The 121,896-nt window shown below is 41.7% G+C and overlaps 2 protein-coding genes across 6 annotated transcripts in view; one reads left to right on the top strand and one right to left on the bottom strand.

Annotated features, from left to right (window-relative positions):
- The window catches only part of LOC142651470 (kinesin-like protein KIF20A), a 75,378-nt gene extending 71,167 nt beyond the window's left edge, over window positions 1–4,211 (top strand). For 2 of the 3 annotated variants that reach the window (XM_075826226.1, XM_075826225.1), the window contains exon 19: window positions 3,896–4,211. In XM_075826226.1, coding sequence (XP_075682341.1) covers window positions 3,896–4,153 — 258 coding nt within the window. In that variant the 3' untranslated portion in view covers window positions 4,154–4,211. The remainder of the gene's footprint in view (window positions 1–3,895) is intronic. The other variant, XM_075826227.1, reaches the window with a different exon arrangement.
- Window positions 4,212–23,385: 19,174 nt separating this feature from the next.
- LYN (LYN proto-oncogene, Src family tyrosine kinase) lies at window positions 23,386–121,381 on the bottom strand. 3 transcript variants are annotated; one of them, XM_075826229.1, is made up of 13 exons: window positions 121,134–121,381; window positions 58,471–58,607; window positions 47,316–47,364; window positions 47,120–47,225; window positions 46,157–46,255; window positions 45,976–46,079; window positions 44,195–44,344; window positions 43,510–43,662; window positions 38,208–38,390; window positions 37,925–38,001; window positions 25,955–26,108; window positions 24,252–24,383; window positions 23,386–23,687 (listed from the first exon to the last, which is right to left on the bottom strand). In XM_075826229.1, exons 2-13 carry the CDS (start codon window positions 58,600–58,602, stop codon window positions 23,485–23,487), a joined length of 1,542 nt encoding a protein of 513 aa, XP_075682344.1. In that variant the 5' UTR covers window positions 58,603–58,607; window positions 121,134–121,381; the 3' UTR covers window positions 23,386–23,484. The 3 variants fall into 3 exon arrangements, with proteins under 3 accessions (XP_075682344.1, XP_075682346.1, XP_075682345.1); XM_075826231.1 differs by having other exon boundaries at window positions 58,534–58,607; window positions 121,134–121,380; XM_075826230.1 differs by lacking the exon at window positions 121,134–121,381 and adding an exon at window positions 63,096–63,173.
- Between the last annotated feature and the right edge of the window lie 515 nt (window positions 121,382–121,896).

Raw genomic sequence — 121,896 nt, forward strand, 5'->3', positions numbered from 1 at the left:
ATATGGCAAATGATTTCTATAATCCAAGGAGATGAAGACCTTTTTTTTTTTTTTTTTTTTTTTTTAAGGCTACTAAATAGTTTGTCATCGTTCCTCTAGAAATTTGTCACTACTCCCACTGTTCCATCTATAGGTCTTTCTTGCTGAAGAGGTAAGTTCAGTCCCCCCTGCAAAAAGCTGATATCCTCTTTGTTCTAGATAATCTAAAAGAAAGGGGCTTCTATTCTCTCCTATTTCTAATTCCAAAGCCCAGTGGGAGATTGAGTTCTAATAATAAATCTAAAACGTCCAAATAGATAAAACATTCTGTAAATGATATATCCTTCCTCAATGATAAATCTGCTGAAAGCCAATTGCTACATGGCATCGCTAGATCTCCAAGACACATACTTGCACTTGCCAATACCTGAGGATTTGCAAAAAATGTCACGTTTGAAGGGAATACAAAATTTCCAATTCCAGGCACTTCTGTTTGGTATCTCTGCTCCCGAGATATTTTTCACCTTCACCTGCAAGATATTCAAATTATTCCATATCTGGATGACACTTATTGCAGTGGAGGCAAAGCAAAAGCCAAGTCTACTCATCTGGACTTTACCTAGCATCTCTGGACCGGATGATAAATCTAAAAAAATTAGGATCTTACAGGGCAAATCAAGATCGTCCTGGGTATCCCTCTGAACTCGAGACTAGTCATCTATTTTTCCATACCAGAAAAGAGTGCTTGATTCAAACAGTGTCTGTCTTCTCCTCTCAACGATCTTTTTCAATAAGAGATCGTGATCTTGGGTCTTATACTGTCATGTATTACGGAAGTCAGCTAGGCGCAAGTTCTCTCCAAACCCCTGCATTCCGATCATGCTGGGGCAAAAGGAATTCCTGAACTCAAACGATAATTCCTCTGAAAGTAAAAAAAATTTGTTACTTGGTGGTTAAGAGGAGAATCTTTTAAAGGAACTATGATGGTCTCTACCCAGCGACCGTATCAACCGATGCAAATCAATTAGGGTCTGGAGTCCGTTCCGATCAAAGTATCATTCAGGGCTCCTGGTCTCACTGAATCGGGCCGTTTCAAACCTGAAAGTGTTTTAATAGGGGATTTTGGAATCTCTTATAACCTTGGAGTCAGTAGAGCGGAACAATGGTACAACTGTAGCACACCTAAACAAACAGGGTGGTGCCCAAAGCAAACCTCTTTCCAATTTTACAGCTTAGATCTTCAGTTGGGCAGAACAGGAGTTCATCCCTTGACCGCAATCCACCTCAAGGGAACAATGTATCATGTAGCAGATTAACTGACATAGACGCCAGTCTATATAGTAAGGAAAAGTTGGAGAAGACTGCGACCCATTTATTAAGAAAGCCTCTTGATAAATGTTGCATTTTCCTCTGGACCATGCGCTATCTATTTCCCTTAATATCTTCGGGCGGGGACGGACTCACCTTAGCGCTCCCTCCTCACTCCAGCACCATTCATACACTGTCCTGAAACCGAGCAGCACTTTAACGTAGTCAGTGCTGCGTTGCATACAACGTCCTGATGCTGCCAGGCGTCAGCATGTTGTATGAGGCACACTGGAGTGATAAGGGGGAGAAGTGAGGGGAGTTTAAAAAAAATATTTAAACTGTTCAAGGAAAGGGGGGGTTTAGTCTGATCACTTGGCCCCTACCTTTCTGCGCCCCATAACGAAATCTGCGCAAGCTAGCTTTCAGCTGGCATAGTTTTCCATGATTTACGCCAGATTTCTGGTGCAAATTTATAATTGGAAAAGGGGGCCCCAACAAAAGACTCCAATTCCACGAAAGTGGCGATTGTGTCAAAAGGCCAAAAGTTGCAATTTACACTCAAATTGCAACTTCTGGGCCCTTTTGCACATTTTTTCTATGGCAGAAAACTGGCGTAGAAAGGTTGAAAAATGTGCTTGCTTTTTTTTCCCCCTCTAATGGGAAAGTGTAATCTCCGGAAACACTTGATGTTTTAAGGCATTAAACTGATGAGGTTGGCCAGTAATGTACCTGTTTGCCACAAGAAAAAACCCGGAAAGTGGAAAAATTCTTAGCCACTTCTCACAGAGAATGAACAATAGCAGTCTATTCACTAGCCCATCCATGGTGAAGTGTTCTTATATATGATTCACCATTTCCTCTGTCTCGAGTACTGAAATAGGTGCAAATAGAGGGAGTAAAATAATCCTCCGCTCCTCACTGGCCAAAGAGGTCCTGGTTCCCTTTACTACTCCAGATGACCCAGGAAACATCCCTGGCTTCTACCACAGAAAGAAAGATCTGTTTTCAGGGGCCAGTTCTACGTCCAGAAGTAAACCAACTTCATCTATTAGCCTTGATATTGAACAGAACATTTTCAAAGACACAGGCCTTTCAGACAGTCACCGATGCCAATTTAAAAAGTTGGAAGAGTCTTCAAGCATACTTTTTTTTTTTATTTTTTTAAAGTGTTGAGAACTTTTCTAACTTCCCTAAATCAAAAGCCTACTTCCTCAGGTTCCAAGGCGCAGCATAACATCCCGATTTTCAAGTTTTTGCAGTCCGTGCTAGATCTTGGATTAAAAACGAGTACCCTAAAAGTCCACGTGGCTGCACTCTGCCAATCTTTAATGCAGAAATACACAGATTACCCATGGGGAAGGTTTTTCAGGACAACATCTTGTATGGCGGCTCAAATTCTCAAGAGTCCCTCCTTGGGACCTGAATGACGTTCCTGAGCCTAAGGCATCATGCACACGACCATATCGTATTGTGGACTGCAGAACACAGACAGGTATTTTTTTTTTTTTTGTTTTTTTTTTATTATAACCTTTCCGGACCGATACACTAGAATGAGTGTGACAGATCGCAAACAGACTACAATAGGACATGTTCTCTTGGGATTCAGGCCTTCTCGTCCTTTTATCCTTGGAAGACCGAATCCTCTTGAAACCTCCGCCTTAAGATTCTTCCTAAAGTGGTGTCAAGATTTCATTGCCAACAAGAAGACTCTTCCATCTTTTGTGAACCTCTAAATGTCAAGGCGTGCCGATCGAGACAGCTCGTTGATTGGCGCTTATTTGCTCCTGTCACAAGGGAGATGTGCTGCTGACAACCATAATATTTAACTTTTTTAAAAAGATACGAAGCGCAGATGAACGAGTGTTTACACAGGGCAATTATTGGCCACGAGTGTCCTATGAACGCTTGTCTGCCCGATTTAATTGCCCAGTGTAAAAGGGCCTTAAATAAGGATAAATTATTTTCTTTAGTGGTCAGAAGATGTGTCATCGCTTACCTGCATAAGACAAGACTTCAGAAGTCCAGATCACCACCTAATCTCGTTTCGAGCAAAGAACAGAGATCGTGCTGCAAGCTAGATCAATCTCTAGATAGAAAAGCCCCTCTCCACTGATCCTGAAAGTTAACTCCGCCCAGGAGGTAGCTCTTGAGAGCGCTTCTACCGCCAAACAGCAGATCTGAAAAGCTGCAACAAGGCCAGGTCCAAACAAGTCATGGTTGGACATTATAACCGAAGTCTTGGCCATAAGGTACCTCCAGGCAGTTGTCCCATCCTGAGAAAAATATCTGTTAATCCTTGTAGAGGTGTGGGGAAAAAATTTATTGCTGTCGAGGAGGTTACCGAAAAAGCTAATTACAGGTAAAGGGGGTTTATCCCTCCCTTTTCCATTGTATGATACCTATATAGTTTTAAAAAATAAATAAAAATAATTCTTTTTTTTTTTTTACCTGCATATAACGATCTTATTGTATTAACTGGGAAAGGCAAGAAGTAGGAGGGGGTATTTTAAACTGCTTCCTCATTGTTAGAGAGCATAACACGTGATAGAGATATATAACAATCATGATATCCTTTATGAATTTTTATGTATATTCTTGCTCTTCACAGGAACAGGAAATCCGAGTTCTCCAGAAAGTAGCGGAGAGAGCTAGTCAGCTGGAGGCCTCCGTAACAGAACTTCAGGGACAGCTTGATGAAAGCAGAAAGGTTATATCTGCTGTAGAAGTTTGTGAACCAAAACCCAAAAAAGGCTTGTTCTCTAGTATTAAAAATACAATGAGTGGTACTCCAAAGAAGTCTAAAAGTGTGGAGAAAACTGAGGAAACACATGGCTCGGCTAGAAAAAAACCTTTTGCTCGTAAATGAGGAACCAAAAATGTAAAACTATTTGTATGTATAAATTGCCTATTTTATTTAACTTAAATAAAACACTTCAACTTTTAAAAATGTTACATTTCTTTAACCCGACTGCCGACAATTCACGGTGGGTGTTAAATGCGCAATCGGGTGTCTCAGAGTAGCACAGACACCCGGATTGTGCTGTTAACCCCTGCCTCTGGTCCCGGATCATGTGATCGCAGGGAAAGTTTGTTGCTACAAAAAACTTTCCTGGGGACCAATTACGGGTACTGTCGTCTGTTGTCATGGTCCCCCTAGGCTTCCTGTCAGCGTGGCTCTCAGCGTCACACTGATGGTTTATAATACATTACACTACCTAGGTAGTGTAATGTATTATAGCAGCTATCAGTGCTGCAGGTCTTAAAGTAAAAAAAAAAAGGCAATAATGTTTTATAAAAGTGTAAAAATAAGTTAGGCAAAAAAGCATTTTTTGTTTTTGTAACTATTTATTATAGGAAAAAAATAACCGTTAAAGTACACATTTGGTATCAATGTTCGTAACGAACCAAACTATAAAAATATAAAATTATTTTTCCTGCACAGAACACCGCAAAAAAAATTATTACAAAAAAATGGCAGAATCACTTTTTTTTTTTTTTTCGGTAACCACCACCATTCCCAAAATATAGAATAAATAGTGATCAAAAAGTCACATGTACCCCAAAATAGTACCAATAAAAACTACAACCCGTTCCGCAAAAAACAAAGCCCTTACAAAGCTTCTTTGACTGAAAAATAAAGTTCTGGCGCTCAGAATATAGCGACGAATTGTGCAGAGTGTTCCAAAAGCGGACAAGATTGGGCACCATTTATCAGTGCGACACTGGCCACATATCTATGAATTATTATTGATTTACCGCATTTATACCCTCTTATTATGCCCTGATGTACCCCGCACAGAGTACATATGCCCCCACATTATAAACTGAAATACCAGAAAAACACCAAACAGAACTGCCAAGCAAAAACTTGCGCTCCAAAAGCCAAAGGGTGCTCCCTTGCTTCTGAGCCCTACAGAGTGCCCAAATACCAGTTTACGTCCACAGATGACATTTTATACCCGGGAGAACCCGCTCAACATTGTATGAGGTATTTGTCTTCAGCGGCACAAACTGGGCACAACATATTGTGCATTAAAATGGCACATGTGGAAAATTTTCACTCTGCGCATTAACCCTTTCCACTACTTAATAGCATGTTGTTGTGCGGGGGGGTTATATATGGAGCGGGCTAATGTGCTGAGCCCACGCCATAGCTGTAATACACAGCTGACACCTGCAGATGACACCCGGGACTAACAAGGAACAGCGATTTGCTGGTACAATACACTGCAATACTAATGTATTACAGGAGCCTGTAAAATGACATACTGCAATACTAATGTATTACAGGAGCCTGTAAAATGACATACTGCAACAGCGCAATCTGATTGCTGGTTCAAGTCCCCTAGTTGGACTCGTTAAATATATTCTATATATTTTTTCACTAAGTTAATTTAAGTCCAGAAAAAAAACCCTTTCCCATTTTTCCTCTAAAATAATGTACATTTTTTAAAAAAAATACTCAATTGGTATCGCTGCATCTGTAAAAGTCTGAGTTATTACAATATACCATTATTTAACACGCACGGTAAACGCCGTAAAAAAAAAAAAAGAATTAAACTCAAATCGCTGTTTGGTCACCTTTTTAGCTTTAAAAAAAATAAATAATTTAAGTGATCAAAAAGTTGCATATACCAAAAAATGGTAGTAGACAACCCCTTTTTAAGTAAGGTACGGTTAAATTCCTGAGAGGGGGCATCCCCTTCTGGATGGGAAGTGGTGGCACGACTCTTGTCAATGTTTAGCAATTGCAATGAGACGGCTTACAAAATCTTGCCCCTAGTCTGGATTTGATTTGGCAATCCATAATTGCCAAAAAAGCTTCTTTCTCCCACAGGATTTTAACACTGCCCTCCCTGTTTTTTTTTTGTGTGATATACCTAGGCATAGCGAGTGTAGTGGTCAGTCATAATTAACACATTTCCCACCCCCAGCTATCCTATCAATGCACAAAAAGTCCATGTACATGAAGTGCATCGGACCAGAACTTTTTAAATGCCCCATAGGCTTAGCTCTGATTTTCAATCACAGACCTCACACGTTTCCTGCAATGATCAGCAACAGTGTCTCATTTGTGGCCAAAAGAATCTGTCTTGGAACATTTGGACTAATACATTAACTTCTAAATGCCCATCATGGAGACTTCTTAAAATAGTTCTCCCCAAAGCCTACAGACAAACGAACTGTCATCCCCCAGGATGACAGTGGAACAACTAAATTCAGTAAATCAAGCCCTTTAATTTAATTTTAACTTTTCTCTAAAGTAACACATATATATATATATATATATATATATATATATATAGTAATTTATTGCTACAGCTGACACTATCACATGTTGGATTACAAGATCCTTCTTTTGCAAACCAATCCTGTCCCCCTGTTAGTAATTCAATATGTTAAGAACTTCCTAAAACGGCGGGCAGCAGGGATGCTATCTGGTCTTGCTCCTGAACGGTAAACCGCTCACAATTCAGAAAGTTTTTCATGCAACTTGGCTGTACTGCAGTAAGCTGCCACAGCAGGCACTGGGAGTTCCTCCCACTTGCAATCATCTAAAGATGAGGGCAACCCTCAACATCTGGAAAGAGCATCAGCTCCAATATTTTTAGGTCCTGGTTTGTATTTCAAGGTAAATTGGTAAGTGGACTAGGAAGTTAACCACCTATGACCAGTGGCATCTAGTTTTGCAGTAGTCAGAATATAGTCAAGTGAATTATTGTTGGTCCTTATCGCAAACTATGCACATATAAATACTCCTGCAACTTATCCACAATAGCCCACTTTAGAGCTAAAAATTCTAATTTGGGTATTGGATTAAAAAAAAATTCAGCTGGACTAAGGCCCCATGCACACGACCATAAAAACTGCCGTAATTACGGGCCCATAGACTTCTATTGGCCACGGGTACCTCCCCGTATGCTTACGGGAAGGTGCCCGTGTCGTTGAAAAAGATAGAACATGTCCTATTTCAGGCCGTAATTACAGCACGGGCAGCCCGTGGTCTATGGGGCTCCCGTAATTACGGGTGACTACGTGTGTGCACCCATAATTACGGGAGCATTCCTAGGCGACGTCAGTAAATAGTCAGTCCAGGGTGCTGAAAGAGTTAACCCCTTAATGAACGGGGCTGAAAAGACCTTAATGACCAGCTCAATTTTTCTGTTTTTGCCTCTGCGTTTCAGCAGCCATAACTTTTTTATTTTTTCACTGACGTGGCTGTATGAGGCCTTTTTTTATGCGAGAGAAACAGGATTTTTTTTCCCCACAGTTTGGGGGTAAAAAAAAAATTTTACGCCGTGAATATAGGAAAAGGCGATTCTCGGAATCTTTTTTTTTTTTTTTTTTTTTTATCCCGTTCACGTTTCACGCTAAATAACCCATTAGATTAATTCTTCAGGTTATTACGGTCGTGTAGATACATAATATGTGTAGGTTTTTTGTTTTTATTTAGTGTAGGGGCAATAAAATGTATTCAATGCAAAATAAAGACTCTTTTTGGGACTTTTTTTTAAAATTTATTTATTTGTTTTGTTACTTTTTTTTTTTTTTTTAATCCCATCAAGGGATAACTTTATTTGTAACTTTATTTTTTCTTGCAATTTATTAGCATACTTCTGTACGCTAATGCATTACACGGTGTCACTATGACACAGGCTGCTGATCGGGCAGCACATAGTGTGCCCGAACAGCAGGCACACGGAACAGACAGCCCTGGGGTCCTTGGTAGGTCCCCAGGGCTGACTGCAGAGGGATTCCCCAGTGTTTGATCGCATCACTGGAATCCCGGTGATGTGATCAGAGGGGAATTCCCTTTGATCATGCCGCGGTCACGGACCGCGGTAATCAAAGGGTTAAACAGCTGGGGTCCGAATGTTTGCCAACCCCAGCTGTGTTCAGGAGGCTGCTCTAAGATCAGGAGCTGTTAGTAAGAGCTCCTGCTTAGAGGATGAGCGTTCACACGAGCGCTCATCAGCCTAATCTACAGCGACGCCAAAAGAGGTCTCTGTAGACTAAGCACCCGCACCGCCTGACGTCAAAAGACAGTGGGCGGTTTGGAAGGTGTTAAACGATCGGCAGTAACTTTTTCAGCACCCTGGACAGTGACTACCGATCACAATATAGATAAAGCTGTAAAAAAAAACTTTCATACTTACCCAGAACTCCCTGCTTCTTCCTCCAGTCCGGCCTCCTGGGATAACGTTACAGCCCATGTGACCGCTGCAGCGGTCACATGGACTGCCGCATCATCGAGGGAGGTCGGGCTGGATGTTGAGAGGGACGGGTCACCAAGACAACGGCCGGGTAAGTATGAATTTCTTTAACTTTTATTACGGAGAGGGCTGTCCCTTCTCTCTATCCTGCACTGATAGAGAGAAGGGCTCAAACAGAAAAAATGGGACATAAAGATCATCAAAACCACAAAAAAGGCCATACTCACTAGGTAGGTGGGTGGGTGAAAACCCGTTCCCATCAGGACGCAGACGGGTCAAAGAATGCTGCAGAAGGAGTGTGCATTAAATAGTGATAGCCCCTCCCACTAGTCTTGAGGGGAGTGGCGGACTAAGTGCTCAAAGGTGTGCGATAAATGAGTGTCAGTGTAGTGCTAGGGTGTGAATGGATGGTAAAAAATAAATATGTATGTATGAAAGTGTCAGAACTGTGTAATAATGTAATAAAAATAAATAAATAAATAAATGTGATGAATAGGGGTCAGTGCTGTGAATAGTACATGGGGTGTCAGTACTATGTGTAATACGTGGAGGGATAATGTGCTGGTCGTCAGGCATGGCGTATCTTGCCGAATAACAGCCTATTTGTAACGCCGCTAGTGTTAGCTAAAGCGGGCTGCTCTGCATTCCAAACCAAACGCCAGCACATCATGCCCTCCCAGCATATAAGACCCGGCTGCATCCTGAAAAAAAGTGTAGTATACGTAGTAAGAAATATCCATGAAACATGGGGTATCCCTCCACGTATTACACATAGTACTGACACCCCATGTACTATTCACAGCACTGACCCCTATTCATCACATTTATTTATTTATTTATTTTTATTACATTATTACACAGTTCTGACACTTTCATACATACATATTTATTTTTTACCATCCATTCACACCCTAGCACTACACTGACACTCATTTATCGCACACCTTTGAGCACTTAGTCCGCCACTCCCCTCAAGACTAGTGGGAGGGGCTATCACTATTTAATGCACACTCCTTCTGCAGCATTCTTTGACCCGTCTGCGTCCTGATGGGAACGGGTTTTCACCCACCCACCTACCTAGTGAGTATGGCCTTTTTTGTGGTTTAGAGAGAAGGGCTGCCGATTAGTGCAGTGTAATTTTGCAGCCAAAAACGCACCCGTAAATACGGGTGACACCGGACCCATATTTACGGGCACTGGTCCGTAAATACTGGTGCAATACGGGTTGAATACGTGTGACCAAGGACCCGTATTTACGGGTGGGCAAAAATACGGTCGTGTGCATGAGGCCTTAGACTAATATAAGCTACAGGCTGAAGTCCTTTTGGGATTTCCTTATGGAAAACTTGTCCTAGCCCATCATAACTGGCGTCCACATGTAGAATGTATGGCTAGTGTGGATTTGACCTTTCTTGAACTGTAGAAAATCATCCTCAAATGTGTAAATCTAATGTTTTAATACAAGGAGTCTCTGTGTTGGTAGCGGTAGCAAGGGTCCCACAAAATTTACAGTTGAAGGTGCAAACTTACATTTGAGAAAAAGCTTGAATCATTCCCTTGACAAACGATCAAGTACTTTGAGAAGTCTCCAATCATGCTAGAATGGAGCTAAAAGCAATGTCACCAAAGTAGACAATGCATTCTTTAACCCCTTAAGGACGCAGCCTAGTTTGGGCCTTAAGGCTCAGAGCTCATTTTTCAAATCTGACATATTTCACTTTATTTATAAACATATGTCTCAACAGGAAAATGGTTATGAGGGCTAGGTCACCAGCATGTGCGGATTTAAACCTCCCTTTGTCAGAATAGAAACTCCAAAATAATTATGAAAAACACTAGAAACAGAAGGAGTCATGCACTATTGTAATACAATTTGCCAATGGCATAGAAAAATAATTTTTATTGGACAATACAAAATACATAGAGTTAAAAAAGACTACAAATCTGAAGACTGTACACCTCCCAAGTGGTGAGGATGAACCTAAAGGAACCACTCCTTATATTGGCAGTTGCAGGAGGAAAGAGCTTAACTGACAGATAGCAAATACTAATTAGGACTAAGGCAGAAAATACAATAAAGTAGTACTAAGCATAGAAGTCAGGGTATGTAAATATAAGTAAGTACCAACATACATACAGCCAGAGTCACAAAGTTGACGAAGGTAAATATTGTGAATGGATTCCAAACTGAGCAAAAAAATGCTCGCAAAGAATCCACACAAAATAGACAAAGTCTTCCCAAAATATTATCGCCACAAAAAAGGAGCAAGTAAGTATGTAAAGCACAGCATAGAGTGTAACTAACCCATATGGTTCCTGCAGTTCAGTATCTTCCCGAGTACAGAGAGACCCCGACGCGCGTTTCGCGTGGATGGCTTTTTCAAAAGGGGTATAAAAAATTATTTTTCTATGCCATTGGCAAATTGTATTACAATAGTGCATGACTCCTTCTGTTTCTAGTGTTTTTCATATTTCACTTTATGTGGTAATAACGTCGGAATGCTTAAACCTATCCAAGTGATTCTGAGATTTTTTTCTCGTGACACATTGGGCTTCATGTTAGTGGTAAAATTTGGTCGACATATTCAGTGTTTATTTGTGAAAAATTGCAAAATTTAGAGAAAATTTTGAAAAAATAGAATTTTTCGGAATTTAAATGCATCTGCTTGTAAAACAGATGGTTATACCACCAAAAATAGTTACTAGTTCACATTTCCCATATGTGTACTTTAGATTGGCATCATTTTTTGAACATTCTTTTATTTTTCTTGGACGTTACAAGGCTTAGAACATAAACAGCAATTTCTCATATTTTTAAGAAAATTTCAAAAGCCTTTTTTTTAAGGTACCTGTTCAGTTCTGAAATGGCCTTTAGGGGCCTACATATTAGAAACCCCCATAAAACACCCCATTTTAGAAACTAGACCCCTTAAAGTATTCAAAACAGCATTTAGAAGTTTTTTTTAACCCTTTATGCATTTCACAGGAATTAAATCAAAGTGGATGTGAAATTTGCAAATTTCATTTTTCTTGCTGAATTTCAATTTTATTCCATTTTTTTCTGTAACACAAAAGGTTTTACCAGAGAAATACTACTAAATATGTGTTGCCCAGATTCTGCAGTTTTTAGAAATGTCCCACATGTGGCTCCTAGTGTTCACCTGGACTAAAACACAAGCCCCAGAAGCAAAGAAGCACCTAGTGCATTTTGCGGCCTCTTTTTTTTATTAGAATATATTTTAGGCAGCATGCCAGGTTTGAAGAGGTGTTGAGGTGCCAAAACAGTGGGAATCCCCCAAAAGTGATCCCATTTTGGAAACCACCCCTCAAGGCATTCATTTATGGTTGTTGTTACCATTTTGAACCTACGGTTTTTACTCAGCACGTATTTGAATTGGGCTGTGAAATTAAAAAAAATGAATTTTTTCCAATAAAATGTAATTTTTCATCAACAGTTCTTATTTTCACAGGGAACAAAATACCTCATTTTGTTGCCCAATTTGTCCTGAGTGCAGCAATACCCCATTTGTGGCGATAAACTGCCGTTTGGGCCAATGGGAGGGCTCAGAAGGGAAGGAGCGCTGTGTGTTCTTTGGAGTGCAGATTTTGCTGGATTGGTTTTCGGTGCCATGTCGCATTTGCAAAACCCCAGAGGTATCAAAGCAATGGAAACCCACCAGAAGTGACCCCATTTTGGAAACTACACTTCAAGAAATTCATTTATGAGTGTTGTGACCATTTAGACCCCATAGTTGTTTCACAGAATTTATTTGAAATGGGCTGTGAATTGACAAAAATGTAATTTTTTCCAATGAGATGTCGTTTTGGCTAAAAATTTCTTCTTTTCACAAGCAATAAAATACCCCATTTTGTTGCCCAATTTGTCCTGAGTGCGGCAATACCCCAGTTGTGGTGATAAACTGCTGTTTGGGCCCATGGGGGGGGGGGGGGGTTAAAGGAAAGGACCACCATTTTAACTACTGGGGATTTCATGGTGCGAAGTCATGTATGCAGAAGCCCCTGAGGTACTAGTACAGTTGAAACCCCCAAGAAGTGACCCCATTTTAAAAGCTACACCCTTGAGGCATTCATCTAGAGGTGTAGTGAACATTTTGACCGGAGACATACACCCCATAAACTGTAATGTGGGTTCTCCCGGGTACGGCAACACCTTCAATGTGGCTGTTATCAGCTGCCTGGGCACACGGCAGGGCTCAGAAGGGAAAGATGAGGGGGATAAGATGTGCGGAGGGCATCAGGGTAAGTAAAACTGGGGTAGATTAAAAATAAAGGGATGTATGATACATTTTAAAACACTCTTTCATACAGAGCCTTAGTTTTTCGGGACACGTGTCACATTGATATATTGTGTCCTTCCTTATCCCCCTCCTATAGAAGACTTTGCACCTCTGACTTTTTCCCTTCTTGCCAGTTTGGGGAACTTTTCGGTATGATGTGCACGACCAGCTTCTTATACCACACCGCATGGCGCTGTAGGGCTTCAGGACTTGATCTGACAAGTCCACCCCTCCCATGTACCTATTGTAGTCCGGGATGCAGTCTGGTTTGGGGGTCTCTGTACTGGTACCTCGTACTGTCCTTGTACTTGACACACAATATGTTGCTGCTAGATTGTGCCCTGGTCTCACCCCTTCTGAGTGTTTGCCCTGCAGAGTCTTAGGGAGGCCTCTCAGATTTCTTCTAGCCGTGCCGCATGCCGCAGGACTTCTGGAAGCGAGGCAGTTGAAGAGCGGGACGCTGATATAAAAATTATCCAGGTAGAGGTGGTGCTAGGGGCTGAATACTGCTGTCCTTCCCTTCATATATCCTAAATTTGTAGGTATACCCTGATGCACTCTCGCACAGCTTATACATCTTCACGCCATACCTTGCCGTCTTACTCTGCAGGTACTGGCGGAATTGAAGCCTCCGTTTAAAATGTACCAAGGACTCATCAATAGAAATACACGTCTCGGTGGTGTATGCTTGGGAAAACCGGGCACTGAAACGGTCTAATAGGGGTCTCAGTTTATACAAACTGTTAAAACTGGGGTCATCTCGGGGTGGGCACGGCTCATTATCAGTATAATGTAAGAAATTAAGTATTGCCTAATTTATTTACTTTTTTAGGTTCCAGTTCAGTTCTGAAGTTGCTTTGAGGGGCCCACATATTAGAAACCCCTATCAAACACCCCATTTTAGAAACTAGACCCCTCAAAGTATTCACAACAGCATTTAGAAAGTTTATGAGCCCTTTAGGTGTTTCACAGAAATTTAGAGCAAAGTAGAGGTGAAATTTAAATTTATTTTTTTTGTCAGAAAATCCTCTTTATAGCATTTTTTTTTATAACACAAAAGGTTTTACCAGAGAAACCCAACTTAATACGTATTGCCCAGATTCTGCAGTTTTGAGAAATATCCCACATGTGGCCCTCGTGTGATAATGGACTGAAGCACCGGCCTCCGAAGCAAAGGAGCATCTAGTGGATTTTGAGGCCTCCTTTTTATTAGGCACCATGTCCGGTTTGAAGAGGTCTTGTGGTGCCAAAACAGTGGAAACCCCCCAAAAGTGACCCTAATTTGGAAACTAGACCGATTGAGGAATCCATTGTAGTTTTCTTGGGGTGCATGCGGCTTTTTGATCAGTTTTTATTCTATTTTTAGGTGGCGTGGTGACTAAAAAACAGCAATTCTACTATTGTTTTTTTTGTTCTATTTTTTTTACAGCGTTCACCGTGCGCTATAAATGGCATATTCTCTTTATTCTGCGGGGCAATATGATTATGGCGATACCATATGGTTATCGTTTTTTTATGTCTTATGGCGTTTGCACAATAAAATACTTTTTGTAATAAATCATTTACTTTTTGTGTTACCTTATTCTAAGAGCCATAACGTTTTTATTTTTCCTTCAAGAAAGCCGTGCAAGGACTTATTTTTTGCGTAACGAACTGTAGTTTCGATCAGTACCATTTTTAGGTACATGCGACTTTTTGAACTCTTTTTATTCCATTTTTTAGGCGGTGAAGTGACCAAAAAAGCGATTCTGGTACGGTTTATTATTAATTTTTTTTACGGCGTTCACCGCGCGGGATAAATAACGAAATAATTTTGTAGTTCAGGCCGTTACGGACGCGGCGATACCAATTATAGTTTATTTATTTTAATAATAAAGGACTGATAAGGGAAAAGGGGTGATTTTTACTTTTAAAACTTTTATTTTCTTATTTTTACACAACTTTTTTTAACTTTTTTTTACTTTGTCCCACTAGGGGACTTGAGGGGAGGAGGCTCTGATCGCTATTCTAATACACTGCACTACATGCATAGTGCAGTGTATTAGAACTGTCAGCTACTCACTGACAGCAAGCATAGTGGGTCCTGACTGTCAGGACCCACTAGGCTTCCGTCGATGGCATAGCCGGACGCCATAGTCACCATCGCCGGCCGTTATCGTGTAGCAGGCCGGCGATGGCGGATTAACCCCCAAGAAGCCACGATCGCTATTGAACGCGGCTTCTGAGGGGTTAATCTGCGGGGACCACCGCGATCAGTCCCTGCACATTGAGCTGTGATAGCTGCTGTCAGAAACAGCAGCTATCACCGCTCATGAACGCGCCCTGCGCGAACGGCGCCGTGTTTACTCCATGACATACTATTATGTCATGGAGCGCGAACGATGCACTTACCATGACATAATAGTATGTCCTGGAGCGTTAAGGGGTTAAAGCAAATTTCTCTAAAGGATTGTTGTGGTCTTTATTTTTACCAGCAGTCTCCTTTTCTCTTTCACGAGAAGGAAGAGCTTTAATTGCTTAGGGGACCCATGTAAACTTCAGTATCCCCTCTCTATTTCGTCACTTTACTTTCACAGAAATTTTAAGTGTAGTCTTTCTCTTAAAACGAGTGTTAGAAATGGAGACATAGGGTGGTGTGGCAGTAAGCCTCTTATAAGTTGGGCAGTCCTTAGTTCTTCAATATTTGCAGACGAAATTACCTTTTTCAGTAAACATTCTGGCTAAAGAAGCTTCTACCCTCTGCACAAACATAGATACATCCTTGGTGCTTTGTTTGTCTGAAATCAGCAACCATCTGATGAGGGTCACGGTGCAGTCCATATGCACTAGATAAAACCGCAATATAGTCTTGAGATGTAATATTCACAAGTGCCTTTGTAAACGCTAATGATAACTGAAGGTGTCGGGCATCAGAGCAGGACCACTCTTCCATCACCTAGAGTACATAGTCTTTTTGGGTTTAAATACTATCCTCACCAGCATGAACAGGTAGAATTACAGAAGAAGCATTAACCCTCCAATAAACATTCACATTTCGAGACATTACAGCTGTAAGCAGGGCCGGCTCCAGGTTTATGTGGGCCCTTGGGCGACACAGACTTACTGGGCCTCTGCGGGGAACGCATGGCGGCAGTAAAATGCCGAAAATTGTTACTTTGTGCCCCATATAGACGTTAGGTCCTGTTTATGCTCACATATAGAAGTTAGGCCCCCCCCAGTTTGTACCCCCCATAGTGCCACACAGCCCCCTCCACCCAGGTAGTGCCACACAGCCCCTGACATCACACTATATATATATATATATATATATATATATATAATGACAGGGTTGTTGGGGGCAACACCAGAGCCATAGTGCTGGGCAGAGCGCTACTAGCACGCTGCCTGGGAGTGGTGCAGCTAAAGGCTCAAGGGCCCTGGTGCAAGAATTCAGCTTGGGCTCCCCCAGACACCCTGTGCATGCCTATGCCCAACTGCCTTGCCAGCCAGACCCCATGAATGCGCCCACAGTATCATGCTCCCTATAGCTGCCCCCCACACAGTATCATGCTCCCTGTAGCTGCCCCCCACACAGTATCATGCTCCCTGTAGCTGCCCCCCCACACAGTATAATGCTCCCTGTAGCTGCCCCCTACCACAGTATAATGCTCCCTGTAGCTGCCCCCCACACAGTATCATGTTCCCTGTAGCTGCCCCCCACACAGTATAATGCTCCCTGTAGCTGCCCCCCCACACAGTATAATGTTCCCTGTAGCTGCCCCCCCACAGTATAATGCTCCCTGTAGCTGCCCCCCCCCCCCCCACACAGTATAATGTTCCCTGTAGCTGCCCCCCACACAGTATCATGCTCCCTGTAGCTGCCCCCCACAGTATAATGCTCCCTGTAGCTGCCCCCCCCCCCACACAGTATAATGTTCCCTGTAGCTGCCCCCCACACAGTATCATGCTCCCTGTAGCTGCCCCCCCCCCCACACAGTATAATGCTCCCTGTAGCTGCCCCCCACACAGTATAATGCCCCCTCAGAAGGTACCATATGAGACCCTCCCATGCCCAGTATAATGCTCCCATATGTACCTAATAAAAAAATAACAATTACTTACCTTTCCCCGTTCCCACGACGTGTGGAGGATCCTTCTCCTCTGCACTGTGCTGCGAGTGACTCGGTGCAGGCAGGCGCGATGACGTCATTACATCGCGCCTGCCTGCGCCAAGCCGCTCGCGGCAAAGTGAATGCTGGAGCAAGGCTCCAGCATTCAACCCAACCGAATCTGTGTCCTGCGGACACATGCTCAGTTGGAGCGGGACCAGCGTGGTCAGCGGTGTGGCAATGGGGGCACGGTTGCAGTTGTGACCCCTATAGCTATGCCAGGCTGGAACTGCTCTGTTCCTGACATCACTGTCCATATATGCACAGCGATGTCAGGGGCTTAGTCCCGGAGCAGAGCCGCTAGCGCTCTGCCTGGGTCTCATCTTCTTACAGCACTTTCCATATATGGACAGTGACGACGGCAGCATCCGCACGCTGCGGCCAATTGGCGCCCCTCCCCCAGGTGGAGTGGGCCCCTGCACTTGCCCGGGTTTGCCAGGTGCTGACACCGGCCCTGTCTGTAAGTTTCATCAACAGATACTCAATATTCACGTCCTGTTTATTAGCGAGGCTAGGTTGTGTAAAGGTCTCTGCTAATAAAACTCTGGGATTTTGTGCTTCACCCTTTATCGGCAGGGTTGGTAGCTTCTGCCTCACTTCGTTTGAAAGAAATAGGAAAATTATAGCACAGCCAAATCATTTGACATCTTTTAAATAAATCCTGTGAAAGGGCAATTCTGTATCTAAGTCAACTTCACTGACACACACATAGTGAGTAACTACAGAAATTCATAACCCTCATTTTCCTCTCTTTTATCCACAAGGGATGATTTTAGTAAAGTTTCAATTCCCTTTCGTTCCTCTTCTAAAGTCTGGGTGCATGCAAAAGTAAGAACAGACAATATTACAAATTTCCTTTTTAAAGGCAGTCCCTCATCCTCGGCCTACTGCCTCACGTTTTCTGTAGCAAATGACATAGTAATGTCCTACATAAAGGATCCCAGTGGTGTCTCCATTTAGCCCTTAGGCCTCATGCACACGACCGTGTTTTTGCGGCCGAAATTCCCCCGAAAATCCACGGGAGAATTGCGGCCCCATTCTTTTCTATGGGGCCGTGCACACGACCGTAGTTTTTGCTGGCCGTGCACGGCCCGGGAGCCCGGACCGCAGAAAGAACAGGCATGTTTTATTACGGCCCGGTTCTGCGGTCCGGGCTCATTGAAAACAATGGCCGCGGCCATGTGCATGTCCCACGATTTGCGGGCGGCCTGCGGCTGACAGTCCGCAGCCGGCCAACCCTAAAATCACGGCCGTGCACACGGCTACGGTCGTGTGCATGAGGCCTTATCCTGATGACTACCGGTGTAGAGTGGCAGCACCTGTGTGGTACAGCGATGTTGAGCCTCTGCTAGTATGGGAGAGGGGGGTTATTGTACTTAAATAGCACCGGAGTTTTCACTCAATCAACTGATCACATTAAGAAAGTCCACCACAGTCTTCTCTGTTAATATTTATATCGTCATAGATAAATCAAAACAGGTAATTTCAATGTGACAGAAAGATGAGCTGACTGAACACCGATTCATCCTCGCTGCTGTGTCCAAGTAACCATGGAGAACTTTCCTCCTCTAGGATGGGCTTCCCCTCTCCCATTCCCTCAACATCCTGTGCAGTCACAGTACAGTTGCCATATTGAAAGGTCAACACATTTAGTGTGCTTATAGGTCAGTAGATATTTATATTATATAAAAATCTACATATGTGATATCTATTCCATTACTACACACAGATCCCCTACTATCCTCTAATAGGCTGAGGTGTCCTGAGCCATTTGGGAGTCAGGAAATATATTCAAACAGAATCACAATTTTACAATAACTCCCCCCTGAAGAATACTAATAGGACACCAGTGATAATGGGGCTTTGATCATTATAAGACGTATAAATCCCTAATTTTTCTGGCAGTTAAAAACTATGCGTCATGGAGCCTGTATTACATTTTCCCAGCCTGGGAGGAGCTTTGTTGTGTACACCGGCCCACTAATATTTATGTAAGGAGAGGTAATGAACATGCAGCTGACGCAAATACTGGCCCTAAAAAAAGATTCATAGCGATCGCAGCCACTTGCCGCAATGTAGACAATATGGAACTACCGTAAATAACAGGAAGCACAAAGACTTTACAATGTAAAAGTAAGGGACGCATGAGCACCATGTTCTGGCTGATTTTTCAGCTTTGAACGGAGTGCTCCCTTAAATAGCAGCAGTTAAACTAAAGCCATATATATTGAAACCTCTGTGAGACAATCACCAAAAATTGCACATGTACAGTACATGAATAAACAAAAAATGACAAAAACCCAAAATCATGTCCTCAATGACCCAGTTTGCATATAGCGTTCAGTACTGCAATATGTAATTTTCTATTAATTTCCTGAACTTGGGAAGTATTGTATTGTCCTTCCCTGGACCTAGTCTTGTAACTTATGCATAACAAGTAAACTTAATATTCAGTCAATTTGCTACCATGATCTTCTACCTGTATCTTCCCAGTGTACCCCAACAGAGACTTGTAAAGCATGAGGAGAGTTTTCGTTTCAGAACAGCTGGAGAGCCACAGGTTGAAGAACACTGAGGATACTGTTACAGTACTATGCTGAACTGCAGTCTCCAGCATTGCTTTCCTCTCCTCAGAGCTCAGCAGGTCTCCATTCTCAGCATTGCTTCCCTATCCTTCCAAATCCCCAGCATGGCTCCATTCTCCTTCTCAATTGCCAGGGTAACCCCATTTTTCACATCCGTCTTTACTATGACACCATCATGGCTTCCCTAGCATAGCCTCTCCTCTCTATATTCCCTGCAGGTCGAACATGTTTTCCTCCAGACAATAACTCCTTCCTCAACAGGTCATTGCAGGCACCTTATTGTGCAAGTTAAACTGTGTTCATGGGCAGCATAAGATCAGCTGTACGCTAACCTTGACCACACTCTCCCCAGGCTCATTCCTGTGAGGCCCCATGCACACGACCCTTAAAAAAAAAAACAACTCTAATCGCAGACCTGCCCAGTTCTATTGACCGCGGACCTTTCCGTACCGCTACGAATAGGTGTCCGTGCCGGGAATTATGGAGCATGGTCTACTTTTCGATTTTTACGGGCCGTGCTCCCATACTTATTCAGTGCCTTGCCATACAAAAGAGGAAGTCATGGAAGAGATTAAAACCTTAGTAGCTCCCTCCAGCCCTCTGCTGGCCTTGCTGTCATACAATGTATTTAATTTTGTGGTATAGCAGGGGGCAAAGTGATACAGGTGGTCTTTACAAAAGGGGGTTACATCAAAAAATCTGTTCAAAAAGGGTGGTCACTGGTCAGATTGAGAGGTGGTCTTTTTAATGAGGGCCACTGTGAATAGACTAATATAAGTGCAAAGTGGTCACAGGAGAATGGGAGGAGGTCCAGGCAAAGAGGCGGAGGTTTTACTGTATTTTAATTTAAGTGCTACTATTTAAGTAGAGAAGGCGTCAATTGTGAATATATAAGAAAAAGGGAACATTTGGGTTGTTGTGAGAAGTGCTGGATCTGTACATGGGTCATTTGATTGATGAAAAGGTTTTTCAGATTCCGTTTAGGATATTTGTTCTGCAGATTTACCAGTTGTCTTTTGAACAGTAAAATTCCCATAGACTGTTTTTAATTGAGCAAGCCTTTTATACAGCATCATGTATACTATAATCAACATACAACAGAATTACTTCCATAACAAAGTTAATATTTAACAATAGTCAATGAAAAACTTTATATACACAGTAGTTCCATGAGAAGTCTAGAAAAGACACTGATTAATTGAAACAGCTCACAACCAAAAGCATAAGGGTATGTGCACACACACTAATTACGTCCGTAATTGACGGACGTATTTCGGCCGCAAGTACCGGACCGAACACAGTGCAGGGAGCCGGGCTCCTAGCATCATACTTATGTACGATGCTAGGAGTCCCTGCCTCGCTGCAGGACAACTGTCCAGTACTGTAATCATGTTTTCAGTACGGGACAGTAGTTCCACGGAGAAGCAGGGACTTCTAGCATCGTACATAAGTATGATGCTAGGAGCCCGGCTCCCTGCACTGTGTTCGGTCCACTACTTGCGGCCGAAATACGTCCGTCAATTACGGACGTAATTAGTGTGTGTGCACATACCCTAACGGTTTAGTATCTCACAATGATGGCCCTTGAGTAACAAAAACATCTGCTGCCACCACTGAAGCAATGCTTAGAATGACAAATCGTTGAATACTACTCATTCTAGTAGAGATGGGCAACTTTTGATGGCAGGCGTGATCTGCCAGTCTCTGCTACAGAACACCAAACTTTGTTAATTTGCGCAGGAGATGGTGTAGAGACCTAGAATAATGCAAACCTGAAGATGCACAAAATGTTCTAAAAAAAAAACAAAAAAACACCCATGATCCACGTAACATTTAAAGGAATCCATGATGGAATGTACAGCTGTTTGGATATAAATACCTGGCGACACATTTTTGGTGGATTGTACATACGGGGCATATTTCATTGTAATGCATACAAACATTTCTTTAGGACTAGGACAGAGACTATAAAGAAAACATGAAAACCACTCGGAAAAAAACCTATTAGTATTGTTACATAGTTGAAAATATAAAAAGTTAAATCAGATCTACAGCTTATTTATCCTTCACTCGTGAAGTCGTGTCGTGTGTGAACGGAGTTGAAAAAAAGATGTTCCTTACTACCTTTAATCTGCCTCAGTATATGTATGACAAGTACCCGATCTTACTTTTCTCACAGAGGGCCTAATATATAATTCTCTCCTTCCTGAAGTGGAAATCCTCTGATCAGCCGATAAGGGGGGGGGGGGGGGGGGTATTGTGTCTACATAGAAGTCAATTTGAACAACCAGAGCTGCAGTCTAAAACATGAGGGAAGGAGCCAAAACCTCTGATTGGACTAGAGATTATTTTGGACTCAAATTAGTCCATGCAGCTAAGCAGCAGTTTCCGATTATAATCCTTAATACACCAAAACTAAAGAGCAGCCAACAATATAATAAATAGCAGGAAAAATATACCCAATGGTAGTTCGTAACATTATTTTAAGCCCACATGTGAACATCCCCTTTAAATGCATCAGAAGTCGAGAAGGAACAGAGGGCAGCACAATTTCTGTCATCTCTGACCTGTCTGGGCATTCCATAGAAATTACTCCTCATGAAAGTCAGCAGTTTAAGTCTAAACTCTATATTATGAGCAGCCAGTGTCTCTATTTTACATGGGACTGTTCTCAAGATTACTGCACAATATTATTGCTGCATTTTCTAAGCAGTTACTTTACACAGCAAACTATCAGGATATTTCATACCAAACACGTAATACAGTGAGATGAGAAATACTCCACTCGTAATGGTGTGCGCTGTTCTTTATAGACACGTCTCTGTAATACAAGAGCCAGTCTACACACCAAATAGTGGTTTTAAGAGGAAAGAAAAATTGTGATAGGTGGCACCGTGCACAACGTGGTTTAAAAAATAATTTTAAAAAATCTGACCATTTATTTAATATAAAAAGGTTTGCAAACCGCATTAGGGTTTGTGACGTTTTTGGAGTTAGCGGCATTTTTTCAAAGGCAGCATGCTCTAGGTATGGCGTTTTTCTCCATAGGCTTCTCAATAGAACTTGAAAAATGCATGTACACAATTACACTAAAATAAAAGTAAGTAAAAATGGCGGCATTCGTTACATGTTTTTTAAACTGCTGAAAATAATGATTAAGAAAAGGATAAGAAATAAAAGCTATTACACAAGCTTGTCTCACTTATACCATTCATTTACGCTACATTTAGCTTTTAGAATATAACAACCAGTCACAGATATCAAATGTCATTTTGTTTCTATTACAGTCCCTGAGAATAAAACACGTAACTTACTAAAATTCATACCTTTAAATTGATTTGGAATTCGCCTTGATTTGGAATGTAAATGTAGAGATCATTTTGTTACAGTGACGTCCCAAAATGTAATCAATAGTTTTACGCAGGATTGCAAATAAACTTACTGTGTCTCAGAATGCACACGTGATATGCAGTCCTACAGGGTTAAATTACAAATTCAGCTCTGCTACTCGTGTGCGGTCATTGAACTTTGGTATTTTCTGATCACCGCACCTAATTTCCCCACATTTGAGGCAATCCCTTAACTTATCTGTTCACAGAAGCGGATCACATTACTGAAGAGTGAATGACACTACATTATCACGTACATTGCAATAACCCATAAAGGACTGCACAGGTTGTGAATAGGTGACGGGTGGAAATTTACAACTACAGCTCATTTAAACTTTTAAATATTCAGACAAAGAAGACAGATTAACTTAGTCCATTATATACACACACACACGTTGTAAGAATCTGATGCCGACAGCTGCGTGTAATGTACCCTTGTACTCTCTGAAGCTTCAGACAGCCATAGTAAAGTACACTATTGGATGTGGGTATTCAGCATGTGTGGATTCTCCAGCACGCCCAATCAGTATTTCTACACAGTAACTAGAGGACTTGTCCATGATCTACGGCTGCTGTTGATATTGCACTTCTGTGGCCGTGTAGAAGTCATCTAGGACGCTTTGCAAGTAATCGAATGTGGGTCTCTCTTCAGCTTTCTCCTTCCAGCATTGTTTCATGATATCATACAATTCTTCAGGGCAGCTCTCCATACGTGGCAAGCGATAACCGCGCTGGAGTGCGGACATCACATCTGCATTGCTCATTCCTAAAAACAAAACAAAAATAAAGTTGATTAGTTACATAGGTTTTCCTCTCCACATTCCTTTTAGTTTCTTGGCATGTAATATGTAGTCCTACTTGGCCAATTCATCCAGTTTGTTCTGATGACTAGGAGTGGGAGTGCCACAGTTGTTAGCCCAGGGATGAGCTGGTATCAACAGGGCAACCCAGCACTTCAGGGTCATTTCCTCAGTAGCGATACGCTATGCGTCATCCCTCTGAAATGAAAGGGCTGATAACTGAGTTCCATAGAGGTTACTAGATAGGGACAATTCTCAGTCTCTCCCCAGGCTAATAATGAGGAACATGGACAGTGGACCCCACTCTATTACCTCAAAATGCGATAAATAGGCCAAACCACACAACCCCTTTAAAAAGATCAGTGCTTGGGATTGGATAAATTTTTTATTTCTAGAAAAGAGCAGACTTGAAAGCAACAAAAAACACAAAACCCTTCCAAAAGAATGACTTGTTCGTGGCTGCTTTGAAATGTCAAAATATCCGTTGAAAATAGTGGCATCGTTTAATTATTTTAATACCAGCTGCTTACCTGGATATGGGATCTTTCCATATGTAATAATTTCATACAGGAGGATTCCAAATGACCACACGTCTGACTTTATGGTGAATGATCCAAAGTTGATTGCTTCTGGAGATGTCCACTTGATAGGGAATTTTGCACCTGAAACAGCAATATGCTTCAACATTAAAAACAGAAGAGAGCAGTGTCTATAGTAGAAAAGAGCGCTACAGTATTTCTTCTCCACTGGGAATCAAAGCACTGTACATAACATGGAACAAGTACAGATCACATTAGGAGCTGCCTTGTAACTATGATTCATATGGGCCTGCATATATCAGGTGCATTTCTTCTTCGGCATAGGGCAACGTGATCTCAAGTATTTTGATATATTCAAACTGATCCATGATCCCTTATATGCGATAAATAGGCCCAACACCCTGGTATGAGGAACATCCCCATATAATGATTTTTGCAGCACCATGCTTTACGGTCTTCAGTGTACAGTGGCTTGAATTCCGCACACGGGTTTAATCTGACATACGGTCTGCAGCCACTAGACCCAAGTCCACAAAATGTTGCACCATTTCTCTTTGGGCCAGTTGATGTGTTCCTTGGCATATTGTAACCTATTCAGGACGTGTCTTTTTTTCATCTATGTGACTTTGCGCGGAGTTCTTGCTGGTAACTTGGCTTCACTGAATCGTCTTCTGATTGTAGCAGTGCTCACTGGTAACTTCCCATCTTCTTTGATCTTTCTCAAGGTGATCATTGGCTGAGCCTTTGCCATTTTGGCTATTCTTCCATCCTTTCGAGCAGTAGTTCCCCCCGCTGCCTTCCGCGTCTTTCAGGTTTTGGTTGCCACTTCAAGGAATTTGAGATCATTTTAGCGGAGCGGCCTATAACTTGCTGCACTTCTCTATGCTTTTCTCACTCCAATCAATTTTTTTTAATCAGAACAAAGTCTGGAACGACCCATTTTCCACAGTATTTCTGAAGGAAATGCACTATAATCTACTACACTTACAAGTAAATTATTTGCTATGTAGAAATATCACTTCTACCAAAAACATTGATTTATCAGGTTAATGATGTTGGACTGCTATTTTTTAAACACCACATTGCAATAGCCTAGGAGGGAGGAAACAAATGTATGTTTACGTTTTCACAGATCTTCTCGGGGAAGAAGGTGCTTGGCTATTGCTATGTTTCTCAGGTGGAAGAATGAAGATTTGACAAACATAATTAATATGCTATGCATTCTAAGGGCCTGTCCACACGTTAAAGAATTGCTGCACAAAATTTCTGCAACAATTCCGCACAAATTAGTGGAAAACCGCACCATTTCCTGCAGAAAATTATGCTGATTATGCTGCGAGATGGTGACATCTCTTCTGAAAAATGCAATTCAGTCCACTTTCCGCAGCATGTTGCGGTACGAAAAATATGCACCGCAGGTGAATTTCTGCTCGGAAATTATATGCTGCGTGTGGATGAGATTTGTTAAATCTCACCCACTTTGCTGCTACTGTATTCTGCTGCGTATTTTCCGTCAGCAATTTCGGACAGAAAATACGCAGCAATTCCATTGTGTGTGGACAAGCCATAACAGGTCATGTAAAAATTAGGTTGTCTAACGAGGACGGCCTTTTTTAAGTTACAAAAGTAAATAAAACAATCAAATTGCACATTTCTGAATTGGTTTAATAACTATCAACAATTATTTGTCCTACCTTCTCTCGCTGTATATTCATTATCTTCAATAACTCGTGCAAGACCAAAGTCCGCTATCTTACATGTTAGAGAGTCAGAAACCAGCACATTTGCTGCCCTAAGATCACGGTGGATGTAATTCTTTCTTTCTATATAGGCCATACCTTCCGCAATCTGTAAGAGAGATTACGTAATTAAATATACATATTGTACTTTCAGATACTAAAAGCGTACATGAGGAATAACAGTATATCTGGCCATTAAATGACTTGTATCCTGCAGTTTTGTTTTTTAAAGCAATTTTCCCCTCAGTAATGAGCAGTGTAGCTGTAAACTCAGCACTGGGGTAATATATAACACTTACTAGTAAGCTGCTGCAGCATCTGTTTCTCTCTGCCTCTCTCACACTGCTGCTCCCTTCTTCCCCTTACCATAAACTACTATGGACAGCTGCAACCTTAACCCTCAAGAGGAGACGGAAAAAAGCAGTAAATTAAGAGTGAGTGAACAGTAAGGGGGGGGGGGGTGGAGCCTGATAAGTGGAGAGAGGCATTTTTCTCTAATAAGCTATATTACAATGTTTCTTATATTCGCTTGTGCTATTGATTTATTTATGTAAAGTTTATTCAAAGTACAGTGCCTTTTTAACGCCTTCCCGCTTCGGCCACTTTTAACCATCCTGACAGAGTCAAATTTTTCAAATCTGACATGTTTCACTTTATGTGGTAATAACTTCGGAATGCTTTTACCTATCCAAGCGATTCTGAGACTGTTTTCTCGTGACACATTGGACTTTGTTACTGGCAAAAGTTTCTTAACCCTTTAGACGTTTCACAGGAATTAAAGCAAAGTAGAGGTGAAATTTTTTTTGCAGAAATTCATTTTTAATCTTTTTTTGGTAACGCAGAAGGTTTTGAAATACAACTCAATATTTATTGCCCAGATTCCGCAGTTTTTAGAAATATCCCACATGTGGCCCTAATGGACTGAAGCACAGACCTCAGAAGCAAAAGGAGTACCTAGTGGATTTTTGGGCCTCCTTTTTATTAGAAAACATTATAGGCACCATGTCAGCTTTGAAGGGCTCTTGTGGTGCCAAAACAGTGTAAATCCCCCAAAAGTGACCCCATTTGGGAAACTAGACCCCTCAAGGAAATATAGGGGCATAGTGAGCATTTTGACCCCACAGGTTTATTGCAGAAATTATTGCAAGTAGGCCGTGAAAATTAAAATCTACGTTCTTTCAAAGAAAATGTAGGTTTAGCTAATTTTTTCTCATTTCCACAAGGATTAAAGGAGAAAAAGCACCACAACATTTGTAAAGCAATTTCTCCTGATTAAAACAATACCCCACATGTGGTCATAAACAGCTGTTTGGACATACGGCAGGGCTTAGAAGGAAAAGAGCGCCATTTGGCTTTTGGAGTTCAAATTTAGCAGGAATGGTTTGTGGAGGCCATGTCACATTTGGAAAGCCCCCCGAAGGGACAAAACAGTGGAAACCTCACACAAGTGACCCAATCTTGGAAACTACACCCCTTGAGGAATTCATCTAGGGGTGTAGTGAGCATTTTGACCCCACAGGGGTTTTATAGATCTTATTAGAATTGGGCAGTGAAAATAAAAACATAAATCCTTTTTCTTCCATAAGACACAGGTTTAGCTCAAAATATTTCATTTTCTAAACAAATAAAGGAAAAAATGTACCCCAACATTTGTAAAAACTTCTCTGGAGTACGGCAACACCCCATATGTGGTAAAAAAAACAAACTGCTGTTTGGGCACACGGCAAGGATCAGAAGAAAAGGAGCGCCATATGGTTTTTGGAGTACAGATTTTGCTGGATTGATTTCTTGGAACCATGACACTTTTGCAAAGCCCCTAAGGTACCAGTACAGTGGAAACTCCCCAAAGGTGACTCCATTAATGAAACTACACCCCTTGAAGAATTAATCTAGGGGTGTAGTGAACATTTTCAACCCACAGATGTTTCATAGATTTTATTAGGATTGGGCAGTGAAAATAAAAAAAATCCTTTTTCTTCAATAAGACTTCGCTTTAGCTCAAAATTTTCATTTTCTTAATAAAGGGAAAAAAGAAGCACAACGTTTGTAAACCAATTTCTCCAGAGTATGGCAATACCCCATATGTGATTGTAAACTGCTGTTTGGGCACATAGTAGGGCTCAGAAGGGAAGAAGCGTCATTTGGCTTTTGGAGTACAGATTTTGCTGGATTGGTTTTTGGTTGCTATGTTGCCCCTGTGGAACCAAAACAGTGGAAACCCCCCACAGGTGACCCGATTTTGGAAACTGCAGCCCTCAAGGTATGCACCTAGGGGTGTAGCGAGCACTTTAACCCGCAGGTGTTTTGCCAAAATTAATGTGCACTCGATGCTGCAGAGTGAAAATTTTATTTTTTCCACATATATGCCAATATGTGGTGCCCAGCTTGTGCCACCATAACAAGACAGCTCTCTAATTATTATGCTGTTTTTCCCAGTTTTAGAAACACCCTACATGTGGCCCTAATCTTTTGCATGGACTTTCGGAGTGAGCGAGTACCATGTGAAATTGAGGCCTAATTTAGCAACTTACACAGTATTGGTTCACACTTACAGGGGCTCTGATGTGAAATAATAAAAGAAACTGCTGAGAAGTGACCCCATTTTGAAAACTTCACCCCTCAAGGCATTTATTAAGGGGTGTAGTGAGCATTTTTATTCCACAGGCCTTTTCCATAAATGATTGTGCTGCAGATGGTGCAAAGTAAAAATGTAAATTTTTCCCTAGATGTGACATTTCAGTGGGAAATATGTAGTGCCCAGCTTATGCCACTGGAGACTGCACACTAGAATACGGGCGCCCTCGCTTCCAGCAGATATGTTTGGGCCCTCCCCTTCCTGGTTCCCTAATTTTAGGGTCTTGATAAATCGCCACTTGAAAAAGAAGAAATGTTCCTCTCGGACCTGCATAACTGCATATTTTTCTTTCCTGACCTATTGGAGCCTTAAAGAGGCTCTGTCAACAGATTATAAATGCCCTATCTCCTACATAATCTGATCAGTGCTATAATGTAGATAACAGTGGCTTTTATTTTGAAAAATGATAATTTTTGAGCAATTTTAGATTTATGCTAATTAGTTTCTTAATGCCCAACTGGGCTTTTAACTTTGGACCAAGTGGGCATTGTAAAGAAAAGTGTATGGACGCTGACCTATCAGCGTCATACACTTCTCTCCATTCATGTCCATTTGTACTCAGGACAGCGTGATCTCATGAGATCACGCTGTGCTGTCACATACACCCACATTAACTTCACTGAAGTGTCTTGAGAGTGAATAGACATCACCTCCAGCTAGGACGCGATGTCTATTCACACTCGCGACACTTCGGTAAAGTTTTTGTGGGACTTACTCATACAGCACAGCGTGATCTCACGATCTCACTCGGTCAAAAGTTAAAAAACGCCCAGTTGTCTATTAAGAAACTAATTAGAATAAATCTAAAATGGTTCATAACTTGCTCAAAATTATCGTTTTTCAAAATAAAAAACACTTATCTACATTACAGCGCCAATCACATTATGTAGGAGATGGCGCACTTATAATAGGGTGACAGAACCTCTAACTAATTTTATTTTTTCATAGATGTAGTGGTATGAGGGCTGTTTTTTTGCAGGACGAGCTGTAGTTATTATTGGTACCATTTTGGGGTACATGCGACTTTTTAATCACTTGTTATCCATTTTTTTTGGTAGGCAAGGTGATAAAAAAAAAACAGCAATTCTGGCATCGTTTTTTTCTATACAGCGTTCACCATGGGTCATAAATTACATGTTAACTTTCTTCTGCGGGTCAGTACGATTCCGGCAATACCAAATTTATAGAACTTATGTTTTACAACTTTTTGCACAATAAAATTACTTTTTTTTTTTTAAAAAGAATGTATTTTTTCTGTTGCCAAGTTGTAAGAGCCATAACTTTTTAATCGACGGAGCTGTATGAGGGCTTGTTTATTTCCGACACGAGCTATCTTTTTTACACGTACCATTTTTGGATACATGCGACTTTTTGATCACTTTTTATTTAAATTTTTGGAAGACAAAGTGACCAAAAAAACAGCAATTCTGGCTTTTTTTTTTTTTTTTACGGCGTTCACTGCGCGGGACAAATTATGTTTTTATAGTTCAGGTCGTTACGGACGCGGCGATACCAAATATGTATGATTTTAATGTTTTTTTTCAATAATAAATGACTTGATAAGAGAAAAAGGGCGATAGTGTTTTATTTTATTACTTGAAACTTATTTTATTTTTTACAACTTTTATTTTTACACTTTTCTTTAGTCCCACTAGGGGACTTGAAGGTCCAACTGTTTGATTGCTGTTCTAATACATTGCACTACCTATGTAGTGGAATGTATGAGAACTGTCAGTTGTTCACTGACAGCAAGTCGATCAGGCTCGGGCGTAATCGGCTTCCATAATGGCAGACAGGAGGCCATTGCTAGGCCTCCTGTTGCCATAGTAGCAGTTGGCAGCCCTGCCAGGCAGGCTGCCGATTTGCTACAAAGCACTAAGATGCAGCGATCGCTTTGAATCGATGTATCTAAGGAGTTAATGGCAGGAATCGGAGCTAACTCCGGTTCCTGCCATTTCAGCGGGGTGTCCGCTGTAACATACAGCGGACACCCACTACTGATGACGCAGTCTTCGATTCTGAGCCGTAAGCTGAGACGGCGCCATCTTACCAATGGTAACGGTAGCCTTTTAGGCCCCGCCGGCGAGCGGGGCATAGGAGGTTTTCGTTGCTGGCCGACCGGGAGGCCAGTATTAGGCCTCAGGTTGCCATTGCATCCACCGGCAACCCAGCGATCACGTTGCTGGGGTGCCGGCAGCTAAAAACTCCTCACATGCTGCGATCTCTATTGAACACAGGGGTTAATAGGCCGGATTGGATGCTAGCTCCAGTCCTCGCCGTTACATCAGGGTGCCAACTGTAACATACAGCTGGCACCTGGCGGTGATGGTGCGGGCTCAGCTCCTGAGCTCACACTATCACCGTGACGTAATGGTGCTGCGCTTTGCGAGAAGCCCTGCCGGACAGCGCCGTATATATACAGCGGATGTCGGGTAGGAGTTAAAGGTTGTCTACTGGTACATGATACATTTCCTGTGACCGGATCTCTAGAGTCTAGATTCTTCTGGTGCATCGTTAATGTGACAAATTAGTATATGGATGACTTCTGTCTTTTTTTATTGTTGTTGTTTTTTTATTCACTCAATGGTGTTATTCCCCTGGCAGAATGCAAATCTACTGAAACCTGATCCACAGGTAACTTCATATTTCTGCACTGGGTGATCTGGTCACACACGTTTCTGGTAACAAAGAGTCCAGGAACCTGCAATGTAATTTGCACGACAATGTGGTTTAGACCTAAAACTTTCTAAATGTAAAGACAATATATACAAGAAGTATGACAAAGTAACCAAGCACTATAAGGGCCCATACATAACTACAGGTATTATGGCTAAAGCAGACCATCTGATAGCTATCCTAGGTGCATGGCCGGCTTTAGTTCCATTAATAGAAGAATTTTAAAGTCTCACATATATAAAAGCACACAGCAATTAGACTCCAGCTTTTATTCTTTCTTCTGCAGGCTAAATAATAAAACCTTGAATCAGAAGAGTTTGCTACGGGTAACAGTTTAAATTTTTGTCTGCACTGCTTTTTATACATACAATCCTATGCTGTAGTTGTAGGCACATTAGGGCGTCACACAGTAGATCCTCTCAATCACATCACAACACAGCATCCGGAGAGCAGGAAATCTATTTTATACATACACTATATGGACAAAAGTATTGGGACACACCACTTAATCATTGAATTCAGGTGTTTCATTCAGTCCCATTGCCACAGGTGTATAAAATCCAGCACTAGCCATGCAGTCTGCTCCCTGACTTTAATAGAGCGCTCACCAAATATACCTTAACAAACACTTATGAAAGAATGGGTCGTTCTAGCATGTACTGTAATATGATTCCACAGTTGCAGAAAGTTAAATTTGTGTAATTTTTTCCCTCCTAGATATTCCACGATCAACTGTGAGTGGTATTACAAAGTGGAAGCACACGGGAACTACAGCAACTCAGCCACAAAGTGGCTGACCAAGTAAAGTTACAGAGCGGGTTCGTGAGAGCTGCAGCGCATAGTGCAGAAAAGTCGCCAACGCTCTGCTGACAACTGCAGTCACAAACCTCCTCTGGCAATAATATACGAACAAAAACTTTGCGCTGGGAGCTTTATGGCATGGGTTTTCACGGTTGAGCAGCAGAATGCAAGCCGTACATCACCAAGCACAATACCAAGAGTCAGATGGAGTGGTGTAAAGCATGTCGCCATTGGGATCTGGGGCAGTGGAAACGTGTTCTGTGGAGTGACTAAATATGCTTCTCTACCTGGCAGTCTGATGGTCGTTACCTGCCTGACTTCATTGTCACAACTGTAAAGTTTTGGGGTTGTTTTTCAAGGGTTGGCCTAGGCCCCTTCGTTCCAGTAAAGGGTATTCTTAATGCTTCAGCATACCAAGACATTTTGGACAATTTTTTGCTTTCCAACTTTGTTTGGGGAAGGCCCTCTTCTGTTCCAGCATGACTGTACCCCAGTGCACAAAGCAAGGTCCATACATGCATTGTTGGGGGAGTTTTGGTGTGAAAGAGCTTGACTGGCCCGCCCAGAGCCCTGACCTCAACCCTATCAAACACATTTGGGGTGAATTAAAATGCAGATTACAAGCCAGGCCTTCTCATCCAACATCAGTGTCTGAACTCACCAATGCTCATCTGGATGAATGGGCAAATATTCCCACAGACACTCCAAAATCTACTAGAGAGCCTTCCCAGAAGAGTGGAAGCTGTTTAAGCGGCAAAGGGGGGGGGGGGGGACCAACTCCTTATTAATGCCTATGGTTTTAGGATTGGAGGTCATAAAAAGCTCCTGTAGGTGTTGTGTGTACGTGTTCCAATACTTTTGTTCATATAGTGTATTCACAGCTATACACACATTCAGTTATCGCAGTTTTGCCTCTTGCGCCTCTTAGTTCCCCTTCCTGTGCTGTATTGTAATTGGTTTTTCACATGCTGACCATGACGATTCTCAGTTCCTCTTTCTCTCTGCTGTTTTTGCAGTAACAAAACTGTTAATATCAATCTAACACAGTAAAAAGAGGACATGCTGCTAAAATGTAAATGTATTACTTTCTTTATATTATAAAATGCCATCACCTCCAAGAATCTCGATCAGGGATCTCTCAACACTACTACCTATTACTCAGCTTAAAGGTAATGTGTCGCTAGAAAAACATTTTTTTTTTTTTTTTTAGTTAAACAGTTAGTGTATAGGTGATTAAACATTGTTCTAATTTTTTTCACGAGTCAGGAAATATTATAAATTAGATTCTAATTTATAATATTTCCCAGTGCTGGTCACTAGATGGAGCAATTCCCAAAATTGCAGCATTGCATGTGGTAAAGCAACCACATTGCTTTATGCTGCAAAATTTGAGAAAACTCACTCGCTCTAGTGAGCTCTCAGAATCCCCCCTCCTTTATCCTGGCTAGTGCCGGGAGAAACGAGGGGATTGAACGGTCAAACCTCCTACACTGTGTGTCACGATTTTTTGAGCTAACACACAGTGTAGTAGGTTTACATACACTAGTAAACACACAGTAAAACACGTACATACACAGACCTAACTTACCTGCTCCTGCCGCCACCGCTCCCTCCGGTCCGTCTGCTGCCGCTGCTACAAGTGCACAAGTCCGGAAGCCGCGACCGGAAGTAGTAATCTTACTGTCCGGCCGCGACTTCCGGTCCACAAGAAAATGGCGCCGGACGTCGCACAGTTCTCTTTGGACTGTGTGGGAGCGGCGCATTCGCCGTTCCCACACAGACGGCGTACAGCATAGTGGATGGAACGGTCCCCGTTCGCATTCACTATGGGACTGTATGTGCCGTATTCCATGTCTGTATGTGTCGTTAATCGACACATACAGAGATGGAAAAAAAAAATGGCAGCACCCATGGACAAGAAAAAGTGAAAAAATAAAAGAAAGTAAAACACAAACACACAAATAAATAAAAAAATGTTTAATAAAACACTAAAAGCAAATTGGTCTAAAAATTATTTTTTTCGTGAAACTGGTCCTTTAAGGGGATTCTCCCATAATCATTGTTTATCACCTATGAATAGAATAGGTGATGAATATATGATCGGTAGGGGTCCAACCACTGGGACCCCCACCAATTACAAGAACGGGCTTACCTTGCTCTTCCTGGGAGCCCCATAGGAATGGAGCGGTAGTGCACATGATCGATCACCACTCTATTCATTTCTATGGGGCCGCCACTACACTATCTTTGGCAGCCCCACTCTACTCACTGGACACCAAACACTGGTCACTGAATATAGCCAAACTCCCTACCTACTTGATATTCGAGAATATAATCTGCCAGAAATTGCAGGAGCCAATTTGACTCTTACAGTACATAGAATTTCTAAACACATCATCTACCTGGACCCAAAGATTTGTCCTACCCTGTAACAAACCCCTGTTTTCCCAACTGGTCCACCAATTAATACAAGGTTCCAGCAATAGCTCAGATTGTTGATGCGGTCTTAGGGTACGAAGATCGGCCACTGAATTTCTTGGGGCAACAGAACACTACAAATTATTTGATCACAAATATCGCAATAAAATATAAGGATTTAAAAAAAAATAATAATGTATAATAATACTTTAAATGTAAACCATATAGAGCCATCAATGCTTCACCACTATGTTTGCAGGGATTTTCAGCTTCAAGCTGTACCTCTGGTTTACAACAATAACAAAGCATATGCAGATATAAAGACTGATTGGTTTGTACTGGGTATATGTAGTGTTCTTTCCAATAGCACATGAAATAAACTAAAAGTGAAGAATGGAAAAGGTGTGCGGAGGTGGAAGAGACATCAGTTGGACAATCTCTTTACAGTTGTGCAATGAATATTTGGCTTGAATCAATACCAGACAATTATTATCCTAGAATAACACTCATAAATAGAGGGCAGGGACTTCAATCCTTTCCACTTCAGTTATTGCAGATAATACAATCTTTCCCCATGTTTTATAAAACCTCTACATTTTTGTAGGTCATTACACATATAATTTGCATGTCTATCTTTACTTCCCAGTTTAGAAGATATAACTTTACAGCGAGCCCTTTGTCGGAGTATCTGTGTGTGCTCCTTTACATATAAACAGACAAACTCTTCATGAGGGCATAACACAGGACAGTCCACAGCCCACACATCCCACAATGACCCATTGAATGCGAAGACAAGTAGAGCATACTAGGTTTATATACAATTGTGGCTGGAAGCCAAAAACGGACACTCACATTTGCATCCTCTGAGAAAAGAATAGACTACGGCGCCTCTCCAATAGGTATATAGGTTATTTTTACTGTAAACAGTTTCCTGTACTGTAAACAATGGGTACAGAATCTGGCAGTCAAATAAATCCATTTTCTACTACCCATGAATGCCACAAAAATATTATTAACAGAACAGCTCCACCTGCCAGGAGAGGTCAATATAACAGAGAATTGCCAGCCTTAAAGGGGTTGTCCAGTTTTGTTTTTTTCTTATTTATAGAATAGGAGATCATACAGTTTTCTAATATACATGTATTAGAAATTCTGCTCACATACATTCCTTATGTCAGTATATGAGGCCCCTGTCACAGTAGAATGAGATAGCCCACAGATTAGTCCTGTGTAATGCTACCACAGGCTAAAGCCCCATGCACACCACCTTAAAAACTCTTCATAATTGCAGACCATAATACGGTCCGCAATTACGGACCCATTAAGTTCTATGGATGGGTGTCCGTGCCGTTGAAATGTTCAGAAAATTATGGGACATGTCCGTTCTTTTGAATTTTACAGACCACGCTTCCATACTTTGTATGGGAGCACAGCCCGAAAATGCAGGCAGAGCCTGTAATCGCGGGCCGTGGCCACGGGCCTGGCCGTGTGCATGGGGCCTTAGTGAGTATGGCTAAACATGGCGTCAGTCATGGGACCCCACCCACCTACAAAAACAGACACGCCCAATATGTTGGGGCAGCATGGGCTATGTAAATAGGACGAATGGTGGAATAATGATCAATAATTTATTCACTTTAAATGATTTATAAAAGAACGGCCTGTCTCTAGGGGTTGTTGTCATGTTGTTAATAAAGTTACATTAAAAAACACACCCAGACAGGGAGAAGAATGTAAGAGCCTCCCCTCACAGACATGATGAGATGTTGCTGGAGGTAGAAATACTTTATAAAACTTCTGCTCCTCAATAATTGACCTGTTATATACCTGGACAGTGTTACCTGAAAGCCAGGGGTCACATGATGTGGGTGACCAGTCAGTTATCCTATGGGTGCTTTTTATGAACAATTCTGTGGGCTACACCTTTTTTTGTTTTAGACAGAGAACTGCACTTATATAAGAAAGGTATGTGAGCAGAATTTTAAATACATGTATATTATAAATCTGTATGACTTCCTATTCTATAAATAATTGAATATTAAAAAAAAAAATGGACAACCCCTTTAACATTCTTAAGTAGATAAATCATGCAAATATACATCATTGTCTAGCTTCATTAAATTGTGCCTCATAAAAACAATCCTTGTCCATGTGCCCTTTCGTCATATAGAGGGGGTCTCTTGATTTGGACCCCCTTTACGCGCCAGAGCCGGAAGCCGCTAAGAAAAGGCTGGATTCACACAGGACAGAAACGTTGAATTTTTTTCACAGTATGCGGAGCATTTCCGCAGCGATTCATCAACAAATTCTGCACCTGTTATGTGCACATTTTGCTGTGGATTTTACCCCTGCTACTATGAAAAGGGTGAAATACAGTGAGCAACCTGAACAGAATGAGCATGGCGCAGATTTGAAAATCTGCAGCATGTGTAATGGATCTGCCAGACACAGCTTCTATGTCGACGCCCGTGATTAATCAGTCTGCACCTGCTCCTAAGTCTGATAGAGTGACTCGATCTGCTACCACTCAGGCTGGGAGGCTGAGGAGTGGGAGAGCCTATCACAGCCTGGCCAGACGGAGCTGGCTCCCACCCTCTGTTTATTTATACCTTCATTTCCGTCTCCTCCTTTGCCTGTGATTCTGCCTGTTTCCTGGCTCTGCTGCTGCTGCTTGTACTATTGTCCTCTGCTTCATATTGACCCTGGCTTTGACTACTCTCCTGCTCTGCGTTTGGTACCTCGTACACTCCTGGTTTGACTCGGCTTGTTCACTACTCTTGTTGCTCACAGTGTTGCCGTGGGCAACTGCCCCATTTCCCTTAGCTTCTGTGTACCCTTGTCTGTTTGTCTGTCGTGCACATATTGAGCGTAGGGACCGTCGCCCAGTTGTACATCGTCGCCTAGGACGGGCCGTGCAAGTAGGCAGGGACTGAGTGGCGGGTAGATTAGGGCTCACCTGTCTGTCTCCCTACCCCGTCATTATAGCATGCTCTGGTTTCCGTCCTGAAAACATTTGCCAGCATGTGGATACGATTTGTTCAATCTCTTCCACATGATTGGGAATGCGATTTGCTGTGGATACGGTCCTGGATCCAATTTTAGCTTAAAAAAATGCATGCTAAATTTGTAGCAAATCTGCGCAGCGTGAACAAGGCCTTAGAGTGGCTTCCGCTACGGCGTATCAGGCCTCTCCGTCACGTAATAATACATTTCCACTAAAGGGAAAATGTATGGCCAGAGGGAGTTTATGGAACCCAAGATCGCTGGGGCAGCTGTCTTAAGGGAACGGTTTGACTTTATGAGACAACCACTTGAGGGTAAACACAATTGCCCCAAAAAATTATAATAATGATAATAAAAAAACAAAAGAAACATAATGACACTATTAAGTGTACCTGAGCAGAGAAGTCAATCAGCTTTGGAAGAATCACTTTAGAACCTTCATCACTCTTGAGAAAATCTAGCAGACTTCCTAACAGACAAATAAAAACAGAAGAATATACAATGATTGTGCTATAGTCTCACACTACTCAGTCTGTAAATACGGTGTATATTATAGTAGCACACACACAATGTTGACATTATTAAGTACATATAGTAAACCTGTATTGGCTTAACATTGACAATACTCAGTTCTGTTTTATAGGAATATGAAAGATCTGTAGGTAGCAGACTTACCGTTCGCCATATACTCAGTAATAATGTAAATTGGTTCCTGTTTAGTGACCACAGCATAAAGTCTGACTAGTTTATCGTGCTGGAGCGTCTTCATCAAGTTGGCTTCCTCCATGAACGCTTCCACAGACATTGTTCCTGGCTTGAGGGTTTTAACTGCAATTTTTGAATTGTTATTATAGAAACCTAAAAGTGGAAGATTAACAGATGACCAGAGATTAAAACTTTTATAATAACTTTAAAGATATATTACAGTTGACCTTTTAGGACATGTAATATTACAACCCTTTGAAAGTGCACACAACACAAAAACACTATTAAATTACACGACACATTGTCCCTGGTTCACACAATCTTCTGCGGAGCACCGTAACATCACCAAGAGGAAACATCTTGAAACGGATGTTACAGACTATTGCTCAAGTCATTTCCTGTGAGGAAGAGGCTGCGAGTGTCCTTTTACATTCCAATGCAACTTTTTGTTTGTTATGGAAGAGCTATTTTAGAGCTTATTAGTATGCACATATTCCTCCCCCGTTATTATGTGGTATGATTGAGATGACATTATAACAAGGTTGTAACATTTACACCGGCATTTGGCAAGGAAATCACATACACAATAACAGCGCACAAATGTATTTTAACCCCTTCCCGCTTTGGCCACTTTTGACCTTCCTGACAGAGCTTTATTTTTCAAATCTTACATGTTTCACTTTATGTGGTAATAACTTCGGAATGCTTTTACTTATCCAAGCGATTCTGAGATTGTTTTCTTGTGACACATTGGACTTCATGTTACTGGCAAAATGTGCTCGATACATTCAGTATTTAAATTGTGAAAAACACCAAAAGTTTAGTGAAAAATTGCAAAAATTAGCATTTTTCTCAATTTAAATATATCCGCTTGTAAGACAGGCAGTTATACCGCACAAAATTGTTGCTAATTAACATCCCCCATATGTCTACTTTAGATTGGCATCAATTTTTGAACATCCTTTTATTTTCTAGGACGTTACAAGGCTTAGAACTTTACCTGCAATTTCTCACATTTTCAATAAAACGTCAAAAAGCAATTTTTTCAGGGACCAGTTCAGTTGTTTCTTAAGCCTTTAGACGTTTCACAGGAATTAAAACAAAGCAGAGAAATTTCTTTTTCTTTTTTTTCATAAATTCATTTTTAATCCATTTCTTTTTTGTAAAACACAGTTTTACCAGAGAAACGCAACTCAATATTTATTGCCCAGGTTCTGCAGTTTTAGGAAATATCCCACATGTGGCCTTAGTGTGCTACTGGACTGAAGCACCAGCCTCAGATGCAAAGGAGTTCCTAGTGAATTTTGGGCTTCCTATTAGAATATATTTTAGGCACCATGTCAGGTTTGAAGGGCTCTTGCGGTGCCAAAACAGTGGAAATCCCACAAAAGTGACCACATTTGGGAAACTACACCCCTCAAGTAAATGATATGGATTTTTTCCATAGATACGCCAATATATGGTGCCCAGCTTTTGTCACCATAACCAGACAGCTCTCTAATTAATATGCTGTGTTTCCCGGTCTTAGAATCACCCTACATGGGGCACTAATCTTTTGCCTGGACATTCGACAGGGCTCAGCAGTGAAAGAGTACCATGCGAAATTGAGGCATAATTGGGCGACTTACAAAAGTATTGGTTCACAATTGCAGAGGCTCTGATGTGAAATAATAAAAAGAAACCTGAGAAGTGACCCCATTTTGGAAACTACACCCCTCAATGCATTTTTTTAAGGGGTATAGTGAGCATTTTCACCCCGCAGGTCTTTTCCATAAATGAATGCGCTGCGGATGGTGCAAAGTAAAAATTTCAATTTTTCCCCAGTTATGCCATTTCAGTGGGAAATATGTCGTGCCCAGCTTATGCCACTGGAGACACACCCCAAAAATTCTTAAAAGGGTTCTCCTGGGTATGGCGGAGCCATATATGTGGAAGTAAACTGCTGTTTTGGCACGCTGTAGGGCTCAGAAGGGAGGGAGCGCCACTTGGCTTTTGAAGCGTGGATTTTGTTTGGAGTTTTACTGGTATTTCAGTTTATAATGTGGGGGTACATGTAAGCTTGGCAGAGTACATCAGGGGAATAGTCAGGTGGTAGAATAATGGGGTAAACAATACAATAATCCATAGATGTGTGCTACGCTGTGAAGCAATCCTTTATGCGCAGGTCAGTGTCGCACGGATAAATGGTGTCCTTACTTATCCCCATTTTGGTCCACACTCGGCACCTTTGCAGATTGGGGAATTGTGCTGGGAAGTGTTGTCCTGGTATAATGCGGGCACCCTCACTTCCAGCAGATATGTTTGGGCCCTCCTTTTTCTGGTTCCCTAATTTTAGAGCCCCGATAAAACAGAAGAAATGTTCCCCTCAGGCCTCCACAACCGCATATTTTTATTTCCTGACTTACTGGAGCCTTAACTAATTTTATTTTTTCACAGACGTAGTGGTATGAGGGCTGTTTTTTTGCGGAACGAGCTGTAGTTATTATTGGTACCATTTTGGAGTACGTGCGACTTTTTGGTCACTTTTTATCCTATTTTTTGGGAGTAAAGGTGACTAAAAAAACAGCAGTTCTGGCATAGTTTAGGCTTTTTTATACAGCGTTCACCATGCGTTATAAATGACATGTTAACTTTATTCTGCGGGTCAGTACGATTCCGGCGATACCTAATTTATAACACTTTTTAATGTTTTACAACTTTTTGCACAATAAAATTACTTTTGTAAAAAGAATGTATTTTTTCTGTCGCAATGTTGTGAGAACCATTAATTTTTTCGTCAATGGAGCTGTATGAGGGCTTGTTTTTTGAGAGACGAGCTATAGTTTTTATAGGTACCATTTTTGGATACATGCGACTTTTTGATCACTTTTTATTTACATTTTTGTAGGGCAAAGTGACCAAAAAACAAATTCTGGCATTGTTTTTTACGGTGTATTTTTATGCCGTTCACCGTGTGGAATAAATAACATAATATTTGTATAGTTTAGGCCGTTACGTTCGCAGTGATACCAAATATGTATGGTTTATTTTTTTCAATAATAAAGGACTTGATAAGGGAAAAAAGGGACTTGAAGGTCCAACGGTCAGGTTTTTTTTCTAATACATTGCACTACCTATGTAGTGCAATGTATTAGATCTGTCAGTCATTCACTGACAGCAGGCAGATTAGGCTTCTGTCATAGTAGCAGTCGGCAGCCGTGCGATTGCAGGGCACTGCTGCCGATCTGCTGACAACCACAAAGATGCAGTGATCACTTTTGATCACTGCATCTAAGGGGTTAATGGCAGGGATCGGTGCTAGCTCAGGTTCCTGCCTTTACAGGTGGATGTCAGCTGTAACATACAGCTGACATCCACCGCCGATGACGCTGGCTCATCTCCTGAGCCGGCGCCATCTTGCCGGCGGCTACAGAAGCCTTTTAGGCCCTACCTCCGGGCGGGGCTGAAAGTTCTCCATACTAGGCAGACCGGGAGGGCCACTATTAGGCCTCCGGTTGCCATTGCAGCCACCGACACCCAGGCGATTTCATTGCTGGTGTGTCGAACTATAAAGACCTAAAATGCAGTGATAGCTTTTGACCGCTGCATTTAAGGGGTTAATGGCGGGGATCGAAGCTAACTTCGGTCCCCGCCATTACAGCAGGGTGTCAGCTGTAAGATACAGCTGACATCCCGGGATGATGGCACCGACTCAGCTTCGGTGCCATGCATTTGTCGTAAGTATATGACATTTTGCGAGAAGCACTGGATTTCCATGACGTATACTTACAACAAATCTCGGGAAGGGGTTAAATTATTTTCAATCATATTTTATTGTTCACAACCTTACGAAGTAAATGCGCTTACTTTAAAAGGGGTTTTCTGAGCCACTGAAAAGTAAAAATGTGTGTATGCTCACCAGAGTATGCCACCATTGCTCAGAAGTAGGTATTTTTCATTTTCATTACGTTGGCCAGCACGTTTTTCCCGTTACTGGGGCTTGCTGTAAGCGGGATTACCATTTTAAAGGACTACGGTTCCCATAATTCCTCACCCCCTCACAGACATTGCCACCATGTACAGCTGCCTGCATACCCCTCTATTACGAGGTGTAAGGTAGTGCTGGAATTACTCACTGTCTGCTATGAAGATACAGCTCTGTTGTTCTGCTGCTAGACCCTGCACTGCATCTGCTGCCCCGCATGTGAAACCTGATCCCTTCAGAGACAGGTAGGGGGAGAGCAAGGAGCAGTACATATAATGGGCATGTTATATGTGACATCCCACACTTCAGGGAGGGGACGACGACGACACAGATTCAGTGTACAGAACACCACGCAAGCAGGAGCATGGTCATGTGACAAAGTAAGACTAGCTTGCAGAAACATTCCAGCTTCAAACAGTACATTAGTGACTAATCTTATTACAGTTAAGCCATATGCACACAAGACCAAAAAACCCTGTATTGCTGGATATGGTTCAGCATTATAGTCATGAAGCGCAGTCATTTAGATGGCAGTTGAGGAGTTTGGCCTACTCTTCCTTGCTATAATTCAGACACACTGGTTGGCTTTTGGGTGTGACCCACTGGTTTCAGGATCTGCCCAAGATTTACATTGGCTTCAAATCTTGACTAGGCCAGTCCAAAACTTTAAAAGATTTTTCTCCTCGACCATTCATTACTTTGGGGGTGTGGATCACTATCTGGCTGCACATTCCAATCATCAGTTTATGGACAGAAAACTAGACTTTTCTATCTTTTAATAACTCTCCATCTTTTCTCGAACGTCATGTTTGACATTATGGCACATGTGTTGTTCAAAGAGTTCCACTTTTGACACGTGTCTATGAAACATTGTCCCATCAAGATTTTAATGAATGTTTGAGGGGAATTGGTTCCCTCCTTTTTTATGCGCTCATGAATCCTATTTTTGGCCAGTCTGTTTCATAGGGTGGAATCATGAAAACTGCTCTTAAAAAAAGAAATGCAATCCCTTGTCTCTAAAACCCTTGGCGTAACTATGGTAGGCTGGCCACTCACTGTAGATTAATGAGTGCCACAGACTGAGACATGACTTGGTGACCCAGAGCAATGAATATTTTTCCCATCTCTTCAGGAATTTGCCTAACTTTACTTTCCAAAAATTCAGATCTTAAAAGCACAGTTCCACATACAACCTATTTATACACGGATTAGCAATACTATATATAGCCCTGAGGACCGGTCAGCAGTATTCAGTATTGTTTTACATTCATTTTTTATAAACATTCCCAAATACGTTTGGATACTCACCCATCCAGACTTCCCCAAATTGTCCAGCTCCAAGTTTTTTCACCAGCTTAATAGACTCTCTTGGAATTTCCCACGCATCTTTATCCCATGGTTTTTGTGGTTTGGGACTATAACAGGGTTTTTCCAATTTTCTGCACAGGCCATCTGCTTGTTCTAAAACGTCAATAATAATAGTCTATTGTAAAGCATCACGGTACTACTTAATATAAAATTTAGTAAACTATGTGAAGGGGAAAGAGATGAAGAAGCCTGAATAAAAGCCTCTGAAGGACTAAGAAGATTAAATGTGCCTTGCTAAAAAACGACAGCACTGTTCATAAACTTTGGGCCAGCAATCCTTTCTTGAATGGCTGAACACTACCATTTATACATATATTTTGCATGGCACTACTAACCATATTTAACTGCAGTCAGAGGGCAACAGATTTATACTGCCCCAAACAAAAAAATGAATACATTTCTAGAGCACGTCACCCAACTTCACAGTGATATAAAATGTGTCAACAACATTAAAACCGCTCTGAATTCTGTGTCAATGACCAGACATTGCAAACACCAGGATCAATTCCAAAGTTGTTTCACATTAAACTATTAAAAACAATAAGCCTTCTTTACTGCACGATTCAGATCATCTGTTGATAAAGAAGAAGTCCATTCACATAAGATCAAAGCAAGAAAGACTCACTTTGGTAATGATGGATCATGTCACTGATGCACGGGAATGTAATCCTGGGGGAAATATAAACTCCACCATTGTCAAGAGTCCTGATTTTGTAGTGCTTGATGACATCACCAGTTTTAGCATCAAAATCCCTTATTGATAAGGAGTAGCTGCCTAATAAAGCAATGAAAGAGAAAATTATGGAACTTACCAGGGCAGCAACAGCTGAAAGCTATTAAACTATACATCTGATCTCATTGACGTGGAGGACATAAAAACAGCCAGGTAAATACTAAACAAGAGTGCTCTATTATGTGGACATTTGTAATATACAATACTGTACTACTGAATAATGTTAAGCCACTAATCATTGTGGTATTTCGATGGGCTGTAAATCATTTAATGGGTAGACTTATGTCAGTTTTAATATAAAGGATAAACCCAGATTCAAATACAATATTAAATACATATAGAAGACTTAAAAACAACCCATTCCTACTTAGAATGTAACCCACTGCAGCAAATCCGTTGAAAAACGCAAACATTCCGCTGCGGCAAAGAAGCACCATTTCCTGCGTTTTTTACAGCAGAAACTGGTGCGTTTTTCCCAATGTTGGGAGATGGAGACATCTCCTCTGAAAAACGCAGCAATTCTGTCCACATTCCGCAGCAGGAATTGACATGCTGTGGTCCGAAAAATAAGCACCGCAGGTCAATTTTTGCTCTGAATTTTTAGGCAGCATGTGGATGAGATTTGTTAAATCTCATCCACTATGCTGCTACTGTATTCTGCTGCGTTTTTACGTCCGAAATTACAGACGGAAAAAATGTGGCAATTTCGCAGCGTGTGGACAAGCCCTTGATCATTTAAATCAGGTGTTTTATTCAGTCTTCTTGCCACAGAGAGTGGCAATTGTATAGTCAAGCACCTAGCCATGCAGTCTGCTCCCCGACTTCAAATGAGTGCTCAACAAATACGGCAACTAGAGCCATGATCCTGGTATCACTTGAAAGCTAAGACACTGGGCTTTAATAGGTTAACAAGATCTAATTAGATCTATAACTTTATCTTAGAGTCTAGTCACAGCAGGCATTTAGAGTAATGGCGTATTATATACATCCTTGGCAGTGAAAGCGTGTCTAACTTTTCAGGTAACTTTTCAGTATGAAGGGTCATATGTGTGTACATGAGGAATAACTATTTTTTGGCCATTATAGGACTTGTATTCTGCATTTAGCTGTTGTCCCCTCTGCAGGCTCTCTCTCTTATTCTCAGTTGTCTCTGAGCTAGTGGGCAGAACCGAACAGCTATCGTGTCTTCTATACACTGCACACATAGAAGAGGACATTATACAGCAGTAATGAGCAGTGTAACGGAGAATCTACAACTGGTGTCAGACAGTAACACTTATCAGAAGCTGCTGCACTTCTGTGTGTATCTCTCTCACTCTGCTCCCCCTCCATAAACTTCTATAGGCAGCGTGTCTGTTTATCTGTCTGTCTATTCTCCTGCTCACTCTTCCTGCTCCCCCCTTTTCTTCAGGTGTGATTGGGGGACCAGCATTGCCATTAGTTCCAATGACCATGCATTTCACTGAATATGTCCGACAATTTCTGTTCTTGTACTAAAACATTTGTTGAACTACTGAAAACAACAACCATCCAAGTTTGATATATGCAAACAACTTTCAAATCGGTGCACCAGTGATTTTATAGAAACATTTAATGAGAAGATATTAACAAATCCATTTTCTTTAACACAGTTTAGAACGTTTACCATTACCATGAATTATTAGTGGAGTTACCTTTGAGGGTTTCACTCTCCCTGAGGAGAAATGCCCCAGCAGCATTCCCTGGAGCTAACAGCTGTCTTTCAGCATCTTTTCTGGTTATGTCTTTGAAAAACCATCTGAGGAATAAATTGTAAGGTAAGCATCTGATGATCAAGAATAAGAAAAAGCTACAATATAAATCCACAGAACTTACTCTTCTGTTTCTAATGTGTTAACTTTGGCCACATAGTTGCTTGGTATGTATCCTTCTTTCTTGGTGGACAACGACTTTGCTTTCCACCATTCCCCGTGTCTGTAGTAATGACAGCATAATCAGAATTATCAAAACGTGGAAAAGAATGTAAAAAAAAAAAAAAAAAAAAACAACATGGGCAATGTTGTCTTATGGAATAAGAAAAGTACAATCAACAATTCCTACTACTCAGCGTCTGATTTAGCTTTATGTCATGATCCTCCTGTGAAGAGTCATTTTAGAGACCTACAGAAAATCAAGTAGTAACACCAAGTCTTGTGTTATTAGTGGAGGTTATGGGACGTAACAATGTTTGGCCTGCTCGCCTCGGCCTGTTTCACAATTGAGGGCAGTCTGAAGGACTGTTAAACCACCCACTGTATACAAAGAATATCCATTACAGCAGGTGACCTGTTTATGCTTGCTTTGTATTCCCTGTACTGGAACCAAGCACAAAACATCTCAGTGCCTTTACTCTAAACTGAAAAAGTTTCCCTTTGATTAACTTGTCAAAAGAGGAGCCACAATCAGAGAAAAATAATGAAAAGTGGAGCTGGTTAGAATTGCCACGATAAAACCAAAGAAGATGTGCATCAACCGCTCACAGCAAAATGACAAGCCCAAAATGATAAAAACATGCCGGACTATGTCCTCTGTGTGGGGGGGACCTACTGTGGTCCTGTTCTTTCCATCTATCCAACCTGGCAGCCCCTATTTTTGACCCTGATAGATTAACAAACAACCGAACAGCCCCTCAGACCTAATAAGCCCTGATATTTCTTCCTACTTGTTTCAAATGCATTATCAGGGGAGTTATTAAAGACAGTTGAGGAGCAGACTCGCTGTATGGACCGTCAACATGAGTGTGAGCTATTCATCGGCATGTGTGTGCAAGGCTATACACCAATAATAAAAAGCACTTACTCTTCAAGTATTTTTATTTTTTCTCCTTTCTTGAAAGATAAGTCATCTTGATGGATCCCTTGATACGGATATAAAGCTACTACTATGTTCCCAGACTCCTCTGCTTCTGAAATATGGATGAAATAAAAGATTTGTGGTAAATGAATACATGTGACTGTGGGTATTGTATCTCTAGTCAAAGGAAACACAAACTTACCTGCATGCTGAATTCTTTGCCCAGGTAACAGACTTCCTGCATTATTCGGCTAGAATAAAAAGAAACATTATTACTATGAAGCAAGGTGCTTTTGAATAAGAAAAAAAAAAAATGGAGACGTTAGACGTTACTAAGAGGATTGCTGATTAAAGGGGTTGTTCAGACATTTTTTATTGATGGCCTATCCTTAGGATAGGCTATCAATATCAAATCAGTGGGGGCATGACTCCGGACACCCCCACCAATCAGCTGACTAAAGGGACCGCGTTGTTAATCGCTACAGCCTCTTCAGTGCTTACCCGGCACAGCGCCGTACACATTCTTAACTAATGTGCATGGGATTGCAGTTCAGTCCCAGTAACTTGAATAGGACTGGAACTGCAATCACAGGCAAAGCCGCTCCCAATGTAAATCAGCCGATTGCCGGAGTCGGACCCTCACCGATCTGATATTAATGGCCTATCTTAAAGATAGGCCATCAATAGAAATGTCCAAACAACTCCTTTAAAGAGAACCTTTCACCTGCCCATACATGTGCAGCATGTAATAGGCAGGGCTGCAAACACTTTCTCACTTGAAATTATTTTCCCCTCTTCCTCCGTTATTTACATACCGGTGCCGTTCTATTTGGCACCTGATATGTAAATAAGCCCCTGAACGGTCAATGGGGAGTTTCTATCTAACTATATAGCAAGGGGGCATGATCTCATCGCTCTGACACTGTCCAATCAGCTACGGACAGTATCAGGACGGCTTGCGCTGTGTTCCCTCCCGCGAAGACACACACAGGCTGGTGGTTCTGCTGCGCTCTCTGTCTGTGTGTGTTCTCGCGGGAGGGAATACTGCGCAAGCCGCCCTGACACGGTCCGTATCGGATCGGACAGTGTCAGAACTAAGATCACGCCCCCTTGCTATTTAGTTAGATAGAAACGCCCCATTGACAGTTCAGAGGCTTATTTACATATCGGGCGCCAAATAGAACAGCACCAACATCTAAATAACAGGGGAACTTAGAAAAATAATTTCAAGTAAGACAGTGTTTGTGCAGCCCTGCCTATTACATGCTGCACATGTATGGGCAGGTGAAAAGTTATCTTTAATAACGGAATCCTTTAAGAACAGGGCTAGATTTAGCAGAAAATGCATGAGTCTAAGGATACAACATGCGGACGACAGCAGTGGGGTAGATTGTGGTGGTTTTTATGCATTCCAAGTTACGGGGAAGGAAACAAATCCAGATAATGCCAATACGGATATTCATTTCACCACGTTATTAAAGGGCTATTCTCATCTCGGACATTTACGGCATATCCACACGATATGCCATAAATGGTCGATAGATATGGGTCCCCCCTCGGGGTTTCACACCTATCTCTAGAACAGAGCCCCATGACCCTGGTCCTACCTTCTGCCGCTAGGCTCTGGCCACGAAGTTATGAGGTAGTTAGGTTTCCAGAAACACTCGAGCGCGTTTTGCTACGCCGATTCCAGAACTGAATGGGAGTTATGGAAGCAGCGTAGCACAGAGAGCTACACGGTTTCTGGAATTTAGAAACTACAGAATCAGCATAGCTACGCTACGCTGTTCCTGTAACTCCCATTTACTTCTATGGGAGTTCCGGAAATCGCGTAGGCGAACATGCTCGGCTGTTTCTGGAATACCCAGTCACCTCGTCTGTTCATGGTGGGAGAGCGCCAGCACGTAGGACAGGGGTCCGGGCCCCATTCTAGAGATTGGTGCAGACCCCAGAGGTGGTACCCGCATATAAATGGACATTTCGTTATATGCTGTGGATATGCAATAAATGTCTGATGGAAATACAGCTTTAGCTACTCATGAAATCCCAATCCATGTTTTTGCACAAAGGTCTCTTTAGGTTATTGAAAATGCATATTTATCCAGTAAAAGATTCTCTACTGTGGCCACTAGTGTAGACATAAGCAACTCATTACACCCAATTCAGATTACAAATATAAATCCTATGTCAGGGCCGCATTTAAAATCACTGAGCTCTTCAGTACGATCTATATACTACAATTGTTTGTCTATGGAGCTTACGTGGTTGTGTGCTTGTTTTTTTGCACCTGTTTACAATTGGTGTGGCAGAGACACTTGAACTCAATAATAAGGAGGGGTGTTCACATACTTTTGGCCATATAGTGTACTCTGTAATACAGAAGTAATGCACTGTATTGTGTAAGTGATCAATAGATTGCATGTTGAAGTCCCATAGTGGGAGTAAAATAAATACATTTAAAAAAAAAAAGTTCAATAAAGTTTTAAGAAAAAACACAAAAACATCCAAAAGCACAAAACACCCTTTTACCCCTAATGCTTTATTATGGTGAAAAAAAAATACATTAATTGGCATTGCTGCAACCACAAGGACCTATACTATAAAACTAACACTTTATTTATCCCGCTGGGAAAACACTGTAAACAAAAACAAATGGCAGAATTAGTTTTTCACTCATCCCTATGGCAAAAAAAATATAATAATAAATCAGTAAGTTCTATGTACCCCAAAATGGTACCGCTTATCCCGCAAAAAACAAGCACCCATACAGCTACATTGACAGAAAAAATATATATATTATGGCTCTTGGAATGCAGCATTACAGGGAAAATGTTGAGCCAGACCCGATTCCCTCAACGAGAACAGATCATTGGGGTTAGAGAACACAGAATTGTCTGGCTTCATGAGACAAGCTATTTCATATTCACGAGACCTAATCTGTAGGTACTGGGAGAGTCACTAGTGGAGAAGTATCTAGGTGCACTTGTAGATCACAGACTAAAAAACAGTTTGTAATGCCACTCTGCAGCCCCTAAAGCTTCGTGCACACGGCCATAGCCGTGTGCATGGCCCGTGATTACGGCACGGTCAGCCGCGGTGTGTCATCCACAATTCACGATTCGTGCAGACATTGATTTCAATGAGCCCGGACCGCAAACCCGGACTATATAATGACTTGTGCTATGTTTTTTGCGGTGCGGGCTCCCGGCCAATGCACGGACCTTGGAAACCACGGTCGTGTACATGAGCCCATAAAAATTAATGGGTCCACAATTCATCAGCATTTTTGCGGATGAATTGCAGACGCAAAAACATGGTCGTGTGCATGAGGCCTAAGGCCAGCAGGAAACTTCATGTATAAATAATGAAAATTACTTAGTAAACCGCAAGATTGTCTCTCTCCCTAAGTAATAGCGCAGCCCCACTTGGAGTTAAAGCGTAGCTAAACGTTTGCAAAAATATATATATATTTAAACTGCTATTATGTCCCTCTATGTGAACCGTCCACATCTATTTTCTCACACTTCCTGATTCTGGCCGGTTGCTAGGGGCGTGTCTAGGGGGCGTGTTTTACTGTGTGTCATGTTACGATTTGTCTGTAGTGAACTCTGAGGTGATCATTACAATACTGTGAGCGAGCACGGAGCTATGCACAGCCGCACAACACATTATATACAGAGATGTGAATATCTCTGCACACTCCAGAGGAAAGTAACCAGAGGTTTTCTTTTCACTTTCCCTGGCAAGTGCAGGGAAGACAGGACGGCAGGGTGATTGGGGGAGGGACGGAGCAGTACTAGTCTTATCTGATGCTAATTAGCAGCTCAGATTACAGTGTACAGGGGGAGAATGACAGAGACCAGAGCACACAGTCTCTTCCATGAACTGTGTAGTGTATAGAGGCAGACAGACCTTCCTGACGTCACATTGGGGGCGTGCACATCTGACGTCAGGATGGGGCCACCACCCACCTGTACTCACAGGCAGCAGAATCTGTACACTGATACATTCACACAGTGTACGGATTTCTGCTAGCAACAGGAGACATACGAGAAATAAAATGTGGTAGAAAAGTGTCAGAGTGGCCATTTAAAACACACAACACAAAAAGGAGCCCAAATTCATTAATAAAGTATATTACAAAACATATTTATATTACACATGCTGCTAGAAAATAAAAAGTTGATCGAACGTTTAGTTACGCTTTAAGTTTTACATTTTGGATCACAAACCTGACACCTTGGGGCTGGAAAATGTGCAAGGCCGTGCAATAAAATAAATAGGAGGCTTGGATAACCTCAGTTAGAAGGAATTCTTAGGCTATGAAGATGATACATGATAAACTTATAAATAATTGGTCCATAGGTAAAAATAAAAATTGGGGAAGATTTACTATACAAAATGCCACATTTATTAACGGTTTCAGACACTTTTTGCGCAATGCTTTACAATGTAAATGGGGGGCCATGGTGTAGTTAAAGGCAGTATGGCTTAAAATGTGCTGCAATGCACCAGAACTGCAACAAAATGTTGGTGCAAAATACTTGTGTAAATAAAGAGTGACGGTTTTCAGTCGCATCGCGAAATTAAAAAGTCATATGTAACTAATGCAAAGTAAAGTAGAAAAAAAAAACAACACATACTTCCCCTGTAAGATGTTGTTCCTCTTTTGTGCTGGGAAATGAAAGCCTTCTGCTAAAAATATAATTGCCATGGCATCATTTTTTAAAAAGAAAAAGCCCTGATTTTAGAGTTGGAAAAAAAAAAAAAGTACAGATATTTCCTTAATTCAGTCCGTATATAAGTCATACTTTATCATGCAGCTGTCAAACAAACGCTTGTTTGGCAGACCGATATTTGGCTTGATTTCCTCATAAACAAACACTGTCGGATCGGCCAAGCGTTTCTTCAATAGGGGAGGGGGAGACACATTGCTGCCAGACTCTTCACTAAGGATCCATTGCTTATAGATCACTTATGTTGAAACATTACTAAAAGATGCATTTCTTTTCCATCTTCTGCCTATGCAATGACTTTTTGCTGCTTCCTCGGTGTATAATGGTAAATTCACTCCTGGCGACTACAGCTATAGTGTCTACTACATGTTTCGAGTTTGTGGTCATATAACAGCTGTAGAGGATGAGGCATATTTTTTTTTTTTTATGTTAAATTAGAGAAAAGTACTCTTTATCTCGAAGATGACTGGCATTCTGACATTTAAAGTGTTAACCCTCTACAAAAACATTGGGGTGAGTTAACAGCAAAAAAAATAAAAATAAATGTGACTTTTCTCGCTACTTCCACTTTTGTAAGGTGGAGAGGAAAAGTTAGTGGTGAGGCACAGGGGCAGGGCCACCATCGCAACAACAGAATATTAACCTGATGACCACAGGGCGCCAATTGGTTACCATGGCAGCCTTGGGTCTAACAAAAGCCACCAGTTCTGCCATCGATATCTGCCTATTAGGCCATGCAAGATGCATTATACAAGCAATAAATGCTTGTTTCAAGTGGGACAAAAAAAAAAAATAATGTTAAATACAGTTGAGTAAAAAAATAAAAAAGTCTCCCCCTAAAAATAAATAAAAACCCTTTTATAATTAAGAATTGTTATTTTTTTTAAATAGTTTACTAAAAAAAAATAATAATTATATTTGGTACTGCTGCAATCGTAACGACCCATAGAACAAAGATAACATATTTGCTATAGCGCAAAAAACAAAATAGCAGAATTGCTGCTTTTATTACATATCCCCCCAAAAAAATTCAAAAACAAAAGCTTATCAATCAAGTATATGTACACCAAAATGGTACGAATAAAAACTATAACTCATTGCGCAAAAAAGAAGCCTTTAAACAGCTACGTCGACAGAAAAATAAAAATGTTAAGCATCTCAGAACGCAGCACAAAAATAATATTTTCCTTAAAACATGTTTTCATTGTGCAAAAGTACTACAATTTTAAATCAACTATACATATTGGATATCGCTGCATTTGTACTGACCTATAGAATATCGTAAACGTTATTTTTACTGCATGGTAAACAGAGGAGAAAAATAAAACCTCAAAAACAATTGCGGAATTGCTGGGTTGATTTTGTATTCCCTCTCCAAAAATTGGTATAAAAAGCTAATCAATAAACGACATGTACCCCAAAATTGTTTCCATTAGAAAATACAAGCTACAGCGACAGAAAAATAAAAAAATATTAATGTCTCCTGGAATGCGGCGACGGGAAAAAAAACCAAGAAGGATTTCTTAGTAAAAAAATAAGCCGGTCCTTAGAGGGTTATGTACAGCAAATTGGTTGAGATTATAAGCCGAATCTACGCCTGCTCATGGCAGGTGTAGATTTCAGTTTCGGTCATTAGAACAGCCCAGGAACAGCATGCGCCTCTTCATAAATTTGGTGCCTCTTACTCCAGTTATGAAAAAGCCAGTCTTAATAAGTCTCCTCCATTGTGCTATGCTACGAGAAGGCTAGGCGTGCTCAAACTTCACAACCAAGACCTAATGCCAGACTCCATCTTTGTAAAACCGTCATTTATTTGGAGATCTCTGTCCATATGAGCAGCTATATCAGGGGTGGCCAGGTAATTGATTCTTGGGAGCCACAATAATCGGTACGGAAACTATTTTTTAAGAGACTCAATGTTGTTTATTCATATGTTCCCCACACTAGCCCTAGCCCTTATTTCTCAGAGTGCCCAAAGCTATAGATGCAAATGCCACCAAAGACTTCGTAGACTTACTATTTAGAACAAAATTTTTCAGACTAGGGCCACAGATGATAGCACCAACTTCACACAGAAACCCTGTGCCAGCGGCATACACAAAAGAAGTCTAATCACACAGCTGCAAACATAGTAGTTACAGCTTCACCGTCTATGTAAGCCGTATATAGCGTGACAGGGAGTGCTGATCACAGCCGAAGGAGCTGAGCAATTCTGCACCCTGGTTTCAGCCGCAGTGGGGATCTCAGAACCCGGACCTCACGGATCCAAACTTTTGATATGTCTCTATGACTTATCAAAACATTGATGAAAGTGTAGCTACTATTTAAAGTAATTAAAAAACGTTAGAAGTCAACTTTCTTACCACTGTGTATTATATTCGTTAAAATTCAAGTTAACCCCCTAATGACCAGCTAAATATTTCCATTTTTGCCTCTCTGCCTTTCGGCAGCCATAACTTTTTTTTATTTTTCCATTGACGTGGCCGTATGAGGCCTTGTTTTATGCGGAAGAAATAGGATTTGGTTTTCGCAGTTTGGGAGTAGAAAAGATTACGGCGTGAATATAGGAAAAAGCGACATTGGAATAGTTTTTCTTGTTTATTTTTTTTTATCCCGTTCATGTTTCACGCTAAATTCACTGTTAAATCAATTATTCAGGTTATTACGGTCATGTAGAAACCTACTACGTGTAGATTTTTTGTTTTTATGTAATGTAGGGGCAATAAAATATATTTTATGCAAAATAATTACTCTTTTGGGGGGAAAAATGTATTTATTTTTTTGTTATTTTTTGTAACCCCATTAAGTGTAACTTTACTTACAATTTTTTTTTTTTTTACTTATAATAACAACCCCTTTAACGCACCATGACATAATTGCACGACATGTTGCGGGGGATGAAGTTTAGAGCAGGCTCACATGCTGAGCCCACTCCCTACGCTGCGGGTGTTAGCTGTGTAGTACAGCTGACACCTCGCTCCAACGGCCGATGATTGTCATGGCAGCCCGGAAGCATAATCACGGCCCCCAGGTCTGCCTTTCTTCTTCTCCTTCTGGCAGGGCTTAACAGGAGCCCATAAGAACACCAATGCACTGCATCTGACGATCACTGGTTCAAGTCCGCCAGGGGGACTAATAAAAAGTGTAAAAAAAAGTTAGGTGAAGTTTTCAGTACTGGAGGAAGAAAAAAATGAAAAATTTTCCCATACTTCCTTTAATGTAATGTAAAAAATAAAACAAAAAATTGGTATCATCGTGTCCGTAAAAGTCAGAACTATTACAATATAACATTAATTAACCCGCACGGTGAATGGCTTAAAGAAAAAAAAAAAAAGATTAACTCTAGAAATTGCTATTTTTTGGTCACCTTAGTGCTAAAAAAAAAAAAATGTTATCCAAAAAGTCGTATGTACCAATAAGAACTAAATAATAAATAATAATAAATTTGGCATCGCCGTAATCGTATTGACCAGGAGATTAAAGTTAAGTGGACGTTTTTACCACATGGTGAAACCTGTAAAGATGAAACCCCAAAAAACATGGAGGAATCACAGTTTTTTTTCCCAACAAACAGTAAACAACCAGCAAATCAGCAGAGGGGTCATAGATGCGAAGGCTAGCCCGATCCTACAGAAGAGCTACTGTAGCACAAATTACATAAGAAGTGAATGCTGGCTATGAAAGAAAGGTGTCAGAAAACACAGGACATCACAGCTTGTGGCGTTTGGGGCTGCGCAGCCCAAAACTGGTCAGAGTGCCCATGCGGTTTCCCTATCCACTGCTGAAAGCGCTACAATGGCCATGTGGGCATTAGAATGGGACCGTGGAGCAATAGAAAAAGGTGGCCTGGTCTGATGAATTACGTGTTTATTTTCATGTAAATGGCAGTGGCCTTTTTCAGACGGATAATACATTCTTCCGGACCCCTTAACCCCCTTCAACGTTATATGCAACGCAGAACACTTCCTCTTTGTGTGCTGAATCACATACAAGGTCCTGACGCTGCCCAATCTTTGCCGGGGCCTGATGTGGCAGACTTAAGTGGAAGGGGGCCTGTCCCCAGATCCCCTGAGGCCCGGTCGCACCCTCTGTGAACGAGATTGTGACGCCACTGGCATCCTGCAAAAATTGTTCAGGAATGGTTTGAGTAACACGACAGAGTTCAAAGTGGTGACTTGGCCTTCAAATTCCTCAGTTCTCAATCCGATTGAGCTTCTGGTGGATGTGCTGGAAAAACAAATCCGATCCATGGAGGCCCCACCTAACAACTTGCAGGAATTAAAAGAATCTGCTGCTAACGCTTTGGTGTAGAATACCATAGGACACCTTCAAAGATCTTGTGGAGTCCATGCCTCAATGAGGTTTTGAGAGGTTTTAGCGGTAAGAGGGGGACCTACACAATATTAGGCAGGTGGTTTTAATGTTATGGCTGATCGGTGTATGACCATGAGCAAACAAACAGTTAAGCACGCCCGACAGCTACTGATTGATGGAAGTCGGATAAACGTAGAAGCACCTAACACGGGTCTGAACACTGATTGCTGATCTCAAGTTGGAAATTTACAGCCAACAAAGCATGGAAAGAATAAAGTGTAAATACTGAACACAGTCAGAAGTGTAACTTTGTACTTTTTGATGCAACCTCCCACAACTGTACTCCGGAAAGGGCTATAGAATATGCTTGGTTGCCAAACTTCATTTTCTGCATTGCTCTCTAGAGAAAAAAAAAGTACTTCCCCAACAAAACAGGTTATAAATAGCTAGGTTTCATTACAGTAAGGATTTTTCACAGACTGTACCCCTTTCCTTCCTCACTTTAGTTTACAAGACAATATAACAGAAGCTTAAAGCGGCCTTCTGGCTTAGTAAACCGTTTTTAAAAAGCCTATTAGGGCTTTCAGAGTTAATAGATGGGGCCTCTGGTTAAGAAACACCATCAATTAGCCAGAACCGAGTATGGATACAAAGTGCTTCTCTGGAGGACCCAGCAAGTCTATGCATTACATGGACAGCCCATTCATTGGGCACAATGTAATATATAATTTGCCCTGTAGAGGTGATGGTTCTGCAAGGGAACTGAACACATGATGTCAGGTTACCCCACAGATTATAGCCGATTGCCGGGAGGTCCCATTAGCGCGACTACCGGTGATCAGCTTATTTTCAGGGAAAATGTGTAACAAAACAGATGGTAAAAAGCAGACAACCCCTTAAACCAAAAACACATGCACACATTTCTGCAAATTTTATTCATTATTATTTATTTGCTGAATGTATCATGCGAAAAGCCCCCTTTTTTCCAGACATCGTTTTCAAACAGCTAACAGTCTTTGGGCGTTATTTATCTAAAGGTCTTAAAAAAAAAGTTTGCAAGTAGCAAGCAATACGATTATACAGTATGTTGATCATATTCTTGTTGTAATATCCATCTTCATTTCCTTCACTGGCTATAGAACGTTGGCTTTCTGGAGTGGTTGATATTTAGTAGAATCCATTCTTCCCTCTATCAGTATAGTATTTACAGTACAATTGGCTGCAACACAATTCCAAAAGTATGACAGAACCATCCCCATGGTAAACAGCTGGCAAGGTTTTCTTTAAATGCTTCCCCTTTTTTTCTCCAAAACATACAAATTGTAGCCAAAGAGTTTAGTCTTTGCTTGATCGGACCAGAGCGCTTGTTTGTAAAATTCTTCTGGCTCATCTAAGTGTTGAGTGACATACGTGACTTTTAGGAACAGTTCAAGGGGGTGGTTTTTCTGATGACTCACGTAGATCAATGCATTGATGCCCAACTAGGTATGACTAAGAACCACAACTAGGTTCGAAACGTTGAAGTACAGCTTTCTTGGATGTGCACTCCAACTTTTTCTTTTAAGATGTCGCAATAAACATTTAGCTTATAAAACTTTATCGGTTACTGGAGGACTACAAATATCGTCCTAGTTTCACTGATGCACCACTGCTCCCTGACCTGGTCCTATCTTCAACTTCCATTTATTAATGGTAAACATTAAAAAAAAGTGAAAACTGCAAGCAGAGAAAATTTGGCTAACTTTTTATAGTATTTTTGAGTCAATTATCTGTCAGACTCTCAGGTCAGCCACCTATTAGAGCCTATGGCTGCTGACTATAAAACACCCCGAGAGGCTTTAACTGTCACAGAAGTTCCAGAATTGCCCACACTTGACTTGGATTAAGGTCTAATAAATTCAGCAAGATCTGAGACCAAATAAATGAAGTGGAAAAGTCCCCAAACTTTTGCACATGCCAAACTTTGATCCATCCAATGATATAGGAGAATAATGTAATAATATTTTTCTAGATTTAGGACCCCTTTAGAAAGCAAAATAACTACCCCCGACAGAACTAAAATAGAATGTGAAGGTTGACCGCAAGGATTCATGCACAATTCTAGGTGTTGTGGAGATACATTTGTATAGAAATTCTCAGGAACTGTGTATTTGTACAAAGAGAGATCCCTGCTTTTTTTGTTAAAAAAAATTCCAAAGCACCAGCAGCTAGACAGTCAGAGGTTGCCCAATATTCCTGCACATAGGAACAGTATGAGAACATGTGAGGCTCTACTGAATGCATGCTCTCCTTTGTCTATCTACTTACTGGCCTTTGCTGCTTATTGGATGTTGGATCTGGCACATAAATAGTTCGTTCAGGTTTACGTACTGGATAGCTCTTGAAATCGTTTCCACTCTGAGAAGTTGGGTCTTTCGATTTTGATTTGATACATCCCATATTTTCTGCAAACATAAAAGCAAATATCAGTAAGATGGATTTAAGAGACATGTATGGAAAGATGATAAACTGGAGAACCACACTTTTACATTTTTCTACAAAGTTAAGGGGTTGTCCTATTAGGTCATATGGACGTCATAGATGGGAGTCCCGCGCTCAGGCTAAAGTAGAGAGCTGCTCACAAGTGGTGTCTCTCATATTAAAAGGGATTGTCTGCGATGAGACAATCCCTTTAAATATAAATAAACTTAAAAGAAACAAAACTACATTTGTGAGTCTCTAAAGGTTTCAAAAGGGTAGACCAAATAATACCAATATCTCCCATAATTACAGAACATTTCCCTGTACAGTAAACAGTGTGAAGTCTTATTCTATTGCAATGTTTCTGCTATATGGGTAACCATCATTAATGGCACACAACCCAGAGTGGATTTCACCTTACTAGAAAGAACCAACACAGTTATATTGAATTCATGAACCAAGAAGATCAGGATAAAAACACAGCTATGGACCAAGGCCGATATGTTAAGATAAAAACCAACCCCAAGAGCAGATTTTTAGGCCCAATACTTTAAGTGAAGGTATATTACTTACATACACTGCCCTCTTCCACATACCGCAAGTTCTCTGAATATTAAAATATATTATTTCAATGTATTTATCTAGTTCAGGCGGGTTCATTTTTGGCCAAGTTATGAGCTATTTTATGTATATGCAAATGAGGTTTGAAATGGACAACTGGGCGTTTTTTTTTTCGTTATGTCCAACTGGGCGTGTATTGTTTTTAACTGGGCGTGTTTACGTGTATGACGCTGACCAATCAGTCACCAGTCAGCATCATACACTCCTCTACATTGATTTACACAGCAGCGATGTTCAGCCACATACACAGAGATTAACATTAATCAAGTGTCCTGATAATGAATACACATGAAATCCAGCCTGGACGTCATGTGTACTCAGAATCCTGACACTTCTGACTCTTTTCTTTGAGATTTCTAGCAAGGGAAACGAAATCTCACGAGATTACGGAGGTAAACGAGATTTCGTTTCCCTTGCTAGAAATCTCAAAGAAAAGAGTCAGAAGTGTCAGGATTCTGAATACACATGACGTTAAGGCTGGATGATCATGTGATCAGGACACTCGATTAACGTTAATCTTACGACCGGACTGAAACTCCTTCCTGCACATCAGGACTCCATTCCTTTGGACCTTTTTAATCTTACTACCAGTAAACTTGGAACAAGATTCCGTTTTACCCTCTACAGCGCTGGATTCAAACCCCTTGATTTTGTCTGCCTAACATTAATCTCTGTTTATGTGGCTGCACATCGCTGCTGTGTAAATCAATGGAGAGGAGTGTATGATGCGGACTGGTCACTGATTGGTCAGCGTCATACAAGTAAACACGCCCAGTTAAAAACACAATACACGCCCAGTTGGACAGAACGAAAAAAAAACGCCCAGTTGTCCATTTCAAACCTCATTTGCATATATATAAAATAGCTCATAACTTGGCCAAAAATGAAAGTTTTTAAAAAAACAAAACGTTACTGTTATCTACATTGCAGCGCCGATCACATGCAATAGGAGATAGGGATTTGAGAATCTGGTGACAGAACCTCTTTAACTTAGATTTTTGATAAAAAGAAAAGAATGATATACAGAGACTATGAGCAACAAGGTACATGTATTTGGTGCACCGATAACCTGGTGCATGCAGGCTAGGGTCGAAGCATACAGAAAACCTTTCAAAATGGTATAATAGTAGCTTATTCCAACACAAAATCAAAATGCCACTTGTTCCCAACATTACAATCGACCTAGAAAATACCAAGGGACAGAGAGGGGAAGCCAGGACATATAGGAAGGGATATGGAGGGACAGATCGCGAACATCAGCCAGAATGAAGTATAGCACATAGTGTGCCAGATTTACTACTGCGTCCGCGACAAAAATGTTCCAGATTTTGGTGCAATGTGGTACAATTAATTTTAGACTAATTTAAGAACAGATGTTTGCACCTCACTAGACACGCCCAAAAAGGTTCTGGAAAGGGGTGTGGCTTAGAATGAAGGGCGTGGCTTATAAAGGGCTAAATGGAAACAAGCCAAAACAAGCGTTAGTAAAAGGAAGAGATGTCTAGAAAGAAGCACCAAATGACATGGTGCACACCACTGTGATAATTTGGCGCATCTTCAGACTGTCTGGTTGAAGTTTATGTTGTTTAAATCTTACACAGCTTAATAAATCCGCCCCAACATAATTCAATGCTTGTTGTCTGCAGGCCAGGTGAGCAGGAGAGAGAGAAGGCAATAGAGGGGTTATCCATTTCTCAAACATAAGACTTGTATTCTGTTGTAAAAAGTAGCAAAGCATCCGCAGCACACCCACGTTCCCACAAATCAACTGGTCAGGATAATGATGCAAAAACCACCATGTCCAGTTATTCACTGGTTCTAAAACCAAGAAGTTTAGAAATTGTGAACGCATCCAACTGTGTTTCCATATAAGAAGGCATTCGTTCTTCCAGCAATAAGCAGAGTAAATATCATCTTATATGGACACACGGTTGGATGCGTTCACAATTTCTAAACTTCTTGTATTCTGCTGTAGTCAAATCAGGGAACACTTAATATCAGGCAAAAAAATCTGACCCTGTATGGGGATCTCACCAAAGTAGGGGTACCTTACTTTCATGTAGTCTAAGGCCCAGTTCACACAGAGTCCAAAGGAATTTAGAGGCAGGTCTTTTCTGCCTGCAAAATACTCTGTATGAACAGGGCCTTAGGACTCCCACACACGAGCATGTTCGGTCCGTGATATACGTACTGTATGTCGGCAGTATTTCCCGGACCAAACACAGTGCAGGGAGGAACGCAACTAGCATCATAGTTATGTACGATGCTAGGAGTCCCTGCCTCGCTGTGGGAAACCGGTCCCGTACTGTAATCATGTTTTCAGTACGGGACAGAAGTTCCGCGGTGAGGCAGGGACACCAAGCGTCATAGATAACTATGATGTTGGAGCCCGGCTCCCTGCACGGTGTTCGGTCCGGGAAATGCGGCCGACATGCGGTTCATATATCACGGACCCAACATGGTCGTGTGAATTAGGCCTTCGTCTGTATTAAAAGGAGAAGTAACATGTTTCAGAATATATTTCCGCTTGTTGGGTTCATGGGTTGGTGGACTAAAAACACGTCCACATGTTACAAATTACTTCATTGGATAAATCGGTATTTCACATAATGCACATTTGTTGGATTCATTTTGTTCCCTTCATGATATTTAAAAAAACTGTTTCATTCTGTGCAGAGTATTCTTTGGTACAATAGTTAAATATGATGCAGCCCCATGTATGAACCTTACCTATAGGCCATGCTTCAATGTAAAACCACCGCATTTGAGATTAATCATCAATAATCTTGATCCTTCTTACTAGAACACATAGCTGTTACTGCTGCAGTTGTCACTATAGAAAATACTCCGTTAACAATCTAATGAAACGTTTTGGCCTTATTTACTTTAGTGCTAAATTACCATATGCCATTTTAGCGTCTGTATGCATAAAGCCTTGTAAAATAGCACACATTTTAAGACGTGATACTTCACCTTTAGGCCCTGTTCACACGAAGGTTTTCTCAGGCGGAAAAATCTGCCTCAAAATTACTTCAGGAATTTTGAGGCAGATTTTAAACATTGCCTGCGCTCTCTTTGCGGTGTTTTTTTGCGGCCACGGGCATTAAAATGCAGAGAAAAACGCTTTCTCTGACTCCAATTGATGTCCGCTCGCAGAAAAAAACCCCAAAAAAACCACCTCTGCCTCCCATTGAAATCAACGGGATGCGTTTTCGGCTGTTTTTTGCGCGGCTTCCGATGCTATTCTGCGCCAAAAATCTCTGCGTGGACAGGGCCTAAAACAAACGGCAATCACACGGACCTATGCAAATCAATGGGGCCATGCGGTGTTTTCCACGCAGTGTGTTTCCGGTGCGAGAAACTCATTGCATGTCCTATTCTTGTGCGCTTTTTGCGGATCACGGACACACATCAATGCAGAGGGGAAAAAATAAAAAATAAAGAAATGTACACCAACAAGGACACGAACTGATGCCACATGGAACAAACACTGATGGCACATGGAACTGCAACGCATGAAAAACGTGTCTATTTTTTTCGAACGCAAAACGGAAGCGCTCTTAAATCTAGCCTTAAGCTCCAACTCTGTTTATAGATCAGTGGTTCAGTTATTTGTTCCCCATACTGCACATTCTTCAGCTTCATACCTTTATAACAAATACCAGCAGTGAAATGAAGCCATTACAGATAATCATTAGGAGTTCACTATTACAATGGTTGACATTTTGAATTCATATGGCAGCGCTGTGATATCTACAACATAACCCCAAAGTGCAATTTAAAATGTACACATACACCCCCTCCTGTCCCGTGCCACATACAACTGGATTCAAAAGGAATACAATACTTACAGCAGGGTTTCAAGAGGCCATAAAATACATCTCTTGGGTCTCTCACGATCTCGCTAGCTTTAACATCTTTGGTAAATCCTTACTCTCTCCGCACCCTTCGTTTTTACCATTTTGTGCGCATGCAAATGTTTCATAAAAAATATTTTCAATTCCTTTTTTTGTTTTGTTGAGCTGATAAGGTTGACAGCACTGAAACAGGAAGTTTTGCTCTCGAGATGAAAATACTATATTTAAAAAGGACATTTCCACATTAGGACAGAAACGAAAAACGATAATTGCCCTGTGTAAAAAGGACAGTGATCAGCAGATGAACGAGCAAACGCTCGTTCATCTGCTGGTCGTATCAATTTAGAAAAGTAAAATTTTATCGTTGTCGGCAGCACATCTCCCTGTGTAAGCAGGGAGACGCGCTGCCGACATGATAATAATGGACGGGGACGAGCAATTGGAGTGACGGCCGCTTGTCCCCATCCATAGCTCCGTGTGACAGGAGCAAACGAGCACGGATCACGAATTTCTCGTTGATCGGCTCTCGCTGCACCGGCCGACTGTCGGTGTAAAAGGTCCTTTACCCTCTCTTCTGCTAGCGACCGCTTAGGCGGAGTTCACACAGGGCAGATACGCTGCGTAAAAGCACGCAGCGCATCCACCCTGTGCGCCGCAGGGGATTCCGGGCGAAATACCAAAACTGTACCAGTTTGCTTTTCTAACAGAATGTCCGCTGCGGAAAACTGCAGCTTTTAGCCGTTTCCTGTGATTGGCTGCAGCGGTCACATGAGATGAAACGTTATTCCAGGAGGCCGCACTGGAGGGAGGAACACAGACTTCTGAGTATGAGATTTTTTTGCGGCAGGAAACGCTGCGAACCGTCCGCAAAAAATGCAACATCTGTTATTTGTTGCGGATTTTACTTCCCCATTGAATTCAATCGGGAAAACACCCAACAAATAAGCAGCGTTTACGCAAATACAATTGACCTGCTGCGGAATAAAACTCTGCACCGCGGATGAATTTCTGAGCGTTTTTCCGCTCCGTATTTACGCAGCGCGTGGATGAGATTTGTTCTCTTTCATCCACTCTGATGCTACTGTATTTGCAACATGTGAACTGACCCTTAATATGCCAATGAGAATTACAAAGAATTACAAAGAAGCATAAAGCATTTGGCATTAAGATTTCCACGGAGGTATATCAGTCTATACGCTTCTACTGTTTTCTCTCATTCGTTTGCAGCAACCATGTATCTGTGTATCTTTATGATTTCAGATATTATCTGTTATCTTAGCCGGAGTTCATAGAGTAATAAGACTGATCAGAACTCCAGAGTTGTAAGGTTTCTATACAATCCTTAAGGCTGTGTTCACATCTGCGTTGGACTTCTATTCACGGGTTCCGTTAGGCCTTTCTGTCAGAGGAACCCATGAACGGAAACCATTGGTTCCGTTTGAATTACCATGGATTTGAAAGGTAATGCTTCTATTGCAAATGGCTTCTGTTCTGCAAGGTTTTATGGGGTTTTTTCAGCGGAAACAATAGCAGTCGACTGCGCTATTGTTTCCACTAACAAACGGAAACCTTACGGAACAGAAACAAACGGAAGCATTACCATTGAAATAAATGGTAATGCATACAGAACCTATGGTTTCCGTTTGCCTTTCCGTTGAGGGGTTCAACTGAAAGGTCTGACGGAACCCCTCAACGGAAACCAACACTAATGTGAACAGGCCCTGAGCTGTGGCCCTTAGCTGTGACTCCAGACGAGTTTGCTGATAGCTACACTGATACACTGTAACAAATTGAGTTGTGTTAGCAGCACTAGGTCTTACTTTTTTTTAGCCTCTAAAACTTAAACGACACTCACTTTACATATAAAGTCAGGGCTAAATAATTCTATTTATATCCAGTTTTCTTTTAACCCCTTAAAGTGTAACTAAACATTCGACAAACTTCTGACATGTCATAGTGACATGTCAGAAGTTTTGATTGGGGGGGGTCCGAACACGGAGACCCCCACCAATTGCTAAAACGAAGCGGCAGAAGCGCTCAGCCTCTTTGGTTTCCGTAAAAAGCCAAACAGAAACAATGTATCGGGGTACGGGCTCAATAGAAAGTCTATAAGCCCGTACTACGATACATCGGCTTTCCGTAAAAAGCCGAACAGAAACTAAAGCGGCTGAGCGCTCACACGAGCACTTCTGCCGCTTCATTTTAGCCATTGGTGGGGGTCTCGGTGCTTGGACCTCCACCAATTAAAATTTCTGACATGTCACTATGACATGTCAGAAGTTTGTTGAACGTTTAATTACACTTTAAGGATCAGGCCTATTTTGGCCATAATAACCAAGCAATCTGTTTTTGTTTTTCCCTCTTTGCCAAGAGTCATAAAAATTTTATTTTTATGTTGACATAGCCATATAAGGGGTTGTTTTTTGCAGGATGAGTTGTATTTTTCAATTGCAGCATTTTTGGGTGTATAAATTATATTGATTAACTTTTATACATTTTATTTGGGGAAGGAATTGAAAAAGAAACTGCTATTCCAGCATTGTTTTTCGCGTTTCAAATTGACGCAGATGACTATGTAAATAACATTTTAACTTTATTCCATGGGTTATGATGATACGAAATATGTATAGGTTCATATGTTTTACTACTTTTGCATAGTTAAAATACTTTTAAACAAAAAATATTTGCTTTTGCATCGCTGCTTTCCAAGAGCCGTAACTTTTTTATTTTTTCGTCACTGTAGCCATATGTGGGCTTGTTTTTTGCGGGACGAGATGTTTTTATTGGTACAGTTTTGGAGTACATGGGACTTACTGATTAACTTCTATTTTATTTTTTGGTGGGAGGGAATGTTTGTGTGTTTTTTTATGTACGGCGTTCACCCGACGTTTTAATTAATATGTTAACTTTATTGTTTGTGTTGTTACGATCGCGGCGATTATAAAAGGTCTGTATTTTTTACAATTTGTTTTACACAACTTGTAAATAAAACAACTTTTTATTTGTTTTGATTTTTTTTTAACTTGTAGTCCCACTTGAGGACTTTACAATGGGGTCTTCTGATCGCAGATTTAATACTATGGTATACTTTGTATACCAAAGCATTATTGCCTGTCAAACTACAACTGACGGGAATCTATCAGGCCATGACTCTGGCACGGCCTAATCGGCATATAGCTAGGGCCTTTGTCAGGCTCCTGGCAACCTGCTGGCGGTCGCGTTCCGCCGATCGGTGACAGAGTGAGCCTCCCCTGCAGCAGTAATGATGACAGACGGGGTACTGTATAGTCTTTAAACCTAATTTGAGTAAGATGAGAGAACTCCTTTAAGAAAAACGACAAAGCTTAGAAACACAGTCTGTCAGCATTAGTTCTGTCTGGGGACTGTAGAAATTCATTTCGGTCTTAATTTTGTTGTATGGGGGTCTGTATTAATTAATTGTGGCATTTGAGGTCGGTCTTAAAGAGGGAGAAGTGTGTCGTCCGTGTTTCACAGTACAAGCAAGTAAGAAATAAAGGGGTAGCAGCGCTCGTGGCCCCTTCAAAACAGCTGATGTGCAGGGGTTACCGAGAGACGGACCAACACTGATCAGATATTGATGGCCTATCCTGAAGATAGGTCATTAATTTGTTCTAACTGGAAAACCCCTTTAAATTATGGAGTTACAGTGAAGGAAATAAGTATTTGATGCCTTGCTGATTTTGTAAGTTTGCCCACTGTCAAAGACGTGAACAGTCTAGAATTTTTAGGCTAGGTTAATTTTACCAGTGAGAGATAGATTATATAAAATTAAAACAGAAAATCACATTGTCAAAATTATATATATTTATTTGCATTGTGCACAGAGAAATAAGTATTTGATCCCTTTGGAAAACAAGAATTAATACTTGGTGGCAAAACCCTTGTTGGCAAGCACAGCAGTCAGACGTTTTTTGTAGTTGATGATGAGGTTTGCACACATGTTAGATGGAATTTTGGCCCACTCCTCTTTGCAGATCATCTGTAAATCATTAAGATTACGAGGCTGTCGCTTGGCAACTCGGATCTTCAGCTCCCTCCATAAGTTTTCGATGGGATTAAGGTCTAGAGACTGGCTAGGCCACTCCATGACCTTAATGTGCTTCTTTTTGAGCCACTCCGTGGTTGCCTTGGCTGTATGTTTCGGGTCATTATCGTGCTGGAAGACCCAGCCACGAGCCATTTTTAATGTCCTGGTGGAGGGAAGGAGGTTGTCACTCAGGATTTGACGGTACATGGCTCCATCCATTCTCCCATTGATGCGGTGAAGTAGTCCTGTGCCCTTAGCAGGGAAACACCCCCAAAACATAATGTTTTCACCTCCATGCTTGACAGTGGGGACGGTGTTCTTTGGGTCATAGGCAACATTTCTCTTCCTCCAAACACGGCGAGTTGAGTTAATGCCAAAGAGCTCAATTTTAGTCTCATCTGACCACAGCACCTTCTCCAAATCACTCTCAGAATCATCCAGATGTTCAGTTGCAAACTTCAGACGGGCCTGTACATGTGCCTTCTTGAGCAGGGGGACCTTGCGGGCACTGCAGGATTTTAATCCATTACGGCGTAATGTGTTACCAATGGTTTTCTTGGTGACTGTGGTCCCAGCTGCCTTGAGATCATTAACAAGTTCCCCCCGTGTAGTTTTCGGCTGAGCTCTCACCTTTCTCAGGATCAAGGATACCCCACGAGGTGAGATTTTGCATGGAGTCCCAGATCGATGAAGATTGACAGTCATTTTGTATGTCTTCCATTTTCTTACTATTGCACCAACAGTTGTCTCCTTCTCACCCAGCGTCTTACTTATGGTTTTGTAGCCCATTCCAGCCTTGTGCAGGTCTATGATCTTGTCCCTGACATCCTTAGAAAGCTCTTTGGTCTTGCCCATGCTGTAGAGGTTAGAGTCAGATTGATTAATTGAGTCTGTGGACAGGAGTCTTTTATACAGGTGACCATGTAAGACAGCTGTCTTTAAAGGGAATGTGTTGCCAGAAAAACATGTTTTTTTTAAAAAAATTAAACATTTAGTGTGTGGGTGATTAAACATGGTTCAAATTTTTTTTATTTTTTTCACGAGTCAGGAAATAGTCAGGAAATATTATAAATTAATTCTAATTTATAATACTACCCATTTTTGGTCACTAGATGGAGCTAGTTCCCAAAATTGCAGCATTGCAACATTGGGTTAAAAGCCCTCGCTCTAGTGAGCTCTCAGCATCCCCCCCTCCTTTATCCTGGCTAGTGCCGGGATAAACGAGGGGTTTGAAAGGTTTAACCTCCTACACTGTGTGTCGCCATTTTTTGAGGTAACCCACAGTGTAGTAGGTTTACATACAGTAGTAAACACACACAAACACTAACATACATTGAAATCTCTTACCTGCTCCTGCCGCCGCGGCTCCCTCCGGCCCGTCCGCTCCCTTTGCTGCCGCTGTTCCATGTGCACAAGTCCGGAAGCCGCGACCGGAAGTAGTAATATTACTGTCCGGCCGCGACTTCCGGTCCACAGGAAAATGGCGCCGGACGGCGCCAATTTCGAATAGGACTGTGTGGGAGCGGCGCATGCGCAGTTCCCACACAGACGCCGTACACGGCAGTCAATGGGACGGGAGCCGTTCGCAGTCCCTATGGGACTGTGGCTGCCGTACTCCATGTCTGTGTGTGTCGTTAATCGACACACACAGAAATGGAACAAAAAATGGCAGCCCCCATAGGGAAGAAAAAAGTGTAAAAATAAGAAACAGTAAAACACAAACACACAAATGAAAATAAATGTTTTTATTAAAGCACTAACATCTTTAACATATAAAAAAATTATTTGTGATGACACTGTTCCTTTAATGCAGGCACCAAGTTGATTTGGAGCGTATCACTGGTCTGGAGGAGGCTGAACTCTTAATGGTTGGTAGGGGATCAAATACTTATTTCTCTGTGCACAATGCAAATAAATATATATAATTTTGACTATGTGATTTTCAGGTTTTTTTTAAAATATAATCTCTCTCTCACTGGTAAAATTAACCTAGCCTAAAAATTCTAGACTGTTCATGTCTTTGACAGTGGGCAAACTTACAAAATCAGCAAGGGATCAAATACTTATTTCCTTCACTGTATAAAGGGGTCATCTGCACCGTTGTATTCAAGGGCATTAGGTTGAGGGCGTGGCCTATATAAAAGCATGTGTCCATAATAATGTTGGCTCAGTTGTCCAGGAAAGGTTGAAGAGGAGGTTGACAATCCTGGTGAGGAACAAGCTGGATAGTTTTTAGACAATCAGATGATTAATAATTGCATTCTTCGAATAACAAGATATACGAAATGTTGTTTAACCCCTTCCCGGTGCAGCCACTATTGACCTTCATAAAAGAGCCTCATTGTTCAAATCGAACATGTGTCACTTTATGTGGTAGTAACTTTGGAATGCTTTTACCTATCCAAGCGATTCTGAAAATATTTTGTCGTGACACATTGTACTTTATGTCAGAGGTAAAATTTGGTGGATACATTCATTGCTTATTTGTGAAAAACTCCAAAATCTAGAGAAAATTGGCAAAATTAAATTTTTTTAAGGGACCAGTTCAGAAGTAGCTTTGTGGGTCCCATGTATTAGAAACCCCCATAAATCTTCCCCATTTTAAAAACTGCACCTCTCAAAGTATTTAAAACAGCATTTAGAGAAGTTTAACCCTTTAGGCATTTCACAGGAATTAAAAGCAAAGTGGGAGATGAAACTTACAAATGTCATGTTTTTTGCAGAAATTCCACTTTAATCCACTTTTTTCTGTAACACAAAATGTTTTACCAGAGAAACACAACTCACTAGATTTTATTAGAATTTGGCTGCGAAAATAAAAAAAATTCAAATAAAATGTAATTTTAGCTTTAAAAAAATGTTTCATTTCCATGAGGAATAGGGGAGAAAAATCTGCCCAACATTTGTAAAGCATTCTCTTCAGAGTACTGAAATACCCCCATATGTGGTAATAAACCGATAGTTTGGCTCAGAATGGAAGGATCACCAATTGGCTTTTGGAGTGCAGATTTTGATGGATTGGTTTCTGGAAGCCATGTCACATTTGCAAAGCCCCTAAGGTACCAGTACAGTGGAAATTCTGCAAAAGTTTAGGAAACTCCATTTAGGAAACTACCCTTGAGGAATTAATCTAGGGGTGTAGTCAGCATCTTGACCCCATCAGTGTTTTACAGATTTTATTAGAATTGGGCTGTGAAAATAACAAAATATTGTTTTTCCAATAAGACCTAGTTTTAGCTAAAAAAAAAATCATTTTCTTAACAAATAAAAGGAGGGGAAAAAAAGGATCCCCAACATTTGTAATGCAACTTCTCCAGAGTACAGAAATACCCCATATGTGGTCATAAACTGCTGTTTTGGCACACAGCTGAACTCAGAAGGGAAGGATCGCCATTTGGCTTTTAGAGTGCAGATTTTGATGGATTGGTTTCTGGTCGCCATGTCGCATTTGAAAAGCCCCTGAGGTACCAGTACAGTGGAAATAGAAGTTACTTCATTTGGGAAACTACAGCCCACAAGGAATTTATCTAGGGGTATAGTGAGAATTTTGACCAGACAGGTTTTTGCTGAATTAGAATGTGACAAATTAGAAATGAAAAAAATGATGCAAAGTAAAAATTGCAATTTTTCCCTAGATATGCCATTTTTGTGGCAAATATGTTGTGACCAGCTTGTGCCACTGGAGACACACTTCAAAAATTGTAAAGGATTCTCCTGGGTATGGTGATGCCATATATGTGGAGGTAAACTGGGAGAGAGGAAAAGCCACATGTACAAAATTGCGCACACCCAAAATAAGAAAAGGGATACGAAAAAAACAGGAATGAAAAAAGACCAAACTTTATCATACACTACATACTAAATATAAAACCATTAAAAAAAAATAGAGAATCAGCAAACTGTTTGTTTTTTAAATGGTTGTAGTGTGTAATAAAGTTTATATAAAGATTTTTCATACATAGTGGTGCCCATACATCCCAATCTTTTCCATATATGTGGAAGTAAACTGCTGTTTGGGCACAGGGTAGGGCTCAGAAGGGAGGGAGAACCATTTGGCTTTTGGAGCGCAAATTTTGCTTGGTAGTAGTTTTGTTTGGAGTTTTACTGATATTTCAGTTAATATATATGCCTCCACATTATAATGTGGAGGCAAGTTAAACAGAGTGCATCAGGGCGCAATAAGAGGGTATAATAACGGGTTAAAAAAAAATAAAAAATTATCCATGGATATTTGTTACGCTTTATGCACAGGCCAGTGTCACACTGATAAAACTGTGTCCTTTCTTATCCCCCTTTTGGTACACACACTGCCCTTTTGCAGGTTGGGGAATTTTTCTGGTAAAGTGTTGTCCTGGTATAATACGGGTACCGACCAGCAGATATGTTTGAGCCCTCCCCTTCCTGGTTCCCACTATAATAATCACCTATTGAAAACAGAAGAAATTTTCCACTCTAGCTTGCACATCTGCATATTATTTGTTTCCTGACTGAGGCACCATGCACAGGACCGTAAAAAATCTCCGTAATTGCGGACCGCAATACGGTTAAATTATGGACCCGCCCAGCTCTATTGACCGCAGACACCATTTCGTATCGCTACAGAAGGGTGTCCATGACATAGAACCGTCCTGGGGATTATGGAGCATCCCCTACTTTTTTTTTTTTTCACGGGCCATGCACCCATACCTTGTATGGGAGCACGGCACGAAAAGTTGTCCCTCGGCCGCCCTGATTCCAGGCACGGCCGTGTGCATGAGGCCTTATGGTAGCCATAATTATTTTATTCTTCATAGACGTAGTGGAATGAGGGCTGTTTTTTATGGGACAAGCTGTAGTTTTTATTGGTACCATTTTGCGGCACACGCGACTTTTTGATCACTTTTTATTCCATTTTTTGGGAGGCAGAGTGATAAAAAAAAAAGCAATTCCTGCATAGTTTTTTTTTTTTTCTAATGCGGCATTTACCGTTCTGTATAAATTACATTTTGGGGTACTTGCGGCTTTCACTTTTCATCCTTTTATTGGGAGGCATGGTGACCAAAAATAGCAATTCTGGCATAGATTTAAAAAAATAATAATTTTTATACAGTGTTCATGCTGTGTTATAAATGACATGTTAACTTTATTCTATGGGTCAGTACGACTCCGGCGATGCCACATTTATATTATTTTTTATGTTTTACAACTTTTTGTAACAAAATTGTATTTTTTCTATCACCATGTACTGAGAACCATACATTTTTAATTCTTTCGTTGACCGAGCTGTATGAAAGCAAAAAAAAAAAGCGAGACAAGCTGTAGTTTTTATTGGTATTATTTTTTGAAACATGCGACTTCCAATTTTTGGAAGGCAAGGTGACCAAAAACAGCAATTCTGGCATTATTTTTAACGCCGTTCACCGCGCGGGATAAATAACATATTTTTATAGTACAGGCCGTTACCGACACCAATTATGTACGGATTTGTTTTTTTTCCTATAATAAAAGAACTTGATAAGGGAAAAAGGGCGATTTTTTTTTTTTTTTTTACTGTATTGAAACTTAATTTTTTTACAACCATTTTTTACCTTTTTTTTTAGTCCCGCTAGGGTACTTGACTGTCTAACTGTCTGATTACCATTTGAATTCATTACACTACCTATGCAGTGAAATACATTGGAACGGTCAGTCTTAGGCTGGATTCACACGAGAACATTCGGTCCGTGATATACGGACCGTGTGCCGGCAGTATTTCCCGGACCAAACACAATTCAGGGAGCCGGGCTCCTAGCGTCATAGTTATCTATGACGCAAGGAGTCCCTGCCTCACTGCATGAAAACCGTCCCCTACTGTAGTCCTGTTTTAAGCACGGGACAGTTTTCCTGCAGCGAGGCAGAGACTCCTAGCATCATAGAGAAAAATAATACTAAAAGCCCGGCTCCCTGAAGTGTGTTCGGTCTGGGAAATACTGCCAACACACGGTCCATATATCACGGACCGAACATGCTCGTGTGAATCCGACCTTACACTGACAGCAAGCCTATTAGGCTTCTATACTTGGCAGACCAGGAGGCCGTTGTTAGGCCTCCGGTTGCCATAGCAGCTATCGGCACCTCCGAAATCACGTTGCAGGGATGCCGATCGGTTACAAACCACTTAGATGGCACGGCCGCTTTTGACTACGGCATCTACGGGGTTAATGATGTTACAGCAGGATGACAGCTGTAACATACAGATGACACCCGAGGCTAGTAGCGCGGGTACAGCTCCTGAGTCGGTGCCATCTTTTTATAATAAATATATGATAATTTTGCGGGAAACACTAACTTTCCATGACATATACTTACGACAAATGTCGGGAAGGGGTTAAACTCAAAAGTATTAAAAAGTCATATCAGGTTACTAGGTTTCAGAATTTTTTCCCCAGCTACATACTGTACAAACAAAAAGCTACAAAAGGTCTACTGTGTGTGTGTATGCGTGTAGAAAGGTCTGAACAGTGAGCTCAGCGCTTCTGTTAATTCCGTGTCATTTGAAACTCATAGAACTAGTAGAACCAGTTTGGAGACCAATATGGTACAGGACACCAGAGAAAAGAGGGGAATATCAGATTAAGAAAGAAGTGTCAGAAACTAACATAACAGGTCAGATGTTTACATGGACCGTGACATTTACAACAGGCACTGCTGCATGGCACACCGCTCTTGCTGTTTAAACCAATCATGCTCCACAACCAGCTGGGAGGAAATTCATCCTTGCTGGCTGCAAGGATTATTAGGATTGAAATGTCAATCCGATCCTCAGGAACAGTTTTTTAAATCACCGATCATCGCTCGCGGCTTAAATTATATATATTTTTTTAAATCGCTCTATGTAAATCGGCTGTAGTTGTGACTTAATTATATCAGTGCGTTTCTTCAAATACTGTGCTTATGGCATTCTATTCCTGACTTACATTATGTCTTCTCTTCTCACATTTAAAGCTGCATTCACTTTGCTCCTGACTTGGATGCTACGAGCACTGTGCTCAGATACACCCTCAGTAGCTTAGGTGAAAAACTATACTGCATATACTAAATGTCCTTTCTCTAGTACACTGCCGGATGTAAACACTGCATTTCCTTTTGGCCACATTGTAGCAGTAATGACGACAGATGGGGAACACCATACCATAATTTAAAGTCTAGTGTGGACATGAGTCAGTCAATGGGGTCTATAGTTGGCCCACTGTGACTGTGCATTAACATAGACCTGGTCCTGTTTTAAATACTTTTGCAAATACCAAAACTAGCGCAAAAAGTGCAGGCAAAGTTTAGGAAAGACATCGGTTGCTTTGACGTGGTACATAACCTGGTTTGGTATATTCTTTTAGTTAGTGTGCTACAAAAAAAAAAAAACAACAACAAACAAAACACCCGGTTCTTGCAGAAGAATAAAACTGAGCAAATCACCCACCATGCACATCTGCCATAGCTCTCCCTTAGACCTTATTTACACGAGCGCTGCACATCTCAGACATGAAAAACTGCACATTTTCACGTCCGAGGTGCATCCGTGCTCAGCACTGCGGGACGATGTCACGCATCCCCCATAGTTGAGAGTCTATGGAGGGATGGGTGATGTGCAAAAAGAACGAACATGTCCTATTTTCGCACGGACCCTTCACGCGGTCCGTTGACACAACGGCTGTGTGAACGGCCACATTGAATTACATAGGTCCGTGGGACAGCCGCTGTTTCAACATTCATGTAAATAAGGCCTTAAAGTGATGCTCCAACTGAATACAAATTTCACATTTTAGAGAATCCAAGGAAATACATTCAAGCTGCTAAGAAAGATATCTTCTGACACAGCTATTTTTGAACCTAGTTCAAAGTCCCAAACCAAACATATCCATCATAGGACAGAGAATTATTCGGACTGTGACTTATATTACACTCTTCGGTTGGGATCTCATTCTGCGTTTTAAATGCATTTATTTTTTATGCCCTGAATCGGAGCACAACCGCTCCACTGTGCTGCAATTTTTGTAAAATTGCAGCAAGATGGTGCAGTTTTGCCACAATCCGTGGAAAAAACACACTTAAATCACGAAATGAGTTCCCAGCCTTAGGCTGGGTTTCCACAGGGTGTTTTTATTGCAGATTTGAAAAACATATTCGTTTTACCAAACCCGGTGAAGCGGAACTTAACTAATCCAATTATTTGCAATCTCCATCAGAAAAATCTTGCTGAAAACAAAGTGCGGTTAACAGAAGTGGTTATTAACGGTTTTCTGCAAAGACGATTAAACAAAATAACATTGTAAAACACCAGTATGAATAAAGCCCAACTTTTTACAATATTTTTAGTACCCCCAAACCATTGCAGAAGACACTATTGGCATAAAAGAAAATACATAACTACATGTAAATGTTCAATTTTATCTGTAGAGAACTTTCATATAAGCACGGTGTAGTCATTATAACCAAGCACGGTGTAGTCATCATAACCGTTTTATCTGTGCTGATACGGTTAGTTTATGATTATATTGAAAATTCTTAGGGTTCTTTTTACTACGCAATAAAAGCCAGTTCACATTCAGCGTACACAGGAAAAAAGGCCTTGTGCACACAAATAAAAGTAGAAAAGATGTTGAATCCAGCACCACCTTCGTAAAAGGATTTCCTATATTTCAAATCCATTAAAAACATGTTGCAATATAGAAACATGGTGTCAAACGTTGACGCGTTTTGAACACATCTATTCTTGATCATAGAAAACGTCACCATTACATACAATTGTATTTAAAACAAAACACCTTAACACCAAAGAATCTTACAGACCTCTGAACTGTGATGAATCTAGTGGTACAATCCTGGATTTAAGGCACTTTCCCAGGATGCCTGCCACATGTCCCGTGGTCCAACTTTATCTGCATTTTTAGGAGGCAGATACAGTTCAATACAATAGTGGAGAAGAGAGCCGTTAATGCCGTTCCAGTTTACTATTTAACACCTGCCGTTGGCAGCTCAACACAATGATGCCTTTGCACCGGCCTGCATCGAGTCGCAGACTCCACAGGCCAGAAGTGTGATGCACCCTGTTCGCCGTGGGAATGGGGCAAGGTACGTATTACATTATTTTAAAGGGGCACAATTTCTGTCTAGGGGGCATCCTTACTGATGGGGGCACTAAAGGGGGGCATGTATACTGTGGAGGGGGCTATATAGGGGCAGAGTCTCCAGAAACATCACACAAAAGGGGCATGAAAAGAATTCAGCGTTCTCGGCTTTAACCCCTTAATGACCGGGCCATTTTGCACGTTAATGACCAAGGATTATTTTTTGTTTTTTCACGGTCGCATTCCAAGAGTCGTAACTCTTTTTTTATTCCGTCGACATAGCCGTATAAGGGCTTGTTTTTTGCGGGACGAGTTGTATTTTGTAATTGTACCATTTTTAGATGCTTATAATATATTGATTAACTTTTATTAACTTTATTTTAGGAGAGAATTGAAAATAAGCAGCTATTCCAGCATTGATTTTCACGTTATAAGTTTACGCCGTTTACTACGCAGCGTAAATAACATGTTAACTTTATTCTGTGGGTCGGCACGATTACGGGGATACCAAATATGTAAAGGTTTTATATGTTTTTTCTACGTTTGCACAATAAAAACCCTTTTAGAAAAAAATTACTTGTTTTTGCATCGCCGCATTCCAAGAGCCGTAACGTTTTTATTTTTCCGTCGATGTGGCCGTACGTGGGCTTGATTTTTGCGGGACAATGTGTAGTTTTTATTAGTACTATTTTGGGGTACATAGGACTTATAGATTAACTTTTATTTTATTTTTTATGGGGGGAATGGGAGAAAAGAGAGAATTTTGACGTTGTTTTTTGCGTTTTCTTTGGACGCCGTTCATCCGGCGGTTTAATTAATATGTTCATTTTATTGGTCAAGTTGTTACGAACGCGGGGATACCATATATGTGTATGTGTGATTTGTTTTGACCGTTTTACTAAATAAAACCACTTTTTGGGCCAAAAAAGTAGTTTTATTTGACTTTGACTGTAATTATTTTTATTTTTTTTTCACAAACTTTATTTAACTGTTTTACATTTTTTTTTTTTTAGTCCCACCAGGGGACTTCACTATGCGATGTGTCGATCGCATATATAATGCTTTGGTATACTTAGTATACCAAAGCATTATTGCCTGTCAGTGTAAAACTGACAATCTATTAGGCCATGCCTCCGGCATCGCCTAACAGGCAGATGCTGAAGGCAGACCTGGGGGTCTTTGTTAGACCCCCGGCTGTCATGGAAACCCGACGGCGACCCGCGATTTATTTGCGGGGGCGCCGATCGGGTGACAGAGGGAGCTCCCCCCTCTGTCAAACACATTAAATGCCGCTGTCACTATTGACAGCGGCATTTAATGGGTTAAACTGCCGGAATCGGCGCGCGCTTCGATTCCGGCAGTTGCAGCAGGAGCCAGGCTGTGTATAACAGCCGTGCTCCTGCCGCTGATCGCGTGGGTACAGTGGCAGTACCCGCGCCATCACAGGACGGATATATCCGTCCTCCTGCGCGAACTAGCAGCTGCTGAGGACGGATATATCCGTCCTTCGGCGTTAAGGAGTTAACAAAAACAAAAAAAAGAATAAGAAAATAAAAAGGACCTCATCGTGTCCAAACGTTTTCAGTATGGGACAGTTGTCCGGCAGCGAGGCAGGGACTCCTAGCATCGTACACAACTAGGATACTAGGAGCCCGGCTCCCTGCAGTGTGTTCGGTCCGGGACTTGCGGCCGAAATACAATCCGTCCATTATGGACGTAACATGCTCATGTGAACCCAGCCTTATGATCCCACTGATGTTCCCTGTTCCTGGCTTAGCACTTTTTCCAGTTTAGCAAATCAATTTTTACCCAGATTCCAAATTATGTGCGGCTGTCGGTACAAATACCGGAGCAAGTTTCGCTCAGCTGTGTTATTTCTCCCCCTTTGTAGCCAATTTTTTTATGGCATAGTGGGAGAAGTCCATATAGAGGTCCCATACACACGACCGCAAAAATTTTCCGTAATTGCGGACCGTAATACGGTTCGCAATTACAGACCCATTGAGTTCTATTGGCCGCGGAAACCTTTCCGTATCGCTACGGATAGGTGTCCGTGTCATAGAACTTTACCGCAAAAGATAGAACATGTCCTATCTTTTGCGTTTTACGGGCCGTGCTCCCATACTTTGTATGGGAGCACGGGCCGAAAATACGGACGGCTGTCCGCGGCCAGCCGTGCCTGCAATCGTGGCCCGTGATTATGGGCACAGCCATGTGCATGACGCCTTAGAGCAGATATTCCCTTTCGTGACTACTTTCTGTGGCTTTACATTGATTGACAACCTCTTGATGGTTTGGGATCACCATGTGGCATTCGTCCCATGGTTTCCCATGGTTAAGACCCAACCTCGGATCAGATGCTCAAGCAAGGATACTCAAGAAGAGGGAAAACCCTTGGTGACATATTACTATTGATACCCTGAAATAAGGTAGTTGATAACACAGATGCCCACATTTCGACATTTGATGCATTTACGCCGTTCGCGCCACTTTAGCACAAGTAGTCTGAGCTTACTGGAACAGGAGCAGCTCCAGAAACTGGCATAATTTATTAGGGAAATCTACGTCGGCTCATAGCTAGTGTAGATTTCCCTTTCTGGCGCACGGACAGAAGTCGGGTTTTCCAGGACATCATTCGTGCTCAGCCAGGGGTGTGGCTAAAGGCTCATGGGCCCAATGAAAAAGTGCTTATTGGGCGCCCCACCCCGTAAACTTCTCATGGCCGAAAGCCCGCAGCTTTCAGTTGCATCGCTGGGTTTCCTAAGTGACCAAACAATGCAGCACTTGCAGCCAGGGGCGTCACAAAGGTCTTAAAATGTCAGGGGAAATAGCTCTAATACACATGCCCCCCCCCCCCCCACCCGCCAAGTGTGTGCGTGTGTCTATAGGAGACAGCATATCTATAGCACTACGACCCTATAAACTATGGATAGGATTAGGATTAGATACAGTGGCTCAGACGACAGTATCACACATGATTGGATTAGATATAGGGCCCAGCTCGCTGACATTCCTGGGTCCAGCGCTGGAGCCGCAAAGGTAAGAATAATAATTGGTTTGCTTCTTTATGTGTTACTAATTATTTTTGTGTGTTATTTTAGGCGAAATTCACACGAACGCTGCGTTTTTTGCGCGTTGCAGTGCCGTGTGGCATCAGTGTTTGGTGCGTGGCTGCGTGTTTTTTGCGCGTATGGCATCATTAGGACACGTGGTTTTGATGTTTATAAACAGAAATGGAGGTAGTTTTATTATTCCCTTAATTTTTCAACAACTGTAGCGCGAATCACGCGCGGCACACGGAAGTGCGTCCGTGTGCCGTGCGAGGTTTTCACGCACCCATTGACTTCAATGGGTGCGTGATGCGCGAAAAACGCTAAAGTATAGAACATGCTGTGAGTTTCACGCAGCGGACACACGCTGCGTGAAAAACACGGAATGTCTGAACGGCCCCATTGACTAGCATAGGTCGGTGCGACATGCGTGATTTTCACGCCCGAATCACAGACGTGAACTACGCTCGTGTAAATAAGGCCTTAGTCGGATTCGAAGACTACTTCAATGACAGCGGTTTTTTTATTCTCAATAAAATGGTTAATGAGGGTTGTGTGGGTTTTTTTATTTCAATAAAATATTTTTCCTATGTCCTTGTATTTTTTAAAACTTTAATTATTACCACCTTAGTAATAACTGCTGGCTGATTGACAGTATCCATTACTAAGGCGGGGCTTAATGTTATGCCGATGCATATCGGCCCTGTATCTAAGCTGGTTATGTAAGATGCTTAGATACAGGGCCCCAGCAGACAGTAATCTTATACGATATAAGATTACTGTCTGCTGGGGCCCTGTATATAAGCCTACCGTGTGGTAGGCTTATATACAGGGCACATCAGACAGGATCACACACGGTCCCTTTATCTAAGCCTACCATGTGATTGGCTTAGATTCAGGGCCCAGCAGACAGCATCACGCGATCTGTGATCCTGTCTCTTGGGCCCTCTAAGCCTGCTACATCGTAGGCTTAAAGGGGTTGTCCCTAAACATTGATGGCATATCCTCAGAATAGGCCATCAATAGCCGATGGGTCGGGGTCCGACTCCCGGGGCCCCCCGCCAATCAGCTGCTTTGAAGGGGTCGCAGCGCTTGTCTGAGAGCGGCTTCCCCTTCATTTCCCTCACCGACACAGATTCACTGAGAGCAAGTGACCGGAATAAAGTGGAAGCAGCTCCCAGGAGTCGGACCCAGACCTATCAGCTACAGCAGACAGGGATATTAATCTTACCCTCCTCTTCAGCCGCAGCAGAGGTCCTGACTCTATCCAGGGTCGGGATGTTGTGCACAGCGCATAGCTTTGTGACGTAATGCGCTATGCACAGAGCTGTGACGTCAGGAACTCCGCTGCACTCCGGAACCAGGCGGGTAAGTACTGTCAGTTACTATAGTAAGAGCGGCCCACGGCCCCAGTTACTATAGTAACTTTTCATTGATGTGGTGCAGGGTGACGCGGGCCCCCTGTTTGGGGGCTTGGTCGCAGTTTGCGACCGCTGCGACCCCTATAGCTACACCACTGTGCTCAGCTCAGTACTAGCACTGACCTGATTTCACACAGCTCCATCTTTCCCCGGCGTGTGTTTGAGCTGTGATACCTGCTGTTTCCGACAGCAGGCTATCACAGCTCAGTGTGCAGGGACCGATTGTGGTGGTCCCCGACGATTAACCCCTTAGAAGCCACGTTCAATAGCGATTGTGGCCTCTTCGGGGTTAAAGCACCACTGACGTCCTGCGACATTATGGCGTGGGCGCCAATGGTTGCTATGGCAACCGGAGGCCTAACAATGGCCTCCGGCTATGCCATCTACGGAAGCCAAGTGGGTCCTGACAAAGTCAGGACCCACTATGCTTGCAGTTAGTGAGTAGCTGACAGATCTAATACACTGCACTACGCATGTAGTGTAGTGTATTAGAATTGCGATTAGGGCCTCTTGCATTCAAGTGGGGCAAAAAAAAAAAAAAAGTTAAACAGTTGTATAAAAATAAAAAAAAGTTGAAAAGTAATAAAAGTTAAAATCCCTCTTTTTCCCTTATCAGTCCTTTATTATAAAAAATATAAATAAAATAAATAAACTATATATAATTGGAATCGCCGCGTCCGTAACGGCCTGAACTACAGAACTGTTTACTTGGCCCGCGCGGTGAACGCCGTAAAAGAAAATAATAATAAAATCATACCAGAATCACAATTTTTTGGTCACTTCACCTCCCAAAAAATGGAATAAAAAGATCAAAAAGTCGCATGTACCCAAAAATAGTACTGATCGAAAGTACAGTTCGTTACGCAAAAAACAAGCCCTCACTCAGCTTTCTTAATGGAAAAATAAAAAAAAAGTTATGGCTCTTAGAATAAGGTAACACAAAAAGTAAATGATGTTTTATATTTATTGGCCAGATTCTGTAAATTTAAAATCATCATTAAAAGAGGAAGGTGGCTAAAAACTACCAGCCACTGCAAGATGGATACCACCATTATGCAATTTGGAAGGGACATTGTGGAGGATTGCTGGTCACTGGAAATGATGCTATAGGAAGTGAGACAGTACAAGTAAATTGCAAAACGAGATTTTTTCACTGCCTTACAACACAGCCGACATTCACTGTGCGGGTCGATACGATTATGGCAATACCAAATTTATATAGCTTTTTTTTTTGTTTTAGCACTCTTACAAAATAAAAAGTATTGGTAAAAAAAAATAAATTATATATATATTATATATATATATATATATATATATATTGTGCGGCCCTTAGGTTTTAGGGCTTGTTTTTTGCAGGTTTTTTTTTTCTACAACGTTCAATAGACGGGATGTTCTAATGTAATAGTTTGTACTTCTACAGATGAGGTGATACCAGTTATGTTTATTTTAAAAATATTTGTTTAGAAAAGTTTTTTTTGTAGTGCACTATTGGGACATTCTAGGCGTATTAGGGCTTTTTTGTGTGGGATAAGTTGTAGTTTTTAATGGCTTCATTTGATACGTGATATGATGCATTGGGAAACTTAGAAAATTATTTTGTTGGATAAAATGAAAAAAAAAAAAACCCTGCAATTTCCTAATTTTTTTGGGGGCTTTGTTTTTACGACGTTCACCATGCGGTAAAAATTTAATGTTAACTTTATTCTATAGGTCAAGAAGATTACGGTAATAACAAATTTAAATAGTTATTGTTATGTTTTACTACTTTTATAAAATAAAAATATTTTGTTAAAATATATATATTTTGGGTCACCATATTCTGAGACCCATAACTTTTAATTTTACGTCGACCGAGTGGTGTGAGGGCTTGTTTTTTTGCAGGACAAGCTGTAGGGTTTTTAGGTACTATTTTGGGCTACATACGACTGATCACTTTTTGTTCCATTTTTCTCAGGAGACGAGTTGACCAAAAAAACAGCAATTATGCCATTTTTTTTAATTATTATTATTTATGGCGTTCACCGTGCTGATTAACTAATTTTCGATTGAAATAGTTCAGACTTTTACAGACGCGGTGATACCAAATATTTTTTTTTCACACTACTTTTGGGGGAAAATGAGTTTTTTTGAATATCATATATTTTTTTAATATCCAAAAATAAGTTTTTTTTTGTGTTAGTCCCCCTAGAGGACTTGAACTTGCAATCATTGGATCACGTGCACAATATACTGCAATATTATATTGCAGTTCATTGTGGTTTTTACCGGCTACTATTAAAGGGGTTTGCCCACAGGATATGCCATAAATGTCCGATAGATGCGGGTCTCACCTCTGGGACCCGCACCCATCTTTGGAACAGGGCCCCCTAAATCCCGTTCTACCCTTCTGGGTTCCCGATGCTACTTGTAATTTCCTACCACGTAGAGATAGGTTCGGGTCCCAGAGATAGGACCCGCATCTATCTGACATTTATGGAATATCCAATGGATAGGTCAAATGTCCCTGATGGGCAAACCCCTCTAAGCCCTGCCTCTGGCTTATTAGGAGCACCAACATGGCAAACCTGGGGGCCTTCATTAGGCCCCTGAGCTGCCATGCCAACCATCGGCACCCTGCGACGGCGTCGTGGGTGGGGGTGATGAGCTGTCAGAGGGGGCCACCCCCCTCTTTCTAATGGCTTAGGTACTGCTGACACAATTGACTGCAGCATCTTAGTGGTTAAACGGCCGGGATCAGAATTATCTCCAATCCCGGCCCTTAGAGCAGGGTCTAAGCTGTAATATTGAGACTTCAAAACTGCTGACAGGTTCTCTTTAGATGTTAAATAAAGAAAGCATTTGCACAAGACTTTCCATTGCCTCTCAACATTGTTAATAATCCGCCCTTCAACAAAGTCACTGAATATGAATTAGAGAAGTACTTGTAGGAACGCACCAAAATTTACTAGAAGTGATAACATCCTTTGTGTCACCATTTGTAAATTTCACAATATCAGAGTTTAGGAAAGCTGAAAGACAAAGTTGCAGCATTCAGCATGTAACAAACCATCAGCTGGTCATATACTTTCATTAAATTAAAAAACAACAGCTTGAAAAAACTACCCACGGAAAAAATAAAAATAAATAAAGTGCCCATCTGTCTACAAGCGGCCATCTTTTACAATATATACTGTAAGCATACTTAACAACAGTCCTGTTTTTCACGAAACAGGCCAACAAATGGGACTGCAAAGAGGTGGGGCTTATACAAATAAAAAAAAGGACTGGATATAACTGCGAGCAATCTTGGCTGAGGTTTTTCGTAAACTTAGGCCTCGTGCACACTTCCGACACCATTTTCACAGGCGTTTTTGACAGATCCGTGTGCCCGTTTTAGCGGCCGTGTGCACTCTGTGTTTCCGTTTCCGAGCATGGTACTGTCCAGGGTGCTGAAAGAGTTAATGGGCTGCACTGATCGGTGGTAACTCTTTCAGCACCCTGGACAGTACATGCTCGGCACTCGGAAAATACAATTTTAACTAAATAAAAAAATAAAAATAAAAAGTTCATACTTACTTTCCTCCTGTCCGGCCTCCAGCGGTGACGTTTCATCCATGTCACCTCTGCAGCCAATCACAGGCTGTAGTGGCGGTCACGCACGTCAGGATGACGTCAGAAGGCCGGCCTCTAGGGATGACGTTTCATCCCACGTGACCGCCTCTGCAGCCAATCACAGGCTGCAGCGGCCTCTGCAGCCAATCACAGGATGCCACGTCATACAGGAAGGTCGGACTGGAGGAAGAAGAGGGACTCGTCACCAAGACAACGACCGGGTACGTATGAAATGCTTTTTATTTTATTTTTAATCAGCAGCCTCTTTTCTCTATCAGTGATTGATAAAGACAAGTGGCTGCCGATTAGTGCAATATATCTGTAATGTATTTCTGCCCGCCCAGCCGTTGCTAGGCAACGGCTCCGTCACACACGGACGGCACACGGATGCCTTCCGTGTGCCTTCAGGTTTTTTTGACGACCCCATTGACTTGCATGGGCCTCGCGGTCACGGAATCTCGGACCAAAGTAGGACATGCTCTACTTTGGATCGGAATGGAGCAACGGGACTGTCAAAAAAACTGAAGTGTGCATGGCCCCATTGAAATGAATGGGTCAGGGTGCTAGCCATCAGAAAAATGGCTAGCACCCTGAAGAAAAACACTGAAGTGGGCATGAGGCCTTGAAAAAAAAAAAAAAAGACAACTTTCTATAATATACAGAAAAGCAGCAACGTCAACAACAGTAGTTAGGCTTCGTTAACACCTGCATTGTGACATTCCTTTCTGTTCCGTCAGAGGAGCAGAACGAGGGAACAACGGAAGAAACTGTTCCGTGGCCGACGGAACGGTGTATCCATGATTTTACCGATACAATAGCGCAGCATGCTGCACTATAGTCTCCGGTAATCCCTGTCGGATCTGTGACATAGGCCACCTAATGGAGCCTTCAACGCAGACGTGAACAAAGCGGTCTCAAAACTAATCCCAACTTTTTTTTCAAGCCCGTTTAATAATACAATGCAGTATGCTAGTTATTGGTAACATGACCTTGTAGCTCATGTGCGTCGGATACACAGGTACCGTATGTTACTTCCTTAAACGCCCCTATAAATCGTACAACTAACTGAAGCCGTAAAAACAAATGTTGAATCACCGAGGTCTATTATTAACCCCTTAACGACCGGCGTATAGTGTTTTTACGTCGGCCGTTCAGGGTAGTTCTTCTGAAGCGCCGCCTTTTCACGTCGGCACTTCAGAAGAACTTTCCCCGCATCGTGTGGGGTGCTGCTGAAGCCCGGGCTGTTAGTAACAGCCTCGGGCTTCATGGTAACGATCGGAGACCACTAGCAGTTGTCTCCGATCAGATTTAACCCCTCAGATGCAGCACTCAATAGTGAGCGCCGCATCTGAGTGATTTTAGAGGGAGGAGGCTCCCTCTCTCATTCCACTGGCATCCCCGCGTGGTGCCGATGGGTTGTATGGCAGCCTGGCGGCCTAACAAAGGCTCCCAGGTCTGCCTTTAGTAATTGCCTGTTAGGTCATGCCTCTGGCCTAGCTTAACAGGTGCCTGTCAGTTTTACACTGACCGGCAATAATACACTGCAATACAGAAGTATTGCAGTGCATTATAATAGCGATCAGAAGTCTGCACAGTAAAGTCCCCCAGTGAGACTAAAAAAAAAAAAAAAAAAAAATTAAATAAAAGTTTGAAAGAAAATATCCCAAGTAAAAAAAAAATTTTTTTTTTAAAAAGTTACTCATATTTGGTATCACCGCGTCCATACCGAACCAAAGTATAAAACTATTACATTATTTAACCCGCACGGTGAACGCCGTAAAAAATATAATAAAAACCAATGCCAGAATTGCTGTTTTCTGTTCATCCTGCCTTCAAAAGAATTTGATAAAAAAAGTGATCAAACCGTCACATCTACTCCAAAATGGTTACCAATATAAACTACAAGTCGTCCCGCAAAATAAAAGCCCTCATACAGCTGCATCGGTCTTAAAAAGCAATTCATTTTTACTGTGTAAAAAAAGGGAAAACGTAAAAAAAAAAATACATAGAAATTTGGTTTCCCCGCATACCAACCCGCTGAATAAAGTTATTATGTTATTTATACCACACTGTAAACGGTATAAAATTAAGACGAAAAAAAAATGGCAACATTTCTGTTTTTTTCCAGTACCCCACTAAAAAAGTTAATAAATAAATTATATGTACCCCAAAAAGGTGCTATTATAAAATACAACTTGTCCCGCAAAAATTCCTTATACAGCTATGTCGACGCAAAAATAAAAAAGTTATAGACAGATCTTTGAATGCGACAATGGAAAAACTTAAAAAATTGCTCGGTCATTAAGGTTTAAAATACCTTCGGTATTAAGGGGTTAATAATAGATGGATTTCCTGAGTGAACAGATCTGTGTTATAGGGAATCTGAAATCTCTGTTAGCAGGTAAATATCAATTTTGCAGGATAACACAGACACACATGAGGAAGTTGGACACTGTAAATTCCATGAAAAAAAGTCCCGGACCGAACACACTGCCGGGAGCCGGGCTCCTAGCATCATAGTTATGTACGACGCTAGGAGTCCCTGCCTCTCCGTGGAACTACTGTCCTGTACTGAAACATGATTACAGTACGGGACAGTTGTCCTGCAGAGAGGCAGGGACTCCTAGCGTCGTACATAACTATGATGCTAGGAGCCCGGCTCCCGGCAGTGTGTTCGGTCCGGGACTTGCGGCCGAAATACGTTCCATCCTTTACGGACCGAACATGCTCATGTGAATCCAGCCTAAGAGTATGTTCACACGCAGTGAGCAAAAACATCTGAAAATACGGTGCGGTTTTCAGGTGAAAACAGTTCCTGATTTTCAGACTTTTTTTTTTTAACAACTTGCGTTTTTTACGGCCGTTTTTGGAGCGGTTTTGGAGTCAATGAAAAACGCCTCCTAAAACATCCCAAGATGTGTCCTGCACTTCTTTTGATGAGCCGTCATTTTACGCGCCGTATTTTGACAGCGACGCATAAAATAAAGGCTCGTGGGAACAGAACATCGTAAAACCCATTGCAGGCAATGGGCAGATGTTTGTAGGCGTATTAGGGAAGTTTTTTCAGGCGTAATTCGAGGCGTAAACCGCCTGAATTACATCTGAAACCACTGCGTGTGAACATACCTTTAGGCCCTGTTCACACTGAGTTTTTTGCAGGAGGAAAATTCTGCCTCCAAGTTCCGTTTGGGATTTTGAGGCAGATTTTGACCAGCCTGCACGCCGTTTGCCGCGATTTTCGTGGCGTTCTTCGCTCGCGCCCATTGAGTGCTACGGGCAAAAAACGCAGCGAAATACGCTTTCTCTGCCTCCCATTGATGTCCGCCCGCGGTAAAAAAAATGCCTCCGCCTCCCATTGGCCGTTTTTTGGCATGGTTTCCGCGTCAAAAAACTCAGTGTGAACAGGGCCTTACAGTGAGGGTATGTTCACACGCAGTGAGCAAAAACGTCTGAAAAACTGAGCCGCTTTCAGGCGAAAACAGCTCCTGATTTTCAGACGTGTTTTTAACAACTCGCGTTTTTTACAGCCGTTTTTAGAGCTATTTTGACAGCGACGCGTAAAATAAAGGCTCGTGGGAACAGAACATCGTAATTCCCATTGAAAGCAATGGGCAGATGTTTGTAGGCGTATTAGGGTCGTCTTTCCAGGCGTAATTCGAGGCGTAAAACAGCCGAATTACATCTGAAAACACTGCGTGTGAACATACCCATAGAGTTTAGCTCTCCCCGTAAGTCTCCTGGAGTTGTATGGAGCGGTAGCGTGCGTGCTCGACTACAGCTCCATACAAACTCTTCCTCACTGCGGATGCGCTGGTAAGGAGCAATGGAGGACTCGGGGTCCATGTACTATTGAAAGTGGGGATTTCAGCGGTCTAAGATTTATATTAGAATATAAAGCTTCCATAAATATGATATAAATTTCATAAAAGGCTATTCCCAAGTTTCACGCTATCATCAGAAACACTTCTATTAATTGTAGGGGTGTAGAGATAACTGTCAAAAGCCTACGGTTATTCTTGTAGACCACTAAGTTACAGTGACACCTTCTTTCTTTACAGAAGACGCATACTGTTTGATTTTATGCTGTATCACTTTTGAGAGTGGAATATTTTTGTCTTGCGTAACAGAAGAATGTTTGGTTTGGATTGTTTGGTTTTCTAAGGTGACAAATCTGCAACAGGACAATGGCTTTATGTACTGATCAGGTAGTGGGGATGGAAGCGTGATCTTCTATAGCGCTGACAACAAAACAAGAGAAGAGAATTATACAAAAGCAAATATCAGAGTTAAATATAAAAACTAGAGAGTTAGAAGGGTCAGTTCAAACGGAGTTTTTTTTACGCTGATTTTGATGCATAAACCACTTCGGAATCCGCACCAAAAAAAAAAATGGCCGAAATCGCCCCCTATTGATTTCAAAGTGAGGTAGAGGCATTTTTTAGAGGTAGGTGAGGGCTGGGAGCAGACCTTCTCGAGTGGACGGGATCGAAATCAGTATTGATCCTGCAAGATGCAGCAATCAAAAGCGGCTGCCGCTTCTGAGTGGTTTTAGAGGGAGGGGGCTCCCTCTCTCACCCCACCGGCACATCCACGATGCGATCGCGGGGTGCCGATGGTTTCTATGGCAGCCGGGGGCCTAATAAAGGCCCCCTAGTCTGCCTCTAGTCAATGTCTGTTAGACCATGCCAGAGGCATGGCCTCAGGCCCCATGCAGACGTCCGTATTTTTCATCCGTAATTATGGACCGTAATTACAGACCCAATCATCTCTTTGGGCTACGGACAGCTTTCTGTATTTTTACGGATGGAAATCAATGGGTGCTTCCATAATTACGGACGGCTACGGATGTGCACCCATAGCCATCCGTAATTACGGAAGCGTTGCTAGGCGACGCCAGGTTTGCAGATGTTGTGGTTTTCTTTTTGCAGATCCATAAATACGGATACATTACAGATGCACTACGGACCGTATTTCCATTTTAATCCATTTTTCCTGTAATACTGAAGGTTTTTACCAGAGAAACACAACTGAATATTTATTGTCCAGATTCTGCAGTTTTTAGAAATATCCCACATGTGGCCCTAGTGCGGTAATGGACTGAAACAAAGGCCCCAGAAGCAAAGAAGCACCTAGTGGATTTTAGGGCCTTCCTTTTCTTAAATTATATTTCAGGCACCATGTCAGGTTAGAAGAGGTCTTGTGGTGCCAAAACAAAGGAAACACCCCAAAAAAGACCCCTATTTGGGAAACTACACCCCTAGAGGAATTCATCTAGGTGTGTAGTGAGCATTTTGACCACACAGGTATTTCATAGATTTCATTAGAATTGGGCAGTGAAAATGAAAAATTACATTATTTTCCAATAAGATGTAGCTTTACCTCAGAATTTTAAATTTTTTCAACAAATAAATGAGGAAAAGCACCCCAACATTTGTAAAGCAACTTCTCCAGAGTACGGAAATACCAAACATGTGGTCATAAACTGCTGTTTGGGCAAGCGGCAGGACTCAGAAGGGAAGGCATGCCATTTAGCTTTTGGAGTGCAGATTTTGCTGGATTGATTTCTCTGCCCCATGTCACATTTGTAAAGCTCCTAACGTACCAGTACAGTGGAAACCCTCCAAAAGTGACTCCATTTGAGAAACTACACCCCCAGAGGAATTCAACTAGGGGTGTAGTGAGCTTTTTGACCCCCCAGGTAGTTAGATAGATTTCAATAGAATAGGGCAGTGAAAATCAAAAATTACATTATTTTCCAATAAAACGTAGCAGTAGTTCAAAATGTTTCATTTTCTCATCAAATAGTGGTGTAAAAGCACCGTAACATTTGTAAAGCAACTTCTTCAGAGTAGGGAAATACCCCATACGTGGTAATAAACTGCTGTTTGGATACAAGGGAAAGAGCACCATTTGGAGCGCAGATTTTTCAGGATTGATTCCTGGGCGCCATGTTGCATTTACAAAGACCCTGAGGTACCAGTACAGTAAGAATCCCTGAAATGTGACCCCATTTGGTAAACTACACCCCTTGAGGAATTAATCTAGGGGTGTAAGTGAGCATTTTGACCACACTGTTTTTTGCTGAATTAGAATGTGAAAATACAGAAAATGTAAAAAAAATTTGCGAAAAGATGTAGTTCTAGACAAAATTTTTGCATTTTTACAAGGACTATAGGAGAAAAGCACCTCAACGTTTGTAAAGCATTCTCTCCAGAGTAAGGCAATACCCCACATGTGGTCATAAACTGCTATTTTGACACACAGCAAGGCTCTAAAGGAAAGGAGCGCCATTTAGTATTTGGTGTGGAGATTTTACAAGATTTGTTTTTTGACACCATGTTGCATTGAGCTATAGTACCAGTACATTGGAACCCCCAAAAATTACCCAATTTTGGAAACTAGATCTCACAAGGAATTCATCTAGAAGTGTAGTGAGCATTTTGACCCCGCAAGTGTTTTGCAAAAATTAGTACACAACTGATGTTGAAGATTGAGAATTACCGTTTTCCACAGATATGCCATTTCAGTGCCCAATGTGTTGTGTCCAGCTTGTACCACCGTAGACACACACCCCATAAATTGTTAAAGGGGTTGTCCGAGATAAATTTTTATTTAAAAGTTAAACACACAATACACACATTAAATATTCCCTAATATACTTACCTGTGCAATCTTGCTTCTGTTCTCCGTTCTGGCAGCTCTTTTCTTCCGATCACCTGTCTTCTGACGTCACGTTTTCTTCCTCCTCCACTGTCGTGTCGTGTCCCGATCACATTGTCTCGCCCCAGCGAGACCTCGGATGGGACACGACACGTCACTGGAGACGTGTCGTTTCTGCGGGTGCCCGCCCAGCCTATGCAGCTTTTTTTCACTGTGAGCGCGCCTATGCGTGTTCACAGTGAAAAAAGTGAAGAGGGACGGCACCTGCGGGAATGTCGGGTCTCCGGCTGTCAGTGACTGCCGGGGACCCGGAGGAGAAGATAGAAGCAGCTTTCGCTGCTTCTGTCTTCTCCGATGTCTTCTTACACAGCGTTCAATGAACGCTGTGTATAGGAATAGAGACAGCAGCAGCGGCGCTGTCTCTATTCCTCCCGGTGATCATGTGACTGGTCACATGATCACCGGGTACCGTTAGTGGCAGACTGCTGCTGGGTCTAATCAGACCCAGCACAGCCCTATTAGTGACAATCGTCACTATGAGAGGGCTGATTTCCCCTGTAACTGGGGCTGCTGTGCAGCTCCAGTTACAGTGGAAAAGATGGTGTAAAAAAGAAATAAAAAAAATATATAAAGTTCCCCAAAGGTCTTTTTTGACCTTTGAGGGACAGACAATAATAATAAAAAAATAGTAAAGTACAAAAAAAAATTAAATAATAAATACACATAAAATACCCACCCCAAAAAATACCGTTCCCCCCGCCAATCATTGTTGTAACGCTAGCGCTGACCCAATTACCCTAATATAGACATGTAATATATAAAAATTTACGGTAGACAATGACGATCACAAATAAAAGGTCTATTTTAGGGTAAAACTATGTTATTACCAAAAAAAAATAGCTGAAACGTAAAAAAGCTTATTTTTTTACTATTATTTTCGAACTTTATGAATGAAAATTCTAAAATGGCAAAAAAGGTGTGTATAAAAACGATAAAAAAATAAACCTGCATTGTCTACGGAAAAAACGCCGCAAAAATCAATCACGTCGTTAGCGCAACAAATAAAAAAGTTATAGCCATTTAACTAACACGTGCTAAAAATGGCTAAACGGTGCCCAGTCCTGAACTAGATAAGATCTTCTGGGGTCCTGTATCTAAGCCTACATTGTTAGGCTTAGATACAGGGTCTAACAAACAGTGTCACACATGGAGCCTGTATCTAAGCCTAACACAATGTAGGCTTAGATACAGGACCCCAGATGACATTCTTTTTATTCCTGTATAAGGGTATGTTCACACGGCCTATTTACGGACGTAATTCGGGCGTATTAACCCCCGAATTACGTCCGAAATTACGGCTTGAAATCGTTGGCAAACATCTGCCCATTGAAAGCAATGGGCTGATGTTTGTCTGTTCACACGAGGCGTATATTTACGCGTCGCTGTCAAAAGACGGCGCGTAAAGACGCCCGCGCCAAAGAAGTGTCATGTCACTTCTTCAGACGTAAATGGAGCCGTTTTCCATGGACTACATGGAAAACCAGCTACAGTTACGTCCGTAATGGACGCGGCGTTCAAGCGCCTGCACATGCCGTTACGGCTGAAACGACAGGGCTGATTTCTCCTGAAAACAGCCCCGTAATTTCGGCCGTTATGGACGCTGCCGTGTGAACATACCCTACGATTAGTGTTTTGGGGCCCTGTATCTAAGCCTAACATGTGGTATTCTTAGATACATGGCCCATGTGTGACACTGTCTGCTTGGGTAATGTTACTAAGGCTACCTTGTGGTAGGCTTAGATACATGGTCTAACAGTATCACACATGAGCAGTGTATCTAAGCATCCCTCTTTTTTTTTTTTTTCTTAGTTATTAGGTGTTTTTTACAGGTTGGGTCCTTGGTACTACATCAAGTTCAAGGACTACTTCAATGACACCTTTTTTATTTTTTATAAAATCGTTAACCAGTGTTGTGTTATTTTATTACAATATTTTTTCTATGTCCTTCTCATTTATTTAAAAATGTATTATTAGTTCATTATTAATGGCCACTGCCTAACAGCGTCCATTAGTAAGGCTTCATGCACACTAGCGTGTGTATTTTCCGCGCGTGAAAAACTCGCGTCAATCCCATCCGTGTGTTTGCGTTAGGGCGGATTAACACGAACGTGCTATACGTCCGTGCAACCCACGTGGTATTCACGCGGGTCGCACAGACCTATGCAAGTCTATGGGGCAGTGCAGACAGTCCGTGAGTTTTACGCAGCGTGAGTCCGCTGCGTAAACTCGCGACATATTCTATATTTCTGCGTTTTTCGAGCATCACGCACCCATTGAAGTCAATAGGTGCGTGAAAATCAGGCGCATCACATGGAAGCACTTCCGTGGGACGAGCGTGATTCGCGCAACAGCAGTAAAATAATGAATGTAAACAGAAAAGCACCACGTGCTACAAACATCCAGAGGTTCATAATGATGGCGGCTGCGCGAAAACCGCAGCCGCGCATCCGTATGAACATGACACGGAGCTGTCAAGTGCATTTTGCGCACGCAAAACGCCACCGTATTTGTGTGCGCAAAACGCACACGCTCGTTTAAATCCGCCCTTATGCATCAGTGTGCTTTTCGATTGTCATGTGTTATTCACGCACTCACAAAGCCAGCCCATTTTTACCTTCTTTTTTACAACAAATTGCTGTGTAAATCACGCACCAAACACGTGTGCGGTGCGTGGTTTTCACGCATGCATTGACTTCAATGTGAGTGTAGGTGCATGATAACGCACCAATAGAGGACATGCAGTATGTTTCACGCAGCAGACTCTCGCTGCGTGAAAAGTCACACGTGTCAAGGGCCCCATTGAAATAAATGGGTTGCGTGTGTTGTGCGTTTTTTCAAAGCACAGCACACAGACTTGATTCACGCTAGTGTAAATCGCGCATAAGGCCCCATTCACACCACGTCGAAACCACGCACAGTACACGCGACCCATTTATTTCAATGGGGCCGTTTTCACGCAGCGAGAGTCCGCTGCGTGAAACATACTGCATGTCCTCTATTGGTGCGTTATCACGCACCTACACTCAAGTAGATGCATGCGTGAAAACCATGCACCAAACAAGCGTGTTTGATGCGTGATTTATGCTGCAATTTGTTGTAACAAGCATTAAAATCGAGCATTAAAACTGCCTTGCGGGAAAAAGAAGCAACATGCTCCATCTTCGGGCGTTTACGCCTCTGACCTCCAATTGACTTCAATGGGAGGCAGAGAAAGCGTATTTCGCGTTGTTTTATGCCTGCGACGCAAAAAACGCAGCAAAAAAAGCCACAAACAATGCCGCAAAAAACAGACGCAAAAAAAAAAACCGCCGAAAAGGCTACGATAAATGCCGCGAAAAACATCACAAATAAAGCCGCGAACAAAGAGGCAAAGAACGCCACGAAAAACGACAGGGAAAACGACACGAAAGACGCAATGAAAAACGCAGAAAAAAAAAAACGCAAAAAAAAGACACGAAAAACAACGCAAAAAAGGCTACGATAAACGCCACGGAAAAAGCTGCGAAAAACATAGCGGAAAAAGACGCGAGAAACGCCGCAAACAGAGGCAAAGAACGCAGCAAAAATCAACTGGGAAAACGCCACGAAAGACGCAATGAAAAACGCAGCAAAAATAGGCGCAAACAACGACGCAAAAAAAGAAATGATAAACGACGTGAAAAAGGCTACGATAAACGCAATGGAAAACACAGCAAAAAACATAGCAAAAAAAGACGCAAACAAACAAGCAAAAAACGCCAAGATAAACGAAGCGAAAAACGCCCCGAACAAAGCGGCAAACAAATACGCAAACAGCGCACAAAAAACTCCGGGAAAAACTACGCAAAAATCAACGTGCAGGGAGAGGTAAATCTGCCGCAAACTTCAAGACGGAATTTTGAGGCAGATATTCCTCTTGCAAAAAAACTCTGTGTGAACATGGCCTTAGTGGAGAGAGACATGAGATAGAAGAGGGTGGACGAGGGTGAGGGGAGACACGAAGAGGTTTATAGACCTGAAAAGAGAAAGAAAACATAAATGTGAAAAACATAATGGGGGGAGAACGGTCATCATCCTTCAAGAATGTCAGCAAGGAGACAAGTCCAGTGAAGGAGGTCAGCGGGGAGGAGCAAGGACAGCTCACGTGAACTCTTGGAAGGTACGTGCACGCTCATTGCAGCCTGCAATGAGCGTGCACGGGAAAAAAGTTTCATAACAAGGAAAGATCAACAAACCAGAGCTGAACTGCATGTAAACAAACTGTGCGAAATTCAAAGAAGAAATGTGGTAAGTAGAATTTTTTTAAAAAATAATGCTTTATTTAGGTTGTCTGTATAAGGGGTAATGTATGACAGAGTTTTTGAAAAAATGTTGGTATCTCGGACAACCCCTTTAAGCGGGTTCTCCAGAATACAGTAACACCCCATATGTGGTCATAAATTGCCGTTTGGGCATACTGCCAGGCTCAGTTGGACCACCATTTGGCTTTTGAAGCGCAGAGGTATTGTGACTACAGCAGGGAGTACAGAGACCGATAGGGGACCAGCCAGTGGTAAAGTGGAGATTGGTGAGTATGTTTTTATTTTTAGTACAACAATCTCAGCTATTTTATAAATTTTTGTTCGTATTTGGACAACCTTTTTAAGCACACCACCATTAGAATATATTCACAAGTGCCATATTTGTTGCAGAAATTTTGTCCGACTGAAAATATGTTTCATACATCTGAATGGAATTGTTTTTGCTGCATGTGCATGGATTTCTAAAAGCTCCATTCAGATGAATAGGATGGTCACAGAAACGTCTGCCATAAATCTGCCATGTGTGAATATAACCTGAGGGTATGTTCACACGCAGTGTTTTAAGGCGTATTTCGCTATGTTTACACCTCAAAAAAAGCCTGAAAAAACGGATGCTGAACGCCTACACACATCTGCCCATTGAAATCAATGGTAAAAACAGCATTTAGTTCATACAGGGCGTCTTTTTACGACTCGGTTTCAAAAATCAGAGCGTAAAAAGAAGTAGCATGTCACTTCTTGAGGCGTTTTTTGGAGCTGATTTTCCATTGAACACTATGTTTTACACCTCAAAAAACGCCTGAAAAGAAGCTCCAAATTTCATTTTCAGCTTCAAAAACACCTGAAAATCAGAGGTTATTTTCTCTGAAATCAGCTCCGTATTTTCAGACGTATTTTGCTACTGCATGTGAACATACCCTTAGGCTGGATTCACACGACCATGTTACGTCCGTAATGGACGGAACGTATTTCGGCCGCTAATCCCGGACCGAACACAGTGCAGGGAGCCGGGCTCCTAGCATCATAGTTATGTACGATGCTAGGAGTCCCTGCCTCTCTGTGGAACTACTGTCCCGTACTGAAAACATGATTACAGTACGGGACAGTTGTCCTGCAGCGAGGCAGGGACTCCCAGCATCGTACATAACTATGATGCTAGGAGCCCGGCTCCCTGCACCGTATTCGGTCCGGGATTAGCGGCCGAAATACGTTCCGTCCATTACTGACGTAACATGCTCGTGTGAACCCAGCCTTAGACTCAATGGAAACTCATTAACTAACATGAATATTAAAGGGGTTGTCGTGTTTCAGAAAATGAATGTTCTTTTTTGGATACAAAAAAATATATATAATTCTCCAATATACGTTCTGCATTAATTACTCATGGTTTTCAAGATCTCTGCTTGTTGTTATTCAGTAGGAACCTACATTGTTTACTTCTAATGGAAAAAAATTCTGTCCATGGTCATGTGATGGACACACAGCTCACTAGAGTTACAGCATGTGTATCAGAGATGTGTCTTATAACGACCCCGGCACCTGTGTGATCATGTTCCTAGGAACAAGCAGAGATCTTAAAAAAAACAAAAATACTTGAGGAATTAGTGCATAAAGTATATCGGAAAATGTAATAACTTTTCAGAATACAAAACATGACATTAATTTACTAAAAAACGGACAACCCCTTTAATCATCTGGTAGTTTGGAGCAATAATCTAGATCTGGACAATGCCAACATAGAGATTTGCGCAGTATTCGTGTATCTATTGAATAGAATTCTCAGATACGTCACCATTACAGACCTGATGGCCTCCCCTTAACGAGTCACCTAATTTAAAGAGGCTGTCACCAGTTTCATACTTCCATATCTCTTACCTAATCTAATCGGCGCGGTGTTGTAGATAACTACGGTGTTGTTTTTTTAAAAAAAACAAAACGTTTATTAGTGACAATGTTATGTTCATTTTAACATTTATGATAATTTTTTGTAAGAGCCCAACTGGGCTTTTTTTTTACTTTAACCAAGTGGGCTTTGCAAAGAAAAGTGGATGACGCTGCTTCGATCTTCTCCTCAGGGTCCCCGGCAGACACGAACTGCCGGAGACCCGACATTCAGCTCCCCCGATCGCTCGGGCAGCAAGTTAAAACCCGTGCCAATCAATTTTAACTATTGCACATGTTGTTTGTCTTTTCCTTTGGACATTTTATAAGCATATCATTAAAAGAAATATTTTATTTTCATTCATGTAGTAGTTGGGAAATTAGGTTTCATTGTGCCTCAGGCACATTAGTTTCTTGATTCATTCATATACCTGCCAACTACTAGGGTCTCTTTAGTTTCTCATTGTAAATAGTCTATGGCGCGGCTTTTAAGGACCCTGATCGCTGGCCGTAAAAACACAGCCAGCGGTCGGGAACCAGCTAAAGCCATAGTTATGCCTAACTGAGCAAAGCTGGATGTGGAAACTACTTTCTGTATGGTATTACAGCCCATCCTCATTGAAGGGATTAGTGCTAAACTGCAATATAAGACACAAACCATTGAACAGAAGTGACACTGTTTTTGGAGGGTTTAAAGAAAAATAAAAAAAACAAAACTTTTTTTTCCTCTCTTATATTAGACAACCCCATGAGTTTTATACACTAGTTCCAATAGGCTAAATTAGAACAACAATTTAACGAAGATTCATTCATCCATTAGATCCGGTACATTCGCTATGAGGAGAGCCAGCATTTAACCACATGGCAGTAAAGGGGGTTTTACATAGGATGATTATCGGGCAGACAAGTGTTCATATAACACACGTTGCCGATAATTACCCTGTGTAAACAAGGGAATGATCAGCAGATAACCGAGCAAACGCTTTTTAAAAAAAAAAACGCTTTAAAAAAAAGTGAAATATTATCGTTGTCGGCAGCACATCTCCCTGTGTAAACAGGGAGACGTGCTGCCGACATGATAATAATGTAAGGGGACGAGCGATCGGAGTAACAACGGCACGTCCCCATCCATGGCTCTGTGTGACGTGACCGGAGCAAACAAGCGCCGAGCAACAATGTTTCGTTGATCGGCGCTCGCTGCACCGGCCGCTTATCGGCCAGTGTAAAAGGGCCATAAGGTTGTCCTGCTAACAAAGACGAATGACGCATTTTTCGGTCTAAGCGGTAAAGATGTTGCAGTCACATCCAGGCCCTGGCATCTCTGGGAGTGCGAATGCTCCTCTGCCATATGAGAAGAATAGCAGTACTACAAATGTCATGTGACAGTTGGGAGAGGCACTGATACCGCTGTTGCGGTTTTCCATTGTAGTGGTCCTAGAAACCGTGGCCGCCAATCATTGCAAAGCCAGATGTTTTTGTAGTGTAGTTTTGTAGTGCTGTGCCAATACTGGCATGTGTGAACGTACTCAACCTGCACTTGACTAGTTGCACACCTGGTAAGCATTTATTATTAGTGGGGAAAAACCTTTAATCACTGACTATAAAGATTGGGTTTTCATGAAGGAACACCACGACTAGGGTGCGACCGAGACACATTTGAAACTGCGCCAGCCTACAGATCAGTGCGGTTTTCAAATTGACGGCAGATAAAAGCACTTTCATTGTTAATGCGTGTGCGGCTGTGCAGCCAAACGGCAGAGTAACAGGCAGCCAATAACCATAAACATTTTACCTGCAGTCAATTTGAAAGCCGCACCAATCTACATGTCAGTATGGTTTTGAACACATCGATGATGCAACGTGAGGACCCCGTCTGAAAGGTCAAGGACTACCTGTATAAAAGCCTATAATAAAATTATTCTCTTGTGAAATTTAATTGCAATACGCCGCAGAGTGACATAGTTGTTATACAACAAAACACAGTGTTTGCATATGAAAAATTCCCGTTTGTATGCAAAACCACAGCATACGACTCAACAACAGACCGGGACTACCTAGATTCCTAGTTATAAAAACTGAAGTGGCAGACAAAGGGGGAATATAATCGAAGGTTTACACCAGTATTCACAATTGACAGATTTTGGCGCACGCCATACGTTAACAATTGAAACTTTTTACTTCCTCGACAATTTGCGAAAGTGTCCAAAAAAAAAAAAAAGAGCGGCAGAGTTTAGCGTAAGGGGGTGGGGCCTCCGACGTAACTACAGATTTAGAGCAGGTGCAGATGTGCATTTCTGTCGCACAAACAGCCAAAGATGTGCCAAACTTATTAGATGTGTACCTTTTAATACATTTGGCGCATTTCCCACTAACATAAAATAGTTTAAGACTGGCGTGTAAAAATATTTGTTTTTAATATATTCCCCACTTATAGCCCAATATGGATGTCTGGGGGTAGATTCAGAACCCCTTTCAGGTCAGGTCCACAGACAAGAATACACCAGGAGCAGGGTTGGAACAAGGTTGGTGGATTCCTGGGGAAAATCATTAGCTTTGGAACCCTACTATATTTTGTAAGAAAAATAAACAACCCCCTATAAAAGCAGCTCCTTTTCTGGCAAACTTGATGTATTATATATGTATATATTAATAGGGGAAGGCTCAGAGAAAAATCACTGCCATTCATTAAGAATGGCAGTATATTGTACAAGCAGTCCAAATATTACATGTTCAAGACCCCTAGTGGGACTAGAAAAAAAAAGAAAAAAAGTTGGTCAAAATATAACAAAATAAACATTCAAAGTTAAAACATCCTATTCCCCTTTTTTATTGTCAAATATTATAAACTATTAAAATATTACATTATTTATCCCTCATGGAGAATGCGGGGAAAAAATGCCAGAATTGCTGTTTTTTGTTACTTTGCCTCCCCAATAAAATGGGATAAAAAGTGATCAAAAAGCTGCATGTACCCCGAAATGATACCAATAAAAAAACAAAAGCCCACCCTGCAAAAAACGCTCCATAGTTGGAAAGTTATGGGTCTCTGAATATGGCAAATTTGTTTCACCCTCAGTATATTACATCATAACCATTTGGAAGGTGGAAATGAAAAAATAAAAATGAAAAACACAGAAATGGCTGGGGTGGAGAGGGATTATTAAAATTTTTCAATTGATAACATTTAGGGTGTATTTAGGTTTGCAAAATCGTGGCAAATCGCGGTGAAAACGCATGCATTTTTTTAGCCGAGCGGCAAAACCGCACATGTGAATACAGCCTTAGTAGTTTACGTTAATTTTAAATAGAAGATAGTGGAGGTCCAAGGTGGTTGAGGCAACATGGCAATGGCCTCCTTTTTCCTCCCTATAATCCCACCCTAATTAGGAGAAACGTAATCAATATTGAGGGTAAGGCCACACGGCACAGTCACGGTGTGTTTACGTTGCGTTTTTAGGGTAAGGCCACACGGTGCATCGTTGACACGGTTTTGTTGCATTTGGAAACCGCATGCGGTCAACTGCATGCGTTTTTTGACATCGTTTATGGACATAGTTTTCATCCGTGTTGATGTTTGTTAGGGGTTTCCTGTATATGTTTCCTGTATATAGTTCATTACAATGCATTGCAGAACTGTTAGGGTATGTTCACACGATAGCAGGCATTTACGGCTGAAATGACAGACTGTTTTCAGAAGAAAACAGCTGCGTCTTTTCAGCCGTAAATGCTCCTCCTCGTAATATACGAGGCGTCTGAGACGCTCTGAGACGCTCGTATATCTTGAGCTGCTCTTCATTGAGTTCAATGAAGAACGGCTCAAATTACGTTGCAAAGAAGTGCCCTGCACTTCTTTGCCGAGGCAGTCAATTTACGCGTCGTCGTTTGACAGCTGTCAAACGACGACGCGTAAATTACAGGTCGTCTGCACAATACGTCGGCAAACCCATTCAAATGAATGGGCAGATGTTTGCCGACGTATTGTAGCCCTATTTTCAGACGTAAAACGAGGCATAATACGCCTCGTTTACGTCTGAAAATAGGTCGTGTGAACCCAGCCTTAGGGTATGTGCACACGACAACGCCAAATACGTCTTTTACAGATGTAATTGGAGCTGGTTTTCATTGGCGTCAATGAAAAATGGCTCCAATTACATCCCAAGAAGTGTCCTGCACTTCTTTGCCGCGGCCGTAATTTTCTGTGCCGTCTTTTGACAGCGACGCGTAAAATGACAGCTTGTCTGCACAGAACATCGTAAGACCCATTGCAAGCAGTGGGCAGATGTTTGCCGACGTATTGGAGCCATCTTTTCAGGCGTAATTCAAAGAGTAAAACGCCTCCATTACGTCTGAAAAGAGGCCGTGTGCCCATACCCTTAGCAAAAACGCAAGCAGTTCAGCAACAACTCTGGCAGCGCGGTCATTAACTGCATGCGGTCGGACATTATGAAGATGCGGTTACTGCACAAAAAACACATTGTAATATAATAGCAGCAGTCTGTCCATAACACAAATTTCACCATTGACTTCTACTGAAAAATGACTTGCTGCGGTTTAAGGGTAAGGCCACACGGTGCGGTCATGTTGCGTTTTCAAACCGCAGCAAGTAATTTTTTAATAGAAGTCAATGGTGAAATGTTTGTTACGGACAGAATTCTGCTATTATATTACAATGTGTTTTTGTGCAGTAACCGCATCTTCATAATGTCCGACCGCATGCAGGTAATGACCGCGCTGCCAGAGTTGCTGCTGAACTGCTTGCGTTTTTTGCTAACAGTTCTGCAATGCTTTGTAATTAACTATATACAGGAAGCACCTAACAAACATCAACACCAGTGAAAACTATGTCCATAAACTATGTCCATCAATTATTTCCTTTAAAAACGCAACAGAACTGCAGCATTACAGGGACAAAAAACGCATGCAGTTGACGGCATGCGGTTTTCAAACACAACAAAACTGCAACAAAACTACGTCAACTACCCACCGTGTGGCCTTACTCTGATATGGTCTATTATTATAAATTGGGAAGTTCAGCAAATGTCCCACGCCTATCCGGAAAAACAGAGGCTTGGACCTTGTCTTTCTCAATATTCGTGGCAGCCCCAGTTACCAGATGCCCCCCACCAACTAAACATGTATTAAATATCTGACATCTCATAAAATGTCAATTCAGGCAAAACCCTCCCGAGTATAATCCACAGAAACCACTGATGATCTCAGGTAGCAGTCCGCAAATCAGAAAGAAACGAATACACTATTAGGCCTTATTCACACAAACATATTTCTTGTCTGTGTGCTGTTCGGTGTAACTATGGACAGCACACTGACCCATACAAGTGAATGAGGCTATTCACACATCCGTTGTTTTTTTTTTTTTTTAATTGTTTTTTCTTACAGAGCGTCTATTGCCAAACACTCACAGCATGTCCTATTCTGGTCTATTTATGCGGACCAGACTCACCACTTGAAGTCCACGGGTGTGTTAAAAAGACGGACCGCACAAGGACGACATCTGTGTGCGGTCCATTTTACACTGATCAGTTGCTATGAAATTCATATGCATGAAAAACCGTCCGTCGAGTCTTCTAATAGTCTGGGCACAAATTGTACACATAGAACTGAACTCGAACAAGGTCTTCTACAGGAAATGAGACAACGCTAGAAGAAAGACCCCTTCGTAGATGAAGGTGTGGATACACATGAGGCGGTGCAAGGTCTGCAGTACATTAATGTATTGTGGTTAATACCTTTATATATATATATATATAAACACTGCACTCAACATGAAAGATAAACACTGAAATAATAAAACTATCTAGTATTTCACAAACTACAGGTTTATGATTTTATTTATTTTACTTAAAATAACACAAGAATTGCCTATTATCACCAGGGTATGATCAAAGTAAGAGCCTAACAAGCAAGGGACTGTCCAGGTTATAAGTTATTGCTACTTGCCATAGATTCTCACCCAATTTTCAGTTACATTTATAAGTAAAACTGGACTTTGGTGAAACCCTACAGGATTAGGCCTCATTTACACGAGCGTGTGCGTTTTGCGCACGCAAAAAAACGCAGCGTTTTGCGTGCGCAAAAGGCACTTGACAGCTCCGTGTGTCATCCGTGTATGATGCGCGGCTGCGTGATTTTCGCGCAGCCGCCATCATAGAGATGAGGCTAGTCGACGTCAGTCACTGTCCATGGTGCTGAAAGAGTTAACTGATCGGCAGTAACTCTTTCAGCACCCTCAACAGTGAATTCCGATCACCATATCGAGTAACCTGTTTTAAAAAAAAAAAAAAGAGGTTCGTACTTACCGAGAACTTCCCGGCCGTTGCCTTGGTGACGCGTCCTTGGTGACGCGTCCTTGGTGAAGCGCCTCTCTTGACATCTGGTCCCACCTCCCTGGATGACGCGGCAGTCCATGTGACCGCTGCAGCCTGTGCTTGGCTTGTGATTGGCTGCAGCTGTCACTTGGCCTGAATTGTCATCTCGGGAGGTCAGACTGGAGGAAGAAGCCGGGAGTTATCGGTAAGTCAGAACTTTTTTTTTTTTTTACACGTTCACGTATATTGGAATCGGAAGTCACTGTCCAGGGTGCTGAACCAGTTTAACTCTTTCAGCACCCTGCACAGTGACTGTCTCCTGCCGGGTTCGGTCAAAACAAGTTCGGCCGAACCCGGTAAAGTTCGGTTCGCTCATGTCTAAGACACTCCGTTCGGATGTTTGTAAACAGAAAAGCACTTGGTGCTTTTCTGTTTACATTCAGTTTGACAGCTCTTGCGCGAATCACGCAGTTCGCACGGAAGTGCTTCCGTGCGACCTTCGTGGTTTTCACGCACCCATTGACTTCAATGGGTGCGTGATGCGCGAAAAACGCACGATTATAGAACATGTCGTTAGTTTTACGCAACGCACTCGCGCTGCGCAAAATTCCTCTCATCGTCTGCACTGCCCCATAGAGTAATATAGGTGCGTACGACACGCGTGAAAAGCACGCGCGTATATTACGCTCGTGTAAATGAGGCCTTATATTAGAACAGCCATATAAAAGATGTATAGAACTGGTCTATATTGCACAACAGTCTGCTGCTTTCATAGCATGCAGAAACATAGCGTCCACAAGTTTAGGTCCTGTTCACATCAGCGTTGGCTTTCCGTTGAGGGGTTTCGTCTGAGGTTTCCGTCGAGAGAACCCCTCCACGGAAAGGCAAACGGAAACCTTAGCTTACGTTTGCATCACCTTTGATGTCAATGGTGACTGATCCGATGCCCATGGTTTCCGCTTGTCTCTGTTGCGCACCGGATCTATAGTTTTTCCGGAAGCAATAGCTTAGTAGACTACGCTATTGCTTCCAGCAAAATGACGGGTCCGGTGCACAACAGAGACAAGCGGAAACCATGGGAACCGGATCAGTCACCATTGAAATCAATGGTGATGGAAACTGAAACCTCTGGTGTTTCACCAGTTTGTGAAGCTGCAAATCTGGACCGTAAAATGACTTGTCCTAAATTTTTGCGGCCCCAGCACGGCTCTGTGGAAACCCTCTCGTCTGAATGAGGCCACATAAATGAACGAGTCTGCAATTTATCCACAAAAATATGGATAAATTGCAGACACCGAAGCACAGTCGTGTGCATGAGGCCTAAAGGCTGCAGCCCTCAAAATAGAGCATGGAGAGGTCATTTACTGATCATCAGGACCTTGGCACTAAATACACAGCTCATGCAGACAGCTAGAATACAGCCATGGAAATGTGAGCAGCAAGGTTTCCCACAACTTTACCAGGTTTCACATTATCAACTGATAAGTCAAGTGCTACACAAGCGGTCATTGACGACCAATGTCTGCAAAACCTTTTTTTTCCATATCACATTTTGTGATAAACACAAACCATGTGTTAGGTCTGCCCTGTGGTCGTACATGTGCTCCACCTTCTAAGAAACAATAGAATACGACAAACGAGCAAAAGGTAGACAAATTTTTGTAAATTTTACTAACCAGTTACATCAATCCAGGAGACAGATTTAATTTTTTAGTAGTCAAACTCAAAGAACTTCCATACGAATCAATAGTAAACAGCCTAAAGAGTTGGGCGAAAGCAGAAAATTTCTAGGCGCATTAGCTACCTGGCTCCTGGGATATGTCCACTCCTGGTATAAAGTACTTAGGCATAACATAAATCTGCAAAGTTAATTTTACTCAGAAATTAGGGAATTGCATTTACAGCAATAACTTTATACATTTTAAATCTTAGGGCAGATCAGGGCCGCGGTGAGAAAATCAAATTCCCAGTGGGTCTGGCTGACGAGCAGGTGAATGTCCGCTGGCCTATTGCACAAATAATCATAGCAGCAAGACTAAACATCCGATGGTCCTATCGCCACAAGTGGGTTTTTACACTGGACGATTATCGGGCAGACGAGCGTTCATAGAACGCTCGTTGCCGATAATTGCCCTGTGTAAACAGGGGGAACCATCAGCAGATGAACGAGCAAATACTCGCTCGTTTGCTGGTCATATAGTTTTAAAAAAGTGAAATAATATCGTTGTCGGCCGCACATCTCCCTGTGTAAACAGGGAGACGCGCTGGCAACATGATAACGTATGGGGACGAGCGCTCGTCCCCATCCATAGCTCCGTGTGACAGGAATAAATGAGCGCCGAGCAACGATGTCTCGATCAGCGGTCGATGCACCAGCCGCTTATTGGCAGGAGTGAAAGGGTCTTAAGGATATGTGCAAAGACGTTAAAACTACGGAGCGGTTTTCAAGGGAAAACAGCTCCTGATTTTCAAACTTTTTTTAGCAACTCTCGTTTTTACGGCCGTTTTTGGCGCGGTTTTTCTCTAGAGTAAAATTAAAAACTGCTCAAGAAGTGACATGGACTTCTTTTTCGCGGGCGTTTTTTTTACAAGGCTGTTTTTCAAAACGGCTGCATATAAAAATGCCCCGTCGGAACAGAACGCCGTTTTTCCTATTGAAATCAATGGGCAGATGTTTGGAGGCGTTCTGCTTCTGATTTTTCGGCCGCTTACGGCCCGAAAAACGTCCGAAAATAAGCCGTGTGCACATACCCTAATAGTCTAGTTTAAGTTGGTAGGTTTATAAAAGTATGGTAGGGCAAAAAAAATGTGGAGTAGACGTGCGTCGAAGAGAAAGAATCTATGCCGATTTAATGTTTGCTGCTATTCTGTAACTTTTGTTGCAATTTTCGTCAAAAAGTCTATTAACCCCTTAACGCACCATGACGTAACTGTACGTCAAGGTGAGCAGTAAGTTCGCGCACCTTGACGTACAGTAACGTCAGTGCTTTGACAGTTAACTGCCGCGCGGCGCTACACAGCATCGGCGGTTAACTGTGCTGCTGATATCGGCAGTTAACCCCTTAATTGCGGCGCTCGATTTTGAACGCCACAATTAAGGTCTTTAGCGCCGATCGGCAGCCCCCATGTGAAATCACGGGGGCTGGCGATGGTACCCATGGCAACCGGACGCCAGACAATGGCTTCCGGGTTGCCATGTACAGAAGCCTATGAGGACCACCCCGAGGGTGGTCGTCGTAGGCTTCCTGTCAGTTAGACTGTCACGTCACAATGACAGTTGGAATGCATTACACTACGTGTGTAGTGTAATGTATTCCAGCAGCGATCAGAGCTGCAAGTCTAAGTGTCCCCTAGTGGGACAAGTGAAAAAAGTAAAAAAAAGAATAAAAATGTTTTAAAAAAAAAGTGTAAAAATAAAAGTTATAAGTGATATAAACAAGAACTGCTTTTTTTCCTATTATAAGTCTTTTATTATAGGAAAAAAAAATTAATACGTAAAAAAAATGACACATATTTGGTATCACCGCGTTCGTAACGACCCCAACTATAAAACTATAATATTATTTTTCCCGTACGGTGAACGGCGCAAAAAAAATAGACGAAAAACAATGCCAGAATCACTATTTTTTGGTCACCACCCCTCCCAAAATATACAATAAAAAGTGATCAAAAAGTTGCATGTACGCCAAAATGGTACCGATACAAACCGCAAAAAACAAGCCCTTACACCGCTTTTTTGACTGAAAAATAAAAAAGTTACGGCTCTCAGAATATGGTGACAAAAAATAATTTATTTTCTAAATAAGTTATTTTATTGCGCAAACGCTGCAAAATGTAAAAATAACGATATACATATGGTATCGCCGTAAATCGTATCGATCCGCAGAATAAAGTATAATAGTCATTTATAGCCCAGGGTAAACGCCGTCAAAAATAAATAAAAATCATTGTCAGAATTGATGGTTTTTGGTTACCTTGCTTGCCGAAAAATTTAATAAAAAGTGATCAACAAAATCGCATGTACCCCAAAATGGTACCAATGAAAATTACAGATTGTCCCGCAACAAATAAGCCCTCACACAGCTCCAGTGGTGAAAAAATAAAAAAAAAGTTCCGGCTCCCAGATTATGGCAATTCAAAATGTGCAGAGTGTTCCAAAAGCGGATAAGATCGGGCGCCATTTATCAGTGCGACACCAACCACACATCTGCGGATTATTATTTATTTACCCCATTATTATACCCTCTTATTATGCCCCTGATGTACTCTGCCCAGCCTACATGTGCCCCCACATTATAAACTGAAATACCAGCAAAACGCCAAACAGAACTATTACCAAGCAAAATATGCGCTCCAAAAGCCAAATGGCGTCCCTCCCTTCTGAGCCCACAGCGTGCCCAAACAGCAGTTTACGTCCACCGATATGGCATCGCCATACCCGGGAGAACCCTGTTAATATTTTATGTGGTATTTGTGGCACAAACTGGGCACAACATATAGTGCACTAAAATGACACATCAGTGGAAAATGTTAATTTTCACTCTGCACCATCCGCTGCGCATTAAACCCTTCGCGCACCATGACTTAATAGCATGTCGTGGTGTGGGGGGTGATATATGGAGCGTCTCACGCGCTGAGCCCGCGCCATACGCTGCAGGTGTCCGCTGTGTATTACAGCTGATACCCGGGACTAACGGACAGAAACAGTGATCGCGCTGTTACAGGAGCCTGTAAAAATCACAATATACTGCAATACATTAGTATTGCAGTGTATTCTACCAGTGATCTAACAATCGCTGGTTCAAGTCTCCCAGGGGGACTAATAAAATGTGTAAAAACAAAAGTAAATAGTTATTATCAGTGGAAAAATGTAAATAAATATTTAAAGTCCAAAAATAAACCCTTTTCAAATTTTTTCTCTAAAGTAATGTAAAAAAATGAAAAAAAATACACAAAATTGGTATCGCTGCGTCTGTAAAAGTCCAAGCTATTAGAATATACCATTATTTAACTCACACTGTAAACCCCGTGAAAAATAAAGAATTTTAAACGGCAAAATCGCAGTTTTTTGGTCACCCTGGCTCTACCAAAAAATGTAATAAAAAGTGCTCAAAAAGTCTTATGTACCAAAAAATGGTACCAATAAAAACTACCGCTCGTCCCGCAAAAAATATGCCCTCACACCGCTCTATTGACAGAAAAATAAAAAAAGTAGTGGCTCTCGGAAAGCGGGGAGGAAAAACGAAAAAGCAAAACATGAATCAGTTCGTAAAGGGTTAATTACTTTCTAATGAAAAAACATTTATGACCACACGTGGGGTATTGCCGTACTCGGGAGAAATTGCTTTACAAATGTTGGTGTGCATTTTCTCCTTTATCCCTTGTGAAATTGAAAAAATTCAACATTTTAGTGGAAATAATGTTGATATTAATTTTCACGCCCTAATTCTAATAAATTCTGCAAAAGACGTGTGGGGCCTAAATGCTCACTATACCCCTAGATAGATTCCTTAAGTGGTGTAGTTTCCCAAATGGGGTTACTTTTGGGCGGCTTCCACTGTTTCGGTCTCTCAGGGGCTTTGCAAATTCGACATGACACCCAAAAACTATTCCAGCTAAATTTGAGCTCCAAAAGCCAAATAGCGCTCCTTCCCTTCTAAGCCCCGGTGTGGGTCCAAACAGCAGTTTATTACCACATATGGGGTATTTACGTAATCAGGAGAAATTGTTTTACAAATGTTGGGGTGCTTTTTCTGCTTTATTCCTTGTAAAAATTAAAAATGGCTACCTTTTTCCAGAAAAAAAGTAGATTTTTACCTTTACAACTAATTCCAATGAATTCAGCAAAACAACTGTGGGGTCAAAATGCTAACTTTACCCCTAGAAAAATTACCCCTAGAAAAATTCCTTGAGGGGTGTAGCTTCCAAAATGGGGTCACTATTGGGGGGTTTCCACGGTTTTCATCCCTCCAGTGCATTGCAAACGCGACACAGCACTGAAAACTATTCCAGCAAAATCAGAAATCCAAAATCCAAATGGTGCTCCTTCTCTTCTGAGGCCTGCTGTGGGTCCAAACAGCAGTTTATTACCACATATGGGGTATTGCTATAAATCGGAAGAAATTGCTTTACATATGTTGGGGTGATTTTCTACTTTATTCCTTGTAAAAATTTAAAATTTCTATGTTTTTTCACCAAAAAAGTAGATTTTCATCTTCACATACTAATTCAAATAAATTTAGCAAAAAAACTGTGGGTTCAAAATGCTAATTATACCCATAGATAAATTCCTTGAGGGGTATAGTTTCCAAAATGGGGTCACTTTTGGGCGGTTTCCACTGCTTTGGCAGCACAAGACCTCCTCAAACCGGACATGGTACCTAAAATAAAAAAAGGAAGCCCAAAATCCACTAGGTGCTACTTTGCTTCTGAGGCCGGTGCTTCAGTCCATTATCAAACTAGGGCCACATGTGGGATATTTCTAAAAACTGCAGAATCTGGGCAATAAATATTGAGTTGCATTTCTTGTGTAAAACCTTCTGTGGTACAGAAAAAATGTATTAGAAATGAATTTTTGAAGAAAAAAAATTAAATTTGTACATTTCACCTCTACTTTGCTTTAATTCCTGTGAAACGCCTAAAGGGCTAAAACCCTTTGTGAATGCTGTTTTGAATACTTTGAAAGGTGCAATTTTCAAAATGGGGTCACTTCTGGGGACTTTCTAATATATAAGGCCCTCAAAGCCACTTCAGAACTGAACTGGTCCCTGAAAAAATAGCCTTTTGAAATTTTCTTGAAAATATGAGAAATTTCTGCTAAAGTTCTAAGCCTTGTAACGTCCTAGAAAAATAAAAGAATGTTCAAAAAACGACGCAAACATAAAGTAGACATATGGGAAATATAAACTAGTAAGTATTTTGTGTGGTATAACTATCTGTTTTACAAGTAAATACATTAAAATTTAGAAAAATGCTAATTTTTGCTAATTTTCTCTAAATCTTGGCGTTTCTTACAAATAAATATTGAATTTAACGACAACATTTTTTCAGTATCAAAGTACAACATGTCACGAGAAAACAATGCCAGAATCGCTTGGATAGGTAAAAGCATTCTGGAGTTATTACCACATAAAGTGACACATGTCAGATTTGCAAAAATGGGGCTGGTCCTGAAGGCCAAAACAGGCTTAGACACTAAGGGGTTAAGACAGATAAATTTGTTATTTGGTTATTTATAAATGTGAAGCGCATTTACTGGGATGGGACTAATGTTTCTTTTGTGGTATTATAGTGTGCGTTTTGTTTGTAAGGAAAAGAAAAAAAAAAAGGAGAGAAACCCAAATTAAAAAAATAAATAATTGGAAATCAAATTGCCCTCGACTGCCCAGTGAGAATACAGCATATGTCTATCAAGCTGCAAGCTAGACATGGAGAGTTGGTGTTGTCTTTTGGCCAGATTTCCCTGTGGGTTCTGTGTGTTCTTACGCAATGTTGACACGCTTAATAAAAAACGGCTGTAAAATATGGAACGGTTTTCAAGGGAAAACAGCCTCTGATTTTCAACCGTTTTTTATGCATCAAGCGTTTTCTTGTGTGTTTGTTACGGCTGTTTTTGGAGTGGTTTTTCTATTGAGAATGAAAAACGGCTCAAGAAGTGACATGCACTTCTTTTTTTACGGGGTATTTTTTTACGCGCCGTTTAACATATTTAGTTCATCATGTTTTTCTGTCCATTATGCTTATTGTATCATATCATTGGTCTTCTCATCTGCCTGTCACTTTCACCCTCTAACCTCATATGATGTCACAGTTGGATTTCTGGTGGTTTTTGGAAAATTTACTTTGCATAATTGGCTCTATTATATAAGATGTGTCTGTTTTGTCTGTAAAGGTATTTGCCTGATGAAGATGCCAGTACGGCATCAAAACTGCTACAATAAAGACCATACTTTATTTAAACGCTACTGCCTGGACTTTTTTTTTTTTTCTCAAATCTTTATTTTCAGAAAATAAAACACGTACATAGACATTAGGGATGTCACGATACCAGAATTTGGACTTCGATACCGATACTTCGTTTAGTATTGCGATTTCAATACCAATTTCGATACTTTTGCCAACAGTAATAAAAAAAAATTCTTCCGTTTTCTGATGTGAGGCGCGACGTGTGATGAATTTTGAACGCGCCTCACATTAATAGTAATTAATCCCATCATGTTTCTCAGTCATAATGGGTTAATGTGCGAGGTACATGATGGGGTTAATTACTATTAATGTGAGGCACATGGAGGTTATATTCATCGCACCTCGCGCCTCACATTAATAAGTGAAAGAAAGCCATGTTTATTTCATTTTTTTACAGCGTACACGTCATAAATGATGCAAAAAAATTGTTGCGCGCGCCAATACTGAATGTGTGAATATTTTATGTATTGAGACTTATTTTAATGTTAATTGTAAAAAAGGTGAATGTGTATTTTTTTTTTTCCATTTTAACAATACTTTGTTTTTACTTTATTTTTAAACTCTAATGTACTGACATATATCAGATATGTGCAAGTACATTAGCCTGTGGACAGATAGCACACAGGCAGATGTTAGGACATACTTGGGTATGCCCTAACAGGAAATATGGTAAGACAGCCCTGGGGTCCGTCAATAGACCCTGGGCTGTCTGCCCATATATGGTATGGCCCTCGATCGCGTCACAGGAATTCCCTGTGACGCGATCCAGGGGCATCCCCCCTGTTCATTTTCTCCTGAATGCTGCAGTCCGCTGTGATCGCAGCATTCAGGGGAATAACGGCGGAGATGAGAGGTTTCTCTGATCTCCGCCGTTATAGAGCGTGGCTGCGGCTGTGTAATACAGCCATTGCCCCGCTCCTGACAGGAAGTGCGCGTGCGGTCAGCATGAGGAGGTGCGGCCGGCGCTGCACTAATGAGCGGAGGTTCAGGCACTGAGGACAGAACACGGGGGTGTTTTGGAGTGCGCCCGCCATGTTCTGTCTCCAGTGCCGCAGATCATTAGTGCAGCGCTGGCCGCATCGCATCATCCTGACCCCGCGAACTTATCATGACTCAGGAGCGGGGCTGTGGCTGAAGTACACAGCCGCAGCCGCGCTCCCATACATTCATGTGTTACTATACTGAGCTGTGCGGCTGCGCAGCTCAGTATCGAATTACAGGAAATAGCGGTATCGAACCGTTTAGGGATGCACAGTATCGAAACAGGATCGAAGTTTCGATGCACCGTGCATCCCTAATAGACATACATCTTGACAATAAACGGCCAAGTACAGCATCTCATGTTATACATGTATATCACCTAACAAAAGTGAAAACATTAGACCATCTGATATAATAGTGCACATGAAAGTACCATCAGGTCTATATAAAATCAAATACAAGACAAGAAGCAAGTCCATCTAAGAAAATAAAGCAACAACATCAACATTCAAGGTACAACATGATGTGCTATTACATTGTATCGAATATGTTGTGTAGCTAAACGTTCGACAAACTTCTGACATGTCAAAGTAACATGTCAGAAGTTCGGATTGGTGGGGGTCCGAGAACTGAGGCCGCCACCAATCGCTAGAACGAAGCAGCTGAAGAACTCATGTGAGTGCCCAGCTGCTTCGTTTCTGTTCGGCTTTTTCCGGAAATAAATGTATCGGAGTACGGGCTCTTGGACTTTGTATTGAGCCCGTACACGATACATTCATTTGCGGAAAAAGCCGAACAGACACAAAGCAGCTGAGCGCTAACACGAGTTCTTTAGCGGCTTCGTTCTAGCAATTGGTGGGGGTCTCAGTGCTCGGACCCCCACCAATCCAAACTTCTGACATGTGAGAAGTTTGTCGAACGTGTAGCTACACTTTAATTCAATTTCACCTGTATTCCTTTTGATATCAGCAGCGCTACTGTTGGGCCCTTCTTTTGAACCTCAAAATTTTGGCTAAGATTGTGGTGGGACAGGTAAAGATTTGGGCAAACAAAGGGCTTCATTACATAGGAAGCAGTGGTTCTATTCTATTGCAAAATGTGTACCCTGAAAATAAATGTACCCCCCACAGGGATACCAGATCAACCATGTATGTGATTATGTAAACATAGATCATATATTTCCAGTACCAATCTAGCCACGAATGTAAATACAAGTCTGCATCAATATTCTTACCAAAAGTTCCCCAAAAATGAAGCTCTGGTCGTGTGTCAAATGTATTATGTTTTTAGATGCTTTTTACGTTAATATCAAGAGTTTTAAAAAGTGTCTCGAAAATATTATATATATATATATATATATATATATATATATATATATATATATATATATATATATAGATCTAGTAAATAATGAAGTAATTTTACATCAGCCATGAGATGTAAGGAAGAGAGACATGTCAAACCAGTTGTGCCAAATAAAATATGCTAGGTGTGCCATTTTTATACATTTTTTGCCATTATTGATAAATATTCTCCATTGTAATTCTGTAAATAGAGATGTAAGGCTCTGTTCAGATCAAGTTTGATCCATAGGTCTTAGGCTTCGTTCACATCTGCGTTGGGGTCCCGTTCTGACGTTCCGTCGGGAGGGTTCCGTCAGAACGAAACCCTGAGCAGACACTAACTGACACAGACGGAAACCAGAGGTGACGGAGCCGGTGCCCGTGGTTTCCGTTTGTGTCTGTTGTGCACCCGACTCTTCGTTGTGCCGGAAGCAATAGAGAAGCAATAGCGTAGTCGACTATGCTATTGCTTCCGGCAAAACGACGGGTCCGGTGCACAACAGACACAAACCACGGGCACCGGCTCCGTCACCATTGAAATCAATGGTCATGGAATCAGAAACCTCAGGTTTCTGTCGATGTCAGTTTGTGTCTGCGCAGGGTCCCGTTCTGACAGAAACCTCCGATGGACCATCAGAACGGGACCCCAACGCAGATGTGAACGAAGCCTTACATAACGGAGTACACACAAAAAAAGGATACAAATGTAAATTGTAATGTTTTTATGGGCAAACATTTTCCAAATGAGTGTTCTTCCACAAGTTTACGTCTCGCTATTTTTCACATACGCTGCGTGAAATTTACTGACAGTCTGAACGGCCCCATTCACTAACATAGGTCCGTGCGACGCGCGTGAAAATCACGCGCGTAGCACGGACGTATAACACGGTCGTGTGAATAAGACCTAAGGCATCATGCCCACTTCAGTTATTTTATTCAGTGTGCTATCCGTTTTTTTGTTTTTTTTTAACAGATAGCACACAGACTCATTTCTATGGGGCCATGCACACTTTTGTTTTAACGGAACCATTCGGCCAAAAATAGGTCAGGTCCTACTCCTGTCCGTTTTTGACGGAACAGTCTCGGCCATCTGATTCATTTCGTCCGTTGAAACAACGGACTGCACATGGAAGCCATCTGTGTGTGGTCCATGTTTCACGGATCCGTTATTAGCGGCCGTACGACGGGCAACGGAAGTGTACATGAGGCCTTAAGGCAAAAAAAACAAAACTTTGATATGACTGTCTGTAGTAAGCATATTGTAACCTAGCAAGCCATATAGCTTACATGCAGTAAGTGATCAGTATTTAGTATTTAACCCGTTATTGTCGACAACCATAAAATAAATAGATGCTGGTTTCATTAGTTCCTTACTGTCACTTTAAGGGATCTTTAAAGAATATTTGTGTCACTATCTAAATGCCCAAAAAGGTTGTGTTGCATAAACTGTTTCAGTAAAGATTCTTTACTTCTGCTTTTCACACAAACCCATGCATTAAATAAGGCTGGAAAGATCTCTCAGTATGAGATATTTACATATGCGCTTAATAATCCACTTCCCATAATAACACATTCACAATCAATACAAATACAACAATACGTATTTGGGCCCTTTTACACCAGCCAACGATCGGGCAAACGAAAGTTCATATGAATGCTCCCGATCATTGCCCTGTGTAAAGAGGGCAACAATCAGCCAATGAAGGAGCAAACACTCAATCATCGGCTGATTGTATCTTTTATGCTGCCGAATATTTGATTATTGTCGGCAGCCCATCTCCATATGTAAACAGGGAGACATGCTGCCGACATGATAGAAATGTAGGAGGAAAAGCGATCGAAGTAACGAGCGCTCATCCCTATACATAGCTCTTTGTGAATGGCGCATACAAGCACCCTTCAACTAGCTGACTCGTTGATCGGCGCTCGTTTACACGGCCCACGTAGGGCCGTGTAATAGGACCTTTACGCCCGATATTGGCCAGTGTAAAAGGACCCTTAAGGCCCTTTTACACTGGGCGATTATCGTGTAGATGAGCGTTCATATAACGCTCATTGCCGATAATTGCCTTGTGTAGACAGGGCAGCGATGAGCATTGTTCACTATGTGAAGTCACATACACCCACATTAACGTTACTGAAGCGTCTTGACAGTAAATAGACATTGCGCCCAACCAGGACGGGATGTCTATTCACACTCTCGACACTTCGGTAATGTTTGTGTGTGACTTACAGCAAAGCAAGCGTAATCTCGCGAGATCACGCTGTAAATGACAGCACAACGTGATCTCTATGTGCTGTGCTGTAAGTCACGCACAAACGTTACCGAAGTGTCGGGATTGTGAATAGACATCCCGTCCTGGTTGGACGCGATGTCTATTTACTGTCAAGACACTTCAGTAACATTAATGTGGGTGTATGTGACTTCACATAGTGAACAATGCTCATCGCTGCCCTGTCTACTCAAAACATGAAAACATGATTACAGTACGGGACAGTTGTCCTGCAGCGAGGCAGGGACTCCTAGCATCGTACATAACTATGATGCTAGGAGCCCGGCTCCCTGCACTATGTTCGGTCCGGGTCTTCTGGCCGAAATACGTTCCGTGCATTACGGACGTAACATGGTCGTGTGAACCCAGCCTTAATGTGCTAAATGACTGTTCTAGCTGCAAACGTCTGGTTTTTAATGCAATATCTACATAGGTGTATAGAGGCCCATTTCCAGCAACCATCACTCCAGTGTTCTAATGATACATTGTGTTTGCTAACTGTGTTAGAAGGCTAATGGATGATTAGAAAACACTTGAAAACCCTTGTGCAATTATGTTAGCACCGCTGTAAACAGTTTTGCTGTTTAGAGGAGCTATAAAACTGACCTTCCTTTGAGCTAGTTGAGAATCTGGAGCATTTGTGGGTTCGATTAAACTCTAAACTGAAGATTTCCTACAACGGTGTGTACTACTCCCTTCAGGAGGACAGCACACACAGGCTCTAACCAGAGTAGAAAGAGAAGTGGGAGGCCCCGCTGCACACCTGAGCAACAAGACAAGTACATTAGAGTCTCTAGTTTGAGAAATAGACGCCTCACAGGTCCTCAACTGGCAGCTTCATTAAATAGTACCCGCAAAACGCCAGTGAAGAGGCGACTCCGGGATGCTGGCCTTCAGGGCAGAGTGGCAAAGAAAAAGCCATATCTGAGACTGGCTAATAAAAGGAACAGATTAATATGGGCAAAAACACACAGACATTGGACAGAGGAAGATTGGAAAAAAGTGTTATGGACAGACGAATCGAAGTTTGAGGTGTTTGGATCACACAGAAGAACATTTGTGAGACGTAGAACAACTGGAAAGATGCTGGAAGAGTGCCTGACGCCATCTGTCAAGCATGGTGGAGGTAATGTGATGGTCTGGGGTTGCTTTGGTGCTGGTAAAGTGGGAGATTTGTACAAGGTAAAAGGGATTTTGAATAAGGAAGGCTATCACTCCATTTTGCAACGCCATGCCATACCCTGTGGACAGCGCTTGATTGGAGCCAATTTCATCCTACAACAGGACAATGACCCAAAGCACACCTCCAAATTATGCAAGAACTATTTATGTAAGAAGCAGAAAGCTGGTATTCTATCTGTAATGGAGTGGCCAGCGCAGTCACCAGATCTCAACACCATAGAGCTGTTGTGGGAGCAGCTTGACCGTATGGTACGCAAGAAGTGCCCATCAAGCCATTCCAACTTGTGGGAGGGGCTTCTGGAAGCATGGGGTGAAATTTCTCCCGATTACCTTAGCAAATTAACAGCTAGAATGCCAAAGGTCTGCAATGCTGTAATTGCTGCAAATGGAGCATTCTTTGACGAAAGCAAAGTTTTGAAGGAGAAAATTATTATTTCAAATAAAAATCATTATTTGTAACCTTGTCAATGTCTTGACTATATTCTCTAGTCATTTTGCAACTCATTTGATAAATATAAGTGTGAGTTTTCATGGAAAACACAAAATTGTCTGGGTGACCCCAAACTTTTGAACGGTAGTGTATATACAGAGCTAAAGAACCCATTTAGTAACTCTGCCTTCTCTTGATCCCCTGTGACCAACTGCCCATTTCTGCTATTTAGGGGTCCTACATTTTCAGACCTTGGCTTTTTTGCATTTACATACTTGAGGAATTTTTGGGGATTTGTTTTACAATCCTTGGCCACCTGCCTTTCATTTTGTATTTTTACAGATTTTATTAAGCTCTTTATATTTTACAAAGGCTACAGCTGTACCCTCAGATTTGTATTTTTCAAATGCCTTTTTTTTTTGTCATGTATTGCCCTTTTTACAGAAGGTGTAAGCCATGTGGGGTTTAATTTGAGTCGTTTATACTTGTTACCTATAGGAATAAATTTTGAACTATAATAACCCAAAGTAGATTTGAAAATCGCCCATTTATCATTTGGACCATTATTTGACATTAGTTCTTCCCAGTCCATATCCTGAATTGCAGCCCTCATCCTGGGGAAATTGGCTTTCTTACAATTAAGTGTTTTTGTCCTCCCAGCCTGCGTTTGTTTTTTACAGTATAGGTAAAATATAACTATATTGTGATCACTGTACCGAGGTTTTCACGAACATTGACATTCCCAACAAGCTCTGCATTATTAGAAATGACCAGATCCAACAGAGCTTCACCTCTAGTCGGGTCTTCCACAAACTGGCCCATAAAATTTTCCTGCAACAGGTTGAGGAATTGTCTCCCCTTTGCAGTTGAAGCCGAACCATGACATCAATTAATATCCCAGTAATTAAAATCTCCCATTATCACTACATTACCCCCCTGTGCAGCCCGCTCCATCTGTTTATATAGCTGATCTTCCATCACCTCAGTTATATTGGGGGGTCTATAGATTACACCAAAAGTATTTTTTTCAGTGATTACCTCCCTTTCTAGTTCCACCCAAAAGGTTTCAACCCCCTCACAATCTTCAGCCTCTAATGTCTCTTTCACACACGCCTTCATATCACTTCTCACATACAGACATACACCACCGCTTTCATATCACTTCTCACATACAGACATACACCACCGCCTTTCCTATTTGTCCTGTCTTTCCGAAACTGTGTAAAACCCTGTAGATTTACAGCCCAGTCATGTGAAGAGTCCAGCCATGTTTCAGCAACACCAACTATATCTATATTTTCTTCCAGTACCAAGTCCTCCAGCTCCCCCATTTTACTTGCTGGACTTCTGGCATTTGTGAACATACATTTTAAGGGCTTATTCAGACGAACGGGATATACGTCCGTGCAACGCGCGTGATTTTCACGCGCGTCGCACGGACCTATATTAGTCTATGGGGCCGACATGTGCGTGATTTTTACGCAGCGTGAGTACACTGAAAAGAAGTTACGACATGTCCGTTCTTTGGGCGTTTTTCGCGCATCACGCACCCATTGAAGTCAATGGGTGCGTGAAAACCACGCATGCCACACGGAAGCACTTCCGTGCAACCAGCGTGATTCGCGCAACAGCTGTGAAAAGGATGAATGAAAACAGAAAAGCACCACGTGCTTTTCTGTTTACAAACATCCAAACGGAGTGTCATAATGATGGCGGCTGCGCGAAAAGCACGCAGCCGCACATCATATGCTGAGGCCCCACGGAGCTGTTCAGTGCCTTTTGCGCAGGCAAAACGCCGCGTTTTTTGCGTGCGCAAAAAGCACACGCTCGTGTGAACCCAGCCTTAACTTGCATTTTAATTTTTCACTTTCAGTATGAGAAATGTGATTATTTGGGCATTTTTATTTTCACTGCGGTTTTGTAACAAAATGATCTCCTTATCCGGTTGTCTAGTCCTCCCCCCAGTCGGTTTCTTCCCCCCCCCACCAATATAGTCTGACCCCTCTCTAATCTGACTACCCCTTTATTTTCTACATTGACCTCCCACCTCAGCCCTAGTTTAAATACTCCACCATTATGTGTAGCTTTTTTTTATTTTTTTCCATAATATAGCATTTTGTAAGGGGAAAAATAGTTTTGTTTTTTTTAATTATAAACTTTATTGATGCATTTTTTACTTTATCTATGGGTCTTCACTATGTAATCGTTTGATCGCTTTTAGAATGCACTGCAATACTTCTGGACTGCAGTGTATTATGCCTGTCAGTCTAAAACTGACAGGCATTCTATTAGGGCCTAATAGACGGCCCCCAGCTGCCATAAAACCATCGCTACCTCAACCTCTGAAATCACTTAGATGCGGCCGCCACTTAGATTAGTGGGTTAAACAGCATCTAAGGAGGGGGACCCTGATCCCAGCTGTTAGGGTACGTTCACACGGCTTCATTTCGGCCGAAAAATCGGAAGCGGAACGCCTCCTGCCCATTGATTTCAATGGGAAAAACGGTGTTCTGCTAATGTCACTTCTTGAGGCGTTTTTCATTGACTCTATAGAATAACAGCTCCAAAAACGGGCATAAAAAACGCGAGATGCTAAAAAAAAACTGCTTGAAAACAGCTCCGTATTTTCAGACGTTTTGTACTGATCCTGAGCTACTCTAGAGAGCTGCACTTACAGTTATTGGAAACAGTCAACAAGCTGGTCCACAAACAAAACCACAACAGCTTGACTATAGTTCGTTTTTCCTCCATCAGATCCTGTACAGTGCCTGGTATTACCTAGTACAGTAGATCCCTTGACATCCACAATGCAAGCCCAGTGCAGACAATGAGAATACTGGGAGAATTTAGATCTGAAGTCTGCAGAAATGTGAAAACAGCTGTGCACTATAAGACCATATTCACACAGCACTGATTTGCCATTGGCATTTTAGGAAATCCACAGTTGAAACTCAAATGTCTGCCACGGATCGGCTAACGAAACTGCAGGCGCATTAGCCCTATTGTAATTCAATGAGGGGAATCCCCAGCGCATTCAATATTTTCCGGAGTATGTGAATGGGGTCTAAAATACCAACACTGAAACAAGAAATGCTGATGTATTTCTACACTCGGCATACATTGCATTTCCAGTATGAACGTAGCCCAACCGTACAAGCACCTCCAGCATAAAACCGGTCATAGACGTATTGAATTTATAAGGAAAAGTCGACACAAGTCACCTCATAACCCCGAGCAACAGCACATGGGTACTATATAGGGCAGTGGCAGCAGATGATAGGGGTTGTAGTACTGCAATCCAACACTTACAGATGTAGCATGCGCTTTATATACAGTTCTAAACTAACAATAGTCTGTAGAGGAGCGCGGTAATGATGGCCCCAGCTTTCTCCTCAGGGTGTAGCGAGCTGCATTAACAGGTGCACTTGTATGGAGGCAAAGTTTGAGGGGGGACTCACCCTAGTTGTCCTCCACGGGCAGCACAGGGTCCTCCAGCCGCCAGTATAATAGTGAGTCCTGTGTGTAGTGAGTCCGGTGTGTGGCGACCCCGTGTGAGGCGACTCCGTGTGAGGGGATGTGGACGCTGCTCCGTGCAGCCGCTCACTATGAGGAACTTCTCTCAGGTCACTCCGGAGATTTTCTCTCTACTTCCTGGTGTGAAGCCTCAGGCGGAATTTGCATGGGGACGAGAGGGCGAGGACAGTTCTCAGAGGGGACACCATAGTCCTGCGCTTGTTTGATGGGCACACAGGGCACAGCTATCAATAATGCCGGTCAAGTTTTGCTATAACTTAACGTCTCTATACTGCGGACACAAGGCAAAAATATCTCAAATAGAGCCACACCTGTTAAATAAATATGCTGCAAGTCCCCTGTGACACTGGGGGAAGTTTATCAATGAATTTCCATCAGCTTTCTGTCATAAATGCCTTCAAAGTATGGACTTTTATCCCGAACGCCATTTTTATAAAGCCCTTGCCCCACTATTTTTAACACACGCAAATTCGCAATGCTTTTTAATTGTGTCTGAGAAAGTGAACAGCGATGTCACTTGCGACATTGCAGCAAATGATAAACGATGTGGATTTGGGGTCGCAGTTAGCTCGCGACATAGATTTCCATAGACAGGAAGGTAAATCACGTTTGACTGCGATTCACGTGTGACTTGAGTACGACAGGTCTTTATAAGGTTGTGTAAAAAAAATCAGTACTAAATCGCTG

The sequence above is a fragment of the Rhinoderma darwinii genome, chromosome 5 (assembly GCF_050947455.1).
Source record: "Rhinoderma darwinii isolate aRhiDar2 chromosome 5, aRhiDar2.hap1, whole genome shotgun sequence".
Classification (NCBI taxonomy): domain Eukaryota; kingdom Metazoa; phylum Chordata; class Amphibia; order Anura; family Rhinodermatidae; genus Rhinoderma; species Rhinoderma darwinii.

Coding starts and splice junctions, on each gene's coding strand:
- LYN (XM_075826229.1), bottom strand. CDS start 58,602: ATGGGATGTATCAAATCAAAATCGAAAGACCCAACTTCTCAGAGTGGA. Junction 46,080..46,156: donor AACACATTAGAAACAGAAGA/GTAAGTTCTGTG, acceptor TTTATTCCTCAG/ATGGTTTTTCAAAGACATAA. Junction 38,002..38,207: donor TACTGAGTATATGGCGAACG/GTAAGTCTGCTA, acceptor TTTGTCTGTTAG/GAAGTCTGCTAGATTTTCTC.